Source organism: Rattus norvegicus, chromosome 7 (genome assembly GCF_036323735.1).
Source record: "Rattus norvegicus strain BN/NHsdMcwi chromosome 7, GRCr8, whole genome shotgun sequence".
In the NCBI taxonomy this organism is placed as follows: Eukaryota; Metazoa; Chordata; class Mammalia; order Rodentia; family Muridae; genus Rattus; species Rattus norvegicus.
Genome location: NC_086025.1, coordinates 77,225,525 through 77,369,703, shown reverse-complemented (window position 1 = coordinate 77,369,703; position 144,179 = coordinate 77,225,525). Strand labels below are relative to the sequence as shown.

General features: G+C 38.2%; 1 protein-coding gene across 2 annotated transcripts; it reads right to left on the bottom strand.

Annotated features, from left to right (window-relative positions):
• Positions 1 to 91,715: 91,715 nt before the first annotated feature.
• Positions 91,716 to 136,529, bottom strand: Trhr (thyrotropin releasing hormone receptor). Of its 2 annotated transcripts, none has more exon segments than NM_013047.3 (4): positions 91,716 to 93,574; positions 98,116 to 98,502; positions 134,626 to 135,515; positions 136,113 to 136,350. In NM_013047.3, coding segments are annotated over 3 exon segments (1,239 nt in total). In that variant the 5' UTR covers positions 135,415 to 135,515; positions 136,113 to 136,350; the 3' UTR covers positions 91,716 to 93,511.
• Positions 136,530 to 144,179: the final 7,650 nt, after the last annotated feature.

Genomic DNA, 144,179 nt, shown 5'->3' with positions numbered 1-144,179 from the left:
CTGACCCCATAGGTAGCAATGAATATCCTAGTAAGAGCACCAGTGGAAGGGGAAGCCCTGGGTCCTGCTAAGACTGAACCCCCAGTGAACTAGTCTATGGGGGGAGGGCGGCAATGGTGGGAGGGTTGGGAGGGGAACACCCATAAGGAAGGGGAGGGGGGAGGGGGATGTTTGCCCGGAAACCGGGAAAGGGAATAACACTCGAAATGTATATAAGAAATACTCAAGTTAATAAAAAAAAAAAAAAAAAAAAAAAAAAAAAAGAAAGAACCTTCAAATGGAAAGGGTTATAGCAGATAGTATAGGAATGAATTTGGGTTCAAAATAATTAAATATGGAACCCAATATCAACAAGACCCGTCAGAGAGAAGTATTTTTAAATCTAGGAGGACTAGTGTGAATAGCTATTATGATGTGAAAATTTTTACCGCTTCCTATATGATTTTGCCATTTCTCAGAACAAGTCTATTCCCAGAGTCCTCTTTTAGTCTCAAACTCTGTTGTAGTTGAAAGTATACTACAGTAAGAAAACTGTGAGCGTGGACTCCAGAGTCAGATGGTATAGATTCAGATCGTCATCCACCAATGTGTTCTTCAAAATTTCATAACCTCTGTACCTCAGTTCACTTAGCTACAAAGTGAAGTTCTTACAGGGTTGTCAAGAAGAGTGAATCACTATGACAGAGGAAAACTGGGCCTGTATTTCTACTAGTAGACACATTTTGATTAATTAGCGTGTGTGTGTGTGTGTGTGTGTGTGTGTGTGTGTGTGTGTGTGTGTGTGTATGGGGAGTTGGTATACATGCTATGGAATGTATGTGAATGTTAGAGCAGTTATTGGCTTATAGAATATAGATATTGATATTAAGTGTCAGATTTATGTACAAGTGCCTTTATCCACAAGGCAATCCTGCTGGCCCAGAGGCCATATTTTTAAAAGGTAAACTTAATTTTCACATTATATTTTACTTATCCCAATTTTCCAAAATATCATCATACATCTGAAATTCAATGTGTGTTTTGCATTTAGAGTATATTCAATTCCTTATATTAATATTTTCTTTGCCAAGTGAACATCTGAAGTTAGTTGCTGCTATGTTGGAAAACACAGTAAGGCATTACCTGAAGATGGACAACTCATATTGGGTTACTCAATACTGGGGTTTCTTAAAAGGACCTGGAGTGCTGGGGGATTTTGGGATATACTGGTCTTTCATTATCCAGCTATTTCACAACCCCCTTTTTTCCATCACTGCACTCTCAGAAGCAAAAAGAAAAAAAAAAGAAAAAGAAAAAGAAAGAATTAAAGAACAACAAATTCATACGACCATGCAGAAAAAAAAATCATTCCATCAGTCCTAAGCACATTTTCCAACTTCTCTTCCAAAATAACTCAATTCTTGATTTGCTGGGGACTGTGTACAAGTGGTTTCCACTTTAAAGTATGACTACAATATGCTGTCTTGACTTCTCATTTGTTATTTTTTCTTCTATTTTGAAGTTTTTCTTTCTGTTTTTTTTTGTGGTTTTTTTTTAACTTCACAGTGATATGAAACCATCATATACTCATTACAAACTGTAATTTGAACTGTAATATTTCTCAGGTTAGTGATGTGCTATTGAGTACATTTTAGTAATGCTAGGAGAGACCAAAGGTCATAGCTCACAGTTAGGCAGGGGAAACCAGGACACCCTGGTATATTGCATTACTAAGCTTAGATGTGTAATAGTTTAGGTGAATTTTCTAGTTACATTATTTTCAATTTATGACTTTCTTTATTGGTATATAACCCCTTTTATAGGTATTTGTATTTAGTTGGTATAATTTTTTGATAACTAAGGACACTAGAAGAAAACCAACCACTGCATTTTTCTAAATTAATGTAATTTCTAGGTGTGTTTAAAATACTTATTGTTATGCTTACCAATAATTCTTCTCTGACCCTTCATCAAGGTGGGTTTTGCTTTGTTTTGTTTTGTGGTAGATGAATGTTACAACAGAGATCCACAGGTGGTCAAAATGCAGAGTAAGTGATGCCTGGTCACCCAACCCCAACTGGTATTTGTATGATGTAACTTACACCTGAGACTCAGGTAACATTGCAGAAGAGAAGTGGGGGTCTAGAATGTCTACTGCTAGACAGTATTTTCTTGACATGGCATAAATGTTGCACCCATGGGATCTCAGTGACAAAGTTATCTGCAAAAGACTTGTATAGTGAGAGGAGCCATCGACATGCTAACATGGACAGGAGAAATTTCACAAGGTCCCACATCTACATGAAGAGCTAGAGGCAATCAATATCTGCTAAGAACAAAAAACAGCCTTCTCCAGGGGAAGCCCTGATAGGCCATCCCACACACAAAACAACAATTGTACAAAACAACAATTACAGAAGATGAAATCATGAATATGAGAGTGGGGGAGGGCACAGGAAGAGTTGGTAGGTGGCAGAGGGAGGGATGCAAATGGTGTAAATATATTTACATTTCACATTCTCAAACATATAAAAATTCAAAGAAAGCAGGACAGCATGAACTTGGAAGGAAGATGTGATATGTAGTTCTGTGGGTATAGTAAGGAGTGGATATTAGCAAGATACATCTTGTGTGTGTGTGTGTGTGTGTGTGTGTGTGTGTGTGTGTGTAAAATTTCCAAAGAATAACTTTAAAAATGAAAATGATTTTCTTTTTCATAAAGTCTGACTCAAGAAGCAATTATTTTTTAAATGTATCTTCAAGTTGCCAAGTTCCTGATTATTTATTTTAAGTAAAATTCTTTAAAATAACCAAATATATAAAGAAACACAAGCACTTCTGCTCACGTTCCTGGCCCAAGAGGAACTGGCCTAGAGCCCTTTGGACTCTGGTTTCTGCATATGCTCAGAGCTGATCCAGTCCCACAGTTCTCTGTACCCAGATCTCTGGGAGAAAGCCAGTCTCCAGGAATTCTGACACACAGGCTTACAAGAAGGTCAAGCCACTGTTAGAGACGGCAAGACCCACTAACACTAGAGACAATCTGATAAAGAAAAACAAGCACAGGAATCTTAACAACAGAAACCAAGACAAGTTGGCATTATCAGAGCCCAGTTGTCCCACCAAAGCAAATACAGGATATCCCAACACAATGGAAAAGCAGCCTTTAGATTTAAAATCACATGTCATGATGCTGATAGAGGACTTTAAGAAGGACATAAATGATTCCCCGAAAGAAATAAAGGACAACGCAGGTAAACAAGTAGAAGCCCTTAAAGAGAAAACACAAAAACCCCTTATAGAATTACAAGAAAACATAAACAGGTGAAGGAATTGAACAAAACCATCAAGGATCTAAGAATGGAAATAGAAACAAGAAACAAGAAAGGGAAAACCCTGGAGTTAGAAAACACAGGAGAGATCAGGAGTCATAGACATAAGCATCACCAACAAAATGCAAGAAATAGAAGAGAGAATCTCAGGGGGAGAAGATACCATAGAAAACATTGACACAACTGTCAAAGAAAATGTAAAACACAAAAACTCCTAGCCCGAAACATCCAGGATATCCAGGACACGATGAGAAGATCAAACTTAAGGATAATAGGTATACACTAGAGTGAAGACTCCCAACTTAAAGGGTCAGTAAATATTTTCAACAAAAATTATACAAGAAAACTTACCTAACCTAAAGAAAGAGATGCCCATAAACATAAAAGAAGCATACACATAGATTGGACCATAAAAGAAATTCCACCCTTCACATAATAGTCAAAACACCAAATGCACAAAACAAAGAAAGAATATTAAAAGCAGTAAGGGAAAATGTCAAGTGACATATAAAGGCAGAACTATTAGAATTACATCAGACTTCTCACTAGAGACTATGAAAGCCAGAAGATCCTGGGCAGATGTCATACAGATCATAAGAGAACACAAATGCCAGTCCAGACTACTATACACAGCAAAACTCTCAATTAACATAGAAGGAGAAACCAAGATATTCCATAACACAACCAAATTTATACAATATCTTCCACATATCCAGCCCTACAAAGGTAAACTCTAACACAAGGAGGGAAACTACATCCTAGAAAAAGCAAGAATGTAATCTTCTTGCAAGAAACACAAAATAATAGAGTCACTCAAACATATACTATACCTTCTTTTCATAGTACCTTCTCCGATATTGAACATATAATCAGTCACAAAACAGGCCTCAACGGATACAAGAAGACTGAAATAATCCCATGCATCCTATCAGAGCACCATGGACTAATGCTGTTCTTCAATTATAACAACAATGACAGAAAGCCCACATACACATGGAAGTTGAACAACGCTCTAATCAATGAGAACTTGGTCAAGGAAGAAATAAATAAATTAAAAACTTTTTAGAACTTGATGAAAATGAAGACACAACATACCCAAACTTATGGGACACAAAGAAAGCAATGCTAAGAGGAAAACTCACAGCTCTGAGTGCTTTCAAAAAGAGACTCGAGAGAGTATACACTAGCAGCTTGACAAATAGTCAACCTCAGGGCTGAAATCAACCAAGTAGAAACAAAAAGAACTATGCAAACAATTTACAAAGCCAGGAGCTGGTTCTTGGAGAAAATAAGCAAGATAGATTAACCCTTAGCCAGACTAACCAAAAGGCACACACAGAGAGTATCCCAAATTAACAAAATCAGAAATGAAATGGGAGACAAGTTTTGGGTTACTGCCTATGCCTGGAGCTGGAACAAGGTCTCACAGCTCTCTTCACCCAAATCTTGTAGGGGAGAGAGCTTGACTCTCAGAAGTGCGGTCCTGAGAGCTCAGGAGAGACCTCCACTCCTGCAATTAAATGATCTGTATGACAAGAACTTCAAGTCTTTGAAGAAAGAAGTCTAAGATCTGAGCAGATGGAAAGATCTCCCATGGTCATGGATTTGCAGGATTAGTATAGTAAAAATGGCCATTTTGCTAAAAGCAATCTACAGATTCAATAAAATCCCCATCAAAATTCCAACTCAATTCTTCATTGAGTAAGAAAGAACAATTTACAAATTCATGTAGAATAACAAAAAAACCCAAAATGGTGAAACTATCCTCAAAAATAAAAGAACTTCTGGGGGAAATCACCATCCCTGAGATGAAGAAGCATTACAGAGCAATAGTGATAAGAGCTGCATGGTATTGGTACCGAGACAGACAGGTTGATCAATGGAATAGAATTGAAGACCCAGAAATTAACCTACACACCTATGGTCACTTGTCTTTGAAAAAGGAGCTAAAACCATCCAGTGGAAAAAAGCATTTTCAACAAATGGTGCTGGTTCAACTGGCTGTCAGCATGTAGAAGAATGCAAATTGATCCATTTTTTATTGCCCTGTACAAAGCTCAATTCTAAGTGAATCATCACAGACCTCCACATAAACCAGATACTCTCAAACTAATAGAAGAAAAAGTGGGGAAGAGCTTCAAACACATGGGCACAGGGGAAAATTTTCTGAACAAAACACCAATGGTTTATGCTCAAAGATCAAGAATGGACAAACGGGACCTCATTAAAGTACAAAGCTTCTGTAAGGCAAAGGACACTGTCATTAGGACAATATGGCAACTGACAGATTAGCAAAGATCTTTACCAACCCTACATCTGATGGAGGGCATATATTCGACATATACAAAGAACTCAAGAAGTTAGACTTTAGAAAATCAAATAACATTAGTAAGAAATGGGGTACAGAGCTAAACAAAGAATTCTCAGCTGAGGAATATCAAATGGCTGAGAAGTACCTAAAGGCCAACATCCTTAGTCATCAGGGAAATGCAAATCAAAGCAACCCTGATATCCCACATCATACCAGTCAGAATGGCTAAGATCAAAAACTCAATTGGCAACAGATACTGGTGAGAATGTAGGGAAAGAGAAACACTCCTCCATTGTTGGTGGGATTGCAGACTGGTACAACTACTCTGGAAAACAGTCTGGAGGTTTCTCAGAAAATTGGAAATAGTTCTACCTGAGGACCCAGCTATACCACTCCTGGGCATATAACCAAAATATGCTCCAATATATAACAAGGACACATGCTCCACTATGTTCATAGCAGCCTTATTTATAATAGCCAGAAGCTGGAAAAAAATTAGATGTCCCTTAACAGAGGGATGGATACAGAAAATGTGGTATATCTACACAATGAAGTACTTCTCAGCTATTAAAAAGAATGATTTCATGAAATTCATAGGCAAATGGATGAAACTAGAAAATATTATCCTGAGTGAGGTAACACAATCTCTCTCTCTCTCTCTCTCTCTCTCTCTCTCTCTCTCTCTCTCTCTCTCTCCCCACACACACACACACACACACGGTATGCACTCACTGATATGTGGATATTAGCCCAAAAGCTCAAATTACTCAAGATACCACATGAAGCTCAAGAAGAAAGACCAAAGTGTGGATGTTTCAGTCATTCTTAAAAAGGGGGAACAAAAATATTCATAGGAGGAAATATGGAGACAAATGGCGGCAAATGTTAGCAGCCAACTATGGAACAGGGAACAGGTCACCATTGGAGCAGTTAGAGAAAGGATTGAAAAATCTGAAGAGGTTTGCAACCCCATAAGATCAAAAATACCAACCAACCAGACATCCCAAGAACTAAACCACCATCCAAAGTGTACACATGACAAACCCATGGCTCCAGTTGTATATGTAGCAGAGTATGGCCTTGTTTGGCACCAGTGGGAGGACTAGTCCTTTGGTCCTGCCAAGGCTGGACCCCCCAGTGTAGGGGAATGTCAGGGCAGGGAGGTAGGAAGGGGTGGGTGGTTGGGTGGGGAAACATCCTCATACAAGGGGGGGGAGGGGGAATGGGGTAGGAGGTTGATGGATAGGGAACCCAGGAACGGGATAACATTTGAAATGTAAATAAAAAACTATTCAATTAAAAAAAGAAATAGAAAGTTGGTTCATATATGCTGTATTAGTCAGGGTTTCCTTTCCTGCACAAACATCATGACCAAGAAGCAAGTTGGGGAGGAAAGGGTTTATTCAGCTTGCACTTCCACATTGCTGTTTCATCACCAAAGGAAGTCAGGACTGGAACTCAAGCAGGTCAGGAAGCAGGAGCTGATGCAGAGGCCATGGAGGGATGCTTCTTACTGGCTTGCTTCCCCAGGTGTGCTCAGCTTGCTTTCTAATAGAACCCATGACCACCAGCCCAGGGATGGTGCCACCTACAATGGGCTGGGTCCTCCCCCCTTGATCACTAGTTGAGAAAATGCCTTACAGCATGTTCTCATGAGGGCATTTCCTCAACTGAGGCTCCTTTTCTGTGATAACTCCAGCTTGTGTCAAGTTGGCACACAAAACTAGCCAGTATATATGCATATATATTTATGTATATAAATCATTAAATAAAACTACCCTGCATGCATACAATACATGTTTTTATATAAAACATGTGTCTGTTTATGTACATATTTATTTATATATATATTTTTTTTGGTTGTGAGCCTAGCCTTTTAACAGCTGAGCCATCTCTCCAGCCCTACATATTTATTTAAAACAAGTATTTTTTTATTATTTTTGACATCTTATTAAAAAGTGGGACTATGCCACAAATTAAATCTCAAGCCTTTGATAACCAGCTGACTAACAATATTGGTTAGAAAAATCTGGAGAAAATTATTAAGGCTATTGATATATGTTTTTGGTTCAAATATTGAAGTTATTTTATTTACCTAGAAAGCATGAACAAACTATGAATACAATGTATTACTAAAATGTGTCTGGACTTAGTAATCAACAACCAATTCTCACTTATGAACAAATGCTATTTACATATTAAACTTGTTTTCTATCTTTCTTCCTTTGCTTCCCCCTCCCCTCCCATCCTCTCCTCTCTTCCCCTTCCCTCTTTCTCTCCACTGTCCTCTCCTCCTCTCTTCTGTCCTTCCCCAGATCATCATGCATTTTGAGCAGTCTGCCAACAACTATCTCCTGTTTCTTTATTAGGAAGATTTCACCTTGAATTCTTGGTTTTGTAAACATGTAATAACTCTCAGCTGTGATATTTATAAATGTTTACTGGGGACACCTGGATTTGATTCATCTTTTTATAACAATGGCAATTGCAATCACTTTTATATGCCTAATAGTATGCCATATAATTTACATACATCATTTTAATACTCTCAGTAGTCACAGTAACAACTGAGTTTTTAGAGAGGCTAGATCGTTCGTTTTATTAATATGTTTAGAAAGGTTTTCAGAGAATAAAATTTTTTTCTTCAAAAAGTTGATAATTTAATACCTCACAGGTGGATGCACAATCATAATAAATTACACATCTCAAACAACTAAACTAAAAAAAAAACATTCAGAGTACCAGTCATAGAGTTCACTCATAGGTGAGGTATCTCTCATAGGTGATAGTTCTAATGTTATCTTCTAGAAGAATGGGCAAGCATTTAATACATAAGCATTTAATATATGCCACTTAAACAATCAGATTATTACTTTCTAATGTATTTAGCTGAGATCTAAATGCAGAAAGTAAGTGACAAAACACATTTTAGAATCTCCTAGGTATTTTAATGGTTTCTGAATTATCCATGGACCTCTTTGATTTGTTTGTATAAAGTCTGACAGGCATTCATCATTAAATCCATGTTATGTTTTAGATCAAAGTTTAAGTCGTCATCTTGACATGAGCTAGAGACTACCTAATTGAGGAAAGACCTTCATCTGAAAACTGTTGGGTAAGTCTTTGAAGACATTGCCTTAATGAGTGATTAATATGCAAGGACCCACACTACTGGAAATTGTACTACCTCTGGATAGGTGAGCCTAGGTGGTATAAGAAAGAAGCTAGAGCAAGTCAGGAGATCAAGCCAGTAAATAGCATTTTCCTATAGGCTCTGTTTCAGTTCTTGCCTCTAGATTCCTGCCTCTAGTTCCTGATTTGACTTCCCTCTATAGTTAATTATAATTTGTAAGCCAAATAATTCCTTTCCTCCTTGGGTTGCTTTTGGTTATCACATCAGTAGAAAGCTACCTAAAAAGAATGCTTCAATTCATTTTCAAGTTGTTCGTTATTGATCTTCATTACAGGAAGAATATATAGTACCTTCAGCAAGGTATATAATACACACTGGACAAAACACTCAGTTTTAGATATATGAAAGACTTCATAAAATGTAGATTAAAGCTTCATATCTGCATTTCCACTTGGTTTTTCAACAGATGAACTCTACTGAAAAGGTGTCAGGATAGGGTAGATCACTTCTATATATGTTAGCATACTGTTTCTCTGAAACTTTGAATTTGAGCTGTCTCACGACTCAGGCTATCAGATCTGTAATAGGTGAACTGTCACTTGTGCCTCTGGCCCCTATAGTGAGGGTACTGGAGATAAGCATTTCAGATCTCTGAAGGCCTGATCTGAAAACTCTCTTTAAGTTACTGAGTGTTGGGGATTTAGCTCAGTGGTAGAGCGCTTGCTCTACCTCCTCAGATCCAAAAAAAAAATTGTGCAAAAAAAAGTTACTGAGTAATGTGTTCCACTATCTAAATATTACAAGATTCTTTACAGAAAGTTCCAGAAGTTAGCTTGAGCCCCATGGAACTTCCTCAGGAGTTTCAATTCAATAGCAAATTTGGTTTTCAAATGCTTGGCTTCCTCACACCAAGCCTTATGATAAACTTCAATATTTTCTATAACCTCACAGAATGGTAAAAGTACTGTAGTCAATGTATTGGCTGCAAAGTTTGTTTTTCAGAAAATTTTCAAAGGCCTTTGGAGAGACAGGAATGATGCAGTGAGAACTGTTGCCACTCCACAGAGTATAAATGTGCATCTATTATACAGTAATGCCATCTACCTACTTTCATTTATGTTGCTGTGAAAAAGAACACAACATGGGGGAGGGAAGGGTTTATTTTACAATGCCATGTCACAGTACATTATTGCAAAAATTTCAAGGCAAGTACTTAAAATACCACAGTCACAGTCAAGCAGTCAAGAGCAGAGAGAGAATCAATACATGGGTCCTGGTTTACTTGGAAGTTTTTTTTTTAACTCTTGCATAGTTCCAGGTCCACCCTAGGGTATGACATAACCAATTGTTGGATGAGTCATTCTACACTGATTAACAAAGAGTAGTCCTCCACAGATATGCCAATAGGTCAGCCTGATTTATAGAATTCCTCATTAAGACTCTCTTATGAATAACTCTAGGTTTTGTAGTGGTGACAAGTAAAACCGGCATACATCTAATACTTGTGTGGCCATTTATACCATCTAAACATGAAGCAAGTGTTTACAGATGGACAAGTTGATGCTGCGTATTATATGATCCCGTGTTCGCTGCATTTTGATTTGTTGTGGTTTTCTATAGTTTCCATCTGTCACAAAGAGAAGTTTCTTTGTTGAGTGGAAATAGCAGTACTTACCTGTGGGTATAAAGTTCATGGAAAGGGGGCTGGAAAGATTGTAAGAGGCTTACAGAGGTAGGCAAACAAACAAGGGGATTTGTAGCCTGGTACACATCTGACTGGGGGGCTACTATGGAATTTTGTTGGCCTTTAAAATAATTGGCTTGTGCTAGGAGCCAAATCATAAACTTAACATCTGTTTTCCTCCTGATTGACGGTTGTTAGGAAGTGAAGTGCCAGGGGCAGTCTTATAATCTGGAGGCACAGGTTTATGGGAAAGTAACCTGAAGACTGGTGCTAGATGCAGGTCTGAAGGGGAATTACCTGGAAACTACTGATAGATGCAGTTTTGTTGGGGAGTAAGTTAAGGTCAACCTTAAGCCAGGTTCTCTAAGATGGAGTCTGATCCCTGTATCTTGTTTCTCAGTTAATGCATCTGATGACTATTCATAGTTGTTAACTTGACTATATCAGGAATTAACTAAAATCCAAAAATGGAGGGCACTCCTGTGAGGTAGTCACTTAATTTGAAGTAGGTAGATCAAGTTTTAATGAGAATTGTTTATGTAGGAAGACAGATGTTTTTAATACAGACCTTGAGGAGGGAAGATACACCTTTAATCTGGGACACAGGTTCTAATGGAAGCCTATTATATACGGACATGGGAAAAGGAAACTTTTGCTCTTTGATTGCTTGCCTTTATCTCACTAGTAAGTCCATTCACTAACATTAGAGTCTATCTATTCAGGATTCTGGTTGAGACATCCAGCTTTGTGGAATGAACAATTACAGGATTCTTGGATTTTCCATTCACAGCCAGCTATTGATGGATTAGAAGGACTGTTGCCTATAAATCATTCTAATAAATACCATATGTATAATGAGATTCATTCTGTAAAGTCTGTTATTCTAAATAACATGGATTAATATGACAAAACTCTGGTTGAATATACATATTTATCACTTGAGTAAGATGCAGAAGACTCAGCATCAACCCATATGGAGAGGAATCCTAGAATAAAACGAATTTTATTCTGGTGATGAGTAGATGAGAATGGAATAGATTTAATTCTTTGAATATTTTCTGAGTGATATGCCAAGCATCTCAAAGTGGTCTGGCATCAAAAGTCAGCTTTAATAATCTATTAGCTAACCTACTCAATTTGACTGAGAGTCAAACTTGAAAATCAATTCACTTGCAAAGATTTCCTAGCTATTATTAGAGTCATTTATTTTCTCAGATGCTGGGAGTTGTACCAAAAATACTTTTCCAGTCCCCTTCAAGTTGCTATTAATTATTTCTGCTATTTTTGCACTTAGAATCATATAGTTTAATGTAGTGCACTAAGAAAGAGCTAAGACTGAATAAATAATAATTTTAAAATAACTTTGCTACTCAGTTATTAAGAACAAGGACATCCTGAGTTTTGCAGGTAAATGGATGGAATTAGAAAATATTATCCTGAGTTAGGTAACTCAGACCCAAGAGGACATGCACAGTATATTCTCACTAATAAGTGGTTATTAGCCAAAAAAGTACATAAAACCAAAGGTACAGTCCACAGAACTCAAAAAGTTCAACAAGCTGAAGGGCCCAAGTGAGGACATCTCAGTCCTCCTTGGGATGGAGAAGAAAGCAACCACAAGGTGGGAGGAAGGGACAGGGGAGGGAAAGGGGATGGGGTAGGGAGAGAGTGGAACATGATTGGGTGGGGGAAACGGACAGAAGCTCTGAGGGCCAGCAGAAAGAATGGAAACAGGCAACCTCAGGAGGAAGGAGGTTGGGAGGACCCACCAGAATGTACCAGAGACCTGAGAAGTGAGAGACTCTCAGACTCAAAGTGGAGGGGGACCTTAAATGAAATGCCCTACAGTGGGGAAAGGGAACTTGTTGAGCCCACCTCCAGCTGAAAGACAGGGCATCAAGTGAGGTATGGGTTTGCTATCCCACAGTCAAAACTCTGACCCATAATTCTTCCTGTCTGGGAGAAATGCAGGAATGGAAATGAAGAAGAACCTGGGGAAGAGCCTGCAGAAAAGAAGGTCCAGCGACTGTCCTAAAGTGGGTCCAGCTCAAGGGGAGGCCCCAAGACCTAACACCATTACTGAGACTATGGGGCGATCACAAAAAGGGACCTATCATGACTGCCCTCTAAAAGACCCAACAAGCAGCTGAAAGAGTCAAGTGAAGACATGTGTACCCAACTAATGAACAGAAGTTGCTGACCCCTCTGTTGAATTAGGGAAAAGCTGGAGAAAGCTAAGGAAGAGAGCAACCCTGTAGGAGGACCAGCAGTCTCAATTAACCTGGACCTCCAAGATCTCTCAGACACTGGATCACCAATCAGGCAGTGTACACCAGCTGAAATGAGGCCCCCAACACATATACAGCAGAGGACTCTTGGGTTTGGGTTGAGTAAGAGAAGTTGCACCTCATCCTCATGAGACTGGAGGCCCCAGGAAGTTTAGAGGTCTGGTGGGGTGAGGAGTGGGAACATCCTTGTGAGGGATGTGGGGGCAAGGAGGAGGTATGGGATGTGGAAGTTGGAGGGTGGACCAGGAAGGGAATAAAATCTGGAGTGTAAAAATAAATAAAAAAATTAAAAAAGAATAAATAAAATAACTTTGCCAGGATACTTTTGTGAAGTGCTATATCTCCTCTATTCTATGTGTTTAAATATATTTTGTCAAAACTAGGGACTTTAGCCTCTTTATTAAAGGAATAGGAAATCTACATTCTGTTTCTCATCAGAACAGCCTGTACCAATCACTTTCTCATTTTGTTGGGAAGAAATGTGGCTTTAATTAGAATAATGCCTTAACACTTGCTTCAACAACTACTGGAAAACCAATGGTGAACACATCTTCTGTGATAAATTCCCCAAATGGTCAGTTTTCATTTAAGGTGATGTAGAATCAGAAGTAATGAAAACTTGATTTTTTTTATAAAATATAAACCAATAAATCATGTTATCGTGATGGCCATTTTGGAATAATGTAATTACATATCACAGTCGATGTAATGGACAGCTTGTATAACTAGCTGTGGATAGTAAGCATAGCTGCTTTTCCTAAATAGGTTTGTAGATAACCTACTGAACTGTCTTTAGTGCTAGAGCTCTTAAAAATCATATATAAATATTCAAAACTATCAAAGGTTTGATAAGGTTAACTTCTTTTAGAATTTTATGAAAGTAAAATGTTTCAAATTCCTAAACTGTACTGGGAATTATTATATACATACATGCTTATTATATTATATAGGATATGGAATATATTAACCACACTATAAAGTAACAATTAAAATAAATATTTGAAGGTCTTACTTGATAAAATAACCTTACTGAATAATGAAATACTAAATGAAAATCTAAAATGTGTCACATACATTTTTTTCTATGTGGAATGCACTTTCTACTAAACTGCAAAAGTATTGTATTGAAAATGTTTCAGCTACTGAAACATATACATATATACCTATATATAAATATATAAGCTTACACATACATATGCATATATACATATATATACATAAGCACATATGTACTTTAAAATTGTATATAAAACAACTATATGTCACTAAGGTATATCACCTCAGCGAAAATAAAACGATTCTTTAATTTATGAATATTATGAATGCCTGAAAAGTTGTTAATTTTAGAAGTTTAAATTTTAGCTTTCTTTAAATTTTCTAAAAATGTCTTTAAATTCTTTCATTCATTACAATGGAGATCTTACTTATTCATGCTTTGAAATTTTGTACATGTATACAATGAATTTTGATTTTACCCATTTCGTTTCCTACTGCCTCTCTTCCATTTTGCTCAGACCCACACACCTGGCTCTCTGCAGCCTGAAGTCCCCTTTTTATTACTATTATAAGTTCCTTGAGTTTGATTAATGTTGAACTCGAATAGCTGTAGGTTTTCAACCAGGTTTGTTCAATGAGGTATGGAAAGTCTACCAGAAAATACATCCTCAAAGAAAACTATTCCTTCCATAGCAGCAGTCAGCTGACAGCTCCTTAGAGGTGAAGTATCTTCCTATCATGCTGGAATTTTGATTGACTTGAATGTGTGCAGGTCTTGTGCAGAGATCCACAGTTGCTATACACTGATGTGTGCACCATCCTTATGATGTCCAGGAGTGTCAACTTCACAGCTCTCAACCAACCTCTTACATTTTCCCTGCCTACTCTTCCACAATATTCCTAAACCCTTTGATTTGGTGTGATTGATATCACTCACCCACCTAAAACTGAAATCATAGTTATTCTCAGCACACTGAGCAATAATGAATATCTGTACCACCATGCACAGTTTGTTTTATATTTTAATATAAATTTATTATGGAATCAAAATACATGTTCCTCCCCAGCTCTTTAATTAGTTTTTGCAAAAACAAACAAACAAGAAACATAGCAATGATGATATAAAACATTGGGTTATCATGAAAGGATCCTTTCCTTTAAAGGGTGTTTAACAATTACTAAGAGAGGGGTTATACTTATGACTGAAAGGTTACTAGTAACCAAGAAACCAGGACTCAAGAAAAGCCTACAAACAGAAAAGGGGGGTGAAGCTGAAGAAATGTGAGATGGAAAGGGTCTTGAATTGTTACTTGGACTTTACTCATTTTCCCTCTCATTTTAACAGATATTTACAAAGTACTTTTGATTGGGCAGATCCTGTGCTCAATGTTTGAATCCAGTGGTGTGAGCAAAACTGACAGAATCAAGTCTCTGCAGGGTTAGATGCATCTTCTTCCACTGAGACCAGACAAAGCAACCTAATTGGGCAATGGATTCCACAAAGAGGCAATGGCTTTAAGGACAGTCCCTGCTCCAGTTTTTTGGGGACCCACATGGAGACCAAACTGCACATCTGCTACATATGAGCTGGGACCTTTGGTCTCTGAGAGCCCCTAAGGGATCAGATTAGTTGACTGTGATGGTCTTCCTGTGGAGTTCCTATCATAATAGGAATTCTTCCATAGTAGTCCCTGAGTTCTGTCCAATGTTTAACTATGGGTCTCTTTATCTGTTTCAGTCAGCTGCTAAACAGAACCTTTCAGAGAACAGTTATGCTAGGCTCCTGTCTGAAAGAATATCAGAGTGTCATTAATAATGTCAGAGATTGGGGATTGCCCATGGGTTGTATCTCAAGTAGGATCAGTTATTGATTGTTCATTCCCTCAGTCTCTATTCTGTTTGTTCTTGTGTTTCTTGTAGACAGAACAAATTTGTGGGTGGGTCGATTCCCTTATCCCTCCACTGGGTCCTGCCTGACTCCCTCCAGGAGGAAGGCAGCCTCTTCAGGTTCTGTATCCCCACTGCTATACATCTCAATTAAGGTCATCCACATTGACTCTTGGAAGCCTCCCCCATCTCAGGTCTTTGGCATATCCTAGAGATACTGCCAATCCCTTGATTGATTTCGTTTCATTGTCCTGGCCTTCTGGCCTGTTCTCCTGTCTGTCCCCATACTTATCCTGATCTCCCTCATTCCCTTCCCCATCCCCTCTCCCACCTAATTCCTTCCCTTTATCTGCCTCCTATGACTTTTATTTTCCCCTTCTAAGTAAGTTTCAAGCATTCTCATTTGGACCTTCCTTCTTGTTTACCTTTTTTGGGTCTGTGGAGAGTGTCATGGATACTCTATATAAGTATGATACTTTATGATTACTATTCACTTATAAATGAGTACATACCATGGATGTCCTTTTGGGTCTGGGTTACCTCACTCAGGATGATATTTTCTGATTCCATCCATTTGCCTGCAAAACTCAGGATGTCCTTGTTTTTAATAGCTGAATAGTATTTTTAACACTATCCTGTAAAGAAAGAACTTAGATGTCACATTTCTGTTTTCCCAACAAACAATGGAACACATTAAACATCTATGAATTACCTTATTGCTACAGAATACAGTGCTATGTCAAATCTAAAAAGCAAGATGGATATGGACAGCTATATTGAGATCTGTTTACTTGGTGAAGACTGGAAAGATGTGACCATAAACCACAATGCATTGCAAATATTCAAAGAGTCCCTTAAGGGGAGAAAGAAATCTAGAATGGTATGAGGACTCTAACTCCACTACATAAAAGAGCCTCACCGAAAAGAAAATGGAGAAAAAAATGATGAACTACTTAAGACTGTGAATAAATAGAACATTGGTTAAGTCAAAGAAAATTACATATAAGCACTGTACTTTAGTTGATTAAGTGTGAACCAATGATTTGATGGCATTATCCAAGCTTATTCTGATTGAACAGACTCTATCTCTATATATGCTAATATTTATGCTAATTTATTGTATAACATTAATGTATTGCATATTCTACAATATATAATATAATAAATATACCAGTGTTATATGTAAGTTATATTATATATTAGTATTAAGTATATTAATATATTATATCAGTTTTGCTCACATCATTGCATTCAAGCACTGAGCACAAGATTTTTTGCATCAGAAGCAATTTATAAACATCTGTTAAAAATGAGTGGACAGTTTCTAGCTGGCACCCAAACCTCGCTGATCCTGGCCCACAGCTCCCTGCTCCCATACCCTGTGGGAGAGAGAGCTGATTGCTCAGACATGTGGGCACTCCTGAGACTGCAGGGCAGGAGAGACCACCACTACCCACCTATGCCCACATCCCTGGCTCAAGAGGAAACTGTATAAGGCCTTTGGGCACAGGAAGATAGGGGAAGTCAAGCTGCAGGAAGCTCTGTGGTCAAGACTGCACCCAGATCTGAATGGATCCGGTCAAACAGCTCCCTGCACCCAAATCCTGTGGGAAGGAGAGTTAGACCTTCAGAGGGGCAGACACACCTGGGAAACCAGAGGAGACTACTCTCTGCCCACATTTCTGACTCTAAAGGAAAACACCCAGCACCATCTGGGCCCCCTGTGCACAGGGACCCAGGAGAAGTAGGGGCAGGCCCTTCAGGCTCCTGCCCACAGGGACAGCTGAAAGCCAGTGGACAGGAACGACTACACGCCTGAAAGCAGAACACTCTGATCCCATAGCTGGCTGAAAGAAAACAGGAAAACAGGTCTACAGCACTTCTGACACACAGGCCTATAGGACGATCTAGCCACTGTCAGAAATAGCAAAACAAGGTAACACCAGAGACAACCTGATGGCAAGAGGCAAGAACAGGGGCCAAGGAACAGAAACCAAGATGACATGGAATAATCAGAGCCCAATTCTCCCACCAAAGCAAACAATGAGTATCCAAACACACCAAAAAAGCAAGATCTAGATTTAAGATCACATTTGATTATGATGATGGAGGACTTTAAGAAAGACATAAAGAACTCCCTTAGAGAAATGCAGGACAACACAAGTAAACAAGTAGAAGCCCTTAGAGAAGAAACACAAAAATCCCTGAAAGAATTACAGGAAAATACAATCAAACAGGTGAATAAATTAAAATGGAAATAGAAACAATAAAGAAAGCACAAAGGTAGACAACCCTGGATATAGAAAAGCAAAGGAAGAGACAAGGAGCCATAGATACAAGCATTACCAATGAAATACAAGAGATAAAAGAGAGAATCTCAGGAGCAGAATATTCCATAGAAATCATGGACACAACTGTCAAAAGATAATGTAAAATGGAAAAAGCTACTGTCTGAAAACATACAGGAAATCCAGGACACAATGAAAAGTTCAAAATTAAGAATAATAGGTATAAGGGCCCAGGAGCGGCAGGACCCCTGCCAGAGACACCGCCGGACCCTGAAGGAAACAGACCGGATAAACAGTTCTCTGCACCCAAATCCCGTGGGAGGGAGAGCTAAACCTTCAGAGAGGCAGACAAGCCTGGGAAACCAGAAGAGACTGCTCCCTGCACACACATCTCTGACGCCAGAGGAAAAAGCAAAAGACCATCTGGAACCCTGGTGCACTGAAGCTCCCGGAAGGGGCGGCACAGGTCTTCCTGGTTGCTGCCACTGCAGAGAGCCTCTGGGCAGCACCCCACGAGCAAACCTGAGCCTCGGGACCACAGGTAAGACCAAATTTTCTGCTGCAAGAAAGCTGCCTGGTGAACTCAAGACACAGGCCCACAGGAATAGCTGAAGACCTGTAGAGAGGAAAAACTACACGCCCGAAAGCAGAACACTCTGTCCCCAGAACTGACTGAAAGAGAGGAAAACAGGTCTACAGCACTCCTGACACACAGGCTTATAGGACAGTCTAGCCACTGTCAGAAATAGCAGAACAAAGTAACACTAGAGGTAATCTGATGGCGAGAGGCAAGCGCAGGAACCCAAGCAACAGAAACCAAGACTACATGCCATCATCGGAGCCCAATTCTCCCACCAAAACAAACATGGAATATCCAAACACACCAGAAAAGCAAGATCTAGTTTCAAAATCATATTTGATCATGATGCTGGAGGACTTCAAGAAAGACATGAACACACTTAGGGAAACACAGGAAAACATTAATAAACAAGTAGAAGCCTACAGAGAGGAATCGCAAAAATCCCTGAAAGAATTCCAGGAAAACACAATCAAACAGTTGAAAGAATTAAAAATGGAAATAGAAGCAATCAAGAAAGAACACATGGAAACAACCCTGGATATAGAAAACCAAAAGAAGAGACAAGGAGCTGTAGATACAAGCTTCACCAACAGAATACAAGAGATGGAAGAGAGAATCTCAGGAGCAGAAGATTCCATAGAAATCATTGACTCAACTGTCAAAGATAATGTAAAGCAGAAAAAGCTACTGGTCCAAAACATACAGGAAATCCAGGACTCAATGAGAAGATCAAACCTAAGGATAATAGGTATAGAAGAGAGTGAAGACTCCCAGCTCAAAGGACCAGTAAATATCTTCAACAAAATCATAGAAGAAAACTTCCCTAACCTAAAAAAAGAGATACCCATAGACATACAAGAAGCCTACAGAACTCCAAATAGATTGGACCAGAAAAGAAACACCTCCCGTCACATAATTGTCAAAACACCAAACGCACAAAATAAAGAAAGAATATTAAAAGCAGTAAGGGAAAAAGGTCAAGTAACATATAAAGGGAGACCTATCAGAATCACACCAGACTTCTCGCCAGAAACTATGAAGGCCAGAAGATCCTGGACTGATGTCATACAGACCCTAAGAGAACACAAATGCCAGCCCAGGTTACTGTATCCTGCAAAACTCTCAATTAACATTGATGGAGAGACCAAGATATTCCATGACAAAACCAAATTTACACAATATCTTTCTACAAATCCAGCACTACAAAGGATAATAAATGGTAAAGCCCAACATAAGGAGGCAAGCTATACCCTAGAAGAAGCAAGAAACTAATCGTCTTGGCAACAAAACAAAGAGAATGAAAGCACACAAACATAACCTCACATCCAAATATGAATATAACGGGAAGCAATAATCACTATTCCTTAATATCTCTCAATATCAATGGCCTCAACTCCCCAATAAAAAGACATAGATTAACAAACTGGATACGCAACGAGGACCCTGCATTCTGCTGCCTACAGGAAACACACCTCAGAGACAAAGACAGACACTACCTCAGACTGAAAGGCTGGAAAACAACTTTCCAAGCAAATGGTCAGAAGAAGCAAGCTGGAGTAGCCATTCTAATATCAAATAAAATCAATTTTCAATTAAAAGTCATCAAAAAAGATAAGGAAGGACACTTCATATTCATCAAAGGAAAAATCCACCAAGATGAACTCTCAATCCTAAATATCTATGCCCCAAATACAAGGGCACCTACATACGTAAAAGAAACCTTACTAAAGCTCAAAACACACATTGCACCTCACACAATAATAGTGGGAGATTTCAACACCCCACTCTCATCAATGGACAGATCATGGAAACAGAAATTAAACAGTGATGTCGACAGACTAAGAGAAGTCATGAGCCAAATGGACTTAACGGATATTTATAGAACATTCTATCCTAAAGCAAAAGGATATACCTTCTTCTCAGCTCCTCATGGTACTTTCTCCAAAATTGACCATATAATTGGTCAAAAAACGGGCCTCAACAGGTACAGAAAGATAGAAATATTCCCATGCGTGCTATCGGACCACCACGGCCTAAAACTGGTCTTCAATAACAATAAGGGAAGAATGCCCACATATACGTGGAAATTGAACAATGCTCTACTCAATGATAACCTGGTCAAGGAAGAAATAAAGAAAGAAATTAAAAACTTTTTAGAATTTAATGAAAATGAAGATACAACATACTCAAACTTATGGGACACAATGAAAGTTGTGCTAAGAGGAAAACTCATAGCGCTGAGTGCCTGCAGAAAGAAACAGGAAAGAGCATATGTCAGCAGCTTGACAGCACACCTAAAAGCTCTAGAACAAAAAGAAGCAAATACACCCAGGAGGAGTAGAAGGCAGGAAATAATCAAACTCAGAGCTGAAATCAACCAAGTAGAAACAAAAAGGACCATAGAAAGAATCAACAGAACCAAAAGTTGGTTCTTTGCGAAAATCAACAAGATAGATAAACCCTTAGCCAGACTAACGAGAGGACACAGATGGTGCGTCCAAATTAACAAAATCAGAAATGAAAAGGGAGACATAACTACAGATTCAGAGGAAATTCAAAAAATCATCAGATCTTACTATAAAAACCTATATTCAACAAAATTTGAAAATCTTCAGGAAATGGACAATTTCCTAGACAGATACCAGGTATCGAAGTTAAATCAGGAACAGATAAACCAGTTAAACAACCCCATAACTCCTAAGGAAATAGAAGCAGTCATTAAAGGTCTCCCAACCAAAAAGAGCCCAGGTCCAGACGGGTTTAGTGCAGAATTCTATCAAACCTTCATAGAAGACCTCATACCAATATTATCCAAACTATTCCACAAAATTGAAACAGATGGAGCCCTACCGAATTCCTTCTACGAAGCCACAATTACTCTTATACCTAAACCACACAAAGACACAACAAAGAAAGAGAACTTCAGACCAATTTCCCTTATGAATGTCGACGCAAAAATACTCAATAAAATTCTGGCAAACCGAATTCAAGAGCACATCAAAACAATCATCCACCATGATCAAGTAGGCTTCATCCCAGGCATGCAGGGATGGTTTAATATACGGAAAACCATCAACGTGATCCATTATATAAACAAACTGAAAGAACAGAACCACATGATCATTTCATTAGATGCTGAGAAAGCATTTGACAAAATTCAACACCCCTTCATGATAAAAGTCCTGGAAAGAATAGGAATTCAAGGCCCATACCTAAACATAGTAAAAGCCATATACAGCAAACCAGTTGCTAACATTAAACTAAATGGAGAGAAACTTGAAGCAATCCCACTAAAATCAGGGACTAGACAAGGCTGCCCACTCTCTCCCTACTTATTCAATATAGTTCTTGAAGTTCTAGCCAGAGCAATCAGACAACAAAAGGAGATCAAAGGGATACAGATCGGAAAAGAAGAGGTCAAAATATCACTATTTGCAGATGACATGATAGTATATTTAAGTGATCCCAAAAGTTCCACCAGGGAACTACTAAAGCTGATAAACAACTTCAGCAAAGTGGCTGGGTATAAAATTAACTCAAATAAATCAGTTGCCTTCCTCTATACAAAAGAGAAACAAGCCGAGAAAGAAATTAGGGAAACGACACCCTTCATAATAGACCCAAATAATATAAAGTACCTCGGTGTGACTTTAACCAAGCAAGTAAAAGATCTGTACAATAAGAACTTCAAGACACTGAGGAAAGAAATTGAAGAAGACCTCAGAAGATGGAAAGATCTCCCATGCTCATGGATTGGCAGGATGAATATAGTAAAAATGGCCATTTTACCGAAAGCAATCTACAGATTCAATGCAATCCCCATCAAAATACCAATCCAATTCTTCAAAGAGTTAGACAGAACAATTTGCAAATTCATCTGGAGTAACAAAAAACCCAGGATAGCTAAAGCTATCCTCAACAATAAAAGGACTTCAGGGGGAATCACTATACCTGAACTCAAGCAGTATTATAGAGCAATAGTGATAAAAACTGCATGGTATTGGTACAGAGACAGACAGATAGACCAATGGAATAGAATTGAAGACCCAGAAATGAACCCACACACCTATGGTCACTTGATTTTTGACAAAGGAGCCAAAACCATCCAATGGAAAAAAGATAGCATTTTCAGCAAATGGTGCTGGTTCAACTGGAGGGCAACATGTAGAAGAATGCAGATCGATCCATGCTTATCACCCTGTACAAAGCTTAAGTCCAAGTGGATCAAGGACCTCCACATCAAACCAGACACACTCAAACTAATAGAAGAAAAACTAGGGAAGCATCTGGAACACATGGGCACTGGAAAAAATTTCCTGAACAAAACACCAATGGCTTATGCTCTAAGATCAAGAATCGACAAATGGGATCTCATAAAACTGCAAAGCTTCTGTAAGGCAAAGGACACTGTGGTTAGGACAAAACGGCAACCAACAGATTGGGAAAAGATCTTTACCAGTCCTACAACAGATAGAGGCCTTATATCCAAAATATACAAAGAACTCAAGAAGTTAGACCGCAGGGAAACAAATAACCCTATTAAAAAATGGGGTTCAGAGCTAAACAAAGAATTCACAGCTGAGGAATGCCGAATGGCTGAGAAACACCTAAAGAAATGTTCAACATCTTTAGTCATAAGGGAAATGCAAATCAAAACAACCCTGAGATTTCACCTCACACCAGTGGGATTGGCTAAGATCAAAAACTCAGGTGACAGCAGATGCTGGCGAGGATGTGTAGAAAGAGGAACACTCCTCCATTGTTGGTGGGGTTGTAGACTGGTAAAACCATTCTGGAAATCAGTCTGGAGGTTCCTCAGAAAATTGGACATTGAACTGCCTGAGGATCCAGCTATACCTCTCTTGGGCATATACCCAAAAGATGCCTCAACATATAAAAGAGACACGTGCTCCACTATGTTCATCGCGGCCTTATTTATAATAGCCAGAAAATGGAAAGAACCCAGATGCCCTTCAACAGAGGAATGGATACAGAAAATGTGGTACATCTACACAATGGAATATTACTCAGCTATCAAAAACAACGAGTTTATGAAATTCGTAGGCAAATGGTTGGAACTGGAAAATATCATCCTGAGTGAGCTAACCCAATCACAGAAAGACATACATGGTATGCACTCATTGATAAGTGGCTATTAGCCCAAATGCTTGAATTACCTTAGATCCCTAGAACAAACGAAACTCAAGACGGATGATCAAAATGTGAATGCTTCACTCCTTCTTTAAATGAGGAAAAAGAATACCCTTGGCAGGGAAGGGAGAGGCAAAGATTAAAACAGAGACTGAAGGAACACCCATTCAGAGCCTACCCCACATGTGGCCCATACATATACAGCCACCCAATTAGACAAGATGGATGAAGCAAAGAAGTGCAGACCGACAGGAGCCGGATGTAGATCGCTCCTGAGAGACACAGCCAGAATACAGCAAATACAGAGGCGAATGCCAGCAGCAAACCACTGAACTGAGAATAGGTCCCCTATTGAAGGAATCAGAGAAAGAACTGGAAGAGCTTGAAGGGGCTCGAGACCCCAAAAGTACAACAATGCCAAGCAACCAGAGCTTCCAGAGACTAAGCCACTACCTAAAGACTATACATGGACTGACCCTGGACTCTGACCCCATAGGTAGCAATGAATATCCTAGTAATAGCACCAGTGGAAGGGGAAGCCCTGGGTCCTGCTAAGACTGAACCCCCAGTGAACTAGTCTATGGGGGGAGGGCGGTAATGGGGGGAGGGTTGGGAGGGGAACACCCATAAGGAAGGGGAGGGGGGAGGGGGATGTTTGCCCGGAAACCGGGAAAGGGAATAACACTCGAAATGTATATAAGAAATACTCAAGTTAATAAAAAAAAAAAGAATAATAGGTATAGGGGGTTGGGGATTTAGCTCAGTGGTAGAGTGCTTGCCTAGCAAGTGCAAGGCCCTGGGTTCGGTCCCCAGCTCCGAAAAAAAGAAAAAAGAAAAGAAAAAAAATGAATAATAGGTATAGAAGAGAGTGAAGACTCCCAACTCAAAGTACCATTAAATATCTTCAACAAAATCATAGAAGAAAACTTTCCTAACCTGAAGAAAGTGATGCCCATAAACATATGAGAAGCCTAAGAACTCCAAATAGATTGGACCAGAAAAGAAACTCCTCCTGTCACATAATAGTCAAAACACTAAATGCACAAAACAAAGAAAGAATATAAAAAGCAGTAATGGAAAGGGTCAAGTAACATATAAAGGCAGACTTTTCAGAATTATACCAGACTTCTTACCAGAGACTATGAAAGTCAGAAGATCCTGGACAGATGTCATACAAAAGCTATGAGAACACAAATACCATCCCAGGTTACTGTATCCTGCAAAACTCTCAATTAACATAGATGGAGAAACCAAGATATTCCATGACAAAGCCAAATTTACACAATATCTTTCTACAAATCCAGCCCTACAAAGGATAATAAATGGTAAAGCCCAACATAAGGAGGCAAGCCACACCATAGAAAAAGCAAGATACTAATCATTTTGAAACAAAAAAAAGAGAAGACAAGCAAACAAACATAATCGCATCTCCAAATATGAGGATAACAAAAAGCAAAAATCACTATTCCTTAATATCTTTCAATATCAATGGACTCAGTTCCCCAATAAAAAGACACAGATTAACAAACTGGATATGTAATGAGGACACAGCGTTTTGCTCCCTACAGAAAATACCCCTCAGAGACAAAGAGACACACTACCTCAGAGTAAAATTCGGGAAAACAACTTTCCAAGCAAATGGTCTGAAGAAGCATGCTGGAGTAGCCATTCCAATATCGAATAAAATTGATTTTCAACCAAAAGTCATCAAAAGAGATAAAGAAGGACACTTCATATTCATCAAAGATGAACTCTCAATCCTAAATATCTATGCTCCAAATACAAGGGCACCTACATACGTAAAAGAAACCTTACTAAAGCTCAAAGCACACATTGCACCTCACACAATAATAGTAGGAGATTTCAACAACCCACTCTCATCAATCGACAGATCATGGAAACAGAAATTAAACAAGGACATAGACAGACTAACAGATGTTATGAACCAAATGAACGTAACAGAACAAAAGGATATACATTCTTCTCACCTCCTCATGGTACTTTCTCCAAAATTGACCATATAATCGGGCACAAAACAGGCCTCAACAAATACAGAAAGATAGAAATAATCCCATGCATCATATCAGACCACCATTGTCTAAAGCTGGTCTTCAATAACAATAAGGGAAGAATGCACACATATACATGGAACTTGAACAATGCACTACTCAACGATAACCCGGTCAAGGAAGAAATAAAGTAAGAAATTAAAGACTTCTTAGAATTTAATGAAAATGAAGGTACAACATACCCAAACTTATGGGACACAATGAAAGCTGTGCTAAGAGGAAAACTCATAGCTCAGAGTGCCTGCAGAAAGAAACAGGAGAGAGCGTATATCAGCAGCTTGACAGTAAACTTACAGGCTCTAGAACAAAAAGAAGCAAATACACCCAGGAGGAGTAGAAAGCAGGAAATAATCAAACTCAGAGCTGAAATCAACCAAGTAGAAACAAAAAGGTCTATACAAAGAATCAACAGAACCAAAAGCTGGTTCTTTGAGAAAATCAACAAGATAGATAAACCCTTAGCCACACTAACCAGAGGACACAGGGAGTATGTACAAATTAACAAAATCAGAAATGAAAAGGGAGACATAACAACAGAATCAGAGGAAATTAAAAAAAATCATCAGATCCTACTACAAAAGCATATATTCAACAATACTTGAAAACCTGGAGGAAATGGACAATTTCCTAGAGAGATACCAGGTAGCAAAGTTAAATCAGGAACACATAAACCATTTAAACAACCCCATAACTCCTAAAGAAATAGAAGCAGTCATTAAAAGTCTCCCAACCAAAAAGAGCCCAGGTCCAGATGGTTTCAGTGCAGAATTCTATCAGACCTTCATAGAAGACCTCATACCAATACTATCCAAACTATTCCACAAAATTGAAACAGACGGAGTGCTACTGAATTCTTTCTATGAAGCCACAATTACTCTTTTACCTAAACCATATAACTACCCAACAAAGAAAGAGAACTTCAGACCAATTTCCCTTATGAATATCGACGCAAAAATACTCAATAAAATTCTGGCAAATCGAGTCAAAGAACACCTCAAAATGATCATCCACCATGATCAAGTAGGCTTCATCCCAGGTATGCAGGGATCGTTTAATATACAGAAAACCATCAATGTTATCCACTATATAAACAAACTGAAAGATAAAATCCACATGATAATTTGATTAGGTGCTGAGAAAGCATTTGACAAAATTCAACACCCCTTCATGATAAAAATCCTGGAAAGATCAGGAATTCAAGGTCCATACCTAAACATAGTAAAAGCCATATACAGCAAACCAGTAGCTATTATTATACTAAATGGAGAGAAACTTAAAGCAATCCCACTAAAGTCAGGGACTAGACAAGGCTGCCCACTCTCTCCCTACTTATGCAATATAGTCCTCAAGGTCCTAGATATGACAATCAGACAACAAAAGGAGATCAAAGGGACACACTTTGTAAAGGAAGAAGTCAAAATATCACTATTAGCAGATGATATGATCCCAAAAGTTCCACCAGAGAACTACTAAACCTGATAAACACCTTCAGCAAAGTGGCTGGGTATAAAATTAACTCAAATGAATCAGTAGCCTTCCTCTACACAAAAGAGAAACAAGCCGAGAAAGAAATTAGGGGAACGACACCATTCATAATAGTCCCAAATAACATAAAACACCTCGGTGTGACTTTAACCAAGCAAGTGAAAGATCTGTGTGATAAGAACTTCAAGCTTCTGAAGAAAGAATTTGAAGAAGACCTCAGAAGATGGAAAGATCTCCCATGCTCATGGATTGGCAGGATTAATATAGTAAAAATGGCCATTTTACCAATAGTGATCTACAGATTCAGTGCAATCCCTATCAAAATTCCAATCCAACTCTTCAGAGAGTTAGAGAGAAAAATTTGCAAATTCATCTGGAATAACAAAAAACCCAGGATAGCTAAAACTATCCTCAACAATAAAAGGACTTCAGGGGGAATCACTATCCCTGAACTCAAGCAGTAATACAAAGCAATAGTGATAAAAACTGCATGGTATTGGTACACAGACAGACAGACAGACAAGTGGAATAGAATTGAAGACCCAGAAATGAACCCACACACCTTTCGTCACTTGATTTTTGACAAAGGAGCCAAAACCATCCAATGGAAAAAAGATAGCATTTTCAGCAAATTGTGCTGTTCAACTGGAGGTCAACATGTAGAAGAATGCAGATCGATCCATGCTTATCACCCTGTACAAAGCTTAAGTCCAAGTGGATCAAGGACCTCCACATCAAACCAGATACACTCAAACTAATAGAAGAAAAACTAGGGAAGCATCTGGAACACATGGGCACTGGAAAACATTCCCTGAATAAAACACCAATGGCTTATGCTCTAAGATCAAGAATCAACAAATGGGATCTCATAAAGCTGCAAAGCTTCTGTAAGGCAAAGGACACTGTGGTTAGGACAAAACGGCAACCAACAGATTGGGAAAAGATCTTTACCAATCCTACAACAGATAGAGGCCTTATATCCAAAATATACAAAACTCCCAAAGTTAGATGGCAGGGAGACAAATAACCCTATTAAAAATTTGGTTTAGAGCTAAACAAAGAATTCACAGCTGAGGAATTCCGAATGACTGAGAAGCACCTAAAGAAATGTTCAACATCTTTAGTCATAAGGGAAATGCAAATCAAAACAACTCTGAGATTCCACCTCATACCTGTTAGAATGGCTAAGATCAAAAACTCTGGCAACAGCAGATGCTGGCGAGGATGCGGAGAAATAGGAACACTCCTCCATTGTTGGTGGGATTGCAGACTGGTACAACCATTCTGGAAATCAGTCTGGAGGTTCCTCAGAAAATTGGACATTGAACTGCCTGAGGATCCAGCTATACCTCTCTTGGGCATATACCCAAAAGATGCCCCAACATATAAAAAAGACACGTGCTCCACTATGTTCATAGCAGCCTTATTTATAATAGCCAGAAGCTGGAAAGAACCCAGATGCCCTTCAACAGAGGAATGGATACAGAAAATGTGGTACATCTACACAGTGGAATATTACTCAGCTATCAAAAACAACGACTTTATGAAATTCATAGGCAAGTGGATGGAACTGGAAAATATCATTCTGAGTGAGGTAACCCAATCACAGAAAAACACACATGGTATGCACTCATTGATAAGTGGATATTAGCTCAAATGCTCCAATTACCCTAGATGCACAGAAGTCATGAAACTGAAGAAGGATGACAAAAATGTGGATGCTCCACTCCTTCTTTAAAAGGGGAACAAGAATACCCTTATGAGAGGATAGGGAGGCAAAGTTTAGAACAGAGGCAGAAGGAACACCCATTCAGAGTCTGCCCCACATGTGGCCTACAGATATACAGCCAGCAAACTAGATAAGATGGATGAAGCAAAGAAGTGCAGGCTGACAGGAACTGGATGTAGATCTCTCCTGAGAGACACAGCCAGAATACAGCAAATACATAGGCGAATGCCATCATTAAACCACTGACCTGCAACCCCCATTGAAGGAATCAGAGAAAGGACTGAAAGAGCTAAAGTGGCTTTAGACCCCATATGAACAACAATGCCAACCAACCAGAGCTTCCAGGGACTAAGCCACTACCCAAAGACTATACATGGAGTGACCTTGGGCTCCAACTGCATAGGTAGTAATGAATAGCCTAGTAAGAGCACCAGTGGAAGGGGAAGACCTTGGTCTTGCCAAGGTTTGACCCATAGTGAACAGGTTCTTGGGAGGAGGGCGGTAATGGGGGAAGAATGGGGAGGGGAAGACCCACATAGAAAGGGAGCGGGAGGGGTTAGGGTGATGTTGGCCTGGAAACTGGGAAAGGGAATAACATGTGAAAACTGAATAAGAAATACCCAATTTAATAAAGATTGAAAGAAAATGAGTGGACAAAAATAATTCTATCTATCTATCTATCTATCTATCTATCTATCTATCTATCTATCTATCTATCTATCTATCTATGTTTTGTTCCTTTTTTATTTTTTACACAGAGGACCTAGAAACAATGGCATGAATATATCTAACACCTAGCTGTTTTGTATTCCAATGACAAGGGCCACTTTTCTTAGGAGAGTGACTGTTTCTAGGACTAGAATACAATGCGTACCTGAAGGATTCTGTGTGGACAGAAACAAAGAAATGTTAAAATCAAAACAAGCCACTTCTCCACTAGCAATGTTGAGGGTAATCTTTAAGGTGTTAGCGTGACATATAACAGAACTACTGAGAGAAAGACTAAAACAACCTCAGCAACAACATAAAGAAGATTTTGTTATGACTCCTGATGAAACTGACAGGAAAAGGAGATAAAGGATCATATTGTTGCAACTAGTTATGTCCTGGCAGCAGATAACTCAGAAAGCATCACCAGTGAGCCAACATCCCCTGCCTGCAACTATTTTTATAACTTCCAAAAATGGCACCGTTATGGTAAAAACACAAGGTTGGTGGATCATTTCAGATTCAAATCATACCAGCTTGGAAGAAGGATATAATCATCTTAACACGCAAAGTTTAGAGATTTCCTGAGTTTAGTACTTGATTTGGGGACTTAGAAAAAAAAAGCATCTAACAATTGACAAAAAAGAAAATGAAAGGAACGAGCATTTCAAGCAGAGAAAACTGTATACAGAATGTAGTAAGTGTAACTAGCCTAGTACAATGGGGTTGGGGGTGGGTAGAAAGTGCATCTTGAAGTGAAGAGGTGTGGTTGTGTGATAGAGCAGGCTGTACAGGTACACTTAAAGAAGAGCAACTTGGATTTGGCAAATATTCTTGGTCCCAGAGTTTTCAAAGTAATTTTGAAGTTTTAACTAGGGAACTAATGTCATCTTTAGGGAAGAACTTATGGTAACATCTAGAATGTAGATTGCAGAAGGCATGATGCAAATACATGGACCGTGGCAGTGAACAGTCCATGGGAGTGGTCCTGTAAGAGATGATGGGTGTTTTTACTGGAACTAGAGAGTAGGTGAGAGCCTGGATGGAAGCGGTATGCTGGTTTTACTGATGTAGTAGTCAGAACACGAGTGAGCCACTGACCTTTCCCATTCCATTAAATCCTTTGAGGATGACATTCAGGGAAGAATGTACTTAATGTTTACCTCTTAATAACATTAGCTGTCTTACAGAAAAGCAATGTTTGGTTGTGGATTCAAAAAAGTTATCACTTTTTAATATTCCTTCCTTTTATTTCTTTTTTTTTATTCTCCAGACTTTTATTCTCCTCCTGGTCTACTCTCCTACTCTTCCACATCCCATACCCTCCCCTCCCCATCTCCATGACGATGCCCCCACCCCCAGCCTCCACTTCCCACCCCACTAGACCTCTAAACTCCCAGTCTCTTGAGGGTCAGGTGCATCTTCTCTGATTGAACACAGACCTCGCAGTCCTCTGCTGTATATGTGTTGGAAATCTCGTATCAGCTGGTGGATGCTGCTTGGTTGGTGGTCCAGTGTCTGAGAGATCTCAGGGGTTCAGGTTAATTTAGACTGCTCATCCTCCTGTAGGGTTGCCCTCCTCCTCAGCTTTTTTCAGCTTTTCCCAATTCAACCGCAGAGGTCAGCCCCTTCTATCCCTTGGTTGAATCAATAATAATGTCAGGCCTTGGGGCCTCCCCTTGAGCTGGATACCACTTTTCCTCAAGGTCACTGGACCTTCTTTTCCTCAGGTTCCTCTTTATTTCCATTCCTGCAGTTTTTTTAGACATGAACAATTATGGGTCAGAGTTTTGACTGTGAGATGGCAATCCCATCCCTCACTTGACGCCCTGTCTTTCTGTTGGAAGTGGGCTCTACAAGTTCCCTTTCCTAATGTAGGGCATTTGATCTAAGGTTCTTCCCTTTGAGGCCTGAGAGTATCTCACCTCCCAGGTTTCTGGTACATTCTGGAGTGTCCCCCCCCCAACCTCCTAATCCTAAGATCACCTGCTTCCCTTCTTCCTACTGGCTCTCAGGGCTTCAATCCTTTTCCCCCAACCAATACCAGATCATGTTCCCTTCTTCCACCCCCCACTGTCCCCTTTCCCTCCCAGATCCCTCTCTCCATCCCTCCTTGTGGTTGCTTTGTTCTTCCTCCCAAGTGGGACTGAGGCTCACTTGGGCCCTTCAGTTTGTTGAACTTTTTGTGTTCTGAGTTCTGTGGACTGTATCTTGGGTAATCTACTTTTTTTTTTTTTGGTTAGTATCCACTTATTAGTGAGTACCTACCATGCATGTGTTTTTGGGTCTCAGTTACCTCACTCAGGATAATACTTTCTAGTTTGATCCATTTGCTTGAGAATTTCATAAAGTCATTTTTAATGGCTGAATAGTACTCCATTGTGTAAATGAACCACATTATTTGTATTCATTCTTCTGTTGTGGGACATCTGGGTTGTTTCCAGCTTCTGGTTATCACAAACAAGGCTACTATGAACATAGTGGAACACATGCCCCTGCGGCATGATGGGGCATTTTTCGGTATATTCCAAGAGTGGTATTGCTGGGTCTTCAGGTAGAACTATTTCCAATTTTCTGAGGAACCTCCAGATTGATTTCCAGAGTGGTTGCACCAGTTTGCAATCCCATCAGCAACGAAGGAGTTTTTCTCTTTCTCCACATCCTCACCAATATGTGTTGTCACCTGAACTTTTGATCTTAGTCATTTTGATTGGTGTGAGGTGGAATCTCAGGATCCTTTTGATTTGCCTTTCTCTGATCACTAAGGACTTTGAACATTTCTTTAGGTGTTTCTCATTTGAGAGTCCTCTGCTGTGATTCTCTGTTTACTTCTATACGCCACTTATTTATTGGGTTGTTTGGTTTTTTGGTGGTTAGCTTCTTGAGTTCGTTATATATTTTGGATATTAGCCCTCTACCAGATGTGGGGTTAGTGAAGATTTTTTTCCCAATTTGTAGGATGCTGATTTGTTTTATGGACTATATCTTTTGCCTTACAGAAGCTTTCCAGTTTCATAAGGTCCCATTTATCAATTCTTGATCTTAGAGTGTGAGCCATTGGAGTTCTGTTTAGAAAATTTCCTCTGTGCCAATGAGTTCAAAGCTCTTTCCCACTTTCTCTTCTATTAGATTCAGTGTATCTGGTTTTATGTTGAGGTCCTTGATCCACTTGAACTTGAGCTTTGTGCATGGTAACAAATATGGGTTTATTTTCATTTTTCTACATACAGACATCCAGTTAGACCAGCACCATTTATTGAAGATGCTTTCTTTTTTCCATTGTATACTTTTGGTTTCTTTGTCAAAGATCAAGTGTGCTTACATGTGTAGTTTTATTTCTTGGTCTTCAATTCTATTGCATTGATCAACATATTGTCTCTATACCAATACCATGCATTTTTTCATTACTATTGCTCTGTAGTAGAGCTTGAGGTCAGGGATGGTGATTTCTCCTGTTGTTCTTTTACTGTTAAGAATTGTTTTCACTATTCTGAGGTTTTTGCCTTTCCAGATGAACTTGAGATTGCTCTTTCTAAATCTTAGAAAAATTGTGTTGGGATTTTGATGGGGATTGCACTAAATCTGTAGATTGCCTTTGGAAGGATGACCATTTTTACTATGTTAATTCTGCCAATACATGAGCATGAGCATGAGCATGGGAGATCTCTCCATTTTCTGAGATCTTCAATTTCTTTCTTGAGAAACCTGAAGTTAATGCCATATAGATCTTTCACTTTTTTGATTAGAATTATCCCCAGATACTTTATATTATTTGTGACTATTGTGAAGGTAGTTGTTGTAGTTGATGTCTGTATGCATGTGAGGGCAGGCACAAGATAAGGTAAGGCCTGTGACTGGGCAGTGAAAAAGAAAGTCAAGGACAGAGTTTTTGTAAGACGGGAGAGAGGAGTAAAAAGAAGAACCAAGATTGAGGAGGGGAAGACGACCTAAAACTGTGTGGCCTTAATGAGCCACAGGCAATTTTGTATTCTGTTGGTGATATTTACATTTGTAATTCCTGACCTCTCTCCTAGGGTTTCCACTTCCACGTTTGCCTTCGTTGTGTTTTCTTTTTTGTTTTTATTTCCACTTTTAGGTCTTGGACAGCTTTATTCAGTTCCTTCTCCTGTTTAATGTGTTTTTCTCTATTTCTTTAAGGGATTTCTGTGTTTTCTCTTTAAGGGCTTCTACTTCTTTTTTTTTTTTTTTTTTGGTTCTTTTTTTTCCGGAGCTGGGGACCGAACCCAGGGCCTTGTGCTTCCTAGGTAAGCGCTCTACCACTGAGCTAAATCCCCAGCCCCTAAGGGCTTCTACTTCTTTACCTGTGTTTCCCCTGTATTTCTCTCAGTGAGTTATTTATATCCTCCTTAAAGGACTCTTCTATCTTCATGAGATAGGATTTTAAGTCAGCTTCCTGATTTTTAGGTGTGTTCGTATATCCAGGGCTTGCTGTGGTGGGAGAACTGGGCTCTGATGATGCCCATGTATATTGGCTTCTGTTGCTCACGGTCTTGCACTTGCCTTTTTCCATCTGGCTATTTCAGGAGTTTGTTGGTCTGGGTGACTCTGTCTGGGGCCTGCCTATTTTGTCCCTGGGTTGCTTCAGGTCTCCTAGTATGGCTGCAGCCCTGGCTGTAGGAGATCTTCTGTGGGTACTTCCAAATGGGGGGGGGTCTTCAGAGGGGAAAAGAAGCTGCTGATCTGTTGCCCTGGCTGCTAGCAGTTTGTCACAGCAGAAAGGACCAGGTGGAAGGGGAGTAGTATTAGGTGGGCAGGGTTTTTGGGTGGTGATGGGTTTCTAGTCCAGCAGGCTCCCAGTGGCAGCTGTGGAACTTCAGGTGTTTTCTTACTAAACGCTCTGAGTGCGGCAGATCTCCTGGAATACCTTAGGATATCATAAAACTGATAGGAAATTTTCCTACTTAATAAAGTATTGCATTCTCTTTTGCTCATCACATTTTTAAAAAAGGGGGTTTTAATACTGGGAATCAAAAACCAGATCTTAAAGCAGAATAATGGAGGAAGGTTAAAATGAGTTGACATCACTTATCTTAGGTACACAAATAGCAAATGCTGATTTGATGACTGCTTTGGGGGGAAGTTACAGAAAATCATGCAGTTCATTATTTCTGCCTTTTCATGGTGGTGATGTTGCTAAGAAGTATCTTAAATTGCTAGGAAGAAGTTGCAGAATATGAATAAACAGCATCAAATATAAAATATCCATTCCTACATCTCTAAGATTACATCAAACAGTAGTTTACCTTGTGTCCTGCCTTTTAGTTTTTGTTTTTTTCTTCATAAGGGCAGGTGGTGGCCCATAAGACTCCAGGAGGTTTCATTTATCCCTTTTATATCCTAAGAGAGTCTCAAGATGTATGAGAAGGTTTCATGCCTATAGATTTTCACTTGGTGACAGCTGGTTTCATTTTTGTTTCGCAATCCTTTCCTTAATGGTGTAAGTTTCTCCTTTATAAACACTTCTTTGTCCATACCTTAGAAGGCTCATCTTTCTGGATGTGAAGGGAGTAACAACTGAGTCCTCAAAACTGCTTGTAAATCTTTTTAGGTCCTGCTGCTAAAGTCTAGATTCAAGGTAGGAAAGAAAAATCTTTCTTCTTCCTTTCCACTCAGTAGTACAATTCAGTTTGCCAGCTCAGAGCTCAGAGTTCTCAGCCATCTCCCTCCTCTTGTGCTCTTGGAGAACATCTGAAATTGCAGGGGAATTATGGTTTACATGGCCCAAAGAAATGGCCTATGAGGGGATTTTATGGTTGCTTTCTGACCTTACTTGACTGACTGTGTGGTTGTTTTGTCCTGTTGGCTCTGGGAACATACATCCACCGATGTATTTCTCTTTGTGCTTAGTTCTAGCCAACACAGGAAATATTAGTGTCATGTCTGCCATCACTTTCTTCTTGTCCATTGCTGGTTTCTACGACATTCTTGGAAACCAACATCTGACTGTCTAAGTCTGTAGCTATTTTGCCATGTGACTGGAGATCTTGAGATTTGAGACAAATTTACTTTTCTCCCTAACACTCTCTCCTTTTTTACTTTATGGAGGTGTGTGGTTGAGGGACTTCTCTAACAGAGCATGCAGTCCTTTTGAACCAACCCCTGAGCAGAAGGGCTGTTGGTCTACTCAGTATAGAAGGGCTCTTTGTCTACCCAGTACCTCGTAACTGATGTGGTGACTGTGAACAGAATTATGTGTAAGAGGACTGATGAAGTGGATCAGTGAGTAAAGATACTTTTTACCAAGCCTGATGATGACCTGAGTTTGAAAGCTGGGACATCCACAGACTGCAAGGAGAGAATTGATTTCTGAGAGTTGTCCTCTGCCCTTAATGCCTGTGCTGTGTGGCAATACGTATGTCCATAAACAAGCAAACAAATTCTATTTATTTATTTATTTATTTATTTATTTATTTATTTATTTAAAAGTTGAACCTGGGGAAGTGGTTGAGGCTGGAGTTCTTCAAATCCAACCAATATTCTTTGATCTTCCAGAGCTATTGCCATATTGCTTTTCCCCTGCACACACAGGCGGAGAACTTCCTTGCTGTTATTGAATATGTTTGTACACTCACCCAGTCTTCTCTATTCCATGTTTTAAATTTTTCAAACTTTGTCTTTTATTAGTGAATCCAAACTTTATAATCACCCAAATCTCACCAGAATATTCTTAGACAAAATACAAGCCCACACAAACTATTATGTGTTTTAATGCCTGGCTGCTGCTGGTAAGATTACTGTGGAAATAAAGCCTCAATTTTGACACTTATTTTTATTAATTTGCTTTCTCTTTACTCTCCCAGGTATGGAAATTTCAGCTATACTTTTGATTTTGATAATAATATTTTATCATTAGGTAAATGCTTTAGGTAGTGATATTAAAAAGTAGTGTGGTTTCACTTTACTTTGAGAGAAGCCATTGCTCCAACTTCAGTGCTAGAAAGCGTCTTGTACTGAGACTTACAAAAACGAACGCATAGAGAATGCATTGTTGGCGTCTGGCTTGCTTAGTGCAATTGTACAACTGTGAGAATTAGACCTGGTGTTGTTGTACCAGCAATTTGTTCATTTCCACCACTGTATATTGCTTTTCATGGTTATTTCACTGACTTCTTACTTATTTTGTTGTTGGTAGATTTTAGGTCATTTCCAACACGAGTTAATTGGAAAATAATACTAAACTCAATCTTATAAATTTGATTCAACATGTAGTATATACATACCAACTGACTAGGCAAACTTTTAGGGTAAAAAAAAGTCCCACCTTATCTTTGTTTGTCAGTATGAATTATATATATTATATTTATGACTTTAAAAGATTTCTGCTGAGGTATCTTGTCTTTCTTTAATGCCTTCTTCATGGTGTGTATGGAATATTGTTTCCAAAATTTCTACTTAATCCTGTCATTTTTTCTTCTTAATCCACTTCAGTCGGGTCCTGTTGCTTTGGGAATGAATTGCAAACTAGTTCCATGGTCCACAGAGCTTCTATAACTAGGCATCTGCCTGCTTCACCTTTCACTTTTTGTTTAAGCCAAGCATCATTCCCTTTGCCCACAGCTTCCTTTACTGAGAACTGTTTTCTGTCATTTTGTGCACTGCTTCTTTTCCATATCATACCATCGTCTTATCTGACTAACTCAAACTGACTCTTCCAGTCACAGTTTGTCATTGCCTAGATAACACAGAAATATGAATTGTCGGCTTGAAAGCATATTGCAAATAGCAGCATTCAAGTGAAACATGGGGAAAGTCTAAGCATATTAGGATACATGGTGGAGTCTATGAGGGTCTAAGTGATGCCTCGGGATATTATTCACCATTTCTGTCATGGCGCATTACCTTATATTCTGCAATAATTAGTCAGTGTGTGTATGTCATGTTTGGTGAAGTATGTTCTGTAGATTAGGATTTTATTTTTATAAATAATAAAAAACCCAGAAAGATCATACAACACATTATAGAAGAGACTTCTCTTAGAAAATGTCAATGGGCAATTCATTACTATATTTGCACAGAGATGGGCAGTGACATCTCTTCCTAGAGATTTACTCATGGGACTTTCTTCCACTTCTAGGGGTAGATCATCTGAAGATCTATTCCTAACTCCTTTCTGCCCTCTTTCTCATATAAGCACTGCAGACCTTCTTAACCTTGGCAGATATCCATTCTGTATTTCTGCAGATTTCTTTTGCTTATATTCTTCTCAACACCATGAGATTCATTAATCCATGCTGTCTGCATGCATTTTAACTATGATTTTGCACCAAGACTAGCACCTAGCCTGTGATATTTTAAAGATCAACAGTATTTGTGAATTGCTGAACTGCTCAACTCTATCAGTGCCCTTAAACCACTGTCATTTGTTGTCTGTAAGCAGACACATTGCTTTTAGAGTGTGCTGAATAAAGTTGAGATACAGTTAACACTGAATGATGACTTTGAGCATAGACAAAAGAAAATGATCTATGGGTTTCTCGTACAAATTTTTTTTTCCATCTTTATTAACGAGTATTTCTTATTTACATTTCAATTGTTATTCCCCTTCCCGGTTTCCGGGCCAACATCCCTCTAACCCTTCCCCCTCCCCTTCTGTATGGGTGTTCCCCTACCCATCCTCCCCCCATTACCACCCTCCCCCCTAACAATCACGTTCACTGGGGGTTCAGTCTTGGCAGGACCAAGGGCTTCCCCTTCCACTGGTGCCCTTACTAGGCTATTCATTGCTGCCTATGCAGTTGGAGCCCAGGGTCAGTCCATGTGTAGTCTTTGGGTAGTGGCTTAGTCCCTGGAAGCTCTGGTTGGTTGGCATTGTTGTTCATATGGGGTCTCAAACCCCTTCAAGCTCTTTCAGTCCTTTCTAAGATTCCTTCAATGAGGGTCCCATTCTCAGTTCAGTGGTTTGCTGCTGGCATTCGCCTCTGTATTTGCTGTATTCTGGCTGTGTCTCTCAGGAGAGATCTATATCCGGTTCCTGTCAGCCTGCACTTCTTTGCTTCATCCATCTTATCTAGTTTGCTGACTGTATATGTATGGGCCACATGTGGGGCAGGCTCTGAATGGGTGTTCCTTCTGCCTCTGTTCTAAACTTTGCCTCCCTATTTCCTGCCAAGGGTATTCTTGTTCCCCTTTTAAAGAAGGAGTGAAGCGTTCTCATTTTGGTCATCCTTCTTGAGTTTCATGTGTTCTGTGCATCTAGGGTAATTCAAGCATTTGGGCTAATAGCCACTTATCAATGAGTGCATACCATGTGTGTTTTTCTGTGATTGGGTTACCTCACTCAGGATGATATTTTCCAGTTCCCTCCATCTGCCTATGAATTTCATAAAGTCATTGTTTTTACAAATCTTATCATAATAATTCGATTTCATGTTTTCATCAAGTGTAAGGCATACATAATATATGCCTTGTCCTTTCCAGAGAGGTCTCAGTTATTTCCAGGCTCATTTCTGCTGATTTATTTTTCCTGTTTCCTCTCTCCATTTCCTGTCAGGGACTCAGTGTTAATATTGTATTTATTGGTTTCCATCCATGTCTGCTTATTCTTTAATAGTTTCTCCATATTAAAAATATACCTTGTTCATTAGTTTTTGTCACCTCACAGAGAGAATTTAAAAGAGATTGAAACACCAAGTTTGTTGTTACAGTAATAATTAGAAGTTTAATGCCATCATTGTCCTACATTGCTGAACTCCAGTTACTCAGAAAGTTGCCTGGTAAAATATAACTAAAGACTCCTAGCACTTGTAAGATTATAAGCATTGGGAGTTTCAAATGTTTGCCAAAACAGTACACATAAGAAGAGATGTATTTATACACCATTGTTTCAAACAATACCCCACTCAAATTTAATTAATAGAATCTATGCCAGTTTCATTAATGGGAGAACTCATGTTTTCCCCAACCTAAATCACTATTCATCAGGACAATATGGTACTTTGTGTTACCATTTGGCCATTTTGATTGAGATTTGATTTTGCGTTTGGGAACTCGGATGGATGGTTCCAATCTTTCTTTTCTGCATGCTTTGTATTCTAATTATTGATAAATCTTTAATTACTGCTAAATTCAGTCATATTTATAATCTCATTCGGTTTTCACCAAATATGAATACATAATTCATGTAATCAGTCTACCTCTCATCTTAACATATTGTTTAGTTTACTAAAGGAGTGCTATTTCATATCAATGTAATTTTAATTATAAATGCAATGTAGACACTGAAATTATATGGAAATAATGTGCATTTACATGCTTTAGAATAAACTATTAAATATCTATAATTATCATGATAGCTACATTCAATTAAAATGAACCATTTTTATAGAGACCACTCAGGTCTTGGACACCATTTTTAGATTCTTAGGTAGTGACATCTACTACTTCAAGAAATAGTAGTTTGTCCTTCTAATGGTTAAGCCACGTATTCTCATGGTCTTACCCTTGACTAATAATGCTTGTATCACTAAAGGATATAGAAATACATCTTGAGCTATGGGTATGGCTCACTGGTAGAGCATTTACATTGCATGTTCAGCTGTACTCCAAACTGATTGAAATAAGAACTTCAAAAGTAGAGCTCAGCTTCAGTTTCAGTTTTCCACATAATTCAGATATATCTGGGAACACTATCTTGAACCATGGTGAATGCAACTTTTTAAGTTGATTTCTAGGACATGCATAGGACTTTGTGTTTATATCATTAATCATTAAAAGATTTTTAAAATTATCAACCACATAATAGGGCAAAGTTCTTATAAACCACACTTTAAGGAAGGCATGAGGAAGTTCATAATCAGGCTACTTCAAGACAGGAATATGAGCTCCTTGACTGGCTCCTACTATTTACCTATGAAGATCAGTTGAGCCAGACCAAGATGAGTGCAGATACTGTGTTCTCAAGAAACCATGTGGGAACCGAGGAGTAGGTGTTAGTGGTCACTATTTTTGAACAAAGCAAGCCTGAATTTTGAACCAGTTGGAGACAATAAGTTGCTGCTTTCCTGTTGCCATGGAAACTTATTTGGACTGGATCAGACCTGTGAATGTAAGAGGGAAAATTGCTACTATTCTTTAAATTTCAGTGTTCTGATAATTATGGTTTAGAATATTATACTGAGGGCTATTTTCTGACATTGTATTAGAGAATATATCAGAATATGAAGATTGTAGACCTCTGGCTCTCACCTTATCTTTTAAAAGTCAGAATAAGTTTAACATCTCTAGGAAAGTTTGACTGGCTCTATAAGGATGGAGAAAAGATTTCTTTTGTTGCTAGAGAGCATCCAGAACTTCTCCTATAATACATTCTTAACTACCTACTATAACATATGGGCCCTGTTAGTTCATGTCTTCTCCAGTATATTATAAATTTATGAGGTACTATTTTGGGAAAGCTCAGAGCTCCATATAAGATTTTCTCAAAAGGTCTACGAGGACCTTTCATGTAGACAGCTAATACTTAGTGTGAATTTATATGGTAAAGTACAAACTCAGATAAGAAGGGAGGAAGATAGAAGATTCTATTAGACTCTATGTTCTTCTTTATGTTCTCTCCATTATGCCATGAGGCACAAAATATATTCTCCTCCATAAATACAAATGGTGCATGGCTCATGTAATGTTTCTGCTTAGAGAAGTCCATTAGAGAGGATGTCCACAGCTATTGATAGTGGCTGGTTAAATTGCATCCTCTGCATAGAGTCAGACAAAAGTCCACACACTCACATGTAAGGCAGATACATAGAATGAATTATAGTCATCGACTAACCACAATCTACTTAATCAGTTAAATGTTTTCTAAGAGCATGAAAAGAGCCAAATTCAGATTTGCTAGGTAAGGCTCTTTGCAAGCAAATTCTTCTAAGGATTGCAGTGCTGGGAAAAAGACATCTATCATAATCTTCACTGTTTCTCTAGAAACTTGAAATACAGAAAAATAGTCAAGAAGTAATTGGTAAGTGGATTTCTTAAGGCAAACCTGGCAGACCAGTCCCAATAAACAGCATTGTCCTAGATGCTTTACCTTGACTATGTTTGTACACACACACACACACACACACACACACACACACACACACCTCTTCCAACGTGCTCTTTGTTTAAAAACTCAGGTTCCTGACTCACCAAAGATCACCAAGGATCTCAAACATGGATGTCAGGAACCTAGCAGCTGCTTCAAGCCTCAGTGTCCTTTAATTTGGCCCCAGCCAGGGTAGATACACACAAACTAGAGTGCAAGTCATCTTCACTTCCAATTCATTTTTATTAAAAAAACCAAATTGTTTTCTCTTTCTTTTTCTACCATAACAAGCCTCTAGTTCTTCCTTGAAGAACACTCTTCAAAGTCATATCTTACTCAGTCTGAGGCATGATCCAGACTCTCAGTCCAGTGGTCACCTTCTTTAGAGAGCACAGATGTCCTTGTGGTAACAGGTAAGTACTAGGGAAGCCAGAGATGTTGAACATGCCAGATTGCCTCTCAAAGAAACCTATTTTCTGACAAGAAGACTGAGAATAAAGGTGCTTAATGGCTTGGCTGTCCTCTGTACTATCTGCACGACCTGTGTCATATTCATAGAAGAAATAACCTGTATTTTGATAAGAATTTCTAGGTAACTATGTCTCATTGTGCACATAAGATTGTAAAACACCAGGAACATTTTTTAAAAATTGTACTGTACTTAAATATGCCTTAGAAGACAGCAGAGGTTTGATACCCACAGTGGGGGCTGTTCCACAGCCCTTGGACATAAAACCTGTCTGCAGAGAACTGGTCTGCCAGCAGCACTCTCCCTCCTAAGCCCATAGCCCATAGATGGGACACCACTTTATCTCGATTGACTGTCCAAAAAGAGACCCACTGGTAGTGCACAGGTCTTGGGAGCCTCAGGGCAGCCTGGAACAGGACCCTTCCAGTCTCCATCTGCATTCTCACTCCAAAGATCAGAGGCTCACAGGTTCACAGGTCCACCAGAACAACAAGCTCCAGTCAGAGACGGGAAGACCAACTAATAGCAGAGATAACCAGATGGCTAAAGGCAAGTGCAAGAACCTAAGTAAAAGAAACCAAGACTATCTGGCATCATCAGAACCCAGTTCCCAAACCACAGCAAGTACTAAATATCCCAACACACTGGAAAAGAAGGTTCGGATATAAAAATCACATCTCATGATGGTGATAGAGCACTTTAAGAAGGACATATATAACTCCCTTAAAAAATACAGGACAACACAACAAGTTGAAGCCCTTAAAGAGGAAAAACAAAAATCCATTAAGTAATTATAGGAAAAAACAAGCAAACAGGTGAAGGAATTGAACAAAACCATCCAGAATTTAAAAATGGAAATAGAAATAATAAAGAAAGTTCAAAGGGAAACAACCCTGGAGATAGAAAACCTAGAAAGAAACCAGGAGTCATAGATGCAAACATCACCAACAGAATAAAAAAAAGAGGATCTCAGTTGTAGAAGATAGCATAGAAAACATTGACACCATAGTCAAAGAAAATGCAAACAGCAAAAAGCTCCTAACATCCCAACATCCAGGAAATTCAGGACACAATGAGAAGACCAAACAAAGAATAATAGGTATAAAAGAGAACAAAGATTCCCAACTTAAAGGCCACTTAATCTTCAACAAAATTATAGAAGAAAACTTCCCTAACCTAAGAAAAATATGTGCACGAACACACAAGAAGCCTACAAAACTCCAAACAGATTGGACCAAAAAAGGAATTCCTCCCATCACACAATAGTCAAAACACCAAATACACAAAGCAAAGAAATAATATTAAAAGCAGTAAGGGGAAAATGTCAAGTAACAAATAAAGGCAGACATATCAGAATTACACCAGACTTCCCACCAGGGACTATGAAAGCAAGAAGATCCTGGACAGATGTCACACAGATTCTAAGAGAACACAAATTCCAGCCCAGGCTACTTTATCCAGCAAAACTCTCAATTAACATAGATGGAGAAACTAAGATATTCCATGACAAAATCAAATTTACACAATATCTTTCCATCATGCCAGCCCTACAATGGATAATAGATGGAAAACCTAACACAAGGAGGGAAACTACACCTTACAAAAAGCAAGAAAGTAATCTTCTTGCAATAAACTCAAAAGAACCTAGCCACACAAACATAATTCCTCTAACACCAAAAATAACAGGAAACAATCAATATTCCTCAATATCTCTTAGCATCAATGGACTCAATTCCCCAATAAAAAGACATAGACTAACAGACTGGATACATAAAGAGGAGCCAGCATTTTGCTGCATACAGAAAACACACCTCAGTGACAAAGGCAGACCCTACATAAGAATAAAAGACTGGGAATTTTTTTTCAAGCAAATGGTCCCAAGAAATAAGTTGGAATAGCCATTCTAATATCAAATAAAATTGACTTTCAACCAAAAATAATCAAAAATGGTAAGGAAAGACACTTCATATTCATCAAAGGAAAAATATACCAAGATGAACCCTCAATTCTGAACATCTATGCTCCAAATGCAAGGAAACTTTCATAAAAGAAACTTTACTAAAGCTCAAAGAACACATTGAACCTCACACAATAATAGAGGAAGACTTCAACACCCCAGTCAGAAATGGACAGATCATGGAAACAGAAACTAAACAGAGACACAATGAAACTAACAGAAGTTATGAACCAAATATATTTAACAGAAATCTATAGAACATTTCACCATAAGACAAAAGACTATTTCTTCTGCTCAGCTATTCATGGTACTTTCTCCAAAATTGACTAATAATTGGTCACAAAACAGGCCTCAACAGATACAAGAAGATTGAAATAATACCATGCATTCTTTCAGATCACCACTGACTAAGCCTGGTCTTCAATAACATCAAAAATAAGAGAAAGCCCACATATACATGGAAGTTGAACAATATTCTACTCAATGATAACTTGGTTAAGGAAGAAATAAAGAAATTAAAGACTTTTTAGAATTTAATGAAAACAAAAGCACAACATAAGCAAACTTATGGTGCACAGTGAAAGCAGTGTTAAAAGGAAAACTCATAGCTCTGAGTGCCTCCAAAAAGAAACTGGAGAAAGCATACATTAGCAGCTTGACAGAACACCTAAAAGATCTAGAACAAAAAAGAAGCAAATACATGTGAGAGTAGTAGACACCAGAGAATAATCAAACTCAGGGCTGAAATCAACCAAGTAGAAACAAAAAGAACTATCCAAAGAATCAAAACCAGGAGCTGGTTCTTTGAGAAATCAACAAGATAAACTCTTAGCCAGAATGACCAGAGGGCCCAGGAAGTGTATTCAAACTAACAAAATCAGAAATGAAAAGGGAGACATAAAAACAGAAACCTAGGAAATTAAAAAAAAATCATCAGACACTATTATACAAAAGCGTATGTTCAACAAAACTAGAAAATATGGATGAAATGGACAATTTCCTACCAAGTACCAAAGTTAAATCATGATCAGATAAACCATCTAAACAGTCCCATAATCACTACAGAAATAGAAGCAGTCATTAAAATTCTTTCAGCCAAAATATGCCCTGAACCAGATGGGTTTAGTGAAGAATACTGTAAGACCTTCAAGGAAGACCTAATACCAACACTCTTCAAACTATTCCACAAAATAGAAACAGAAAGAACACTACCCAATTGGTTTCTTTGAAGCCACAACTATGCTTATACCTAAACAATGCATAGACCCTAAAAGAAAGAGAATTTCAGAGGAAAGACTGAAGGGGCTGAAGGAGTTTGTAACCCCATGGAAGAATAACAATATCAAACAACCAGACCTCAGCAGAGCTCTCAGGGCCTAACCCACCAACTAATGAGTACACATGGTTGGACCCATGGCTCCAGCAGCATATTTAGCAGAGGATGACATTGTCCTGAATCAATAGTAGGAAAGACCCTTGGTCCTGTGAAGGCTCATTTCCCCAATGTAGAGTCACAACAGGTCATTGTGGTTGGAGTGGGTGGGTGGGTGGGAGTAGGAGCATCCTCATAGAAGCAGGGTTAGGGGTATGGGAGAGTAGGGAAAGGGCATAACATTTGATATGAAAATACATAAAACATCCAAGAAAAAAAAGACTCCAGAAGTTTGGTACAATATCAGCTACTGAGTTGTGTTGAATTAGACTTCCTTCTTGCCTCAGTTGAATCAACCCTTTGCTGCAGAGACCTCACATCTTTCCTCTTCCTTGAGGAAGAAAATCCCCTTTATATCCAGTAAACTCATTAGGTTTTACTTCTTTCTCTACAAGTACTGTAGGCTAAAACTATCTTAATTCACCAAAGAAATTACAACAGCAATAAGTTTCTTTCTGCTTCCCTTTTTGCATCATTTTCTTATGGGAAAATGCTGTATTAGTGCCAGTAGCAAATCATGTATAGCATCTAGGATAGTATAGACACTTGCAAAAATTCATTTATAAATGCTCTGTATTTGTGTGTATGTGTCTAATCACAAGTACTTGATTCTACTAATCTTTTTATATTAACTATGTAGAATCAGTTAGACATATAAAGAGCTGATCTGTCTTTATTTTGACAACAGACAACAGTGAAGAATGTTGCCCTGTCTATAGTATAGAAGTTTTAGATAGCTACGGGAAGAGAAACCCATTTGTTACAAGGTACATTAAGAATGATTTAGGGACATATGTGTTGTTTCTAGCTGCTACCTATTACAAATAAGGCTGCTATTAACATAGTGGGGCATGTGTCCTTTGTGATATGGTGGAGTATATTTTGGGTATATGACCAGGAGTGGTATAGCTGGGTTTTCAGGTAGAACTATTTCCAATTTTCTGAGGAACTGCCAGATTGATTTCCAGAGTGGTTGTACCAGTTTGTAATCCCATCAAACAATGGAGGAGTGTTCCTCTTTCTCCACACACTCACCAAAATCTGTTGTACCCTGAGTTTTTAATCATAGTCATTCTAATTAGTGTAATGTAGAATCTCAGGGTCATTTTATTCGCATTTCCCTGATGACTAAGGATACTGAACATTTCTTTAAGTGCTTCTCATCTATTCTAGATTTCTCAGTTGAGATTTTTCTGTTTAACTCTGTAGCCCATTTTTAAATTGCTTTATTTGGCTTTCTGGTGGCTAACTTCTTGAGTTCTTTGTTTATTTTGGATATTAGCCCTCTAACGAATGTAAGATTAGTGAAGATATTTTTCCAATCTGTAGGCTGCCATTTTGTTTATTGACAGTGTCCTTTGCCTTGCAAAAGCCTTTCAATTTTATGAGGTCCCATTTTTCAATTTTGGATCTTAGAGTCTGAGCCAGTAGTGATCTGTTCAGTACAATTTGCCCTGTTCCAATGAGTTTGGGCTATTTCCCACTTTCTCTTCTATTAGATTCAGTGTGTCTGGGTTTTTTGTGGAGGTCCTTGATCCACCTGGACTTGAGCTTTGTACAAAGAAATAAGAATGGATCAATTTGCATTCTTCTACATGCAGACCATCTGTTAGACCAGCACCATTTGTTGAAGATGCTTTCTTTTTTTTTCATTGTATAGTTTTGGCTTCTTTGTCAAAGATCAAATGTCCATAGGTGTGTGGGTTTATTTCTGGGTCTTCAATTTTATTCCATTGATTGATCTGTCTGTCTCTCTACTTATACCATGTTGTTCTTTTTTTTTTATCACTATTGCTGTATAGTTCAGCCTGAGGTCAGAGATGGTGAATCCCTCAGAAGATCTTTATTGTTGAGAATTGTTTTGTCTATCCTGTTTTTTTTTTTTTTTGTTGTTGTTGCACATAAAGTTGAGAAATGCTCTTTACATCTCTATGAAGAATTGAGTTGGAATTTTGATGGGGAGTGCATCATTGAATCTGTAGATTACTTTTGGTAAAATGGCCATTTTTACTATGTTAATCCTATCAGTCTATGAACATGGGCGATATTTCCATCTTCTGAGGTCTTCTTCAATTTCTTTATTCAGGGACTTGAAGTTCCTGACATGAAGATCTTTCACTTGCTTGGTTAGAGTTACAGCAAGGTATTTTGTATTATTTGTGAGTACTGTTAAGGGTGTTATTTCCTTAATTTATTTCTCAGCTTCTTTCCCTTGTATAAAGGAAGGCTACTCATTTGTTTGGGTTGATTTGATATCCAGTCACTTTGCTGAAGTTGTTGGAAACAATCTAGATATACCCCACTCAAAGAATGGATAGAGAAAATATTCATTTGTACAATGGAGTACTACTCAGCTATTCAAAATGAGAACATTATGAATTTTGCAGGCAAATGGATGGAATAATAAAATATCATCATGAGTGAGGTATCCCAGACCAAAAGGACATGAATGTTATGTGCTCACTGATAAGTGCTTACTAGCCAAAAAGTACAGAATACCCATAATACAACTCATAGACCATATGAAACTTAACAAGAAGGAAGACCCAAGTGTGAATGCTTCAATTCCACTTAGAAAGGATATCAAAATAATCACAGGGAGCAGAGGGAGGGAGGGACATAGGTAGAAGACTGGAGGGAGAGGAAAAAGTGTGTGTGTGTGTGGGGGGGTCAGGTATGGGGAGAGATAGGAGGGAAGGTCAAAGGACCAGGAGAATGAATAGAAAAATGCAGCTCTTTGGGGTGAGGGATGGGGAACCACTAGGAACTCCTATACACCAGAGATGTGGAAGGCTCCCAGAACCCTATGGGGATGACCTTAGTTGAAATGGCCAATAGTGGGGAAATGGAACCTAAAGAAGACACCTCTAATAGATAAACATGGTATCCAGTTGAGGGACGGGGCCATCCATCCACCTCAAAATTTCTGACCCAGAATTGTTCTTGCCTAAAATAAATGTAGGGACAAAAAGGAGTGGAAGCTGAAGGAAAGGCCATCCATAGACCATCCCAAGTTGGAATTTATCCAAAATGTGGCACTATTGCTGATACATGTTGTGCTTGCAGACTGGAACCTAGCATAGCTGTCCTCTGAGAGGCTCTACCAACATCTGACTGAAACAGATAGAGATACTAGCCCACCATTCAACTGAGCTCAGGGAACCCTTATGGATGAGTTGGGGAAGGACTGAAGAAGCTGAAGGGGATTGCAAACCCACAGGAGGAACAATAGTATCCATTTACTGGATCTGTCAGAGCTCCCAGGGACTAAGCCACCAACCAAAGAGCATATATATAGCAGAGGATTGTCTTGTTTGGCTTCAGTGGTGAGGGATTCATTTGGTCATGTGGAAGCTTAATTCCCCAGAGAAGGGGGATGTTAGAGTCTTGAGTTGGGAGTGAATTGGTGTATGGTGAAGCACCCTTTCAGAGGTGAAGGGGAGGAGGGGTGGGATGGGGTAGGGGACTTGTGGATGGTGGACCAGGAAGGGAGGACATTTGATATGTTAATAAAATAATAAAAAAGAATGGCATGCAATTTAAAATGTTTCTGTGGTAATTTTTATGCTTTTGTCGCAAAAATATTTAGAATGACAGTATAAGTTTCTTAGATAATTTCAAACATCTTGACAGTCCAAAAATTAAGAAAACAATATTGAAATCCCATGGCAAACATAGACACCGAATCTGCCACTGCTGTTCTTTATGACTTAGGGTGCTTATGTACTAAAAAGTCTGAGCACTTGACTCACTCAACAGAAAAATACCAAGGGAGACAGAGAGCCGATACCAGAGTTTTTCTCTTTGCAAAAAGAGTAGAGCTGCCTAAGTAGATGGATATATAACTTGTATGGTGGGAATGCCATGTCTATTAGGTTTACATTGATGGGTTAGTCAATCAGGTTTTAATTACTGCAACACAATATCCCACACAATTAGATGAAGAAGGTGTGCTAGGCTCATAGTTCCAGAGGTTGAAGCCCACAGTCACACAGTTTGTTGTTTCTGATCAACCATGACAGGAAAATGTGATGGAGGAGATGTGTTCATCTCTTGGTGATCAGCAGGCAAAGAAGGAAAGAAAAAACATAGGACAGGGACTCGACATTCTTGTCAAGGATATGTCCCTCAGTGACATAACTTCCTCTGATTAGGCTGTTCTTATTTCCATCAGCAAAGCCACTGTGGGTTGCAGACAAACCTATAACACAAAGAATCATAGGAGACATTTAGATCTAAAAAACAGTACAGGTGTTTGATTATGAAAGTATATGCAGATTTCTTTGGAATTATAGGTCATATGTGTAAGACAGAAATGATGAGAGAACATAACTTCAAGAGATTGGAAATTGGAAAGGTACACTATAGCTAAACTAACAATTTGAAATCCTCTGTTATCATGAAGAGCTTAGGTGAAAATGAATTTATAGTTCCCAATCCCATGGCCTTTTTCTGGAAATAAATAACTTCCTAAGAGCAGATAAATTATAGTAATTATATAAATAATATTTATAGTCTTTTAAGTCTGCTCATATTTCAGGAAAATGCTTGAGTTTCATAATTAACTCTATTAGAAAGGTATTATTTCATTTGATTTTACATTTATTATGGTTGCAAACACTGAAAAATGAGTATGTACCAGAAACTATGTCAACAACAGCAGGTACAGACATGAATGAGATTCAATCTCCATACTTCTGAAATGTGTGGTCAAGCATGAGTGACTTTCATGTAACCAGGGACTACAAGATGGTGAGAAAAAGCTAGAATGAGATACAGTATTATCACAACACAGCCAGAGGCAGAAAGTGGGGAAAAAAGGAATACTATATTCTCTCCTGCATGAATATTGTAGTCTGTCTCTTCTGACCCTTTGTCTTTGTCTCTGTCTCTGACTATCTCCCTTTCTCTGCATGTGTGTGTGTCTGTCTGCCTGTCTTTCTGTATGTATGTATAAGCTCTAAGAGCTGAACATTAAGCAAGTTTGGTTAAGTAAGGCCTACATTGAGGTCTTCTGGAACTAGGATAAATGTACTACATACTGACTCTGGGGTCAACCATTAATTCATTCCCAGAATCTTCCCTTCCTTTTTAGAGTAGATGTGTCAAGATACTGAATGAAGCTATTCTAAGTTGAGGCAACTCTGAACAGTCTACATCCACCATCTATGCCCAAATAACATTCTGAAGTGGAAAAGCTGAAAAAGATTTAAAGTTGGGGGGTGATGAATCCCTTTCAGATCTTCACAAGTGAGATTTCATCCGAGGTATACTCCTAGCTAAATAACAGCGCATGAGCATGCAACGTACACATGCACACACATACATACATACACACATATACATACATGCACACACATACATACACACACATACACACCCACCCACCAACCCACATATACACACACACACATACACACACACTTTCTATTATATATGTGATAAAATAGCAAAATCAAATTAGAAACCATACAAAGAAACATCCAGATATATTAAGAAAATAGATGAAGTCTTATACATTTAGATTGAAATGTTTCTTTCATGTTTTCCTGTTTGCAGCAGGGCAGAGCTCAGTTTGCAGAGCTCTAACAAAATGACTGCTATCTGATGTACTGCACTAAAGTGATTAGAAGTGGAGGACTTAGTGTCATACATCCTAGCATCAACCCAGTCAGGGGTACTGATGGCTTAGTGACTCCAACACAGTACTTTGAACTTAGAAACGCCTTTTTTCTCTTCTTATGGTCTGAAAAAGAGAAGTTAAACGTTTTTCTTCACAAAGGTATTGCCTATGTGCTTATAAGTAACCTAAAAGATGAGGAAACCCAAACTTTAGGAGTGAGCTTATACAACATTCATAGGGGAAACATTTTCATTATGAGTTCATAAGTATGGGAAAAAAATACACATTTTCCCATTTTGCAATTCATCTATCACTAGACTGCACGCATTGCGATGCCCATGAACATGACCTTATCATGCCTATTTGGGCTCAGATCTTAGGAAATAATTTCTTTTTATTCAATAAGATGAGGCTTAAAAGTAATATTTACATCAGATGATTCTGGAGTGAATTAAATGATATGTACATTAAATGAGTAGCTTAATACATATTGTTCAACAAATGAGACAGAGAAAATTTTTATTTGATTGACTAGTAAAATGATGTTAAAATATTGCTATCCCAGAAACAACAAGGCATTTATTAAAAGCTTGCGCTTAGTGGTTCTTCAAAGGGTAGGTCTATAGAGAGGATTTAGTCAAAAGAGGTAGAAATCTAGGGCCTTGACAGAAGACACACCATGACATAAAGTACAGTTGTGAATAATTTACACTTCTTGCCAAGCTGTCTAATTATTGGAGATTTTTCCAAAACAGCATCTGACCTGGTTTCTCAGACCCTTCTCCTTTAAAGAAGTCACAACTAATTGAGAGAACAAGTGTCCTCACTCCTCAGGTTCTGAGTACATCAACACATGCCATCTGTCTCTGTTTTCTGTTGCCATCAAAACAACGAGTATCTGCACCATCAATTAGGGTACTTACACTTGCTTTTTAACAGTTACTTTCCTGTTCAGTCTGTTGTCTTTCATTTCTACTGATAAAAATAACAACAGTGACATTGTTCAGAACTTCAAACACTGCCACATTGGAACTGACAATTTTTAGTTCTAGGAATTGGATGAGAATACAGGAAAATATAGATCTTGGTTTAAGGCTGTACATTATTACTTGCTTATGCTTAAACTTTGTAGTCTCAAGTTTTTCTATTTCTCTCCACAGAGAAATTACTACTAGCATTTTCCTAATACCATAGGGAAAGAACTTAGGAATGACTTTTAGTTGAGAATTACAGAGAACTGTGTAAACACCAATTTAATTAGAATTTAACAAAACAACCCAGAGCAGAAATTATCCACCTGACACTGGTTGACACATCTACTTGGCAGGGCACTTCTCAGGCTGGCAGTATTTCAGGATGACTTGAAGAGTTCAAATAAAATCACCCAGAGGTTCTAGCTTCACTCCTAAGCCATCAAACGCCAATCTATGAAGATGGGATCTGAGACTTTGATATTCAAAAATCTATCTTTCCATATTTAGAAATCTATCTTTCCAGTTGACTCTAACACATGTGAGAGTTAAAATAATGTTGATTCCAAAACAAATGAGAGAGATCCATGTAAGACCCTCAGGGGTATATGAGGTAAAGGTTTAAGAAAACACAACTACAGTGAAAACAAGGCATAATACAGCTAACCAAACCAGAAAATAAACAAAATTAGATAATTTGATATTCTGGTTAAAGTTGTATCTAAAACAAACATACAAAAAAGACTGTATGTAGTTTATCAAAGAAGCTATACGAACACGTATCTCCCACCTGTCAGCCAGAGTAAGCCATCCATCCTTTAAACCTCCCACTTTCTGATTTTCAGGGGTTTCATGATTGGATCAAATTTCCACTTTCACAATGTGTCTTCAATGGTCTTGCTCTTTTGCAATAGGACTCCAGAGAAGTAGTTGTCTCAATGTATTTCCCAGGGGAGCATAGGATCTTTTCTTCCATGCAATATACTCCACCACCTGTGCCCCTACTCTCTTATGGGTTTGAATTCCTGAAAGCCCCCTTTCATGAAAATGTGTATGTAGCATCTCTGAATATAGCAGATTAGTCTACAGAATCTCTACCTGTAAAGAGCGGCCCACATAATTTAGAAAGAATTCCAAATGATTCCTATTCTACTCCTGGAATCTCAAATACCACTCCTTCTGCATCACCTACCCTGGTTCCCACATGACTCTTAAATGCAACAGGCTCCTGACCTAAGGTAGGTCTTCTACTTAGGAAATAGGACTACAGGTGAAGAGAGAGGAAGGGAAGGGCATCTGCAAGAAAGTCCTGAATCATCTCACTGACCACAGAGTGTTGAACCCAGCAGAAACATGCTGGATTAGCGTTGTTTGTTTGCACTCTTCTCCATCCAGGAGGCAGTGACAGTTCTGTAAGCCACATCATGCCATTTTTCTTCTCAGAAATCTCCACAGGTGTGCTGGTTAGGTTTCTGTTCTGATGACAAAAGCTAGACTCTTGTAGAAGGAGGGAACCTCAACTGTGAGTTGTATTCATCAAGTTGGCTTGTTAGGAAGTTTGTGGGGAAATATTTTTGATTAATGATTGATGGGCACGGGCCCAGCCCACAGTGCATGGTGCTACCTCTATGCAGATAAACCTGAATTATATAAGAAAACAAACTGAGGAAGCCATAGAGAAAAATAAACAAGTGAAAGCAATGGTATTTGTTGTTGTCGTTTGTTTGTTCTTTGTTGGTTTTTTCCAACAATAGAAATCATACTATGACAAACAGTCTCCCAACACATAGATGAAAGTTCAACCTCCATAATAAGGTCCCCATAAGACTTCAAGAGGCCTGTAACACTGCCTACCACTCCACTTCTCTAGGCTTCTTATTGCAGTCTCCTGCCATTCATGAACTCCAACTGAACTGGCTTCTTTGCCATCCCTGGGACATGTCAGGTACCTTATGGACTTGATGCCTGTCATCTCATAATTCTTCACAATTTATCTCTTATAAATCAGGTGGTCTTCCCTCCTCCATCTTGGAGAAATAAATTGGCCTTCCTATATATTTTAATTTTTAAATTTTCATTTTGAGTCGCAAAACTTGTAAAAATGATGCCAAATGGCCACGTATACTAACCAGTTTTCCCAGTTGACAGTCCCTCTAATACATGACCAACATTCCTTTCTTCCTTTGTTCTTTGTGGCTTCTCCTCACCAATCACCTTGTAGTTCTTGGTTTATCAGCTCTCTAACAAGAATGGAAGTTCAATCAAAAGAGAGGTCTCATTTAGCACATGACTTAATTGCCAGCGTTTAGATTGGGAATTATTAAACCTAAACATATGTCAAGTAAAAATTTAGGCCATATGTTGGAATATCAGTGAAATGACACTCCTTGGCAGAGATATTGCTTCAGAACAGTACGAAGATCTGTCCAGAATTTCTGCTTGAATATCTGTGTTAGCAGGTGAGACACAGCTGGTTGGGGACTCATTTTCTCCATAAATCTTTCCTCGGTGCCCAAAGTAACACAAGGCTGTTACCTCTGCTCAATAAGTGTTTGTACTGAGCCTTGTATGGAGCTGGTGGGGGCAGAGTGACATAGTTCCTGCCCCTGGGACAGAGCCATGATATAAGCCTCCATGGGTGTTGAGAGCTGCTGTGGGCATAAGGTGTATATGTGTACTAGTGCACATATTTTCACATTCCTCCAAGGAATGTTAATGACTCCATGAGAATTAGAAGAAGCACAGGAGTTAAGGGTGTGGCTGAGTTCCTGCGCCTGGGACACAGCAGGGTTAGGCCTAGGTGTGGTAGAGATGGTAATTTCAGGCAGGGCCCCACCAAACTAGTTTATCGTTTGTGCTTAACAAAGGGAGACAGATCTCTGAGTATTTTTGCAATGTTAAGAAAAAATGTATGCTTGCTATGTCTTAAGAATTAGAGTAAATGACTGGATTCATAGGTGATACAGATGCGGATGTTTGCAGCTAACCATTGGACTGAGCACAGGGACCCCAATGGAGGAGTTAGAGAAAGATCTGAAGGAGATGAAGCTGTTTGCAACCCCATAGAAAGAACAATACCAGCCAAACAGACCCTAGAGCTCCTGGGGACTAAACCACCAATCAAAGACTACACATGGCTCCAGCAGTTTATGTAGCAGAGCATGGCTTTGTCACGCATCAGCAGGAGGAGAAGCCCTTGGTCCTCTGTGAAGACTTGTTTCTCAGTGTAGGGGAGTGCCAGGGTGGTGAGGTGGGAGTGGGTGGTTGGGAGGGGGAGCATACTCATAGAAGCAGGGGGAGGGAGTATGTGAGAGGGGGTAATCAGGAAAGAGGATAACATTTGAAATATATATATATATATGTATATATATATATATATATATATATATATATATATGTAATATCCCCCCCCAAAAAAAAGAAGGAAGGGAGGGAGGAAGGAAGGAAGAAAGAGAGAAAGAAAGAAAGAAAGAAAGAAAGAAAGAAAGAAAGAAAGAAAGAAAGAGAGAAAGGCTGGATCTATGTTCTGCAGGATATTAGCTTTCCAGAGAATTTACTCATATAAAAAGAGAGAACTTCTTAGAGAGACATTCAGACAGAGTCAAACATACAGACATACACAGAGACAGACAGACAGACAGATACACACATAGAGACAGACACACACACACACATATGCAGGGCATGAACAGAGAGATTTCTTAGACTATCAAGCAAGCAGAATACAGACAGAGAAATCTCCAGAGAAAGCAGAACATAGAGAGAAGCAGACCTGAAAAGCTGGATCAAGTACAGGCCATAAGCTTGAATCCAGAATTTGAATTCAAATCATTCTTCTCACAACTCCCAGACATCCCTTCTCTTAGACCTCCTCTCCATGCTGAGGCTGGACCTTGGCATGTTTGTTGAGCGAATATGCAAAATTGAACCTTTCTAGGAGTCTCAATTCACACTTTAACCCAAGATTCAGCCTAGAAATCCCTCTTTTCTTCATATGTTACATCAAATCATATAAATTCATGTGACTTATGTTCCATTTATACTAATGCAATCTGTCTAGTTCTGTGGTACTCTAGGTATTGAAGGTTGCTCTTTTGATTATTTTAATTGTCATCCATATGACCTCCTTACAGGGGATTTAATTTGGTTCTAATTCATTCTTTCAGTATATGGCATGAATGCAGTTCTTTTTTTTTAGGGTGTATCTGATTAATGTCTTAAAAGGAAACTTCTTAAAGACTTCCAGTTGTGTTCAGGGTAAGATATAAAACTGTTAGAGTGGCTGACATGTATTGCCTAACTGGGCCCTGATTTATTCTTTACGTTAAAGTCTATGGCCCAAGTATACTGATTAGACCTCCCCTTGGCTCTGAAGCACAAGGGTGAGGGGACTCCTGTTACTAGAAGAAATGCCTTGTTCTTTTTCCCATCCTCCCTCCTCCCTCATCAAGATTGTGCTTTGTTGAAATATTTGCCACAAACACACTAATCAGTTTATATAGTTCGGTAGTAAAGACAGTATCTAATTAGTTCTCTACAGCATCACTAGCTCCAAATACAAACCCTGACACCCAGTATTGATTGAGCACCTGTTTCTTGTATTGGATCTTGTCTAAAATTAAGGAAGAAGGTATATACTACCATATAGACCATGTTTTGTGCCTCAGCTTTGAACATGTCACATAGATTAAATACTATATCTCAAAATTATTAGATTTTTTTTGTTTTTATGGAAACATAATTTTCTTAGATGTAATACGTGGGGTGACATTTTGGAAATACTTCTAAAATATGAAATACATACTGCATGTATCATCAAAGCAGTATTTTCAAACACAAGGTTGCTCACTTTTCACAAAAAAGCCAAGATGGTGGCATTAAAGAACTTTTAAACACAGAGAAAGAATAAGAATCATTCTATTCTATTTGTGTCAATATAGACAGCTCTTGACTACCTTGCAGAAATTAAGAAATTACCATCCCCTTTGCTGAGCATCTGTTTTTGTATTTCAGTTGTTCTTAATAGTATTGATACTAGGAATATAAACATGATGGTTACAGGACAACACGTGTGTGTATATCCCAATAGTACCAATTCCAATACCAACAATGCTGTTGCCGAGTGAAAGACGGCTGCTAGCAATAAGAGCCCAATCCTAAGCATTTAGGCAAATTTATTTACAGGTTGACAGATAAAGCTGGCTAAATGCATAAATTTGGCCATGTCATAATCTCTAAAGCCTTCATTTATTTACTTTTAATTCAAGAATAACAATACCTAATTTTTTTTAGAATGGTTTGTATCAAGTGAGCCAAATTCTGCATGTAAAACTTGATGTGAACAAAACACAGAATTGTAAAAAATAGTGCTAAATTTGTTATTACAATGGCTATTAAAATATATTCCAATCATCTTTCCTGTAATTGATTGTTATTGAACAGTAGTTGATTCTAAGTTCTAATACATCTCTTGAACTATCTAGTCACCCATTCATTGACTTTAACTTACCTCAATATCAAATTGCAGCATGTTTAAGATTTTAAGAAGATAAATACAAAGAAATGGCTTCTAAAGTCTCTAACCCAGCAGAACTTCTGGTATTAAAATAATAAAGATTATACACTTTGGGAAATGAATATTATTTCAGTACTGAAGCATAATGGTATGAACTTCGCTGTTTTCATGTAAGTGATACCACCATAAAATTCGTTTTGAGGTAATCCAACAGAAATCTTATGACCTCTATACCATAAGATAAGCACTTAAAATTTATCAATAAATATATTGTGCATAATAATGGAACCATTTCAGAAAAAAATACCACCAAAAGTTTTTAAATAAAGTATAGTGTTGGGAGTAGTTTATGGTAAAACTCTTTTCCTATAATTGTAATGACCTGAGTTTGATTTCTCAGAATACACATAAGCCAGGAGCACATGTCTACAGTCCCAGTGCTATTGTGAAGATATACAATATAAAGACACAACAGGACAGCCCTTGCAGTACATTGAGTTCCACAGAGACAGCACCAGGGCAAGTAAGAGGCAGACAGGCACTGGGCGAGGAAAATCAACTAAACATGGGGAAAGGAGAGCCTAAGAAGCCAAGAGTCAAAATGTACCCAAATGCATTATTTGTGCAAACCTGTTGGAAGGAGCACAAGAAGAAGCACCTGGATGCTTCTGTCAACTTCTTAGAGTTCTCCAAGAAGTTCTCAGAGAGGTAGGAGACCATGTCTGCTCTTGATCTTGGAGTATAAGCCACTGGTGTTCTGTTCAGGAAAATTTTTCCAGTGCCCATGTGTTCAAGACTCTTCCCCAATTTTTCTTCTATTAGGTTGCTTGTGCCTGGTTTGATGTGGAGGTCCTTGATCCACTTAGACTTAAGCTTTGTACAGGGTGATAAGAATAGATTAATTTGCATTCTTCTACATGCTGACCTCCAGTTGAACCAGCACCATTTGTTGAAAATGCTATCTTTTTTCCATTGGATGGTTTTGGCTCCTTTGTCAAAAATCAAGTGACCATAGGTCTGTGGGTTCATTTCTGGGTCTTCAATTCTATTCCACTGGTCTATCTGTCTGTCTCTGTACCAATACCATGCAGTTCTTATCACTATTGCTCTGTAATACTGCTTGAGGTCAGGGATGGTGATTCCCCCAGAAGTCATTTATTGTTGAGGATAGTTTTTAGCTATCCTGGGTTTTTTGTTATTCCAGATGAATTTGCAAATTGTTCTTTCTATCTCTATGAAGAATTGGATTGGAATTTTGAAGGGGATTGCATGAATCTGTAGATTGCTTTTGATAAAATGGCCATTTTTACTATATTAATCCTACCAATCCATGAGCATGGGAGATCACTTCACCTTCTGAGATCTTCTTCAGTTTCTTTCTTCAGAGGCTTGAAGTTCTTATCATACAGATCTTTCACTTGCTTGGTTAAAGTCACACCGAGGTATTTTATATTATTTGGGACTTTTAGGAAGGGTGTCATTTCCCTAATTTCTTTCTCAGCCTGTTTATCTTTTATGTAGAGGAAGGCTACTGATTTGTTTGAGTTAATTTTATACCCAGCCACTTTGCTGAAGTTGTTTATCAGGCTTAGTAGTTCTCTGGTGGAACTTTTGGGGTCACTTAAGTATGCTATCATATCATTTGCAAATAGTGGTATTTTGACTTCTTCTTTTCCAATCTGTATCCCTTTGAACTCCTTTTGTTGTCTGATTACTCTGGCTAGGACTTTGAGTAGTATACTGAATAAGTAGGGAGAGAGAGGGCAGCCTTGTCTAGTCCCTGATTTTAGTGGGATTGCTTCAACTTTCTCTCCATTTAGCTTAATGTTAGCTACAGGTTTGCTGTATATGGCTTTTACTATGTTTAGGTATGGACCTTGAATTCCTATTCTTTCCAGGACTTTTATCATGAAGGGGTGTTGAATTTTGTCAAATGCTTTCTCAGCATTTAATGAAATGATCATGTGGTTTTTATCTTTGAGTTGGTTTATATAGTGGATAACGTTGATGGTTTTCTGTATATTGAACCATCCCTGCATACCTGGGATGAAGCCTACTTGATCATGATGGATGATTGTTTTGATGTGTACTTGGATTTGGTTTGCAAGAATTTTATTGAGTATTTTTGCATCAATATTCATAAGGGAAATTGGTCTGAAGTTCTCTTTCTTTGTGTGGTTTAGGTATAAGAGTAATTGTGGCTTCATAGAAGGAATTTGGTAGTGCTCCGTCTGTTTCTATTTTGTGGAATAATTTGGACAGTATTGATATGAGGTCTTCTATGAAGGTCTGATAGAATTCTGCACTAAACCAATCTGGTTCTGGGCTGTTTTTGGTTGGGAGACATATGATGACTGCTTCTATTTCTTTAGGAGTTATGGGGTTGTTTAACTGGTTTATCTGTTCCTGTTTTAATTTTGATACCTGATATTTGTCTAGAGAATTGCCCATTTCCTCTAGATTTTCGAGTTTTGTTGAATATAGGCTTTTGTAGTATGATCTGATGATTTTTTAATTTCCTCTGATTCCGTTGTTATATCTCCATTTTCATTTCTGATTTTGTTAATTTGGACACATTCTCTGTGCCCTCTGGTTAGTCTGGCTAAGGGTTTATCTATCTTGTTGATTTTTTCAAAAACCGGCTTTTTGTTCTGTTGATTCTTTCTATCGTCTTTTTTTTTTCCTTCTTGGTTGATTTCAGCCCTGAGTTTGATTATTTCCTGCCTTCTACCCCTCTTGGGTATATTGCTTGTTTCTGTTCTAGAGCTTTAAGGTGTACTGTCAAGCCACTGATGTATTCTCTTTCCTGATTCTTTCTGCAGATACTCAGAACTATGAGTTTTCCTCTTAGCACAGCTTTCATTGTGTCCCATTAGTTTGGATATGTTGTACCTTAATTTTCATTAAATTCTAAGAAGTCTTTAATTTCTTTCTTGATTTGTTCCTTCACCAAGTTATCATTGAGTAGAGCATTGTTCAGTAAATGGGATCTCATAAAGCTGCAAAGCTTCTGTAAGGGAAAAGATACTGTCATTAGGACAAAATGGAAACCAACAGATTGGGAATAGACTTTTTCCAATCCTACATCCGATAGAGGGCTAATATCCAAAATATACAAAGAACTCATGAAGTTAGACTCCAGAGAGCCAAATAACCCTTTTAAAAATGGGGTACAAAGCCAAACAAAGAATTCACATCTGAGGAATATCGAGGGGCTGAGAAGCACCTAAAGAAATGTTCAACATCTTCAGTCATAAGGGAAATGCAAATCAAAACAAACCTGAGATTCCACCTCACACCAGTCAGAATGGCTAAGATCAAAAACTCAGATGACAGCAGATGCTGGTATGGATGTGGAGAAAGAGGAACACTCCTCCATTGTTGGTGGGATTATAGACTGGTACAACCACTACAGAAATCAGTCTAGAGGTTTCTTAGAAAATTGGACATTGCACTACCTGAGGAACCAGCTATACCTCTCCTGGGCATATACCTAAAAGACGCTCCAACATACAACAATGATACACTCTCCACTATGTTCATAACATCCTTATTTATAATAGCCAGAGTTGGAAAGAACCCAGATGCCCTTCAACAGAGGAATGGATACAGAAAATGTGGTACATCAATGGAGCATGAGTAGTACTCATTGGTACAATGGAGTACTACTCAGCTATCAAAAACAATGACTTCATGAAATTCATAGGCAAATGGATGGACCTAGAAAATATCATCCTGAATGAGGTAACCTAATCACAGAAAAATACACATGGTATGCATTTGTTGATAAGTTGATATTAGCCCAAATGCTCAAATTACCCAAGATGCACAGACCACATGAAACTCAAGAAGGATGACTAAAATGTGGATGCTTCACTCCTTCTTTAAAAGGGGAACAAAAATATCCATGAGAGGGGATAGGGAGGCAAAGTTTGGAGCGGAGATTGATGAAAAAGCCATTCAGAGCCTGCTCCACATTTGGCATATATATATATTTATGTATATATATATGTATATATATTTATATATATTTATATTTATTTATATTTGGAATATATATATATATATATATATTCACCAAAACTAGATAAGATAGATGAAGCTAAGAAGTGCATGTTGACAGGAACCGGATACAGATCTCTCCTGAGAGACGCAGCCAGAACATGTCAAAGTCAGAGGTAAATGCCAGCAGCAAACCACTGGACAGAGAACGAGACCCTCGTTAGAGGAATTAAATAAAGGTCTGAAGGAGCTGAAGGGGCTTGCTTCCCCATAAGAACAACAATGCCAACCACCCAGAGCTTCCAGGGACTAAACCACTACCCAAAGACTATACATGGACTGATCCTGGACTCCAACTGCATAGGTAGCAGTGAATAGCTTTGTTGGGGCACCAATAGAAGGGGAAGCCCTTGGTCCTGCCAAGGTTGGACACTCAGTGTAGGGGATTGTTGGAGGGGGGAGGATGGAGAGGGGAACATCCATATAGAAGGGAAGAAGGAGGGGTTAGGGGGCTGATGGACAGGAATCTGGGAAAGGAATAACACTTGAAACGTAAATAAGAAATACCCAATTTAATAATAATAAAAGAAAAAAAAGACCATGTCTACTATAAAGAAGGTCAAATTTGAAGACATAGCAAAGGTTGACAAGGCTTGTTATGAAAGAGAAATGAAAACCTACTCCTCCCACCCCCAGCCCCCGCCTGCCAAAGGTGAGACCAAAATTCAGTTCAAGGACTCCAATGCACCCAATAGTCCCCTATTCTGAGTACCTCCCAAAAATCAAAGGCGAGCATCCTGGCCGATCCATTGGTGATTTTGCAAAGAAACTATGACAGTTGTACATTAACACTGTGGTGGATGATAAGCAACCTATGAGAAGAAGGCCACCAAACTGAAGGAGTATGAGAAGGATATTGCTGCCTACAGAGCTAAAGGAAAACTTGATGCAGTGAAAAAGGGGGGTGGCCAAGGCTGAAAAGAGCAAGAAAAAGAAGAAAGAGGAAGACGATGGGGATGAAAATAAAGAGGAAGAAGAGTAAAACAAAGATGAAGATGATGATGAATAAGTTGGTTCTAGCACAGTTTTTTTTCTTGTCTATAAAACATTTAGCCCTCTGTACATAACTCACTCCTTTTAAAGAAAAAAAATTGAAATGTAAGGCTGTGTAAGATTTGTTTTTAAACTGTACAGTGTCTTTTTTTTTATATAGTTAACACACTACTGAATGTGTCTTTAGATAGCCCTGTCCTAGTGGTATTTTCAATCGCTACTAACTTTGCCTGGTACATAGTCTGGGGGTTTTAAATTGGCATGGGAATTTAAAGTAGGTTCTTGTTGGTGCACAGCACTGGGACAGTAGTTTGTTTTTGTTGTTTTGTTTTGTTTTGTTTTCATCTTCAGTTGTCTCTGATGCAGCTTATATGAAGATGATTGTTGTTCTGTGAACTGAATACCACTCTGCAATTGCAATATATATATATGCATATATATATATATGTGTGTGTGTATATATACATATATATATATATATACATACATATATAAAGACACAACAGGCTGCAGAATCTTGAGGGTCACCCATCAGCAACTACAGATATCCTGCCACAAACAAGATGGAAGGGAACAGATGCCAAAGGTTGTTCTTTAACCTCTATACACACATAATGGCATGTATACTTAGACTCACACACATATGAATGCATACACATTTACACACTTACCATACACATATAACATATGCATACATATACACAGATACAAATTATGACATATTCAAACACATTCAATTGCATATATTAAGTGTTTACCATTCTATATTTTGTAATAAGTCTTATCTCAACAGGACTGTTTAAAAAATATTCTTACCAAATGAAAAATTTTATTTTAGATTTTCTTAAGTTCAGCAAGAAATCAAAGGAACTGACATCCCAAGGCTTTCTCTAAGTTTCAAGTAATGAATCATTTAGAGTAACATCTGTTGCATCTAGAAGTAAACTACAGGGAGCTGAAAATGTTCTTTGGAAAACAGAAAATCTGAACTTGTGTCACAGATAACTTCACAAGCAGTTTCTAAGATTAAAATAAAAACAGAGTTAGAGTCAACTCTCATGGCTACCAACCACGTTTCCTGGCACAGTGCCAATGGTACTGTTTTTGTTCAATAATGAAATCTGATCTTTTAAATTCTTTTCAGAGACTCAGTCAGAATGGAATTTTGAATCCAATTTTTCTTTGTATGACACCCCAACTCTGTTCTCTAAATTCATTGTACACACACAGTTCTTTATCTGAATGTTAGTTACATTGAAAACTAGAAGCACCCCTTCCCCTTGTCTGGGATCAATTCTTGAGGGCATAATCTTGTGACAGAAAGGTAGTAAGCTTGTCACCCAGCTTAATTTGTATCCTCTGTCTGTTGTAGACCAGCTGTAGGAATTCATATCATTTGGATGACTGATTTCTATTCAGCACCATGGACTTGCATCCTACATCACTTGGGACCATCATACCCACCTGTACAACTGGTGACCTGAACAAGCATTTGATGTTCTCATTATAAAATAGTACAAATGCCTTCATGTTTATCTTTATAAATTCTATGCCAACTATACGAAACCTCTTTATAAGCCTGGAAGACAGGAACAGATAGAAAGCAGCATCAGTGGGAAGCACTTTTGCAGTGGTCCTTTAATCCGCCATTTGAGTAGTATCAAATTAGTTGATCTATTATACCTGATGATCTTAAAATCTTTTAGCATTTTATTTAGCATCCAATTGTCCTTAACAATCCAATATTTAAACAGTAGTACAGAAGGTAGCTGTGGACTGACTCCTTCTGTGTGTGCATGTGTGTATTCACACATGTATGTATGTGGTTGTATGTAGAGCCAAAGACTGATGTCAAACAATTGTTAATTGTTCCATGTTTTACTTTTTGAGACAGAAACTATCATTGACCCCAGTGCTTACGGATGGCTGGCCAGGAAGTCCCAGGAAGCCACCTTTCTCTACCTCCCCAGTGCTGAGGTTATGGGTGTGTATAGCTGAACTTGACATTTTAGTGGGTTTGGCGGATCCTGAACTTAGTTCCTCATAATTGTGCAGCAAACATATGACTGACTGAGCTATCTCCATAGCCTTTGTAGACACTTTGCATCTTTTACTTACATTTCAGTAGTAGAATTGGCATTATTTTTAAATTAATTAAAATATTTTTGTTAATTATTTAAGAGTTTCATACAATGTATTTTTAGTATCTTCACCCCCAAGTCTTCTCATGGCTTGTCCTAGATCCACACAATACAATCTCCTTAACCTCCCAATTCTGTGTTCTCTTAAAATTTAAAATAACAACCCATAAATTCCGATTTTTGCTGTGTATATACTCTTGGGTATGGGACAATCCACTGGAATGGAATTGACTCACTATGAGCCACACCCTTATAGAAAACTGACTCTCTAGAGCTATCAACTAACCCTAAATCCTCAGCTACGATTGGGGATCCCTCAGGTAAGTTGGAAGGGGTTGTGAACTTCTTTCAACTCTATACTAGACATTGATTGGTTTTATCATGTGCAGGCCACCACTGCTTTTGTTAGTTGAAAACTGCAGTGGTCCTGTTATGTCCAGAACACTCCATTCTCTCCACCTATCCCTGTTTTCTAGTTTTTATAATCTTTCTTTCTCGTCTTCCACAGTGGTCTTTGGGCTTTGGGTAGGAGTATAATGTAGAACTCACAGTTGTTCTTTGTGCTTTTACTAGTTGTGTTTCTAAGTTAATACATGATACAATGAAATTTCTCTGGTAAGGTCTAAAAGCTGTACTAATTTATGGGTAGCATGATTTGAATTCAGAGGGAAATATTGTACTATATACAATTAGCAACATAATAGTATTAGATTCACCTCCAGTATCTATGAGCTCTCCAACTATGGATCCTTGACCAGATTTATGGTCGCAGCCATATGTTTGCTTCTGTGGAGTAGGTGTTAAATCCAATTATAAAGTTGCGGGTTGCCCCTATGTCTTAGTTAGGGTTTTACTGCTGTGAACAGACATCATGAACAAGGCAACACTTATAAGGACAACATTTAGTTGGGTTTGGCTTAAAGGTTCAGAGGCTCAGTCCATTTTCATCAAGGTGGGAGCATGGCAGCACCAGGTAGGCATAGTGCAGGAGGAGCTGAGAGTTCTAGATCTTTATCTGAAGGTTGCTAGGAGAATATTGTCTTTCAGGCAGCTAGGATGAGGGTTTTAAAGCTAACACCCACAGTGGCACACCTACTCCAACAGAGCCACACTTTCTAATAGTGCCACTTCCTATGCCAGGCATATACAAACCATCACACCCTACCATGGTCATACAACTATTACAATCATGGGCATATCTTATATTTTATATATGTGTGTACGTATATGTATATAATATATACATATACTATTCATATAAAAGTGTTTAACTGAATTACATTATACAGGGTTTATTCTTGTAATGGCTATTCCTGGTTGTCAATTTGACTATATCTGGAATGAACTACAATCTAGAATTGGAAGGCATACGTGTGATCCAGATCTTGAGGCTGGAAGACACAAGTTTCTGACCTAGATCTTAGCATGGAGATCTTGAGGCACAGTGGCCATGAAAAGATTAGGCCCAGGCTAAGGTAGTATATGCCTTTAATCTCAGGAGACTGAGGCAAGGGGATCTCTGAGTTCAGTGTCAGCCTGGGACAAAGCAAGTCCCACACCCAGGCATGGTAGTACACACTTTTAATCTGGGACGTATCTTCTGCTGGAGGCCTACAAAAGAACATTGGAAAAAGGAAGATTCACTCCTCTTTGACTGTTTGCGCTTAATTTGCTAGCATATTTGTTGGAAGCTACCTCTACAGAAGAGCAGCTCAAACAACCAGCCTCATGGGACTGAGCAACTATTAGATTCTTGGACTTCCCATCCACAGCTGCCCATTGTTGGGTTAGTTGGACTACAGATTGCAAGTCATCACAATAAATTCCCTCAATATAGAGAGACATTCCATAAGTTCTGTGACTCTAGAGAACCCTAATACAATGCTCATCCCAGAAATCATGGGTTTCCAAATAAAAGGTTCAGTGCCAGGTAGAGAGAGGTACCTCCCCTAGAACTGGTGATCAGTAGTGTCCCAGAGATGGCAGCCCAATCCCCCAATACAGGCTATTGACACTGCTCTTGGGTTCCTACCAGAACTTGGTGGTAAGAGAATAATTGCTGAAAGTACCATACATGTTGGTCACAGGATATGGACAAATCAACTTGGAACTTACAGAAAGCTTCCTTCTGTCCAGCTAGTACTGATGAATATTGTAAAAGCTACTGAATGTTGAGAGTTAATCAACAGTATTATCTAGCATTGAATCTTGTAAAATGTTAGGTTTTTGATAGAGCCTTAAGAGTATAGCCCAAATTTGTGTGGATGTATCGGGATTAAATATGAATGTAGTTGATAAGGGAATCCATATATATATATATATATATATATCGTGTAATTTATTGGGAAATATGAATTGATTGTTCTTGAAAATACAAATGTGGAATTTAGATGATGTAGAATAGAAAGAATTTTAATTCCATTTCCTTCTCTAACACATGAATGTATGAAAAACCCGCATCTCTTAAGTGAATAGTTGCTGACTCTATCATATTGAGAGTACCCAGGAGAGTGCTGAGCTTCCTAAAGGACCCAATAAGCATCAGTGCCTTTGCAACTGGGAACAGGGTATTAACTCTAGGTTAAGTGAACCTCCTTCCTTTAGAAATAAGCAGAACAGAGTCTCTATTTCCATAGTTTAAAGCAATATTTGCTATTCATGACTTCGTGTATGCAACTTTCTTCCTCCAGCTCCCTAGAAAATTATTCACTTATGTGCACTGAGTATGATTTATATCTAATTGCTTTGTAGTGTGATAACAATTATGTAAATCACTGAATTGGGGCAGCTTTAACTTTTCTTTTGAGTACAACCCAAACTTTTGCATCTTCAATATTGTAATTAGCTGTTGCTGTAATGTATTAGTTGGTGTGGCTTCCATTACAGTAGCAGAAGCTGTTAATCATCCTGATATAAACAAGAGGGAAGGTTACTGTGCTACATTACAATTATGCAGTTATCGCCTGCAAGAAGATTTGATTCAATGGCTATCATCTTAACTCAGGGTCTTTCTGCTCTGGCTAGCCAAGTGTCCTAAGGTCCTTCTCAATATTGTCATTACATCACTGCTTGCAGAAACTGGAGCAATGTAGTTCCTTGTGCACATCAAGACTGTAAGAAAGAAATACCCAAAGACTGAGGCTTGGCCTTTCATTTTAGTCTTATTGAGGGAAGTAAACACAGAAGCCCACTCCTTTATTAGTAATAGTTTTAGGAGACAGCCATGTGCTGAGAATGTCTTCGAGTCAATTATCCACCACTAATGCTTGCCATCACATCGATAGTCTAATAATCATGGAGACTTTTCATAGGGATGGTCACCCAGAAACAAAACAAAACAAAAACCACCAAGATTTGGGCCAAAGGAGGAATAAAGAAGGATAAATATTAAGTGATCAGCCAAAAGTTCTTTGCTTAATAATCTCATGGGGAGATTATTTTTCTGAGGAGTGTATTATGGCTTGAATTGTAAATTTGTACCACAGGCTTATGTTTTAAATACCATGTCCCCAGGATGAAATTCAATTTTCAAGGATGCCATCTTGGTGATATGGGGCCTGACTGGCAGAAGACACTGCGTCCTTGGCAATGTTAGCTGTGTTTCATTATGTGGATAAGTTTCTCACACATGTTCCCAGCATTGCTGCTACGCATTTCCTGTCATATGCACAGAAATATCTCTGAAACCATGAGACAAAATAAGCTTGTTGATGCTTAAGTGGCTTTTAACAGGGATTTTGATCATGGCAACATAAAACTACTAGCAAAGAGGATAATGGTCCAGTAATCAGCTCACAGTGTAAAATTATTTCTGCCATTAGCATACATAGTATTGTATCAAAAAGTATACAAGAAAAAATGGTCATAGAGATTATGAAATTGATTATGATAACAATGGGCCAAATGGTACATTCTTGCTAAATTCGAAATACTCCCTATACTCCCCTTAAAATTTTATTCATTAACATTTCATTCATTAAAATTTCTTTCACTCCATGTGAGCTACTCACAATGAGGTTTTTAGTTTTCTCATGATTGTCAGTGGCTTGTAACTCTTGTGTCACTGTCACTGCCTCTCAGACACATAGAATATGTCTGAACCTGAGGCCCCTCTAGGTTCATTCAGTATACAGTGTAAGCTTCCTTTAGGTTTCTCACTATGTTGGCAGCCTCTAGTACTAAAAGCAGAACTGAATTTGAAAGATTAAATAGCTTTCATATCAGTAACGAAGCTATGTTCTCTGGAGAATTGAATAAGTGATTACTTAAGCTAAAATCCATTTCATCAAAAGGAAGAATTGATGTCATCTAATTAAATCCTGTTAAACTCTAAAAGCCACATTTTTATCAGACCTTGTGATATAAGACAATGGTTTGAGTTTATAAATCCTTTAGATGGTAGTTGCCCCTGTGCTTTGACTTTGAATTAATGCAGTTATATTATGAATTCTCCAATTCATAAATCCGTAGCAGTTGGAGTCAGTAAGTAAATGAATATGAAAGCTCATTGGTTAAGTAATAATTTTCAATCACATGCAATGTTCCAGGCAAGGTGCTAGGTCAAGGCCACCCTGTTCTCAATTTTGAATTCACACACACACACACACACACACACACACACACACACAAGTATATATAATTACAATGAAATCCTTTTTTTCTTCTTTGACACAGAAATCTGAACATTTCAGTATACAGAATAGGTGGTGAATTCTAAGGATGTCAGGATGGCCTTTACCGAGAAATCAATATTTAAGCAGGGGATTTGAAATTGGTAAAAAATATGAAGAGCAGAAAAATGCATTTTCAAAGAAAAGAATCTTATGATCAAGGTCAGGAAGAAAGGAAGAAAGGAAGAAAGGAAGAAAGAAAGAAAGAAAGAAAGAAAGCAAGCAAGCAAGCAAGCAAGTCCTGAAAAAGGATAACAAATTGTTAATGTATATCTTAGTCAGGGTTTCTTTTTTTTATTTGCACTATAAATATTTATTTTACTATCCCCTGGCCAATTATAGTCAGGATTTCTATTTCTGCACAAACATCATGACCAAGAAGCAAGTTGGGAAGGAAAGGGTTTATTCAGCTTACTTCCACATTGCTGTTCATCACCAAAGGAAGTCAGGACTGGAACTCAAGCAGGTCAGGAAGCAGGAGCTGATGCAGAGACTGTGGAGGGATGTTTCTTACTGGCTTGCTTCCCGTGGCTTGCCTAGTTCGCTTTCTTATAGAATCCAAGACCACCAGCCCAGGGCCGGCACCACCCACAATGGGTTGACCACTAGTTGAGAAAATGCCTTACAGCAGGGTCTCATGAAGGCATTTCCACAACTGAGGCTCCTTTTCTGTGATAACTCCAGCTTGTGTCAAGTTGACACACAAAACTAGCCAGTACAATGTTTGAGGAAAAGAATTGAAGAAAGTAACATACATGAATACACACACACACACACACACACACACACATGTGTATGTGTATATATATATATATATATACATATATATATGTATGTATGTATAAAAGGATTGGAATATTGGAATGTTGAAATGTGAGAGACACAAGTTTGAATTATTATTCAGTCACTAACTATATAGAGGTCTTATCCTATAAAATATACATGCTAATTTGCTACAGCTGTGTTCTGACATGACCCCTAATTATACTGTGCCTTGATCACTAACATGACCCTTTAAAATTCAAGTCTGGTTTCTAACTTTGGTGAGAACAGACCCAATCTTCCTTCCAGTTTTTATGCAGGTGTTGGTACGTGAATTTGTAACAACACATAACTGTACTGTGTATAGTACTCTTCAGAGGTAAGGGCTTAAATGTTTTTGGAAGGTTTGATGGTTAAAAATATTATAATAGAAAAGGTAATATTTGATTGACTTCCAGATAGACTTGGCAGAAAATAGATATGATTTGAGGTCAATTGAGAAACTTTAAATAGGTTCTGGAGTTGATAGTTGCTATGTATACGTAATATTACATTTCTGCTTTTGAAAAAGGAGTGTCATTATATGAGACAATATTTATATTTGGGAAATCCACGGTGACAGACAATTGCTCCCCACTTCATCATCCTCCCTTTGTTCCATGTTTCCCAGTTGTAGTTACCTACAGTCACTATTGAGTAGAAACATTTTTAAATGATTAGCCTTTTCTTACAATTTATTTTTATAATTGTCCTCCTATATTATTAACTATTGTTGTTAATCCCTTTCTGTGGCCAATTTATAATTTAAACTTTATCAAAGGTACATACATACAGGAAAATACAACACATACAAATTTCTTGTTGTTCATGTGCCACCTTCCATGGGCAGTTGTCGTAGATAGTGTTGACTGCCAACTTGCCATAGCCTAGAATCATCTGAGTCCCAATCAAGGGATTGTCTTGGTCATGTAAGTCTATGGGCATGTTATGAGGGATTGTTGTAAAATAATTTTAATTCAGCAACACAGACCTTAGACATACCTTTAATCCCTCTGGCTAGAATCCTTTAATGCACATTATTAATTCCAAACAATGATGTCTAATTGAGAAGCAGACAAAGTGACAAATCAGAAAAAGATCTGACAGAATCTATCAGAGATAGGATATTTGCAACTCTCAGGAGAAAGCTATTTAAGAGCAGCACAGGGAGAGAGTCAGGTTGCCAGTTCAGAGTGGAGTTCATTCAGTTGAGTTCAGTGCAGTGGAAATGAGTCAGTAAGTTGGGAGTCAAGGCTGTGAATGCAGTGCAGTAGACTTGAGTTTATTCCTGGGTTCATGCAGTTCAGTGTAGGTCAGCAGAGGGAGTTGAAGCCAGAGAATAAGAAGGAGCCAGAAAATTAGAACAAATTGTCAGAGTTAGTTTGAGGCCAAGTAGAGCAATTCAGTGAGAAGCCAGATTGATTCAGTCTGCTTGGAAGATTGGTTTAGACCTGAAGGAACCCACTGGCTGGGAGGGGGTTCCTTTGTCCCTGGATCCTGGGAGTTCCAGTTACTCTGGGTGTTGGGGCAGATGTTGTGGCCTCTCCTGTGATCCTGGGCATTTCAGAGCATCTGAAAGTCAGGCTCCCTCTGGGTGTTGTAGGTTTGAGTGCAGAGACAGCACCAAATGTCTGCTCAGGGCACTGGTTCAGACCAGGAGGATTTGTACAGAGTCTAGAAGCTTCCAGGTCTAGGCCTAGTAGGGATAGTTACAACCAAAAAAGAAATACTGTGGGTTCAGACCAAGCTCTGTGTTTTCATAGCTTGGGTATGGCTCTCATCTCATCCCTTCATCTGAGGAAATAAAAGCAATATGTGTACACTGTTTTGGTAATTGATGGAGAAGGACCCAGGCCACTGGAACCATTCTTTAGGTAAATAGTTTTGGGTTGTATAGAAGCATGTGCCTGAAAATGATCCAGCAAGCAACTTTCCCCCATGGTTGATGCTTCAAGTTGCTTCCCTGTCTCCTCAGTCTAAAGCCTTTTCTTTGGGAAGTTGCTTTTGGTGACAGTAACTTAATCAGACAGCAGAAGGAAAACTACAGCAATGGTCTTAGCATATATCCCACAAAGATACGAAGGGAGTAGAGGTATCTGGGGATAAGAAGACATGTTACCTACAACTTATTCTTAAATAGATTACTACATTTCTGCGTAAGCATTCATGTTTATGAGTGTGTGAACAAACATATGTAAGTTGAATTTTTGTCTCTTGAAATTTTTGTATTAAGTTTTAGATGTCATTTTTATTACTTTTATTTTTTTTACAGTCCAGTCATTACCCACATCCTGGTCTGTCCTCCCACAGTTCCTCATCCCATTCCTCATTCCCTTCAGTCTCTTCTCCGTTTTTTTTCTGCAGTACTTTTAGACACAACAATTGTGCATCAGAGTTTTTGATTGTGGGATGACAACCCCATCCCTCCACTTGATGCCCTGTCTTTTTACTGGAGGTGGACTCTACAAGTTCCCTCTTCCAACCGTTGGGCATTTCATCCAAGGTCCTTCCCTTTGACTCCTGAGATTCTCTCACCTCCCAGATTTCTGCTATATTCTAAAGGGTTCTCCCCACTTCTTACCTCCTGAGCTTCCTTGTTTCCCTTGCTAGAACATCTTTATTGCTGGAATAAAGTTCCTCTAGAGGCCTCGGTTGGGCAGGGAGCTCCAGCAAGGTAGCTGACAAGAGCAGCGACCAGTGCTGGGTCTGGCTGTGTAGGAAGTAGCTGTTTTTGAGGCACCAAGCTTCTGTAGGAAACACCTACAATCCCATGAAGCTAAACAGAGTAGGATTGTTTCCTTTGTTGGCAGTCATGTCTCTCTTAGGTGATTAAATGCTCGTTCATATCTTCCCTAGGTGGTAAAATCCAACACTGTCAAGAATTATTATCACTAATAACAACTCATAAGCTAGTAGGCTAGATTTTTTTCTTTGGTGAGGCCCTCTGAATTTCAATTTCAGCTACATCTTAAATAATTGTATAGCCAGCAGGAACCAGGCACACATAGTTTTATTTACTTATCATTTATTTATTCATTTTTTAAACTTTTTATTGAAAATTTTATTTACATTTCAAATGTTATCTCATTTCCTGATTTCCCCTCTGGAAATCCCCTATTCATGTTCCATCACCCTGCTTCTATGAGGGTGCTCCCCAACCCACCCACCCACCCACTCCTACCTCTCCTCCCTGGCATTTCCCTACACAGGGGCATCCAGCCTTCCCCGGACCAAGGGCCTCTCCTCCCATTGATGTCCTACAAGGCTATCCTCTGCTACATGTGGGGCTGGAGCCATGGGTCCCTCCATGTCTACTCGTTCGTTGGTGGTTTACTCATTGGGAGCCCTGAAGGGTCTGGCTGGTTGATATTGTTGTTTTTCCTATGGGTTGCAAACTCTTTCAACTCCTTCAGTCCTTTCTCTAACTCCTCCATTAGGGACCTGAGCTCAGTCCAGTGGTTGGCTGCAAGCATACACCTCTGTATTTGTCAGACTCTGGCAGAGCCTCTCAGGATATAGCTATGTCATGCTCCTATCAGCAAGTACTTCTTGGCCTGGGCATATATTCAAAAGATGCTCCAACATTTAGCAAGAACACATGCTCCACTATGTTTATAGCAGCCTTATTTATAATAAGCAGAAGCTGGAAAGAGCCCAGATGTCCTTAAATGGAGGGAATGGATACAGAAAATGTGGTACATTTACAACAAATGGATAGAATCAGGAAATATCATCCTGAGTCAGGTAATTCAGCTACAAAAGAACACACATGGTATGCACTCCCTGATAAGTGGATATTAGCACAAAAGCTCAGAATACTTAAGACACAATTCACAGACCACATGAAGCTCAAGAAGAAGGAAGACCAAAGTGTGGATGCTTCAGTCCTTCTTAGAAGAGGGAACAAAATACTAATGGGAGGAAATACAGAGACAAAGTGTGGAACAGAGACTGAAGGAAAGGCCATCTGGAGACTCCCCAACCCATATACAAACTCCAAACACAGACACTATTTTGGATGCCAAGAAGTTATTAATATTTTTACAACTCTAAAACTAAATACAAATCAGACTTTTATGTGACTGAATTTTATTGAAAGAGACTTACGTGGAGTTTCACCCTTCTCTATTTTTTTCTTCCTAGACTTCAGACTACAGTATGTGTTAAGGCTCTTCTGCTCTTGGTGTTAAAACTCTCTTAGATGGTAATTTTCAGATGAGGAGGCAGAAAGATTGTAAGAGCTAGAGGATCTGGGAGGGTTTTTGTTTGTTTGGTTGGTTGGTTTGGTTTGGTTTTTTTTGTTGGTTTTTTGTTTTTTGGAATAGTGCCTCCCAGTAATGTCAGAAGCTACACTCACAAAGTCTCACTAGAAAATGACTACCTAAACTTGAACTGAACAGCGAAATGCCAAAGTCTAGAGGGGAAAGCCCAAGAGGCCTCAACTCTACACAAAGATCTAAGAAATGCTGATAGTAGAAGAAATAGTCTTCTGAGGAAGAGCACACCTATGAGTTATCCAATACAATCAGACAACCGGGCAAATATGCACACAAGAACATTTTAAAGACTAAGCAGATTGTCGTTAGAAATATATATTATATATATACATGCATAATTTGAAAGAGAGCAAGAAGAGGTATATGAGAAAGGAGGAAGGAAAGGGAGAAATGATGTAATTATATTACAATTTCAAAAGTATAGGAAAAACAAGAATGAAATTAAATACAAACAAATCAAACAAATAAAAACTACTGTGTCTTATCTGCCACATAAGCCCATAGCATGATGCCAGTAAATTAATGAATGAATATTTTAGAGCAAGCTAGAGTGACAAGTCACACTTCAGAAAGTTCACAAATATTGCTTGGATGTGTTATGGGTATGTATAATAACTTTGAGGACTTAGAAATCTGTAATGAACAATTCATTAGGCATTGCACTGATATATTGGGCCTGTTGCTAAACTCCTCTGAATTTCACCTCCAAACAGAATTTAAGATTAAAACAAAGCTTAGAATAATAGATCTAGATTTTTGTTAAAATTACTATTTTCCATGGATAATTTATCATTTAGATTTTTTCTTTTATTTTTTTGCAATTATAATATAATTGCATCATTCTTCTTTCTGTTTCCTCTCTCCAAACCATCCAGTATACCTCTCAATTATTTTAAATATTTAAAGATTAGCAGCTTAGGAGTTCATTCTATTATTAAATATAAATAAAACTATCTAGAATATAGTAAATCACAGGAAAGTATCACTAATGTAATAATTTTACACATACCCTAAAGATAACCTTTAGCAACAAAATAATTGTATTTTTACAGAATTTATGTATTTAGCAAAAGTAAACTAAAGCACATAGTCTGAATTTAAGACCCTAAAGAATTTGTACTAATTGAACCATTCTGTAACTTGAATTTTTTCATTTTAGATAATTTTGTCTTTAAAGCGTACCCTTAAAGATGTTCTTCATGTTAGCTGGGGATCAATAATTAACAGTTCCTTTAAACAAGGTATATATATCACTCAAGTCGGAGAATGTCAATCAGTTGCACATTGTTTTACCCTGTAGACATACCATGATTCATTATGTCAGCCGTCATTGATAAAGAGGGTTTGTGTACATTTTCCAACACTTATGTGAAATATATGCTTTCAAGAGAAGTTTATGAGTCAGAGTTCTGTGAACTTTAAATTTTGTTATGTGCTAACCTGACCTCCCCAAACTTCATGCACATTCAGATACCCACTAGCAATGCATGAAGATGGGCATTCTTCTGTTTTAGCCATTCTAAACATTGTTATTAGTTTTAAACTTTCAAAAGCGTGCAGTTAAAAACCACATTTCAGAATTGAGTTTCCTTACTACTGACAACCTCTTCCCATTCTCCCCTCCCTTGGCACAGATTTCTGTTTTGTAACTTGCACTTTCATGTTCTCTGTTTATTTTGCAAATTGCATGAGTTTTAGCAATTTAATTCTCTGTGGAAACTCTTCAGATACTTAGTTTCAGTATATTTAGAAAAATCTTTTCTTCCATTTAGCTATTTGTTTTTAACATGCTTTATAAAATCTTTTTATGTGAAAATTAATTCTTCATGCTTAAACTTTATGATTATTTTCTTTCCAACTTCTGTGTTCTACAACTCACTTGAGGAATTCTAGTCATCCATGTCAAAAGTGGTAAAAATATTATCCTATCTTTTTCTCTAATGCTGTCTTTTAAAAAAATTGAATTTAACATATCTAGAATGTTGTGTAAGACATGTGGTTAAATTCTGTGTTTCCAATAGAAACTCAATTATTTTAACACATCAATTAAATAATTTATCATCTCAATGATTAATAGTGTGGATTTACTTAATTATTTATATTCTCAGTCATCCTCCCCATAGGTCACGTGCTCAGACATATATCTCCAGTAAAACAGGTGAGTTCTTCCCTGGGGTTCACATCTAATACTGAAAACATATAAACACATTTGTGTAATGTATATGTGTGTGTATGTGTGTGTGTATTGCTATTTTCTTCATATTTTGCTTTTGCCAAATATTCTATGCATCTTCTTCTCTGTGTAGAATTCAGAATACCAACATCAATTTTCATGAAAACTCCTGCTGTGTTATTAATTGAGAATAAATCAAATTATGGATTGATTTGGGAGGTTTTTACAACACTGAATTTCTCCATGCAGAAATACGAAATGCTTTTCCTTTGTTTTGGGCTCTTATGGTTTTTGGCAAATAGTACAGTTTACTTCAGGCAGAAAAAAGCCACGAGAGTGCAGCTCAGTGGCATAGTTTGTGTTCAACATATACAAGGTATAGAATTCAAACTGTGACTTCAAAGAGAGGGGATGAAATTATTATTTTTTTTTATACTCTATGGCTCTGACTGGCCAGAAAACTTCAGTTTAAAGCATTCTGGAGTGGAATTCAAACAGGAAGCTACCTGTTTCTGTCTCCTGAGAGCTGGCATAAAGTCAATAAAAAAGCATGCACTACCATTTTGGCCAAGCATTTTTATTTTCTAGGAAATGTGTATATCTTTGTTGTTGCTGAAAATTAAGACTTTTTTATTTTCATATTAGATTCTTCAATTGTTGAGTACTGCTGCAAAGAAAACTTTGTATACTGATATCACTGAGTTAATTCACTATTGTCTCTAAGTATGGACAAGAATATCCTGTGCTCTCTGTTGTTTTTTCTCCTCGTGGAGGGTACAATACTTTAAAGTTATGTTTATTTGTTCTCTCCTTCTACTTTGGCATGGCTTCCAGGGATCAGATCATCGGTCTTGTTCAGTATGTTTTTTATCCACTGGGTCATCATGGCGGCTTTCTGATCTCATCTTCAAATACATCAAAGTTGCTTCCTCTGTATTTGACTTCTAACAGACCTTTGATGTGTGTGTGCCTGTTATGGTTGGTATAAGACATTACCAGCAGCATAAAGAAGATCATCTGGGATACTTACTCTATTTGACCTTATTTAATCGGCTCTCCAGGTAATAATTACATGAAAGATAGGTGTCTAATCAAACACAAAGAAACAAATGCCTAGAACACATAGGAAAAAAACACATAAAAAACACATAAGTAATTTCCAAACACAAAAAGCAAATTTCTTTTAAATAGTATCCTGAATTCCTAACTTTCATATCAGTTCCCTTAATTATGCTTTATGTTAACTTAACACAAGCTGCAGTTATGAGAGTGGAGGGATCCCCAGTTAAGGAAATGCCTCCATAAGATCCTGCTATAAGGCATTTTGTTCATCAGTGATTAATGGGTGAGGGCCCAGCCTATTGTGGGTGGTGCCATCCCTGGGATGATGGTTCTCGGTTCTATAAGAAAGCAGACTGAGCAAACCATGAGGAAGAAGTCAGTGAACACTCCATGGCCTCTGCATCAGCTCCTGCCCCAAGTGCCTGTCCTGCAAGAGTTCCTGTCCTCACTGCTTTTCACGATGAACAGCGACATGGTAGTGTAACCTGAGGAAATTCTTTCTGCCACAAGTTGCTTTTGGTTACTGTATTTTATCACAGCAATAGGAACCCTAACTAAGACATTTATTCTTAAAGAAAAAAATAATTTCCTTTTTGTAATAGTCTTAGCACAGAAGGAGAACACAGGTTCACAGTCATCTATTTTTATTGGAGTTAATTTCACGTCACTGCAAAGAGATGAAAGATGTACACCATTCTTCCTTTCCATTCTGTCACTCTTTCTATGTCTTTTCTCTGGAAATCCATGGCTCTATCTACAAATCCAAGTTCACTTACCAACTGTTTATGAAATATGTCACAAACAGTAAAATGGGTTTTCAAGTATTTCCAAATAGAAAATTATAGAAAATCTGTTTTTAGAGAAAAGAAAAGGAGCAAGGAGCTGAAATCAACTTGGCAAAGGATCCTTCTTTCATTTACAAGGAACACATATAAATCTGTACAGCTTTTAATGCCTTATGTGACATATACATGTTCCAACCACAGAAGAGACATGGATGAGACATTGCTGTATTTCCAGCAAGCCGAGTAGCTCAAAGATACATGTTCCAGCTTTGTGGGTTGAAAGGTTGAGAGTACAGTTAGTGACTAACAGGTAAGACTATAATGGAGCCACTTGCTCTTAGCATCACTTCGCTGTCTTCTCCTAATTGTTCCTCCTCAATGTTCCATTTCTTTATTCAGGCATCCAAATGATCTCCTACCACAGACTTCCACACAGTTTAGGTCTTCAGCTTCACCATTCACTGCTTTTCCCTCTGAATGAGTAAAAAAATACTAATTTTCTTAGGTTGATAAGTTGAAATGCAAAGATTAGGTCTGCTCTTGAATACTTAGTCTGTACTTCCCAGCAGAAATTTAATAATTGTTCATGAACCTAGTATTCCAGATTCTATCTCCTTTTTAATAAGTGGGAGTTACTTCCTATACCACAGAGCTAAGCTTTCTGGTGATTGTTGATTCCCCAAAAGAATTCAACAGCACCTCAGCACAAAGAAGTAAAAGTTTAATGAAGGTTATTAAAATGTGAAAATAATTAAATGATCTCACTGAGGTCCTACAAATAACACAGTAAAAGGAACTACCTGCTTTTTCTTCTAATAGGCAAAGTGCTGAATGCAGTCATTACTATTTGTTCATACCATATAAAACTGCCATTGTTTTGAAATTGTTCCTTTTTGGAATAGTGTACTTCAACATCTGTAAGATTGTACATCTGGAGCTTTATATACATATACATATAGACCATACACATACACATATATAAGTACGTATCTGTATATCTAATGTTCAGTAGACTAGCATGAAAAAAGAAAAGAGGAGAGCTTAGATGGAGGAAAATGATTAGAAAGAAAAAAGAGACCATGGTAGTATATACCTTTGGTCCTTATTCTTGGGAGACAGGTAGGAAGACAAAGAGGTAAAGACTAGTCCTTGTTATGCAGCAAGTTGACTGATGCCTTTCTGAAATAAAATCGATCGTGTCTCTAAAACATAAAAGAGACAATATGAGTCTGGATAATGTAGACATACATTTTAAACATTTTTGTTTTATTTTTTCTTAGTATAAAGTATCAACTAATTTATTTAAAAAGACAAGTTTAAATTTTATAATCTGAGGCTTTTGGATTGGATAAGAGATAAATTCCAAATTCAAAGGTATATCACTTATCAAATAACAGAAAAACAAGTCAATAGTACATGGGAATTAAGTAAATGAAAAACAAATTTAAAAAATTTTATATCCATATAAGTACTGAGCCATCACTATCCATAAAACAAAATGTTTTTCTATTTAAACATGTCTTCTTGTGGAAATATGAAGCATGGCATAGTACATAGTATATATACAAGGTTTATATGTAGTATGTATATTGTTTTCTATATAGGACATGTGCATTTATATTTACTTCATTATTTCAGAATGACTCCTCCCAGATCATAATTGTATATGTAGCACTTTATAAAAATAACAGTTTTAATTCATTTTTCATGAGCTAGAAAAGCTGCTTCATTGAGATGTGGATGAAGGACAAAAATCTTTAGGTATTAACAAAACCAATTTCAAGTAACAAATGGCAATACATAGGCATTAAAAAGAAACAGAAAGGAATAAAATGCCGGGAATGATTACACCAGGAACTCCATCACTTTCCAGGCTAAGGTAGAAAGATCTCATGTTCCAGGTTACCTTATATGGTAAAATACACTCTTAAAGGAAACTGTGCATCAGTTCATAAGACAGAGCATAATTGGAGTCATCTTTTACAGTGGGTTATATTCATCCTAGAAGAAATAAATTGCCAAATGTACTTCCCAATGCTAAGTGTAGGCTATGTTCCCTCAAAGTTGTTGATCACAGGTGTCTAAGGGAATGCTCAAATAATACAGGTTATTGCATTCCTCATGGCTGTCCCAGAACTTGATAGTAAAATCTTTTTTTCCCCCATCTTTATTAACTTGAGTATTTCTTATTTACATTTTGATTTCTTATTCTCTTTCCCGGTTTCCAGGCCAACATCCCCCTCCCCCTCCCCTGCCCCTTCTATATGGGTGTTTCCCTCCCCATCCTCCCCCCATTACCACCCTCCCCCCAACAATCACGTTCACTGGGGGTTCAGTCTTAGCAGTACCAAGGGCTTCCTTTCCACTGGTGCTCTTTCTAGGCTACTCATTGCTACCTATGAGGTTGGAGCCCAGGGTCAGTTCATGTATAGTCTTTGGGTAGTGGCTTAGTCCCTGGAAGCTCTGGTTGGGTGGCATTGTTGCTCATATGGGGTCTCAAGCCCCTTTAAGCTCTTTCAGTCCTTTCTAAGATTCCTTCAACGTGGGTCCCATTCTCAGTTCAGTGGTTTGCTGCTGGTATTAGCTTATGTGTTTGCTGTATTCTGGCTGTGTCTCTCAGGAGAGATCTCATGCGCTTCCTGTCAGCCTGCACTTCTTTGCTTCATCCATCTTGTCTAATTGGGTGGTTGTATATGTATGGGCCACATGTGGGGCAGGCTCTGAATGGGTTTTCCTTCTGCCTCTGTTCTAAACTTTGCCTCCCTATTCCCTAGCAAGGGTATTCTTGTTCCCCTTTTAAAGAAGGAGTGAAGCATTCATGTTTTGGTCATCCTTCTTGAGTTTCATGTGTTCTGTGCATCTAGGGTAATTCAAGCATTTGGGCTAATAGCCATGTATCAATGAGTGCATACTACGTGTGTTTTTCTCTGATTGGGTTACCTCACTCAGAATGGTATTTCTAGTTCCATCCATTTGCCTATGAGTTTCATAAAGTCATTGTTTCTGATAGCTGAATAGTACTTCATTGTGTAGATGTACCACATTTTCTGTATCCATTCCTCTGTTGAAGGGCATCTGGGTTCTTTCCAGCTTCTGGCTATTATAAATAAGGCTGCTATGAACATAGTGGAGCATGTGTCTTTGTTATATGTTGGGGCATCTTTTGGGTATATGCCCAAGAGAGGTATAGCTGGGTCCTCAGGTAATTCAATGTCTTGATGGTAAAATCTTCTTTCTGAAGACAGCACAAAGATTATTCACATAAATTGTTGCTGACCAACAAGCTTCTTACCAGATGTACTGGAAGATGTTATGTAGGCTACCAGAGGGAAAAGAAGGTCATCAATAGACTTAGCCAGGTTCACACTCTGTGTGATAATTTGTATATGGTTGGGCCAGGGAGTGGCACTGTTAGAAGGTGTGGCCTTGTGTCCCTGTGAGTGTGGGCTTTAATACCTTAGACCTAGTTGCCTGAAAGTGAATATTATGCTAGCAGCCTTCATATGAAGATGTGGAACTCGCAGTTACCCCTGCATCATGCCTTCCTCAATGCTTTGATGATACTGGACTGAATCTCTGAATCTGTCAGCCATCCCCAATTAAATGTTGTTCTTATAAGAGTTGCCTTGGTTGTGGTGTCTGTTCACAGCAGTAAAACCCTAATTAGGAGACTCTATGACCATTAATGAATGATTCTTGAGGTAAGATACACTAATGAGCACAATAGTGGCATAAATAGTATGGAGGCAACCAACTCCTTTTGGTTTGTATTTAAAGCCTACCATACAAAAGAAAATTCATGCTTTTACTGTAAATATGCTCATGGTTTGGAGCTCACTGGGCCTGGCAGTTATAGCTATTACGATTATTTTGTCAATAGGACACAGTATCAAACTGCCCTCTAAATGTATGGCTCTTTATGAATAGATTAGTGCAGCCCTCAGACCTCATCAGAAGAGTTCTATTTTGCAATGTCCAGTGACTTACCTACTTCAAGGGACTCACATCTTGTCAAAGAACAGAGATAAATACAGAGAATACGTGGCTGTGGAATGCTCAGCCTCAAATGGGACACGTATATGGCATTGCTACCTAAGGCACAGGGACTATTACAGAAGAGGAGGCATAGAAATGGAAAGAATCAAGGGTCAAGGAAGGCTACAGTGAACAGTGTCTTCTGGACTTGATGGGACTGACATATTCTTGCACCTTCTGCTGCTGTGGTTGCCTGCACAAAACCTGTACCAAGTTAAGTAAATCAACATTCAAGCATAGAACGGGATGCAGTTCATGAGTCCAAAACCCTAACTGAGGAGCTGTGGCAGTTTATGGCTCCATATCCAGGAGTATGCCGAGAGCACAAACGTGTTACTCAAAGAAGAGAGAGGACAGAAAGTAGGGAGTCATAAATATGTAGGAATAAATCTGGGAGGAGTGAAGGGGAGGCATTAGGGTGAATATGATCAAAATACATTGTAAGAAATTCTCAAAAATAAGTAAAAATATATTTCAAAAACCTAGACTGTTAACAGTAAATTTTGTTCTGGGGCTACATTGTATTTCTTGCTGATAAAACCTGATTTACAGTAATCCCAGAAGTCTTTCTGTGGTATCCTTAAATTCTCATTTCAGGAAATAGTGTAGAGTTTGGATTGCCTTGTATGCCAGAAATACTCTGGATTCCAGATAAATTCTGAGATCATGACTTATTTACACCACAAATATTTTGTGTGTTGTTGTAACCTAGAAATACTTACCTTCCTACACCAGAACAGCTTAAATGGCCCCTCAAGCAATTCATCATTTAGTGAAGACAAAGGGTTTACATTTGTATGTAAAGTACTAAACACATAAACACGTGTACAATTAGACATTGTGCAAATTTTATTTTTGTATCGCATAAGACTATCATTATATGGGTTATGTAATCAAACCTGGGTATTAGATCTATAGATATGTTGTAGTCACTTTTCCAATTTGAACTTTTAAGTTCTTTAAATGTTCTTAGTGGTATCTTAAAAGACCTTCCCAAGCTGACAGATTATACTCAAGAGACTTTGAGAGCACTGTGAAAGTGATTTGGACATTGATTTAGAATAGATCACTAAGTATTCAAGAGAAGTTATGAACTAGAACTGGCAGCTTGTCCTTTTCATTGCACTTGATGTCCAAGCAACAGGCTATTTTCTTCTTTTGCTGTTCATTTTGCTCCTGGCATGTTAGCTGGCATTTGCCACCTAAGTCTATCCTTAGTGCTTGACATTTTCTCATTGCTTTATCAATGATGCCCATTGAAGAAGGGGCCTTTCTCTGTTTTAGAGAAGTAGAATCTTCTGAGAGCCGTGCTTAGTGTGTCTCTGCCTTGTTTATCATTGTTCCAGAACCTGCATTCTGGAGCATCATCCAGCTCTTTGATCAAGCACAGAGAGATGAGAACAAAAGCATTTCATAGTTCTCACAGAACAGATATTGGGAAAGATGAAGAGCTGCGTTTCCCTAAGGACGTTGACAGTTTAGGAAAAGGCATGTTGACAGCACAGTTCCCACACGTCTCCAGCTACCTCTGACATATTCTGCCATATTTTTTCTATTGATCCTGGATAATGTGTGAGCAACTGCATCTGAGCTGCATGCACTGGTATCCTCTATTTTGCAAGCAACCAGGTCCCTCTCTTTCACTGAAAGAAATTGGCACCTGACCCCATTTCTCCTGCTAAATCATCTTGTATCTTCTGGAGAACATACATGAAAAATGCTTTTTTTCCATCTGCCTGCTAAGTAACCAAGAGGCCACACCACTGGGTCATTTATTTACTCATTAGGATTCACAGGGAACCGTGCAAATAATTTTCTTAATTACAGTCTGTGATGCTGCTGTGTGCCTCCCAGATTCTTGTGTGTAGATTTTCTGTGTGTAGCAGGCACTTTGTATGAATTCAACACCTTTTGTTGCTGAGGAACTTTCTCTAGGAGAAATAATAAGCAAAAAGTGGAAATCAGCTTCTAGGATTCCATTGAGAGAATGCTGTTTGCTTCTGCTCTTATTGGGTTTGGGGAAGCAGACTGATCAGTGCTCTGTGATTTGCATTTACAAACCAAGGTGAAGCTTCTTTGGGGCACTGCTTATTCGCTAATAAAAATGCAGGAGGAGGTCTGCTTCTCAATCTTTCCTTATACCCCCGTGTAAGGACAGAATGGATCATCCGACAGTTTCTAGAACATGGAAAGAGCAACGCTGCAGCCTTTGACCATGAGATTGAATTTTATGAACCTATCAGCTAAGAACTGCAGAAGTAGAGTGCAGACACTGGCCTCCCTCCGAGCGCACTGACAAGGTGCCACAGTTTTAGGGTCTTTGGGCAGAACGCTGCTTAATGTCCAGTCTCTAGGAGCTATATACATATACAACAGCTGAAAGGCAGAACAAATTCAGCTGAATATATTATCTATAAAGATCTTAGAAGTTAAAATCTCCCCGAATTCCTTCTCTGCACTCTCTGATGTCAGTTAATTACAATGCATGGATTTGTTTGTGTTTGCTTGTTGGTTTGTTTTGTTTTTTGTTTTTCATTTTTAGGTTGATGCTAGGCTGACAAAAGTCAAATATGAATCATTCTGAATGCTTCCTTCTCAACCCCTAACCCATACACACTAGTTGATGCCATTGGTGAGCCTGGTTTCATAGACTTCATTGTTCCGCACGGTACATACAATAGTGTTATCAATAACTAAAGATACCTGCTGAGCTTTCCAGGGTTTTGTGTCCCAGAACAAATAATTGAACAGGGACACTCACAGCAGAAACAGAGATAGTTTCCAAGAAGCAGAATACCTCGGGGAAGCAGAAAGGAGCAATGAGAAAGGTTAGGAACTTAAGCACAATGTTATACAAAGAATGGAGGCATTGGACTATATAGGATGGACATTTTGAAGTCACTAATAAAGTGATGGCTTTCTTACACATGGTGTCTGTTACATATATTTTTTTAATGTCACAAGCTACTTTCTGACTTCTTAAAGTACCACCGAGACTGCCCTGAAGCTCAGATTTACTCCTTGCCAGTGAGCTTTTCTCATATACTAATTTCTTGCATCAGTATATACAAACAAGATCATGGGCACAAAAAGTAGTGGGAGGCTTATGATATATAGGGCAGAGAAATACACACACTTCTTTTTGCAATGGGAAACTTTGTATTTTTTTCAGGTCAGTAAAGATGATTCTCTGCTCAACGGGGCAGTTAGCTGTTTTGGGATGGATCCTAAAGCCAGGCAACTGGGAAGTCCTATTACTGGTGGTCAGTTCTGCATGGGTGTTTTTTTCCCCAGGTCATGGAAGGGATGGATGAAGGAGAAGTCAAAGCACCTTGGCTAAAAAGGTTATTGGCTTACTGGCATAACTGTTTATTAATATTAATGTGACTTAATTAGTATCTCTAGGCTGGTGAAGGGCAAAGAAAACCAAACTGTATTTGCTTCTATCTCAGATAGTTCAAATGCATATTTTAGACCTTAGGTTTCATTCACTTGAAAACAGAAACATTGCCACCCCCCTTTTTTTTTCCTGAGAGACCAGTGAATTAATATCAATTTATTGACTAATAAGAACTTATTTATTTCTATTTCATATTTGCATCTGACAACTATCCTAAAATCTAATGAGAGAAACATTGTTTTAGGTTGTTTCAGAAATGAAAGTTTCCAAAAAATGTTTCCCCCTCCTTACGGATAAAAAGCAACAGATACAAGGTTGAGGGAGACTGCTAGAAAGTGAACCAATGGTCGTAGCAGCAGGAAGTAGTATGCCAAAAGCGACCCTACACACACTAAAACGAAACATTGACATAAACCATGCCGACGCTCAACTGTTTGCTATTTGTCTATCTGGACATTATAACTCAATCTGAGGAAGAAACATTATTAAAGGATCCACAGTTTTCCATTACTAAGTGAGTCTTGAAGATAAACATCCTCACCTTGACTTGGAATTTCACAAGTCAAGGACTGGGCATGAGAATGGGATTAGGATGCTTGGATGTGAAATTAAGGATGACAAGAACAAGAGGCCAGGCACCAACCACCACTGTAGACAAAGCACTGGAACCAGGAGAGAAGGTAATTTGCTAATCTCAGCTCAATCAGTTGCTCTAAGCAAAGATAATGTTCACTTTTATAAAGATAATGTTCAATCTCAAAATAAGAAAATGCTGTTTTGTAAGGCAGAGAATGGCCTGGTAGCTGTACTTGAATGAGTGGCTTTATTAAGTATCTGACAAGTAAAATAAAAAAATAAGCAGAGATTAACAGATAGAGAGAAGCAGACAAATAATAAAATGTCATCAAATTAAGTATTTGTAATATCTATTAGAGATTACTAAAGGTCAGCTTTAGCAAGTCAAACTTCATCAGAAACCAGCTGGGGAAATCGTGATGAAACAGTCATGCTGGGGCTCCTAATCAAGAGCTCCGAGCAGATTAGACCATCCTTTCCACAGATGGGTTCAGGTTTTCTTCCCCACTGTAGGCATTCTTATATTATGAGATTAGGAATCATAACTCTGGTTGGAGAGCATATCTTTTACCTATTACGAACATAATTATTACTCGAGCTGTTTTTAATGTTTATTTTTATTTTGTGTGTATACATGTCTGTTGCATGTTTATATGTATAATATCTTTGGAGGGGTCTGATCCCCTGGAACAGGAATTACAAACAGTTGCGAGCGGCTGTGTGGTGCTGGGCCTCGAACCTTGGTCCTTTTAAAGAGCAGCAAGTGCTCTTACCTACTGAGATCCATTTCTCAGGCCCTATCCTGTGCTATTTTGTTGCCCTTTCTCCCTGTTACACAGGGGACACTTGAAACAAATGTTCTAGAGTCTGGACTAGGAGAACCTCACTCCTAACAGCTGCTTTCAACAAACTTAATAAACACATGCCAATGTGCCAATACAATCTACACTACAAAGCCATCACCTCTACTGGGTTTCCCCTCAGCTTCCAAAGCTAAACTAGTTTTCATCTCATCTCCCTCCTCAGGACTTGCTTCCTGCCGTGGCAAGCAGGAAGTGCTTTTAATACAGCACCTCAATCTCTCAGTGTCTTCATTATATTACCCTATTTGACTATGCAATGCCAATCTTAAGACACGGAAGTATTAATTTCTATAAAACTTCCGAACTTATGCAAGTGACATAACAAGATAAGGCATAGCAAGTCACAGTAAGCATCTTCATTGCCATCTCCTGTCGGCCAACAGGAACAACTCTGAGCTATGGCCAGATGATCAATTGGTAAGAAAGCTTCACAGCTCCCACGTTATAGCTTACCGTCTGGCTGTAAAACACTTCTTCCTGTCATTTTTAAAAAACATCTTTACATTAAAAAGAATGTGTTTGGCATTCTAAATGAAGGTACTGATTTTTTTTCAATCATCTTAAGTATTTCTGATGGCTACTGGGTTCATCCCGGAGAAAATGATTGCTGTTGAGTACCATGTTACTCAAATGAAATACTTTCATATTAAATACTAAAATGCCTTCTTTTTATTTAATAAATCCAAGACAAAGTATGTGATTTGGAAGAATTTTTATTGATCTTTGCTTTTAAAATAATTCTTCTTTGTCTTGCCTTCATCTACGTGGTTAGGAATAACATTTTTTAGATATTTCTATGCAACTCTGTTCAATGATAAGAAAAAAACTTAGATATTGTGTTTGTTGCTATTTCCAATTGCTTTCAGTTTTTTCCCAGTAGGTAGAGTTAGTGTTCCATAAAACTTGAAAAGTACTACAATTAATAGACCTACCATCACCAGGGTGTAATTTAAGGTCCACAGTAAGAGGTAAAAATTGAAACATTCTTTTTAATCATCAGCGAGAAGTTTTCTAAGGATAACATGGCAAAATCAGAGCCTTTATACACTAATTTTAGATCATTTCCAACTTCTGATAACATGGAATTCCAAAGGACATATAGAGAGGACATATTATATATGTTGATTGATAAGTACTGTATGTATGAAGTCAAGGGAAAATTATTTTCTTTTTGCTTCGTTTTGTTTTATACTTCTCAAAATTCTATGAGAGATGGGAGATATTTTTATTGTGGGCAGCTGTTTTATGCTGCTGTGTAATAAAACACAGAGCCAACTGACCAAAGTGCAATTCATTCAGAAAGATCCTGCCTTGCTGCATTTAAATTGTGTTTGGCAGTTGAGGACACTGTTAGTCATTTTGAAAGAAGGTTTACATAATTTTTCCATTTGGTTAATGTTTTTCCTAAATCTGTCTTGATGCTAAAATAACTTTGGAGCTTATAGGGGAAAGATTTCAGACAGAACCAAATGGACACCCATTACTAACGTTTCTATTTTCTTGATTGTCTTTTAGCAAGTACATTTTTGGATAATTTTAAATATACAGAATAATTCCCACTATTACCATTTTTCCAAACCAGAACATTTAAGTAAAATAATGTTCTTGTTATTATTATTATTACTACTACTACTACTATTATTATTATTATTATTTATATTTTCAAGAAAATTTCTTAGGAAGTGAGACACAGTCCACTGTAACTCATTTTAATGAAAGAAGCCTGGTTTATTTTGTGTAATTATCTCCATCTCTGAGAGCCAAAGATTTATAGACTACATTATAGACAATGAAGATAGTAAAGTTACATTTAAAACTTATATGTATTATAGCATTGATGGCATAAAGCAGATAATGATATTTGCAGCTAACCATTGGACTGAACAAGGGGACCCCAATGGAGGAGTTAGAGAAAAGACTGAAGGAGCTGAAAGGGCCAACCAACCAGACCCCATCAGAGCTCCCAGGGACTAAGCCACCAACCAATGAATACACATGGAGGGACCCATCATTCCAGCCACACATGTAACAGAGGATGGCATTGTCCAGCATCAATGGGAGGAAAAGCCCTTGGTCCTGTGAAGGCTCATTTCCCCAATGTAGGGGAATGCCAGGGCGTTGAGTTGTGAGTGGGTGGGTGGGAGTGGGCACATCCTCATAGAAGCAGGGGATGGGAGAAGGAGTCTGGGAGGGGGGGAAGGGATAAATAAAATATTCAAATTAAAATATTCAAGAAAAGTAAAATAAAATCAAAAGCAGGTCATGAAAGAAGTGTTTGGAAACAGATGATTCATGTTGGAAGTTCTATAGAAATAAGAGATATAGAGAGATATCTGGTGTATTGTGTGGATGTATGTCCGTGGCCTTTGGCTTAGGCAGGAAAGAGAGGTGGGATATTCAGAAGTTATACTGGGAGATAGAAGGCAGGTGTGTCACTGAAAAGTTAAGACAACACACACACACACACACACACACACACACACACACACACACACACACACACACGCTACCTGAGCACAGGTAACCAGCTACATGGCACAATGTAGGCTAGAATAAAAGGGATATTCTACATTTTATCTCATCAAAAAAGAGCCTAGCTACATGGTGAAGGAATTTGTAAATATATTTGAGTCTGGGTGTTATTTCTGGGAGCATGGGGCTGGGAGGAAGAACCAGAGCATAACTTCTCCAAAGAGGTTAATGACTTTGTGCAGTAAGATGAAAAGTAGGAGCAAGTGTACGGGGCTGTTTTTATATGGACAGTGGAAGCTCAGCGGTGTACAGACACCTCAGAAATGTTCCACCAGAAAATGGAGACACTGTACCACTGCGTTTTATTTATCCCTGTTTGACTGATTTTTCCAGGTGTCTTAGCTCTCTTGGTTAAGAAATTTTCTGTTCATTTGAAAGGCTTTCCATAGCTTTGCACAATGTGCTGGACAAAGATGCTGTTCCTTCACTTTTCTGGACAGGGAAGAAGTATACTGTGTGTGGTCTTGTCCACCACAGCTGTGCCAACATCATAGAATCACGATGCAGTTGGGAACAAGGTACTGCCACCGCTGATATTTGCAGATTTACAATGACACAACAGATGTGTCAGCAGAAAGTGTATTTGATAGATAAATGGAAAAGGCAAATGACTTTCACATCAGAGGACATATAATTAACGTGTGAAGCTTAAGTTATTTTAAGGTAACTATGAAAAAGTGAATGTTGTTTGAATTCTTGGCTTCTGTGGGGAGCCCGCGTGCAGTTAGCATGTGTCATATGCTGATTCATCTTTATTAAAACTACTTTTAAAAATGGACCCATTCATTCTCATTGACCTACAAAGATTCTTGAAAGGTCCACTGTTTCCCAGGTACTGAAAAAAATTACTGTGCTTGGCTGACCTAGATAAGATAACAAGGATTTTTATCACTTCATTGCCATCATCAGGAGATCTAGAAAAGAATGATACATAACTTGGTAAAAATCTATTTTACAGAATTAAGGAGTTATAAAAAAACTTAAGGAAGTATTCTTTGAATGGTGAATAGCATTAATGATTGATAACCTTGGGGCATCTAAATGAATCTTCTCTTGCCCTCAGAAAGTCATAGGACTTCAAGTACACACACACACACAAACACACACACACACACACACACACACACACACACAGTAAACCTCTATGTTCAGCTATGAAACAGTGGGGTCATTTAACAAATCTGAGATTTACTGAAGCATGAAATTCCTTTCCTATGCCAAATGCATTTTTATGTTTCCTGGTAATATGACCCAGGCACTGGCAAACTTGTTTCACCAGTTACATGTTTCAGATTATTTGGAATTGAAAGAGTATCAGGGTCATCTGCTTTACACACAAAGATTTTAGTTTACTTTATTATTAATGAAAAGGTGACAATAAGAAATATTTGAAGCAATTACTCAAAACAGATTCCCAAATTTTAACTACTTATTAATAACTGTGATTTTTGTTTCATCTAATATTAACATTAAATAAACTTATTAGTGTCAGTGTAACCATGCATGACATAACAAGTTAGTCATTTTTGTACCAATACACATTAAATGTCTTACTAAAGATGAAAGGTATTTAGTTGTGTATTATTTGTGATTATCTAATCAAAAAATCAGTGGTACATGCCAGGTAACAAGGTATCAAAATAAAATGTTTGCAGCATATGCTTTAGAGTCAAGGTATACCAAAATAGGATGATTTCAAAGAAAAGAAACCAAGGACCTGGATCTTTCAGTTTGATACTTTATTGTGCATGCATACACATACAGTAATAGTTTCCCATTGCAGAGAGAACACATAATACTGCACTTTCTTAAAGGAGATTATTTTTCCACACGGACACAATGATTGATCTCCAAGCAATGAGATGAGTGAGTATACAGCTCTCTACAAATGGTAAAAGGAAACCAAAACATTCAGAGGCATGTTGTAAGAAACCAAGCATTCAGGAGCACGATATAAGCAGCATGCAAGTCAACAGGGTGAGGGCATTAGAAGCTTGTCACTGCTTATCAGTTTCTCATTTAATATGGATGCTTAGGCATATGAAGGGCCTATGAGCTAGCTTGGATCTCTACGGTGAGCATAACTGGATAACTTCATGGCTGTTAAGGACCTCTGAATCATATATACATAAATAAATATATCCCATATATGATAACAGTGCAATATAGAAAAGATATACACATATACAATTAGTTTTTACCTGGAAATTATGACTTTAGGATACTTACAGAATTATAACACTTAGGAGACAAATAGCATACTACATTTTTATAGATAATAAGTGAAATTTACAATGTTTAGAAAATACATGACAGCTTACTAATATACACATCTACCACCTGTCTGGCTGACTATTTCCTCAACAAATACAATAATCAGGAAATACTTTATTTCCCTTCTTTCCTTTCTTCTAGTTGCTTGCCTTGATCAATCCCCAATGAGTCACACTTAACTGGACACATTATCCATTACACCTAGAGTTTGTTTCTTTTCCTCCTACCCTTACTCACCTCTCTTTCCTTACATCACTTGTCTTTTCCTATCTAAGCCAAGTCTATTCTTATAAGAAATTCAAGCTTTCCTATGAGGTTGTTCTAATTACTCTAGCACCCCCCTGATATTCTTTTCCCAATGAGGAATTCTAAGGTTTGTAATCTGAAATCATATAACTTCTCTTCCTACCATGTACTCTGCACATTTAATTTTATTCACATGTCAGTGATAGTATGTTGTTATTCTCTGAACATACATGTAATAATCTTGATCATTATTAAATTAGGTGAGAGATTTGAGAGTACTATTGAACTTTGTATTCATAATATATACACAGAGATGGTGGTGACCATGATCTGACAAAATATAGTACATTTTAATAAGCCAAGAGAATGGTTTAAGATGATAAAAACAAAAGGCAAACAAGTTTTATATTTGTAAACAAATCTATGAGGAAATCAGGCATCATGAAGATTTTACGTTATATTTCTTAGTTGGAGATTCATAAATTTACTTATTCATGTTCATTCATTCTTTCGTTCGTTCGTTCATTCATTCAAGAGAAAGTCAATGTTGAGCTCAGCATCTTAGTTCAATTTCTTGGATACAAACATGAAATGAACTTGTCCTCCATGGGATTTTCTGTTTAACTTGCCTATTCAGAATTATTTGGTATTCAAGGGTATTGAAGGACATATGTGGAGGCTCAGAACAAATTGGTTTCCAGGATGTGTTCAGAGTCATCTGGCAAATAACAGTTATTTTGAGAAAGAGAGACACATTAAGGAAAAGCATGCCAGTAATTTGTATATATATATATCAAAACAGGAGTGGCTTGTCCTCATGGCTAGGGATTAGATGTTTGCTTCCTTATTGTGCCACCCTGTACCATTTAAGTATCACGATGTTCTTACTGACTTCTGAATGAAGACCTTCGATCAGTTGGATCTTTTTGAGTCACATTGAATTTTTTGAAAGATTTCCTTTATTAATACCAGCCCAAGGTATTCTTGAGGAAGTTCATATTTTCTCCTGTTTGGCAGTCAAAGAATATCCATATGTACAAGAACTGGGTCCATTCTTCTAGAAAGAAAGAAAGAGTCACTTACAGACTTGAAACAATGCTAGCTAACAGGACTGGTTAACTCATTCTTTTGGCATAGCTTTCAACATGGTTTACATTTCCACTACTCCATTTGATCAAGAACAATCATATGTGACTATGTGGTTTATTGGCCACTAAACTCTTTTCTTGTCATGTTACATTCAGATTTGATAGCTTTAGACAACGCACCATCTTAACTGACATTACATGTTCCAGCCTTTTTCATTTTTCTAGATATAATTCTTAAAATATGAATTGAACATTTTCTATTTGGTTAGGATGAATTTGCTCGGTATAAGATAATGTTATTTACATATTTTTGACATGGCAACATTGAATACAAATATTCATGATCACTCTTATCAAGTTTATAAAAACTCATAAGAGTTTTGAATTAAAAATGCTATTCATTAAGCTTGTCATTTGATGTAGTCCATTAGTTGCTGAAAATCTTAATAGTGAACTGCTTCCCAGTAGGTACCTCTCCTGTTGACATCTGTTGCTGAATTATTTGGGATCATAATTATGAAATAAGCATGCATGGAGAACGTTACAGGGTCTTTTATGGACTTTTTTAGTTGTGTGGTAAGTAAAAATAACAATTAAAAGGTGAATTTCTAATCATTGTACATTAAAAATAGATAATCTTTTTATTAAGTCATCTTAGATATGTTCAAGTAGACTATTAAAAATGCTTTGTGCTCTATTTCTTATGACTCTAATTTATATTCTAAACTTTGCCTAATAGTTCAAGAGTATAACATCTCGAAGCTATATCGTGCATATCTGCTTTCTTTAATTTGGTTGAGTTTTGTAAGAATAGAAAGACAAATTTGTGTCATAAACTTTTAGCAATGGTTTTACATATATTTAATGTTCCTTTTCCAGTTTTTGACTGAAGTTTGTGAAACGTCAAGTCTCTATTCTGCAAGAAAAAAGCCATATTAGGCAACTCATCTCTATATGATTCCTACTATATAAATCATGACAAAACTGAATAGGAATTTTAGAAGCAACAGACCAAAATTTCTTTTGTTTAAGAGGGATTTTTTATAAAAATTAAAATTTGTGTAATATTTTCCTGTACATAGTGCATTTAACAGAACATTTGAACTTACACTTAAGGCTTCAGTATTTACTATGGGGAAGTTAGGAGAATTTTCTTGCTCTGAGCAAAGGGATACTTGTGGAAGGATAAGAATTTGAGAGGAGAGAAAGGTGAGGCAACATTATCAATATAGAGACAACAGTATCCTGGGAGAGATTTGAAGAAATTCAAAAGAATTGCCTCAGAGTCTCATTTTTGTGCCTTTGTATCCAAAGAGTGATTTTGAATATTTGGGATGTGTTTCTTCAGCTTGGAGCTGATTAGAGGCTTTTGAGTATTTTCTCACTCACATATGGTTTTCTGCCTTCATATACAAAGGTCATCTTTCCTAGGAGTTAAATGATGTGAAAATAATATTGAATACTTTATTTGTAAAATTTATAGAACTATGCATTAATTTATTTTTCATAAAAGTTAATTTTCCCATCTTATAATTTTTATAGATTTAAAGTACTTTAGTATAATACCACTATGGGTTTCCTTTTTTTAAAGAAGCGAGCAGAAGAGAGCAGCTCTTGCTTTCCTAAAACATATACTCTGTACAAAGCAACTCGACTATCTACTTAAACCTATTAGATATTACTAGTCTTTTACATGGATTTACTAAACTTTAACACAAATTATCCATTATTATTGGTAGATTATAAAGGTATATGCATGGTTCTGTGCTTTTCACCTCCTTAGAAATGTTTATAGAATTTGAGTTTTTTTTATTTGTCTTCAGGATGTAGAATACTTGAAATCTACGTCAAACTTTAAAAATATATTATGCAGACTGAGGAAGAAACCCTAGGCAGGGATTTATGTTCACTTGCATTATTCATTCACTTCTGCCCACTTTCCTGCTTGAAGTCCCTCAGCCATGAATAGAATTGGAAGTAATATAACAAGTCTAGGAGCGTTACTAAGGGAGTGACTGAGGGAGTTATTAATAATATTATTTCACTACACCAGCAAATTTTAATTTAGTCTTTTAGTTTCCTTTTGATAATATATGGTTTTGATTATCAATGGAAATATTTTATGAGTTAATTAGAGTGATATTAAATACTTTAGAAAGTTTATAGCTCCTTTGTGTAAATTCACCTGTTGGACATTACATAAAAATATTTGATATTATAATGGCATAACCTTTATGAACTATGTTCTTCAGAATTTGGGCTATGGTCAAAAAGTAAAACTAGCAAACAATTTTTCAAAAATCAAAAGGGGAAAACAGAGGCTATATAGTAAATTTCCAAAGGTCAGAAAAGTGCATTTAGTCCTGTGTATATTATGTAAAACATGTTGTTTTCATTATCTGATATTGTCATTCGTGTGTGTGTGTGTGTGTGTGTGTGTGTGTGTGTGTAGCCATTAGATTATAAGAATTTAGTTGTCAGCTTTAAAAAAGGAAAAAAAAACCATCTCTGTAGTCACCACACTGTTTAGGAAAATACCATGGGGGCTGGAGAGATGGCTCAGTGGTTAAGAGCACTGATTGTTCTTCCAGAGGACCTGAGTTCAATTCCCAGCAACCACATCGTGGTTCACAACCGTCTGAAATGGGATCCAATGCCCTTTTCTGGTGTGTCTGAAGACAGCTTCAGGAAAATACCATGGATGCTTGTCAAGACAGGGTAATTGAGATCACGGTACTTAAGTATCCACCAGTATGTCGAAGACATGACAGATGTTCAATGATATTATTTCCTTTTCCTAATATAAGAGTTCTAATATATTCCAATTCCCTTCTTACATAAATGTATGCACCTATGGGTAAGTATTTGTAAGTGCCTAAACACATACTTATGTCATTTACGGTTTGATCATACTAGTGCCCTATCCAATAATAATAATAATTAATCCATAGTATAAATTTAACTAAAATAAATTGCTTAGAGTTATGGGGATAGTCTTCCGATACTTTCTGTAACTATTTTGTTACATTGTTTTACTAATATGGTAGCAGGCAGAAGAAATGTCTTCCTGGAGTAGATGAAGAAAAATTTCATACAATCCTATCTATAATAGGTCCTGTTTGACAAGTTTTCCATGAAGAATACTATTCTTTATTAAGAAAGTGTACTGAGTCAATTATCATTATCAATTACACTTCAAAGAAAATCCATGAACTGGAGATATAAACTACAAATAGGAAAGTGCCATCTTTATGGGGTACTTAAAAATATGACATTTTGACCTAACAATTAAAATTAATGACTATGAAGCTATCACCAGGGTCAACTTATATTATTTAATATCTAATTTGCTCTATCCCAGCAGGTGAGTTTTTTGAAGAGGACTTGTGACTCTTCTGGATAGATGCATATTCATACCTGTCTAATAATAACTGGGACACTAGGTCAAAGTTCAACCTGTGAAGATAAGGTAGTGATAATAGTATGAAATCAGTTTTAAAATAAAGTCAGCAGATTTTAGTGTTTTGGATTAGATCCATAAGCAGAATCTTCTGAGTACATGAAATAAAATGAACCTGAAAAATGACCAGGGGAAGCAATGAAAGATAATTAGAGGCAAGTTAAAGTTCAAATTAGAGTTGAGCCTTGAGGCAAAATGATCAGAATTTGGCTGATTTCAAGGAATAATACCTCAAAATCTATTTCACATTTTGAAGCATAGTTCAGCTGGAAGGATTCACTTGACATGACTCAGGAGTTAAGAACAAAAGTGTTCGAAGGGAATTTCAACCTTAAAGTTTTGGAGAAAGAGGTGAAACCATGTCTTAGTCAGTCTGGTACTTGTTATACATTTGAATAGTCCCTGTATGTTAGCTGGCATTTTCACAGCTATCTGAACTGGATATATCTTTATCCCATCCCATATTTATGAAGCCTGAAGAGTTGGTAAAACTTAGGTTTGCTTTGCAATCAAATCCAGGTGTCTCTAAAATTTGGGGGCTATTTTGAGTTTCTAGTTTGTTTTTATTTTTAATGCACTTCAGTTGTTCATGAAATAGCATTGTACTTTGTTAAATAAAATATTAAATCAAAACATTTAAAATTTGCATGTTGCCAAATTACCAAATGTATAGGTATTTGGAATGTGTGTATGAAATCACACTTGATAAGGTTGTTAAGAATTTAAACTGATAACTAGTCTTTATGAAAAGGTCTTTTCCTCACAAAAGAGAATGACTTCCCAAGTTAAATGAAAGCAAACAGCCTTTAGTTTCCATTATTTATACCATGAAGCGTTAGAATCTCTTTTTGTGATTCTAGTTTGTAAAGAAGAAAAGTGAAAAATCACTGTCGTGGGTTAAGGTATGCAGGGCCAAACCTTGTAAGAGCAAAGACAAGACTCCCTGTGATGTCTCCACTGCAAGTATTGTCTTGGATAATAGCACAGATTCAACATCTGATCGTGATTCATTTTTGTCTCATTCATGAATCAGCTCTGACTACAGGTTACCTCGGAGGCCAAGCAGGTGTCATCAAATGATACTTTTGTGGTTGACACATACGTGTCAGTGACGGTGATGTCATCTAGCTCTGTGCTAAAGCGGTCTGACTCCTTGATGACACTGTAATTTAGGGCCACACTGTAGTTAGCAGCTTTCTCAGTGGGCTTCTGCTTGCAATTGCAGAGCTTCCTGAAGGCTGCACGAAACTTCTGAGACATGAGGTTGTAAATCACCGGGTTGATGGCACTGTTGAGATAAATGCAAATTCTGCAAAAGAGCAAGAACCAATTTTCCTGGAAAGGGCTGGAGAGAAATGAGTTGACAACCACAAGAGTCCTGTAGGGCATCCATAAAAGGGCAAACAGAATTACAACCACTGCAAGCATCTTGGTGACCTATGGAGAAACAGAGAGAAATTCAGTGCAAACACCAATGGAAATAAAACAAGGTAACCCTACTGCCCCCTTTCCCAGGCAAGTCTCTCTTTTTCAAGATGTAGTCTGACACTGCATTTCAGTCAGGTTTTTAATTTGAAAGTTGGACCCAGAAAGCAGGATTGAAGGAACAGAGGAAAATACGACACACGAGGAAAGAACAAAATTGGAATTTGATTGAGATGGCTTTCGCTTAAGCAGCTTGATTTATCCATCATCTGCATACATCTATTTGTTGAAGGGCGCCCTTAAGGATTAAAAAACCCCTATATTTCCAGGACACTACCTTAGGAACTCCTGGGGACTTTATGAGAGACTTCACCAACAAAAGAGCACTGCCATATAGGAACCATTGTGTATCCGGAATGGGATGCGGACAGGTGCCACCCACTTTAATGGTGGCTGAAAACAGGTCAGCCAGGGCTCTTACCACAGGCTCCCAAAGGTGTCTGTGAGGAGCACTAGGAGACATATTTCTAATTCGACCTCCTTAGCTGTAGGAAATTATCATAGTCTTTCTCACAGCCCATCTGTAAAATGGAACGGTAGTACCTTTCCAGCATCAAATGTGGTAGCATAACTGTGTGAAAAAGATACAGCAAAATTGCAGAAGCCATGCAAGATCTACCAGGGACCACACTAATGTTGCATGTTTCTTATTACTCTGGAGGCAGACACAGGTGGATTCTGTGAATTAGAGATCAACATGGCCTAAAGAGTACTCACTCTTGGACAGCCAAGGCTGTTACTAGAGAAACTCTGTCTCAAAAAGTAGTAGATAGATAGATAGATAGATGGATGGATGGATGGATGGACGGACAGACAGATGATAGAAGAGAGAGATCATAGTATTTCAATAACACGATGAATGTGTATTTTAGTAGACATTATCTTTTCATACAGTAATAATAACTAATTGATTTTCTTTAAACGCAAAAATTTACATATTTAACAAATTCAGTCTCTTGTTGCATTTGAGAGAATTAGCTTCCTTAGTCTACACCTTGTAGATATCCTGAAAGTAAGCAACACCAAAATGGAAGATACATATTTTTTCTTTTTAAATATTAAGGTGAAGTGAATTGGAAAATGTGGGTCTGTTGAGATTTGGTGTGTGACAAAGTGAGCAGAGTATAGTGTACAAGTTCCATCTGCAGGCTGTTTAACAGAGTTCACTTGTCCCCACCAAGTGGGGGTGGGGGGCACTTAAAAGCCATTGTTTGAGGGCAAAGAGATGTCACACTCTATGGAGTGTTTGGTCTCTGTTTTTAGGAAGACAAAGGAGAGACACAGCTGCCAAAGGAGTTACAGCTGCAGGTAGAGTCAAACTCTGAAGATGCCCACTCCATGGAGGCGTTGTAATGAACGTGTGTGTGTGTGTGTGTGTGTGTGTGTGTGTGTGTGTGTGTGTGTGCGTATGTGTGTGTGTGTAGATCAGAGAGTCATGACAGGTACTTTAATCTCTTTCCACCTTATTTCTTTGAAAGAAGGTCTCACAATGAACCTGGACCTCATTGATTGGCTAGAGAGACTGGCCAATGAAAGCCAGGAATCCTCCTGTCTCTGCTTCCCAAGTCCAGGACATAGATTACAGCACCTAACTCCTAAGTATGTGCCGGGAATGTCAGGTCTGCATGCTTAGCTAGCAAATACTTCAGTGACCTAGCCATGTCTTTAGCTCTTTAGCCTTAACTGTATTTAAACACAAGAAATGTTAAGTGGTCCTCATCAGAGATTTTTGAATTCATCCTTTAGAACACATTCTTAAAGCTCTTGTGCAAAGATCTGATCCAGTAACTTTCTATCACGTGAATTTCATGTGCTGTTTCTGACCAGTGACATTAAAGCCACAGTTGGAGTTTCTGGAGTGGAAAGAAGTTCCACAGCATGTGTGTGGGCCTAGAGAAAAAAGGCTAACTGAGGTCCTCTAGCTTTTAGAAACTTCTATTATTTTGGACTTCAAACTACGAACTGACAGTTGCATGTTACTTTCTTTTTGTTTGGGGAATCCCGTTAATTTATTTAAAATTGCAAAGACAGTGCAGAGTTGCTGCACACCCTGCAAAAATGTGTCTCTACCACTGACCCTTTACCTCAGTGTGTCACATTCACCAATGCCGACTGATTGAACGTTCATTAATTGTCCTACCCATGCTTTCTTTCCTATTCCACTATCCTGTCTAGGATATCATATTATATTTAATCAGTTGCATTTACTTACATTCTTCTGGGATGCAAGTATTTATTTTTTTTTCCTTTTTTGCCTTTCCTTAGCCTTCGTAATTTTGAAAAATATACCAAATATTCTTTAAAAAAAAAGACACTCAAACTTGATTTTGACTGTTGAGTTTCTTCTTAATAGACTGTTAAAGTTCTAGACTTTAAGAATCAGGCCACACAAAGTTTAGAGCAGAGACTGAAGGAACAGCCATTCAGAGCCTGCCCCACATGTGGCCCATATATATACAGCCACCAAAACTAGATAAGATTGATGAAGCTAAAAAGTGCATGCTGAAAGGGACCAGATATAGATCTCTCCTGAGAGACACATCCAGAGCATGTCCAATACAGAGGTCAATGCTAGCGGCAAACCACTGAACTGAGAACAGGACCCCATTGCAGGGAATTGTAGGAAGGATTGAAAGAATTGAAGGAGCTTGCAACCCCATAAGAACAACAATTCCAACCAACCAGAGCTTCCAGGGACTAAACCACTACTGAAAGACTATACGTGGACTGACCCAGGGCTCCAACTGCATATGTAGCAGAGAATAGCCTTGTTGGGGCACCAGTGGAAGGGGAAGCCCTTTGTTCTGCCAATGTTGGACTCCCAGTGCAAGGGAAAAGTGGGAGAGTGGCAGAAAGGGGGATGGATGGGGGGAATACCCGTATGGGGTAGGGGTAGGGGTAGGGGTAGGGGTAGGGGATGGGGGCTTATGGACAGGAAACCTGGAAAAGGAATAATATTTGAAATGTAAGTAAAGAAATATATCTAAAAAAAAAGAAGAAGAATGTTGGCTACTCTTCCAGAATTTGGTTCCCAGCACCCTCATCAAGTAGCCCTGTGTAATGCCAGCTTCAGAAGATCAGAAGCTTCCCTTTCTGGTTTGTGCAGACACTGCACTGACACACACACACACACACACACACACACACACACACACACACACACACACAGATTTTCAGATGTTTTTCAGACAAGCCTGATTGCAATGTGTACAAGAGACAGAGAATGAGATTTTGTGTGTGTGTGTGTGTGTATGTGTGTGTGTGTGTGTGTGTGTGTGTGTGTTTGTGTTGATCTCTTAAATGTGGCTGAAAGAGCAAAAGATATTCATCATATGCCCACTGGTAGACTGGATATGGTCCCCATCCTGAACACTGTTTCTTCAAGCATCCTATGCTCATTCTCTCCTGGATTACAAATGTTTTTGTGCTGTGTTATGGTCCATCTTTGAAAGCCAGAAAACTGAAGCTGGTAAATTCCTCTCTGGTAAGCCCATGATTTCTCTACTCCCCTTTCCACAAAAACATATACAAATATATCTATGACTACACCCACTTCTCTCTTCCTCTGCCTTTCTCTATCTCTCTCCCTCTCCATCTCCCCCCACCTCTCTCTCTCTCTCTCTCTCTCTCTCTCTCTCTCTCTCTCTCTCTCTCTCTCTCTCTCACACACACACACACACACACACAAAGTGCCAACCTAAACAACTTATTTTTAATACAACTTCAGAATCCAAAAGAGCATTCTAGGAATAGTTAATTGTTGCAATCTCTGAAGTTAACAAATTTTTTTGTATTCCTGGAACATTTGTGCTGCTACACACTGAGATCTGTGGGAGAAGTGTTAGTGTTTGCATTTTGTTGATGAAGAAAGGGTAAATGAGCTCATAGAAGCTGAGGACAGGAGCATACAATTCTTCTGCAGGTGACAGAGTGGCTGTTGAACCAACATTCTTGACTCTAGTTGAGTTGCTATTTTTCTTTCCAGGTAATGATAAAATTAATGTATTTATTGAGCTAAGACATGCTACTTGCTATAGATATTGTTTGTGCACTATTTGGAAAGGATGGTATGTAGCGGTGAATTGTTAATCTGCTATTAGCTCCTGGTGGGTGATCACACTTTTAGCCACCTGTCAGAGTTCTCTGGATTTGACAATGAAAGACATGCATGCACGCACGCAGTCACACACACAGCATTATTTTTAATATGCCTTACTAGATCAATGAACCTCCCCATGGCTAGCAAACACTATCCTCTGGTATTTCTGAGTTAACACTCTGTAAATCTATATTTTATTTTTGCTCCCTTGACCCAATCAGGATAGCGGCCCCTGAAGCCACTTTCCCAGATTCTTACATGTCAGCGAGCCATTAAGCCTCATCTTTCTGCTTATTCACCATGAGATTTTGTCCTTCCTCACCTTCATCCTTTGAGTCTCATTGCCCATCCACTGGCAACTTTATTTTCCAATCAGAGCCAATGGGAACAGGCTTCCTTTAGCCTATGCATGGGATATTGCAAATATGTGATTTTGGGTAACATATTTAGCATGAGAACACAAGCCGGTACAGTGATCTCATTGCCAGAAATTACTGGTAACTTTGGAATCCACCCCACCATGTCTTTTAGAGTCCTGATGAGGGAAAATAAAGTTGTCACAAAGCAGACAGGAGTCCTTCACACCAATCTACTTCCTAGGGAAATAAGCAAACAAGAGAATTGAATTGCAAAAATAATCACGTAAAGTAATGGAAACTCACATTTCTTAGTGCACAGCTCAATTAATTGCAAATCATTTATTAGGTTCTGGTCTCATGGGACCTGGGGTCATTTTAATTAATTGCCAGAGATCAGCTTGTTAGTCTGCAGAGGGAGTCATAAGAGTTTGATTCATACCTCTGTTCCCTCGAGTATTTAGTTTAGATTCTTGTACTGATTCAGAAAAATATCTGAACTTTTATTCTGTGAATGATTCTGAGGGAAAAAAATTCTGTGTGTGGTCATGGGACTTGCTGTTTTCAGGAGACAAAGATGACACTATTGCCTTGTGCGCTGGTGAGTGACTGGAACCAGAGAAAATATTGGAACTGGCTGATCGTGTCAAAGTTCTCCTGTTTGTGTCTGTCTCCTAGGAATATGGAACAGAGCACATGACCCACATCTGGATTTCTACATTCTACTGAACTCTCGCGTAATAAAAGCTTTGTTAATGCTGAAAAGTCTAAGCTTGTCATTAAATTTCTGTGATTCTTTGTTTAATGAGTGGTGTTCTATGTATCATACCAGGGAAACTTAATTTGTGAGCAGGTTCTTTACCAAGTTTGGATTCCCTGTAGTAGTAAATTACTGTTCTGCCTTTGGCCTCTGAAGAAATGTAAATCAAAAAGACACGTAGCACATCTGGAGTGCAAAGAGTGGAAGGAGTCCTCAGTACAGACTCCCACATAACACATAATAAGTGCTCAATGCATGGTTGTATTATTGAGTAAGTGTTTATTCTTACTAAATATATGCGACACAAGGGTCTTTTAAATTAGCAAAGTGATTTAGTTCTTACACTTTTTTAATGGCTAGGAGATTCTGACTTTCAGAACACTTTATTCTGGAAACAGTTATTGGTTAATGAATACAAAACAGCCTTTAATATTCTAATGTCATCCTTTAAAGGGCAACAATACATTCTGTGTCTGGACTCTATCCATGTTCTCTTGCTTTCTGCATATTAACAAAGTGTTCTGAAACTGGATATATTTTGCTTTTAGCCCTCAGCAAAATGATCAATGACCTTTTGCATTTTGTTATATTAATTGAGCCAGCTGAAGGATAAACTGACTTGGTAATTAAATAAATCTGAATGTAGCCAAGCTTCTGTGCTTGGTGGCTCTGGGGTTTTCTTTTTGTAGAGTATTAACATATGTCTGAACATTCAGTTTTGGAAAGATATTTAAAATCAATGTGAGGCTCTGCATACCATAGTGTGAGCTCATTACTAGGGTTTAAAAGTTGAATAATGGAACTGGAAAGGGTTTTAGAATCAGCTCAAGATCAGTTAAAGTACAATAAAAGTGAGTAAACGCTGAGTGTTGAGTCATGGGGAGAGACCGTGTGCTGTCAGACCTTGTACTTATGGATCTCTTGACAGGAAGCCACGAAGAAATGTGAATCCATGGGTCTCTCAAATGCTCCTGTCATCCTTTATTGAATGTTCTATTAAGAGTTATCATATTAGCGAGAAGTAGACAGAGTAAAGTCTGAGTTTTACTTTGATTAAAATGTCCATAAAAATGTAGAAATTCATAATAAGGAAATTTTAAAATTGTGTTTGGTAATATGTTCTTTCTCAAGAGATAAGGCTTGAGGGAAAGAGCAAACTGATAGATGGTTTAAAAGTATAGGATTATGAGAGAATATAAAAATTGTTTGCTCCATGATTCTAGGAGGAATTGAGACAAAACCTTTTTCTAAAGACGCATACAAAGAGATGAAACTGAACTTTAGTCTTGGGGAACCACAGTTATAGAAGGGCTACAAGATTTGCCATTAGGAAGACACAAGAGTTGAAGTTATATCCAGATGTATTTTTGTACAGCATACAATGTGATTTTTCGTCTGCTACACCAGCACTTCCTCAGGAAAATATCCAAGTGTAATCCAGTGCAAATATGAAAACACACCTGTGAGTAGACAGAGCTTCACACACATGTCTGATGCAGGATAACTGAGCGCCAAAGCACATGAAAAAGAAATGCTGACAGGACTTGAGCTGTGCAAAAGTGAGATCACATGGTAACTTACATCAAGGTTCTCAGCAATCAAGAAAGCTGAATGCCTGTTGTAGAGGGAATGTAGAGCATTTTCTTAACATGTTGGGTGCTGAGAATAATAATATGCATATTAGAGTAATAAAATAAGACATATGATATAATTTGTGATGACCCATGGAACATGTGTGTATATGTTTTCAAATACATTTGTATTCAAGAGATACAACTGTTGGCAGAAAATTAGTTAATGATTGAAGGCTACTATGAAAAGACATGCATATTTGACCTCACAGTCTTTATCTTGCTACAAAATGCCTTAAATTTTAAGAAAAAAAAAACCATTTTTCCTGATGCTTTCAAACAACAAACAAGTAAACAAACGTCTGAGATTAAAGCTGGACCTGGTTGGGAGCTATATGTAAGAAGGAAGCCACCATAAAATGAATTCTTATTTCTAAACAGGGCCACATTCTTGAAGTACATGACTTTCAATAGACACAAGTCTATTTTCACTGTGATGCTAAATCCTGTTGGGACATGTTTTAAAATATTTCTTATTTCAGGGTTCTTTTGTTACAAGTATAAGCAACTGTAATCTAGGTAGCACCAGTAGCTAGGCTCAATGAAAAACTTTTTATGATTCCAGCAACTATTGTGGCAGTTTCAGGATCGATTATTTAGTCTTGATGGCACTGCGTGATGAAAGGCTGGCTCTTTTCCTGTTGCTTGGATGTTTTCGTGTTCACAGGAGGTAGATATTTGGAAACATGCTGGGAGAGGAGTATCTCAGCTTGTAGTGCTGAGATGCAAATTACAACAACATCTGAATTTAGAAAATAAAATGCCATTCTGATTGTATTGTTTTATTATCCATGCTACAGAAATGCCACATTTTATCTGCTGTGCTTTTGGTTTGCTATCGAGCCTTTCCATGTGCTTGTCATCTCTTCTAAGTAGGATACTGGCAAACTGCTAGATGTAGGAAAATGCTGCCTCATATATCTTACTTTAGTTTTCTTAATTTTGCTCTTTAGAACATGGTTAGCAAATCTGGGCATTTTTTCTGCTTGGAACGAGACTTAGAGATTCTAAATGGTCAGGCATCTGGGGGTTTTTACCTGCTAGCTGTTAGCATGACTCTTCAGATAATGATTCTTTCTGTAGGTGATATTTTCCCAAACATGTCTCATTCCCATGCTTTTCTGGCTATGTGCTCATGGTTCAGCAAGGAGTACATTGTAGACTAAGATACATATCAGTGATCTGTTTCCATTTATCCATCCAATCTGAGTCAGGAAACCAGTCTTCTTTTTATCCCTTCCAGAAACCTGCTATCCCATCCTCCTTCTCCCTGCTTCTATGAGGTTGCTCACTCACCCACCCACCCATCCACTCCCTCCCACCTCCAAAATACTCAATAAGATTCTTGCAAGCCAATCAGCCATCACATCAAAACATCATCCATCATGATCAAGTAGGCTTCATCCCAGGAATGTGGGGATGGTTCAATATATGGAAATTCATTAATGTAATACACTATATAAACAAACTCAAAGAAAAAAAACACATGATCATCTCATTAAATGATGAAAAAGCATTTGACAAAATTCAACACCCCTTCATGATAAAAGGCTTGGAAAGTTCAGGAATTCAAGGCCCATACCTAAACATAGTAAAAGCCATATACAACAAACCAGTTGCCAACATCAAACTAAATGGAGAGAAACTTGAAACAATCCCACTAAAATCAGGTACTAGACTCTCTGCCTCCCTATTCAGTATAGTACTAGAAGTCCTAGCCAGAGCAATTAGACAGCAGAAAGATGTCAAAGGGATACAAATTGGTAAAGAAGTCAAACTAATACTATTTGCAGATGATATGATAGTATATTTATGTGACCCTAAACATTCCATCAGAGAACTCCTACAGCTGATAAACAACTTCAGCAAGGTGGCTGGGTATAAAATTAACTCAAATCAATAACCTTCCTCTACTCAAAGGACAAACAGGCTAAGAAAGAAATTAGGGAAATGACACAATTCACAATAGTCACAAATAATCAAGCCAGTGAAAGATCTGTGTGACTAGAGCTTCAAGTCTCTGAAGAAAGAAATTGAAGATCTCAGAAGATGGAAAGATCTCCCATACTCATGGATAATATTGGGAAACCAGTCTTAAATTGTAAAATGTGAATGACAGAGGAGAAGAAAGGATAAATGACTAATAAAGAGAAGTAAAGCTCTCATAGTTATCAAGATTTTTGTGGGTCAAGAGTGGTCATTTAGGTTTTCTTTTTGCTCCTAAAACTCTTGGACAACATCCTTTAACAAAGGACTGACAGTGTCCTGGAAGCATCCAGCTCCTTCTGTATCCATGTCTTACTCAAAGTTAACAGTCTCTACTTTGGTGGGACCTGTCATGAGCTACAGAGCTAGTGTTCTTGCTGGCCTAGCATACAAAGATAAAAACTAAAGAGTGACTGATTCATACCGTTAATAAATCACAAAAACAAACTGTTTTTCATGATTTCAGCTTTATTTATTTATTTTATATAGGGTCTCATGTAGCCCAGGTTGGCCTTCACTTCCCAGGTGATAGGATTAGAGACATGCACAACCCACACCAGCTCTGTTTTAGCTCTATAATATGCTGCACACATTATGAGAAATTAAGACTTGATTATTAGTTCAAATTGTAGCCCAATGCTACTCAGAACTCTTGAGTTTTGATGTTTTCACTTAATATGCCAAATTGTATGTGGTTAATAATAAGGAAGATATGAAAACCCAAAGTATTATGTATACACATCTTCAATGTAAGAGATATTTATATTCACTGTTCTGTCATGGAATCTGCATCCTTGGCAAGAGGTGATCATTGCATTGACTAAATATCCTAAATGAGTCCCTTTTGCATCTGTCTTCTTATCTATTTGACTAGAATCTCATTTGAGTCTCTAAAGCCTACTAGCAAAGCAGTTCTTGTGATGTGTGGGTATGTGATCTAGGCTTTTACACGTTTGTACACGACAAAGTCACCTTTGGATGTCATGGTGTAGGTTTCTTTGAGAATTATATAGTGATTAAAGGTCAGGGTATGAAGACAGAGCTGGATTCTATTTCTAATTCTACCCATATGGCATGACTGGGAACAAGCCACTTTACTCCTCTAAGCATCAGTGCTCTGCTGCAAAATTGAAGGAAGTGTAGAATATCAACAAAGCAAACACTTGCATGGCCAGAACCCTGAAGTAGAGGCAGGAACATGATAATTCCAAAGTTGGCCTCTGCTACATAAAAGAACTCTTCTCAAAATCAATAGAATATGAGAATACACGAGCTAATATAGACAAATAACCATTATAAATAAATAGCTCAGTAAATAAACAGCTAAATTTACAAAAGTTAGACTGGTAAGATTTTTTTTTTTGTTCTTTTTTTTTTTCGGAGCTGGGGACCGAACCCAGGGCCTTGCGCTTCCTAGGCAAGCGCTCTACCGCTGAGCTAAATCCCCAAGAGTTTTTTTTACTGTAATAGCAACATGGAAGAATTAACCAAATAATGAAGTATCAGAACTTAATAGATCTTAAACACTGCGCTAGCTACTCTGTTGAATTCTATGTTTTAGAATAATTATAAGATAGGTATTTTCTTCGTTTTATGAATAAAAAGAGACGCAAGCAAGTTAATATTTCTAGAAAGAAAGGTGAATACTAGTGTTTTCTCAGGTTGTACCCTTTCCTGTTTCACTGCTTTCTGTTACTGGAAAAAGTTCAGTGATGCTCTGCTTAGCCTTACTGCTTTCACAGAATCTCAGGTGACGGTTCATGCTTCTGTCTCATTCACACATCACTATTACACTGCATCTCCACTCTTCTCTTGCATGGAAATATTGATGGCAGAAGTAACATTTGGGGCATATTTTTAGCTCTACCCTAAAACAAGATTTGGCATTAAAATAATTGAAATTTAAAGTTAATTAGAAAAAAAGAAGAGATTCCTTCTCAAAAGAAAGGTAATGGATCAGACAATTTATTTGAATCCCCCAAAAACTTTTGGAGGGATAATTTGTTATTGTATAAAAATTAAGAATTATTGGGTATATTTTTATAAAGAATTTAGGAAGATTAAAGAATCCAGGAGATTCTTACATGATGTGATCCACGCTTAGATCATTTTCAGTACTAAAAGTTTATTGATGCTACGTTATTACAAACCAAAGTGAGATGGAATTTGCCACCAAATGTTACAAATATCATTCTGACAGTTGTTCTTGTTCTCTCTTACCTGTCTGCTGTCACTTTCTATCAGTTCTGATTTCTCTGCTACTTAGAAGTTGTAGAAAGCTGTTTTTCATGATAACTTTGTCTTTTAGATTTTATTCATGTAGGAGTCTCTACTACAATGGGTGAGCATCTTCTTTAGGGAGATTCAGAGTTAAGTTTAAGGAAATCATGTACATGATAAATGGCATTGAATAATTATCAAATAGCACTGTACCTTACAGCTAACTTTTGTAAGTCTTTTATCTAATAATTTTTGGATCTATGATATAGATTAATAATTGCAGATGTGAGCTCTGGGACCAAAACTGGGACTTTAATTTTTAGCACTGATTTTCTAGCATTTTCTAAAGGTTGTCATGGTAACATTGTGATTTTTTTTTAACAAACATGGCATCTACTTTTCTAGAAGAGGAAGAACTCCCAGAATGATTTTTATCTACAGTTGTGTAGAAACAAGCACATGAGGCCTTGAAGAAGACACATTCCTAACTGTTGAGGTGTGATGCACATCATCATTGTTAGCAAGCCAGGAACTCAGCTTCTGCACTGAGCACTTGTAATTTACCAGCAGAAAAATCTCAGGTAGCTTACAGTGACCATCGTGGGTTAACATCCTGGCCAGAACACTTAGCGTTTAGTAGACCCGGGACATCAATGTTTCTAGTTTTGAACTTTCTTCTCAGAAAATGGTGACAGAGGGTTTAGGTCCTTCCTAGGGTATTGTGCAAAGAAGAGCAATGATAAAAGTGCCTTTGTCAGTCAGGACAGTGTAAATACTGAAGAAGTCAAAGGAATCATTAAAAAAACATCTTACTTATTGTGCTTCAAGCTCTGCTGGAAATATTTCACATATATTGGTACATATAATTTCTCCAACATCACATAAGAAAGTACCACAATCACTTCCATTTAGAAAGTAAGGGAACTCAGGCTTTACTTATGAATAGCAAAACCAGTGTCTAAACCATTCAGAACAGACCCAGGCATTGAGATCATCATTCTTTCTTCCACAAATGTTAACAAAAAGCTTAGTTAAAGATCATTTATCCAACCTTTCTTGGCCATAATTCTACCTAGTGGTCCCAATTGTAGAATCAGAGACTGTCTCAGCTTTAAATTAGAGCACAGAAGGCACTTTCTTTTAGAATGTATGTTAATCAATTTTATAAAACCAAATGGTATTACTAATGCCACACTCTTTACTTAAAGTCAAATGACCTCTGTAGGTGAACCTGTTCTCCTAATGGTGCAGCAGTAGGAAAGACTTGGTTGCATTTCAAGCATTGATTTTTTTTTCATGTGTGCATATGAATAAAAATTTTAGGATACTTTCAAAAAACTGTCATTTTAAAAAATGACAATTCCATTTCATTCTTTTCTTATTACCCTTACATTCACAAGTTTTCATCAAAATCTTATGTCTTACATCTTGGTATAGCAAGTTTACTTATTTATTTTCCAATTCCCTTTTCTAATAGAATGTGAAATCCATGGAATGAAACTTTGATCTCAGTTTTGAAATTAGTTGATAAAATATTTAAGGAGACATTCAACACATGTTTTTGTAGAATGACTAAATTATGCTGTCATGGATATAAGGAAAAGTTTCATTTTCTTGGACAAATACAGTTTACTCTGTCTCATACTTACACATTACGTTAACATGGAAGAGAATATAAGTTTGTGGATCAAATGTTGTGATTACATAGTAGAATTAGATTTCTTGCCCTTCCAGTTTTTGAGAACCTTGAAACTACTAAGGCTCAGATCTCTATTCTTTAGTAGGGATAGGGGTAAATGAGATGGCATGCAAAAGTTCAGGAGCACCATGCCTGGCTCAAAGTAAGAACCCAGCAATGTTACCTACCATAAAGGCTAACACATGCCAGTGCAATTGGGCAGAGAGTTCTGCAAATGATACTCAAAAGACAAGTAGTGTAGGGCAAACTAGTGAAGGAAGACTGTAAGCTGGAATGTTTCAAAGTAGGTCTTAAACTGGGATGAAGAGTTGTGACGAGAGTTTTAAGAAAAAAAATGGAAGTCTCTCCAGAAGGCTCCATGCTCTAGGGGAGAGCCTACAGTGTTGTCTCACCTTTAGAATTTGAATCAGCTACTAAAGGAACAGTTCTCTGTTTCAATAGTTCTTAGACAGCAATAAATGTTGAAAGCAAACACACTAAGGCAGAATAGATTCACATCTTTATGATGAGTGTAAACAAGTCAAATACATCCATGATTGGCTAGCTAGTACACAAGAAAATCACTACTTGTTCGTGGGCTCTTATGCTACGGTCACTATTATGCGACCATATACCAGGATGTTTTACTTCTCAGTGCTGACATTTAGTTTCTGTTTAAGGAATGTTCATTGTGAACATTATGCTTGCTGGTTATTATTCTTCAAGGCACTTTTATAACAAATTATGGATGTTTCTGAATAAATAAATTCCCCATTGTTCCCAAATATCTTGATTCTGTTCTCTTAACTTAAAAGAGCATATTCTCAGTGATCATTAAGATTTATTTGAGGTAAGTTAATGCTATTGTAGTCCATGTGTTTCTTTATGTGCTGAAACCTATAAAGAAAATGTTTCCTTCTAGTACTTGATAATAATTAATTAATATATTGTTTTAAAATCGTGAGTGATTTTTAAACTTATGTATAAAAACAAATATTTGTCAATTTAAAAATACAATTATGATAGGGACAATAAGCCTAGAGCAATTCAATATTATCCAAAATATTATTCTGAAAAAAAGTGTATGCAGACAAGGAGCAATATATATTGATACTCATCAGTTTAAAAGCCCTGGTGGATACTCCCTCTGTTCCTTCTGGTTAGTCTGACCAAGAGTTTATCTATCTTGTTGATTTTCTCAAAGAACCAGCTCCTGGTTTTGTTGATCTTTGGGTAGTTTTTTTTTGTTTCTACTTGGTTGACTTCAGCCCTGAGTTTGATTATTTCCTGCTGTTTACTCTTCTTTGGTGTATTTGTTTCTTTTATTTTATAGAGGTTTAAGACTGCTAGTATATGCTCTCTCCAGTTTCTTTTTGGAAGCACTCAGAGCTATGTGTTTTCCTCTTACCACTGCTTTCATTGTGTCCCATAAATTGTGTGAAGGTATGTTGTGCCTTCATTTTCATTAAATTCTAAAAAGTCGTTAATTTCTTTCTTTATGTTTTCCTTGACCAAATTGTCCTTGACTAGAGCATTGTTCAACTTCCATGTATTTGTGGTATTTCTGATGTTTTTGTTGTTATTGAAGACTAGCCTTCGTCCATGGTGATCTTATAGGATGAATGGGATTATTTCAATCACCTTGTATCTATTAAGGCCTGTTTCATGACCAATTATACAGTCAGTTTTAGAGAAGGTACAATGAGGTGCTGAGAAGAAGGTATACTAGTTTGTTTTGGAATGAAATGTTCTATAGATACCTATTAAATCCATTTGGTTCAAAAACTTCTGTTAATTTCACTGTGTTTGTTTAGTTTCTGTTTCCATGATCTGTCCATTGATGAGAGTGGGATATTGAAGTCTCTCACAACTATTGCGTGAAGTGCAATATATTCTTTGAGCTTTAGTAAAGTTTCTTTTGTGAATGTGGGTACCCGTAAAAAGAGAGACATAACAACAAAAACTGAAGAAATTTAAAAAAATCACTAGATTCTACTACAAAAGCCTATACTAAATAAAACTGGAAAATCTGGATGAAATGGACAATTTTCTAGACAGATATTAGGCACCACCAAAGTTAAATCAGAATCTGATAAACCATCTAAACAGTCTCACAACCTCTAAAGAAATAGAAGCAGTCATTAAGTCTTCCAACAAAACAAACAAACAAAAAAAAAACCAAAACAAAACAAAAAACCTCAGGACCAGATGGGTTTTGTGCTGATTTCTATCAGACCTTCAATACCTAACACCAATACTCTCCAAACTATTCCACAAAATAGAAACAGAAGGAACTCTACTCAATTCTTTCTATGAAGTCACATTTTCACTTATACATAAACCACAAAAAGACCCAACAAACAAATAGAATTCAGACCAATTCCCATTATGAGTATCGATGCCAATATAGTCAATAAGATTCTCACAAACCAAATCCAAGTCAAAAGGATCATTCACCACGATCAAATAGGCTTCATCCTGGAATATAGGGATGGTTCAATAGGAAGAAATTAATCAACGTAATCCACTGTATAAACAAACTCATAGAAGAAAAACCACATTATCATCTCATTAGATGATGAAAAAGCATTTGACAAAATTCTGCACCCCTTCATTATAAAATCTTAGAAAAATCAGGAACTCAAGACCCATATCTAAACATAGTAAAAGCAACATATAGCAAACCAGTAGCCAACTCAAACTAAATGGAGAGAAACTTGAACAATCCCACTAAAATTGGGTACTAGACAAGGCTGCTCACTCTCTCCCTCTCTATTCAATATAGTACTTGAAGTCCTAGCCAGAGCAATTAGACAACAAAAAGAGGCCAAAGGGATACAAATTGGAAAAGATGTAAAACTAATACTATTTGCAGATGATGTGATAGTACACTTAATTGACCCCCAAAATTCCACTATAGAACTCCTATAGCTGATAAACAATTTCAACAAAGTGACTGGATATAAAATTAACTCAAACAAATCAGTAGCCTTCTTCTACTCAAAGGATAAACAGGCTGAGAAGGAAATTAGGGAAATGGCACGTTTTACAATAGTCACAAACAATAAAATACCTTGGTGTGACTCTAACCAAGCAAGTGAAAGATTTGCATGACAAGTCTCTGAAATAAGAAATTGATGATCTCAGAAGATGGAAAGATCTTCCTTGCTCACGGATTGGCAGGATTTATATAGTAAAAAGGGCTATCTTGCTGAAAGCAATCTACAGATTCAATGCAAACTCCAACTCAATTCTTCATAGAGTTAGAAAGTGCAATTTGCAAAGTCATTGGGAATAACAAAAACCCCAGGATAGCAAAAAATATTCTCAATAATAAACAAACTTCTGGGGGAATCACCATTCCTAACCTCATTCTGTATTACAGATCAATAGTGATAACAACTGCATAGTGATGGTACAGAGGCAGGCCAGTAGATCAGTGAAATAGAGTTCAAGACACAGAAATGTACTCACACACCTTGGCTCACTTGATCTTTGACAAAGGAGCTAAAACCATCCAATGGAAAAGAGATAGCATTTTCAACAAATGGTGCTGGTTCAACTGGAGATCAGCATGTAAAAGAATGCAAACTGACCCATTCTTATCTCCTTGTACAAAGCTTAAGTCCAAGTGGATCAAGGACCTCCACATAAAATCAGATACACTAAAACTAATAGAAAAAAAAGTGGGTAAGAACCTCTTACAGATGGGCACTGGGGAAAATTTCCCTGAACAGAACACCAATCTCTTATGCTTTAAGATCAAAAATCTACAAATGGGACCTTATAAAATTGCAAAGCTTCTGTAAGGCAAAGAACACTGTCATTAGCACAAAATGGCAGCCAACAGATTGGGAAAAGGTCTTTACCAATCCTTTATCCAATAGAGGGTTAATTTGTAACATACACAAAGAACTCAAGAAGTTAGACTCCAGCAAATCAAATAACCCTATTTAAAAATGGGCTACAGAGCTAAACAAAGAATTCTCATCTGAGAAATATCAAATGGCCAAGAAGCACCTAAAGAAATGTTCGACATCCTCAGTCAGGGAAATGCAAATCAAAACAACCCTGAGATTCTACCTCACACCAGTCAGAATGGCTAATATCTAAAACTCAGGTGGCAGCAGATGCTGGCACAGATGTGGAGAAAGAGGAACACTCCTCCATTGTTGGTGGGATTGCAAGCTGGTACAACTATTCTGGAAATCAGTCTGGAGGTTCCTCAGAAAACTGGACATAGTATTACCTGAGAACCCAGCTATACCATTCCTGGGCATATACCCAAAAGATGTTCCAACAAGTCTTAGATAAATGGAATGAGCTAGAGAATATCATCCTGAGTGAGGTAACCCAATCACAAAAGAATGCATATGGCACGTACTCACTGATTAGTGGATATTAGCCCCAAAGCTTGGAATACCCAAGATACAATTCACAAACCACATGATGCTCAAGAAGAAAGAAGACAAAAATGTGGATGCTTCAGACCTTAGAAGGGGGAACAAAAATACTCACAGAAGGAAATCTAGAGACAAAATATGGAGCAGAGACTGGAGGAAAGGCTATCAGGAGATTGCCCCACATCGGAGATCCATTGCCCAAAGAGATACCAAACCGAGACAATATTGTGGATGACAAGAAGTGCATCCTAACAAGAGCCTGATATAGCTGTCTCCTGAGAGGCTCTGCCATAGCCTGACAAATACAGAGGTGGATGCTTGCAGCCAACCATTTAACTGAGAACAGAGTCTTCAATGGAGGAGTTAGAGAAAGGACTGAAGGAGCTGAAGGGCTTTGCAACCGCATAAGAAGAAAAGCAGTATCAACCAATCAGACACCCCACAGCTACCACAGACTAAACCACCATCCCAAGAGTACACAGTGATGGACCTGTGTATGGCTCCGGCTGCATTTGTAATAGAGAATGGCCTTGTTGCGCATTCATGGGAAGAGCGGCCCTTGGTCCTGTCAATGTTCGATGTACCAATGTAGGGAAATGTCAAGGGTGGGTAGGTGGGTGAGGGACCATCCTTATAGAAGCAGTGGGAGGAAGGATGGGATAGCAAGTTTCTTGAGAAGAAACCAGGAAACGGGATAACATTTAAAATGTAAATTAAAAAACCCAATAAAAGAAAAAAATGTAAAAAATATACAAACGAATGAATGAATGAAAGCCCTGGTGGACCAGAGCAGTTTTCATCCCTTCCAAATTTGGGTCTTCCCTGGATTTTGAGTTTTGGAAACAAAATCAGGAGCATTTCCCACAGGAATAAACAGGTTGAGGTGCTGAAGTATGTGAGTTGTACACTGATAGAGAACTATTTCTGGCTCATTTCTCTAGTGTGCTCAGTGCTTGCTGTGAGGTAAACACACAGAATATGCTTGTCTGTGAACAAGGAGTGAAGTGCTCTTGAAGGGAACTCGCTTTATTAAGAGCATTTATGTATCATGGCGCTGCACACCTTTGAGTTGAAGTCAGCAACAAAGTCAAGAACTCTGGGCTTTTATTCCAAGTCTAATTTATTCTAAGTGGCTTTCTGGAATTCTTCAGAGGCAAGGAGAATGATCCAAGACTTCTGTTCAAGACAGAACCAGCTCAACACCAGACATCACCTGGAGAAAGGATGTCTTTTCTAAAGACCTGGGGTGGGGAAGTATATTTTTTTTTGTGAGCTTGCTTGCTTGCTTTCTTTCTTTCTTTCTTTCTTTCTTTCTTTCTTTCTTTCTTTCTTTCTTCCTTTCTTCCTTTCTTTCTTTCTTTCTTTTCTTTCTTTCTTTTTTTTTATTTTGAGAGGGATTTGGCCTTTATTGACTTGGAATTAGTGCTTCAGGGGAACTTTTTAGCAAATAAAGAGAGCTCGGCCCTGTGGTAATGCATCTGATCTGATTCAATATGACCCTCTCCCTTAAGATCGTTGAATCGGTGAAGTGGGTAGCTTGTCACATGTGAAACTGTACTAACTGTGGTGTTTTCCTCCTGCAGGAGAGAGAAATAGCCTGAAGGATAGTACCAGCTTAGCATGTGGGGAACAAACCGGTTTATCCAAATATGGTTGAGTGGGAGTAGTTCAGGATAGACCTATGGAAAAGTAATCATTTGCAAGTCACTTATAAATTCAGATGGTCTTCGTGGTAATTTGTGGTCTTACTAGCTCAGTTTTTAAAAGCATGAATGGGATTTAACTGTGTTGTCATGTTATTCATTATCACCAAAATACTGGGATTGCAGGTGGCAACCACCACATTAGCTTGCCCAGTGCTGCTGATTAAACTCATGGTTTTCCTGCCCTCTGGGCAGGCTCTCTACTAGCTGAGCTGCTCCCAACCCCCCTTAAGGATAATTAAGATTGCACACAGCTCTGACAGTACTGTCTATGAAGACTGCCTGGCAGGGAACTTGGGCATTCAGTTTTCCCTCCCCTGTTTTCTGCAATGGACAGATGTGTCATGTTCTAACATCTACAGATAATTCCTTTTATTCTATTGGCTCGTTCAAGATTGAAAAGGCTTGGATTCGTCTGTCTTCAGAGATAGAGCGAGATAAAAACAACAAAGATGTCTGCTTGCCTCACTTCTCCATGTCACCACTATTCCTTCATCAAACATGCTTGTCCATGGCTTTCCTTTCAAGCTCTTTCTCTGTTCTTCCCCAGCGGCATCCTTCGTTTGCTTTAGTTCTTTATGGAGTCTGCACTCACAACATTTGGGTGTTTCTCAGTACTTATCTTTACAGTTTCTGATGATGACTGCTGAAACTGTCTCCTCCTGCTTTTCTCCTTACACTCAGTACTTCCTTCTCTCTTCATGCTTTCCCCATCCCCAGAATTCTGGCTACTTTAAGGTTTCTTTTCAATACCCCAGCATTCCCACTGTGATCAAACCTGTTCTGGGGCCATCATTCCACTGTACATGCTGCCTGCTCAGAAATCTGTATTTATAGGATAACTGTGTCTTCTGACCCTAAATATGAGGCCCAAATCTGTATTCTTGACTGTGCCTCTGTAGACTCTAAATACATAATATGCAAGGCAGGTTCACCCCATTGATGTCAGTTGTCTTTCATTTACTTTCTATTTACTAAAGCACACTCTCAAACAAGGATAGTGCAAATTAACGGTTATTCTTTCTATGTTCCAAACACTATGACTAGTGATTACATGGGGTTTTGTACTAATTTTAATTACTTTTGAACAAGGTATTACCATTATCATCTCTTGAACAGATGTGCAAACTGAGGCTCAAGATTGTAAGCTATGTAGATCATATAACATTAAATAGGATCTGGCACACTGATATAATATTCAAGAATTCATGCTTTATAGCTGTCATACCACTTTATCTCGCAATAGTCATCATTTTCTTTCATTTTCTACCGATCTATTCACACTCAATTTATTAGTTCTATTCCAAGTGGACTAATGCCTTTCCATTCACACTGTCATTTATTTTATTTGGACACCCTCCTGCATTGTGCCTCACATGGCTGTAGATATCTCTTAAATAATGTCTTTGACCCTGGATCTCAATTGTTTTCCTATGTTGAAGAAAGAATGATACTCATAGATCTTAGCACAGCAGTTTTTGCCTTGAAATGTGTGAGTAATCTTTCCTAGCCTTTGAATCTTATTCAGCACCCTCAATAGACTGGATAAAGACTTTTCCCAGTTCCTTTATCCCTCGTGGCTCTTAAGGAGCCACTGGCGGTTCCCTGGTAGGGTCTTCCAGACTTCTCATTGTTACTTGTATAGTTTCTTATGCTGAAACCATCATCTTTTCATCCTATCCACAAATGTCTATTAACTCACACAGTTAGGCTTAGAAGTACTAGTTTCCATATAGCTCCTAGGTCACACACTTCTTCCCAGCCACTGTAATACAATGCTTACAATCGTAATTCTTACTGTTTTGTGGAGTTAGTTATTATGGCGTTATGAATAAGAATAGTCTCCATGGATTCATATATTTGAATGCTTAGTCATCGGGGAACCACTGCTTAGAGGAATTAGGAGGTGTGGACTTGTTAGTGGAAGTGCGTCACTAGAGGTGGGCTTTGAGGTTTCAAAAGGCCAAGCCAGTCCCAGTGTGCCACTCTTCCTTCTGCTTGGTCATCCAGTTATAGAACACTCAGCTTTTCCTCCAGCACCATATCTTACTATATGCTGCCATACTGCCTACTATGATGAAAATGGACTAAATCTGTGAAACCATAAGCAAGTCCCAATTAAGTGCTGTCTTTTATAAAAGCTGCCTTGGTTTTGGTGTTTCTTCATTGCAACACTGACCAAGATAGCTATTACTTTGCTTCCTTTCTTTTGATTAGTTTGCAAACTTCCTGTGAGGAGAAAATTTCTTTATTCAGATTTACAAAATGATGCCTAGCACAGTTCTTAGTATAGTAGGGATTATTTTATTAAATTATAGGTGGAAAAAGTCTGAATCTGTTCAGGATTTGTATATCCACTTTTATTTCCCATAACAATGTGCTGGGAGACATTGTAAGAGCATAACCCAAACATGTTTAATCCAGAGTAGGACCTTCACATTCTAGAACAGTTGGTTAATATAAAAGAATTCATTTGATTGCTCTTAACAGTGAGAGCTGTCTAACTGATTCTTAAAGAAATTCCTGGAGATTTGTTCTGGTACTTTATGATCTCTAGTAAATATTTCTCTTATCATATGACTGTTACTCTGAGCCCATTTTCATCATTCTTAACAAAATATAAAATGTATCAGGGCATTCTTTTTTTAACCCTGTCTCATTCAAATATTTGCAAAGTAGAAGCACTCTGAACTGAAAGCTATCAGAGGAAGTAGAATGATGTCATCAGCCCTTCACCGTCTGTCATTTTAGGATGTTCAGCATTTCATGGGCACTCAGCATTGCTTCACTTTAGTGTGCATAGTCTCACAATGACACCACATATCTTGCTGGGTCACTTCCTTTCTAAGCTAACCAAGCCAGCATAAATGCATAGTCACAAATCTCCATAAAACTCAAGCAATAATTGCTGCAAATGGAAAGACAGGGGATACTTTGATATTCTGAGCTACTACATGGTTATGCCAAGAGTAGTCCATGTAGGGTGTAGAGCCAAAGGCTGCATGCAACACTTTATTTACTAAAATGCTATACATTTTTGTTCCAACTATATATGGCTATCATTCTTTTACATTATTCATTCAATTTTCATGTCTTCTCCCTTTGAATTTATTTCAGTTCTTCCCATATACTACCACCCAACTCTACAGTATTGTACTTGGTTCAACCACCAGCCCATGGCTTTTGCTTTAGATAAATCTAATAACTCTTTTAACTATGTCCTTTTAATGCTTTCCTAGAATGTTACTTTTACTAGACTTTCCCTTCAAACTGGGAATATCTGCTAAAACTCTCTTTAACCTTCGGAAAGCTGTTGAGAGGGGAAAACAGCCATTTTTATCTTTAGCAAAGACTCTCACACATTTTTGCTCCCTATGTGCAGCATTAAGTGTTCATTTGTCCTTCCCTCTTTAAGGTCACTTCTTATCACACATTCCTCCATTATTCCAGTGTTTTTCAATTCCACACTCTTGATACTGATGACTCACTATCTAATATTTTCAAACCCTACAAATTACGTGGAGTCTGAAAGGAAACTGTTCTGATTGTATTTTTAATGTCTTTTCATTGATATTTCTTTTGATAGTTTTACTATTTTCAATCTCCTGAAAAAAAATCTGTGGAGTCATATTTGATTCTTCTATTTCCTCAATCCTTCATGAGGAGGGTTAACCACCACTTATTATAGTCACAGGCATCAAGAGGCATCATGAACACAAAGATTGACGGAATAATGTCTATTGCTGCGAAGTGTATGGCATGGCAGAAGAGTCAGGTATTGAATAAAATTATCAGTAATATGGAGCATTATACCAATGAAACAAAGAGAGTGGAGAACCCCAAGTTCTACCCAGGAAGATCAGGAAACCCTGAAATGAATAATGACCTACAAGGTGAAGGATTGAGAATAACAGACCCAATAAGAGGCTATAGAATGCTTAGGAGTAAGGAATGACATTACTGGCTTCAAGATGTGGTAGAATACATGATTGGGAATGAATTTGGGAGAGTAATGAGCAAAAAAATCATGTAAGTCTCAAGATACCATGACGGTAACTTGGGATTTCAATTTATCACAAATGAAAACATCAGATGATTTAAATCTGAAGAGTTATGGTATCATTTGCATTTTAAATTATTCAAGCAATACTCTGAGTTGAATTGGAAGAAGATATTAAGAGGCAAGGGAGATTGCGTTGTGAGCCTCTGCAAGTTTAATGAAACTAGACACATCACCTTTGGTGCATAGAGAAAACCATCACAGAGGATTGAGGCAACTTCAATAGAAAGGAGATTTTGGAAGTTGGTGCATTCCAAAGCAAAGTATGATTTCTGGAGAAGAGGCAGTTTTGAAAATGGCAATATATACAAAACAACAACAACAACAACAACAACAACAACAAGAACGAACTAATTACATTCCTATCATTAAAGGCCTATTTAGAATGGAGCTCCACCAGTGTGGTGACTAGAATTTGCAAAATAGGACTTCTCTAGCATTGCTCTGTGCATTATGTTTGGTTTTCTGGGGCCACTGTTCCAGCTCAATCTCAATGTCCCCTTAGTTTATTTCCAATGTTTCCATAAAATGAACATTTGGCCTATATGTCAGCATTCCTCAGACAAAACATCCTTCATACTAGGCTCTCCTCTATCCTTCTACTCATAACATGGTTCCACATAATTTTTATCATCTTTCTGAAATTACATTTCTGTTTTCATTCTCTTAAGTCATTTTTTCTTAAGCATCAATATGACTTTCATACTTTCAGCTCCAATAAATTTATTAAACTTCCACAAAATTAATCATGGCCCTTTTATTTTGGAGCATAAGTATTGTTCTCAAACCCTGGCTTTATTACTAGAGAGGTGATCTGAAGCAGGTGACAAAGCTACTATTTCCTAGTTAGTCCTGACTTGTTAAGATTATTGTGCAGATTTCCTGAGTTAATATATTTGTTCAAAGAACTGGAATAGTATAAAACACACAATAAGAATTCAATGAATGTTTCTGTTCTGTTGTTTTAGCTTCTCAGAGGTGTAGCCAGTGTGCTTCTCTCTGAGCACATAACAGGGGCTCAGGAATGGCTTGCTGATTTAGTATTCTTCATATTCTGTTATATATGTTGATTATCTATAGTACAGAAATATCATTCTATAGTTTTAATATTTTGTGAATGAGTAAATAAGTGATATTTTTAAATTAAATGCACTAGATTCCACAGGCTAGTAAACAAAGAATCCAACACCTAGAATGGGTTTTATGCTTTTGAATTGTTGGGAAATGAGATCTTATAGACCCACAAACAATACAGCCAATGCTCTTGTTTACTCTTCAGAATATGACAGTAAAGTCATGTGGGAAAGACACTACAGATTTGAATAGAATGGAGAAATCAAGTTGGTACTGACTTGCAAGATTTTAAAATTTTGTCTTATTTTATATAATTTTCCTTCATGAATGTCTATGAACACACAACATGAGTGATTGGTGTACATAAAGGCCAGAAGAAAAACTCAGATACCTTGTAACTAGAGTAATAGATAGTTTTGAGCTACCATGTGGATGCTGTGAATAGGATGGGGTGCTCTGGTAGAACAGTTATTTTAATTGCTAATGCAACTCTTCAGCCCCTGACCTGGAAATTTAATTCCTACTGGATAGCTTTCATACTACTAGAAAGTTTTATGCATACTACTAGAGGATACAGGTAATCAGGAATCTTACCTAACTGTGAACCCTGGGACCTTCAATAATTACTGGCCTGGAGAGACATGCCCAATGTTCCAATAGCAATGGGAATAACCAACCACTTTTTGATGGATTTAAAACCCACTCCACAAGACGAAACCAATTCCTTGTATTTTATCAGCACCAAGAACCTGTTGCTTGATAGATAATAGGTTCTATGATGGAGTCTACTACAATTATTCTAAATAAAATATTATGTTAAATTAACTCATAATGACTTATTTTCATACCCATATATTAGTGTAGTTCCAAATTCTGATTAGAGTAACTCCTTTCTGCAGCAGATGATAATTAACACAGAGAACAACTGACCAAGGTGCAAAGAAAAATGGTGACCAACCCTCAATAGTGCATCCATCTCACTCCTACTCCTTCCAAGGCTCAAGGACTAGTGTAGAAGAGGGGACAGAAAGATTGTGAGAGCCAGAAGTGGTAAATGGCTATGAGAAGCTGCTTTCTGGGCACACCAGGAAGTAGTATATATGAACTCACAATGCTTCCGACAGTGTAAGCTTAAGGCAGACAAAATCCCAGCACGGCAGTGGGCATGGACTCTCACTCCTAGTTCAAAACTGAAAACTGCTTGGAGAAGAAGAGTCAATTTTCTTTAGGAATATGGATTGGGGTAGGTTGACTATCCAGTTGAGTACACATCCAAGAGCATATGGGCTGCACAAATTGAACCTGATAGAATTTAAAGAAGAAAGACACAAAGACACAAAATTGGGTAGATAGGGAAAGAAATGGATCTGAAAGGAGTTGGGAATGGGGTGAATATGATTGTAATATATTGTATGAAATTCTTTAAAAAGTAATGAAAACACATAATTTGGATATAGTGTTAATTTTTGAGTATTTATGATATACTACTTTTGGCATTACTACAGAGAAACCTAATGTATGACTCTTGTTAATGTCCTATCCTGTGCATGGATAGACTGAAGTGTCAAGAAGTTCAATAAACTTAGCTGACTATATGCATTGGTATGTTAAGGAGCTTATAAAGTTGGCCACATGAATCTGATACCCAGAAGTACATTGTGAAAAGAGTGAACCATGTCATGTAATGACTACCACCTACCCATCACATGTGTTCGCACACACACACGCACAGACACACACACACAGACACACACACACACAGACACACACACACAGAGGTGGGGGAGGGAGGGGGAGGGAGGGAGGGAGGGAGAGAGAGAGAGAGAGAGAGAGAGAGAGAGAGAGAGAGAGAGAGAATGAGATTTCAGTTTTATTTGGCAGATATAACTGTCTTGAAGGCATAAACTCACCCTTCCTAGCTGTTTCTGAACTTTGACTGGCTATTCAACTCAGCTGTTCTGGTCCCCTATCCTCTCCAAGCTGACTAATTCAAACTGGCTTCTCTCAGCTTCTGACTGAATAATTGCTCTGTTTGGCCTCAAACTAACTCTGGCAATCTATTCTAATCTTCTGTTTCCTTCTCATTGTCTGGCTTGTTCTCTCTTCAGCTGCAACCTGTATCTGTAAAACCATTCTAGTAAAACTGACTCTTCTCTCTCTGTCTCTCTCTCTGTCTCTCTCTCTGTCTCTCTCTCTTTCTCTCTGCACTTCTTTCTTAAGTCACCTATTTCTCTCCTTTTTTCTCTTAAGAGTTGGGTGTATCCTATTATTCATTCTGTTAAATCATTCTCTGATTCATCATTCTTTTCTGCCCCTCAATTAGGCATCACTTTTTAACTTCCTTCTACAAACTAATTTTACCTTCATTGTTTGCAATTAAAGATGTGTACTTAGAGAGTTTCTGTTTTCTATCCAGAGGCATTAAAGATATGTACTAAAGGTGTGTTTGTATTTTAGCTAGAGGAATTAAAGGTGTGTCATTCCAGTGGGATCACAGAGACCGAGACGGTCTTTAGATGTGATCCCTTCTCAGAGCAGCTGTATTATAATTCCTCTACACACACACACACACACACACACACACACACACACACACACACACAGAGAGAGAGAGAGAGAGAGAATTAATATAAAATTAAAGTTCAATAAATTAACACAAAAAGTTATATAGATAGTGACCTGAGACTTTCCCTGTGCTTTTCTGACTATAGAGAGCATGTTTTCCGACTTTCTCTTATGTTTCTAGTGCACGGGATCCTTTGATTTACCTGCAGTTTAAGCTGAGACTCTGAATGCAACATCATGGAAACATACCAAAATGAAAAAATAGAGAAGGCTTACAAGGAAAGCGAGGGAATTACTTAAGTAAAAATCACAAAGTTGATACTGTGTGTGTGTGTGTGTGTGTGTGTGTGTGTGTGTGTTGTGTGTTGTGTGTGTGTGAATTGTAGATAAATCTGTGGAGAAGAAATACATGTAAATAAAAAATGTTCTTTATCTTCATTCTGTGCTATATTTAATAATGTCACTACATTCCAGCTAAGACTTTGTCTTCCTTAGCTGCCAAATTTTGTTTTTAAACTGCTAGTTTTGCTTTCATATATTTCTCACCTGCAGTCCTTTCTTCCCATCTCAATCATTGTTTCTTACCTCAAGTCTTACAATCATCTTGCTGGATTGAAAAATCCTCATTTCTGGCTCCTTGATTCCTGCTGACTAGGTCATATAATTTTAAGAACCAAGTTGCAAAAGTCAAGGCCCATTTTCTACTGTTATTAGGAAAGGCTATAGTACAGTGGTTCTTCAGTGCTTTATGACCAAGTTTAGATGCCTTCGGATGAAACAAAATACTTGCCAGGGTCTTATCCTGGGCCCCTTGGCTACACAGATGACCTTTGCTTCCCTGAAAGCCTTTGCTTTCTCTATTGACTTGAGACATGGGTTTATTCTTTAAGAATAGGAGCAGGTCTTACTGCATCCGAGGATTGCTCTCCAACCTTAAGTGCCATAATCACTCCCTTATTGTTGCTTCTTCTGTGTACTATAAACCTTAATGTCCTCTCTCCCCCTGTTATTAGTGTCAATCTTTTACATCTTATAGTAAGTTCTATACAACAATGACTGTTATTGCTTCTCTGAAATAGTGCCTGGCCTGAAATTGGTTCTCAACAAATGATTATTGAATTAAGGAAACAACAGGTAAGGAAAGCCATAAACCATGATGAGGTTTTCAAGGACAGACAAAAGAGAAATCTATCTATCTATCTATCTATCTATCTATCTATCTATCTATCTATCTATCTATCATCTAGCTATCTAGCTATCTATCTAGATATCTATGCTGTGCACAAAGTACTTTAGGAAAATTACTCACTGGGGGACAGTCCTATTCACCTGGATCTATTGCTGTCTTTGTACTGAGGGTCATATGGTTTATCCTCCCTGGGTTGCCATTGCTTTAATTCTTTGCACCTTCTGTTCAAAGTCACTCCTTCATTTTGGAGAGGATTTTTAAAGCCCGTGGGATAGGCAACTGGATTTTGTATTACAAAGTGAATTGTCTGAGTCTTTGGTGTTTCTGAGTTGGCTTTGTGAGCATTATAGGGAAAAAAAAAGTCTTCCTAAAAAGGTCTTATCTGCTAACTTAATTATTATTCAGTGATTAGTTTCACTTGTGTTATTTTGGAATTTAAAAAGGATTTAATAGAAGAGATGCAAAATTTACTTATAATTAGGAAGGATTGGGCACACATAGGTAGAATTTTCTCATGGGGCAAAATAGAGTGTTGGGCATAACTGAGACCTGAAGCAGTCATGCATCAAGTTTTTACACTCTTACTTATACTGCATGTGAAAAGTGTGGTATTTAAGGTATAGCCATACAAACAGAAATATGTGGGAAAAGAAAGGGGAAGGACTTTACCTTTACATTTATTGACTTTCATAGTGAAGTTGCAATAAGCAAGGTCAACAATGTTATGATGGTTATGATGTGGAGAGGGGAAGAGAGACAGACAATCTGCTCTTGCAAAACCTGTATTCCCAGGCTACCATATACCACTGCGTCCTTACATTGGGAGGCTACCATAGCCCACATTCAGTTCTGAACATAGTAGAGGGTGAAAGTTCTTACTATTAAGGATATCTGAAAGTATAAAAGACAGACAAGATAATGATTCTGAGAGGCCAAAATTACTAAATCAAAAATATCTGCAAAATACCATAGCAGCATAGGAAAAACCACTTTTCCATGTACTGCTAGCCAGGGAATCAGCTGTGTAACTGAGAATTTCAGGAAAGGCTGTAAGGGGTGCATGAGAGATTGATTGGAGATTTGAAAGACAATTGGGAAACTGCCAGAGGAAGGATGTTCTGGCTGAGAAGAGAGCCTACTCAGAGGATTGAAAATAATTCAATTCTGCTGGAGCATAAAGTGTAAGTTGAGAGAGCCATGGGGGGTGAAGCTGAACGTATGGGAAGGTGCCAGGATTTTATTTGTTATGCCAGGTAGTTTAAATGTTAAGCTTAAGGGAACCCTAAAAACTATGTTTGATAATGTAGCTCTGCATGAGGGAGATCATTTAGTGAGTAATGTGCAGACAGTTAGCTGGAGTAGATAGAGCAGGAGTTGGAGGGATAGTGAGGTGTGTATTGAACCAGAACAGTGAGAGGCAGTGCATCTGCACAGTGCTAGTGTTGTGGGGGGAAGGGGTAAACCCTGAGAGCTACCACTAGAACCACTAGGTCTTTATTACTGCTTGGGTTTAGGTTAGGGGATAGCAGGAGTACAATGTGTTTAAACAGACTCCTGGGTTTCTATTTTGGAAGCATAAAACAGGGAAGAGAGAGATAGAGGTTTGTAAAGAGGAGAATGAGATTAATTAGACCTATTGATCTGACGTAAATCTGTGATGTTCAAAATGTAATCATCAATATGAACCAGAAAATGGCTTCTCTGAAGCTTTATACTAAAGACCTGTACTGGCTGGTTTTGTGTGTCAACTTGACACAAGCTGAAGTTATCACAGAAAGGAGCTTCAGTTGAGGAAAGGCCTCCATGAGACCCAGCTGTAAGGCATTTTCTCAACTAGTGATCAAGGGAGGAGGACCCATTGTGAGTGGTGTAGTCCCTGGACTGGTATTCCTGGGTTCTATAAGAGAGCAAGCTGAGTAAGCCAGGGGAAGCAAGCCAGTAACTAACATCCCTCCATGGCCTCTGCATCAGCTCCTGCTTCCTGACCTGCTGAAGTTCCAGTCCTGACTTCCTTTGGTGATGAACAGCAATGTGGAAGTAAGCTGAATAAACCCTTTCCTCCCCAACTTGCTTCTTGGTCATGATGTTTGTACAGAAATAGAAACCCTGACTAAGACAAGATGTATAAGTTGTGGGTTTAAGCATGGAAATAGAAGAAAGCTTTTGGAAAGATTCAGTGATGTCGTAGAGAGAATTGACTAAACAAAATAGTTCTTAAGAATAGCTTGTCTTAAGATCTGCAGTGGTAAAGGCATTCTTCTTTTGTAGAATACACATATGTTTGATGATGAAATCTTGGTTCAAAGCTGCAAGCTTAAAATTACAAACAGGCTGTACTCATCTAGAATGAAGGGTACAAAGCATACAGCTGCAGAGGTTATCATTTTGTACATTTATGGGAAATATCCTTGAAACAGTATATGAATCAGGAAATGGAAGCTATTCTTTCTTCTTTCTTTCTTTCTTTCTTTCTTTCTTTCTTTCTTTCTTCCTTCCTTCCTTCCTTCCTTTCTTTCTTTCTTTCCTTCCTTCCTTCCTTCCTTCCTTCCTTCCTTCCTTCCTTCCTTCCTTCCTTCCTTTCTCTCTCTCTCCCTTTCGCTCTCTCTCTCTCTCTCTCTTTCTTTCTTTGTTTCTTTCTTTCTTTTAGACAGGGTTTCTCTATGTAGCCTTTGCGGTCCTAAAACTCACTCTGTAGACCAGGGTGGCATTGGATTTTTGTGTCACACTTAGCTACATATGTGTTGTGACAAACTATTTTGTTTTTCTAGCTTAGAGATTTTTTTATATTATAAACATAGTTGAATTCACATGATTGGAAGAGATAAAACTATCAAAGGTGAAAGGTATGCCTGTAGAAACAGCCCAAGTACACTTGGGAAAACTTTAATGAGGGATTGGTGCTGAAAAGCTCACTTTACTTTGCCTTGTAAGGCCAATCATTGGCTGAGTTCCTGGCTGGGAGAGAAAATTACAAATTATATCGAGATAAATATATTGAGTTATTTCATTGGATCTTGAAGCAAAGGGAGGTAGGGTTGTTCTCTAAAATGTGCATACAGCTGCCAGCTGCATGAGTCATGAAACCTAAAAACCTTTGAGTTCCCAACTCCTACATCCAGGCCATTCCACTATTATGCATCTGCCTCTGTCCTTTGTTTCAGGTTTTTGGGGGGTTTTTGTTTATGTATTTAAATGGAGTCTTGATATGTAGGCTGCTGATCTATTCCATTGGCCTGCCTTAAACTTGTCTTCCTGCCTCGCCTTTCTAGTGTATATATTACAGTGTTGTACCACCATACTGCAGTTGCTTTGTGCTTTGTTCAAGATTGCTTCTTTCTTTAAAATACACACACACACACACACACACACACACACATACACACACACACACACACTCACACATACAATATTTTGAGATTTTAATTATATAGTTTCCCCTCTTTCATCCCTCTGACTTCTCTCACATGTCCTTACCTCACTCTCTTTCAAATTTATCACCTCCTTTTCTTTAATTGTTGTTACATGTGTAGTCATGTGTATGTGTGTTTATATGTATGTATGTATCTATGTATATAATATTTAAAAATATATATAGCAGGAAGCCTGCCTCAGTAGATACACATATATCTATATCTATATAGATAGAGATATCGGTATAGATATGTATAAAACTTGCCTTAGTCTGTACGATGTTACTTAGACATTTTCAGACCTGTCATTTGGTATTAGATAATCAATTTGTCTATTCCTCCTCACAGAAGACCATTTTCCTGCTTTCAGCATTGCCTGTAGTTCTTTGTCTAAAGCTGAGGCCTTGCGAACCTTCCAGCTTCCAGGTTAGTTTGACAATACCTACTGATGCCTTCCTTGTTGTTTCTTTAAAGAGAATACATTGGGCTACCAAGAGGGCTCAGTTGGTAAAAAAGTTTGCTGCACAAATATGAAAACCTGAGTTCAGATCTGCTGCATCCATGTGTGGTGTTGCTTGTGTCAGTTACCCCAGCACTATAAGTGCAAAGACAGGGCATCCCTAGATGTTCACTGACCAAAATGGGTGAGCTATCTTAGGGAGCGAGCCTGTCTAAAGAACAAGATAAGGAGCAACTGAAGAAGACGCGCTTTGTCTGTCTTTGGCTTCCACGCACACAAGCATGCATATCTTTTTACATCACTGCCCCACACATACACACATATATACACAGAGGTACACACAAAAGTATGTACATATTTATATACCACTGCATACACATATGTATTTATACACCACAGCACTCACACACACACACACACACACAAGCATGTGTATATTTATATGCCACCACACATGTACATATTTATGCACCATTATATACACACACATACAAACACACACACACACACACACACACACACACACACACACACACTTCTATCACAGATAGGAGTGGTTAACATTAGAGCGAGACTGGAGGAAGGCAGAAAGAGAAAAGACCATGCACATTAGAACGTTTACTTCCATGAAAAAAAAAAACCCTAAAGTCTAGGGCTGCTTCAGAGCAGAACAGAAGGGTGCAGGAAGGTTTAATTCCTGAAAAGCAGCTGACAGGTGGGGACAGAGCAAACGCAAATTCTGTCTGGTGCAACTCACTCGATTTCAGCAAGAACTCTACAAGTGAATTGTTTTTTTTTTTTAACCATCTTAATGATGAGAAAACTGGGGCTTAGAAAAACTGATTAAGTTGTGATTATTTGTACTATTTGTGCTCTCTTTAAAAAATTTACTTTAAATATTTTGGGAGTAAAAGTGAGAAGCAAGCATAAATAGTATGGTGGCTATAATAATTTAAACTGATCCAGTTAAAGTAGAAGAAAAGAAATATAAGAAAATGGAAGTGATGGTCTTTGGCAGAGAGTACTGTTTTCTTATTCTTAACCCCCAAGCATCCACAACACAGTTACTTCATAACTTGCTAATCACTGCCACCATCATCAGTGTCGTCCCCAAACAGCATATGTTACTTTAGAGAGGGAGGCTGGCTCTGTGTCTTGGGCTTTCTAGAGTTTTCTAGTAAAGCAGAGATGTCCTAAGCACTTTCTAGAAGGAACAGCTGATACTTTCAAGACTGTATTAATAAAAAACTATAATAAACATAAATAAAATCTCTGGAAGCTTCTATTAGGACTAGGTGGCCCTATCCGCCACTCCCTATACTGTAAAACAGGAGGAACTGCTAAGTGGTGGGACTGAAAACAAAACCAGAAACCTGGTCTGTAAGATACCTTGCATATCCCTGCATTCCATGGAAAGTAAATATTTGAAATAAGTTTGTTTATTGATAGAATAGAATTTTACGAAAAGGGTAAGAATTTTACCAAAAAGGGTTTCTGTGCTTCCAAACATTTTAGATTCAATAAATTATGCAGAAATGCACAGCCAGTTATAGAGATAATTTGTGACAGAGATGGCTATCACAGTGCTGAACACAGGGCCAAATGCACTGAGGGAGCTTGTGGCTCTGTGTAGGCAGAGCTGAAATGTAACAAATGCCACCATTTAAACCCTGTCTTCTCACAGTCGAATCTCCCACTGTAAAACAAAAGACAGATTCATTCAGGCAATCTTTACATACCTTCTAGCTACAGAGTGGAGGAAGGCTGAAGTTACTTGATCTCCACTCAGGGGTTTCCAAAAATACAATCAAATCTTTGAATAATCGAAAAAAAAAAAAAGGTTTGGATCTAGACTTTTTATACTGGAGATACAAGTAAAAAATGAACAAGCAGAGAAAGCATCACCTTTGTCTTTCACAGAAAAAAAATCTTTTATTTTCGTTAAAAAAGAAATGTAACCTTCTAAACTATGTTGATTTGGTTTTTAGTAACTTGGCTAGAAGGACCTGGCCCCAATAAGTATTTATTGAAATACTTGTCTAAAAGAAAAAGATCAGAGAGAAATATTAAAATCAGCATCCTTGGGTTACAGGACATGGAAAGTTTAACCTTATGAAGAATCAAGAAATATTTTTAGGAAAAAACAAAAGGTCCAGAGCATAGGTCACTGACTTTGGAACAAACAGACCTCATTCACAGCTGTGATCCCATTCCCTGGGGCTGCCACTGTCAATCCAAATGTAAGCCTGCTACTCTATTGAATGGTCTAGATGTGAGGTTGCTATCATAGTGATGGTCCAGATGTGAACCTGCTACCATATTGAATGGTCTAGATGTGATCATGACACCATGTTGATGGTCCAGACGGGAGCCTGATACCATATTGAATGGTACATTTTTTCATCTCTATGTCTTACGTGTTATTCACATTGCTTTAAATTTTCCCTGTAGATCAGTGGTCCCCAACCTTTGGTTCACAACCCTTTTGAGAGTCAAAAGAACCTTTCACAGGGGTGGCTTAATACTGTTGGAAGACACAAATATTTAAATTATGATTTAAAACAGTAGCAAAATTACAGTTATGAAGAAGCAATAAAAATAATTTTATGGTTGAGGTTACCAAAACATGAGGAAATGTATTAAAGGATCACAGCATCAGAAAGAGTGAGAACCACTGCTATAGAGAATCTTATTTTTGCTTGGAACATCATCAACAATTCTCAGGGTAACCTTCTGCCCCCCCCCCCCACTCCACCTCTCACCCTTTCAGTTTTCCTCACCCTGAGCTGCCAGTTTTTCATGTCTAAACAGTACATTGCTCTCCTGTTCAGCATTCCCACCCTTTGAAAAGATTGTAAACGTGTAACATAATTAGCAATCTAAAGCACATTATTAATGCTGATCGGTGCTAATGACTGTAATTGAAAGAAAGGACATTAGGTCAGACAAATAAGCTTTTGAAAAAAATTATAACCAGAATGTAAATGTGAGTATAAGGAACACATTTTCCAACTGACCTACCTTGCTGCTAATATTAACTAATGTTTGGTCCCTAATTAAGATGTGCATATTATATATTGTCATATTGTAGTTCTTAACATTTGTCTTGACAAGTGGCCAATGTATCTCTCACCATTTCCATGAATCAAGCTTTGGTTAATGGCCAGCTACACCTTGTATTAGCATAGACACCATAGCTCTGCTGTCTATGTTCAGAAGCAGACTTCATAGTAGTTAGTCAAGAGCTCCATTCTGTCTTCGTAATATATGTCATGTGAACTAAGTGTCACATGTCATTTAAAATGCTGCGTGCATTCTCTTTAACTACAGCTCTCTTCATTGCAAGCATCTTCAGTTTTATAAGTTTGCTCTGCCATGTGCATGTATGCACATGTCACAATTTATCCAGTCACAATTCATAACATACTAGGTAACATAGAGTTTAAGAACTTATAAGCACAAACATGCTTCTAAAAGTACACTCAGTTTTCTATATGCAAAAATAGAATTAACTGCAAAAAACACCAATTGATTTAAAAGAAACTATACAGTTGATTCCATGATTTCTTTTTTCATTATGAGAATACATATTTACTTCATATTCATCACAAATAGAGAAAGAGCTAATGATAAGCTCATAAATATCTCAGGACAGTTGTGCAGACACAAACAGATGAGTATATGCTATAGTGCCTTCTAATTTTGCATTATCTTATAAATGAGATGCTCTCGTCACTAAGAAAAGCATCATTCCACTGCAGCCACACACACATTAGGCTATATGGAAGCATAAAAGAGTTCTAGTTATCCTAGAAATCCTACATTAAAAATTGTTTATAGCTGATTCAATTTGATGTTGGCCAGTCTTTTGAATGCACTCCTCCCCTCCTGAGGAGAATATATTCCCAGATCCTGTGTACTAAGATTGCTTGGAAAGATATAGAAAAGGATTAGTGAATCATTTCTCATCAAGACCAGCCAAAGAAGGCCGATTACCTGTCATTTGTGAGAGCCAGTTGTGAGTAACCATACAATGTAAGAAAAGTCCCCTTACTTTGACTCACTAATCTATTGTCAAAGTCTCTTGGTAAATGGGCAGTACAGTTCCTGAAAGGAAATTCTTTGTCATGCAACAGAAATTCTCCCCACAGAGGCCAGAAGTATTCTAACTGTCCTGATAACATTTCTAAGAGAGGAACAAGTGTTATAAATCAAGGTTTCTGGGGTTCAGTCTACAGTCCCCCATATTTTAATATGAAACTGCTTCCTGCTAAAGTGCTATCAAATCCCTCCATTTATTTTTAGGTCTTCCGTTGATCCAGAGGTGCGTTTAATATGCAAAGCAGAAGCTTATGCCGTGAGACATCTGCATGATTGTATTTTGCTTCTGCCATCAGCTAAGTAGGACAAAGTTGATCCCATCTCACAGAAAACTCTATTTCATATTTCCTGTCTTGACTTGAAAGTTCAGCTTTGCTTACCTGCTTCCTGGAAGAAACGGTGCTGTTGAAACATCTGTTGGTGGTGTTTAAATTCATATTCTTGTTCTGATGGGTTGAGTCATTTTTCCACGTCTTAGAGTTTTCTTTAGGGTCTGAAGGAATGGGGTTTAAGAAGAGGATTCTAGCTATAAACCCGTAAAGCACAGTGGCCAGGATCATTGGCATGACATAAAAGACGCCAAAGTCCATTAGGTAAATAGGTGAGTAGTAGTTGCGGGAGATCTTGTAGCCACAGGATATCACAATAGCATCTTTGTAGGTGCTGATATTGAGATCCAGAAGGAAGAACCACAGCATACAGTAAATGGATGTAAAGGCCCAGACAAAGATTATGATTTTTTTGGCTCTGGAAAATGTGCACAGAAACTGGGCTTTGATGGGGTGGCAGATTGCTATGTACCTCTCAATGGTAAAGGCTGTTATTGAGCATGAAGATGCGTTAATTCCTAAGTACTGGAGATACGTGATGCAGAGGCAGCCAACATAGCCATAGACCCAGGAACCATAGATGCTGTCGGTGATGTTGGGGAGGCCTGCAGCCACCAGGACCATGAGATCCGCCACAGCCAGACTCACCAGGTAGCAGTTTGTAGGGGTTCTCATGTGCTTCGTTCTCATGACCACCAGGACTACCATGATGTTGCCCACAATGCCCAGTCCACAGATAACCACCACAAGTAAGATGGTGACCACCTGGTACTCGAGGGCCACGGCTACTTGCGGCGGGAGCTCGGTTTGGTTCAGTTCACTGACGGTTTCATTCTCCATCTTCAGTGGCTTGAAGCTTCTCTGACACAGAGACTTTCTAAAACATCTTTCCAGCCTCCACCTTTTGTGCTGTTTGCTTGTTTCTGCAGTAGTTCCTTCCCCTGTGAAAAGTCACACACATGTTCACTCGCAATCCTTCCATTTCCAATCAAATCACACTCACAGGCAACTCATTTCCTCTCTGTACACCTCGGAGATTCTACACTACTGGGGTGCCAAAGCACATCTGAAAACTCCTTTTTTATTTTTATTTATTTATTTATGTATTTATTTATCTATTTATTTTTGGCAATTCTAGGCAAAATGAAGTATTGTTTTGACCACATCACATTAAAAGGGACGATTTAACAACTCTTCACAGAGAAAATGTCTTAAGAAAAGAGAAGCAGAAAAATGTCCTGTTTTGAAACTGGGTCTGGTTGGAAAAACAAAAATAAAACAATTCCAAACTACCAAACCCCAAACATGTGCCAGCTGCAAATACAAAGAAATCTCTCAGATGCTCCGGAAAAGTACAGTGAAAAAGAAAATATCAGAGGAAAAAGCCGAAGCGTACCATGGTCAAACCTGGTAGGAATTTAGGTACTGCTTCCAGGTTTAGGAATGAAGTATCATTGGTATAAAATAACAAGGTTTTGCACCTAACTTCTCCATGCCCTAAGTCCCCAACCTTAATAGAAGACAGATTCTTCTCTTACCTCTTCACTCTGTCACGCTGCCTGCTTCTCTGGGTAGATGACGTGCTAATAGGTCCAAGTTTCCAATCATGCAGAAGAAATCTTGTCCAGTCCCTCTGGCAGGAAGATCACTGAGCAGAGGCTCAGGCTTCAGAGCGGCAGTTTCTCTAAACCCTCACATCCCGTCTCAACTCATGACAGACCACACAGCCGCAGTAACAGAAGCAGCAGGAGCAGCACAGAGGCTGTCAAACCATAGATCCTCCCTTAATGAGAGTGCGCTCTCTCTCTCTCTCTCTCTCTCTCTCTCTCTCTCTCTCTCTCTCTCTCACACACACACACACACACAAGTGCTACAAGTGCTAGTCAATCCTGACTGATTCAGAATCTTCTGTGGAAGAATTTACTTTTAAACATGTGGCTGACATAGCTCTCAGTGTGGGAAGCTGATCACAGATAAAAGGATCTAGAGGCAGCTGAGCTGAGCGTGCAGGTAAAGAAGCTCTAAGTTTCACGGGAACTCTTGTGCCTGAGCTGTTCTGAAATATGTTTTTACTTATTGGTTGATGGGATTTTAGGAGGTAGCAAAATCTTCTGGCCAAAAGGAGATGTGATAGCATCTACTTTGAAACTTTTCTCTTTGTTGTGGAAAACCCTTGTACTGTTTCTCCACTAAAGTAGTAAACCTGCTCCCTGCTTTCATTTTACCTGAATGAAAAATGAGGTAAAATAGATTTTAAACCATTTCAACTGTGAACTTCTGAGGCTCTTTAAAAAAAAATGACTTGAAGGCTTGGGGTAGGGGTGTACACTTGCAATCACAGTGGTCAGTAGTCAGGAGGGCTGTGAATTTGAAACCAGTTGGGGCTATATACCAAGACCCTGTGTCATGAACAAACAGACAAACAAACAAAGAAAACAGGTAAACAAGATTAACAAAATCCACCTCTGGCCCTTCTCTGAGGCCCTCTGTTTGCTGCAGGCACCTCTGTCCCTTATATTATCGCCTAAAATTGCAACCACGGGACCAACCCACGAAAGCTTTATCTCAATTGTGTTTCTAAGAGGGACACTTATCTAGTGAAATTCTAGCCAAGAGTCACTGCAGTCCCCAGTACTTGGGATGAAATGTGTTGCGGACTCAATGTCATTTTAGAAAAACACAAGCCAGCCTGATTTTCAGCTCTCTAAAGCCACCTGTAGCAAGTCTGCAACATGGGTCTCCTCTGGAAGGAACACATCAACTGCTAATATTTGTGTGCTTTTGCCTGACCAGCATACCATGAAAAGGAGCCTTTAGCTGGACTCCCAGCATGTGGCACCAATTCTCTGTTTTACAAGATCAGATCCTTCTCAGAAGAGAAGTCTATTTTAAGTAGATGGGACCCCTAGGGCATCAGAGCCAGCATCTGACCCCTGTGCTCAAAGCCAGGTAGCAATGAGGCTAAGGCAACACTGAGAGCCATAGTGAATGTATGACCTCCCCCCTTTGATACATGGAGGGATACCTTAGTACGTTTCCTTTCCCAGATTCACTGCTGCTACAGGTTAATGGCTCAGAGGCCACGTTCAGCATTCAGATGTGTCTTGTTTGGACTGAACAGAGGCAGCTCAAGTGTGATTTAAAACAATTAGATCATTTTTACCTTTCAAAATCTAGAAATTGCATATAAAAATCGGAATATTTTTTCTTGTAAAAATTCAAAGGGCTGTGGTTCTGATGGGCCAACAGTTCTGCATGTACGTTACCTGACAGCTCGCAACCGTGAGTGAAAGGTTGTCAAAGTCCTTGATTTAGGATGTAATCTATCCTCTACATGCCTCACAGCCTTCTACCCATCTGCTACACAAGTCACCCCCCTTTTCAGTAATCATGCATGTATGATCTCTGTCAGTATTTGTATTTTGGCCTCTGAATCGTTCCCTAATTTTTAGAGAGAAAAGGAGGACAACAGTCAAGCATACAATCTTTTATTCCCAGGGACATTTGTGCCTGCATATTTGTTTGTTCCTTCAGTTGGCTTAACAGACTGACCCTTTCTCCCTGGTCTACAGGGCAGAGATTACTCAGAATGGTTTCTTTCTCGCCAGTTAATCGGGATGAAAATGCTTTCTGTGAGGGAGGCATTGTCTTCCTACTTTCCCCTAACTTCACTACAAATCCTACTTCAGAAAGCAAATGTTACCTTCTCATTCTCCCGGGGCCTTTAGTCAGCCTTCAGGTCTCACAGGTGGTGTGCTGTGACCACTGTGCGAGCACTTGTAGGGGAGTCAGCGCTTTCAATTCCACCTCCAAGCCAAATCATTTCTATTGGCATTCTTCAGCATCTATATTCTGAATAAATGCTCGGCACTTCTGCTTCTTCTCCAAACACATAACTGCTAAATTCTTATTACGTTCTGGATGGTTGCGAGATAAACACATTTTATGTTCTAATAGTTCACAGTTATTTGGAGAAACAGATTTAGAAATAGTTGCATGAGTTGTACACTCGAAACACACATTCAGTGGCTTGAGTTATGAAACAAAGGCACTTGTGGGTGGCTGGACAGTGGACAGAGAAACCCTATTGAGCTCTCCCAGAAAAGGTAACATCTGGGAACACTCTAGAGGAAAAACACAGCTTCCTTTAAAAGAGGGGATGAGAGGTGACATTGTGACTGGTGAAAATGAGCTGTGTAAGCCTGTGAGAACACACTGGTGATAATGAGCTCTGGAAAGTTGTAGAAAGCAGCAAGGATTACACAGGGTCGGGGAAGACTTCCCTACTTCCTTGACCTGGAGGAGCTGAGCTGTGATGAGACAGACATTGGGTGACTGACTGCCCGTAGGGTGCTTAATGAGGGTTCCTACAAGGCTGTGAGTCATAGCATCCCTGAGTCCTTTCCCCTTTAACTTGTTCTTTATGGTCTGGAAAACATTCTTAGACACCTGACCCTGACCTCCAAACTTGTCAGATCTCATCATGTTTTTAATCAACTTCATCATCCTTACAACATTATATTATTGAATTAACTATGATTTTGTAAAGTAGGCTTTTTATTCACAAATCTTAACCAGCTGATATGTAATATATTACTTTATTTGTAACAAAAAAAACACAAAAGAGGAATAAGATGATAGCAAGTCTTATATTTGCATTAAGATTTCTTTTTTTTTTTTATTAACTTGAGTATTTCTTTTTTTTTTTTTTTTTCTTCCTTGTGGATTTATTAACTTGAGTATTTCTTATATACATTTCGAGTGTTATTCCCTTTCCCGGTTTCCGGGCAAACATCCCCCTCCCCCCTCCCCTTCCTTATGGGTGTTCCCCTCCCAACCCTCCCACCATTGCCGCCCTCCCCCCATAGACTAGTTCACTGGGGGTTCAGTCTTAGCAGGACCCAGGGCTTCCCCTTCCACTGGTGCTCTTACTAGGATATTCATTGCTACCTATGGGGTCAGAGTCCAGGGTCAGTCCATGTATAGTCTTTAGGTAGTGGTTTATTCCCTGGAAGCTCTGGTTGCTTGGCATTGTTGTACTTTTGGGGTCTCGAGCCCCTTCAAGCTCTTCCAGTTCTTTCTCTGATTCCTTCAATAGGGGACCTATTCTCAGTTCAGTGGTTTGCTGCTGGCATTCGCCTCTGTATTTGCTGTATTCTGGCTGTGTCTCTCAGGAGCGATCTACATCCGGCTCCTGTCGGTCTGCACTTCTTTGCTTCATCCATCTAGTCCAATTGGGTGGCTGTATATGTATGGGCCAAATGTGGGGCAGGCTCTGAATGGGTGTTCCTTCAGTCTCTGTTTTAATCTTTGCCTCTCCCTTCCCTGCCAAGGGTATTCTTTTTCCTCATTTAAAGAAGGAGTGAAGCATTCACATTTTGATCATCCGTCTTGAGTTTCGTTTGTTCTAGGGATCTAGGGTAATTCAAGCATTTGGGCTAATAGCCACTTATCAATGAGTGCATACCATGTATGTCTTTCTGTGATTGGGTTAGTTCACTCAGGATGATATTTTCCAGTTCCAACCATTTGCCTACGAATTTCATAAACTCGTTGTTTTTGATAGCTGAGTAGTATTCCATTGTGTAGATGTACCACATTTTCTGTATCCATTCCTCTGTTGAAGGGCATCTGGGTTCTTTCCATTTTCTGGCTATTATAAATAAGGCTGCGATGAACATAGTGGAGCACGTGTCTCTTTTATATGTTGAGGCATCTTTTGGGTATATGCCCAAGAGAGGTATAGCTGGATCCTCAGGCAGTTCAATGTCCAATTTTCTGAGGAACCTCCAGACTGATTTCCAGAATGGTTTTACCAGTATGCAATCCCACCAACAATGGAGGAGTGTTCCTCTTTCTCCACATCCTCGCCAGCATCTGCTGTCACCTGAGTTTTTGATCTTAGCCATTCTCACTGGTGTGAGGTGAAATCTCAGGGTTGTTTTGATTTGCATTTCCCTTATGACTAAAGATGTTGAACATTTCTTTAGGTGTTTCTCAGCCATTCGGCATTCCTCAGCTGTGAATTCTTTGTTTAGCTCTGAACCCCATTTTTTAATAGGGTTATTTGTTTCCCTGCGGTCTAACTTCTTGAGTTCTTTGTATATTTTGGATATAAGGCCTCTATCTGTTGTAGGATTGGTAAAGATCTTTTCCCAATCTGTTGGTTGCCGTTTTGTCCTAACCACAGTGTCCTTTGCCTTACAGAAGCTTTGCAGTTTTATGAGATCCCATTTGTCGATTCTTGATCTTAGAGCATAAGCCATTGGTGTTTTGTTCAGGAAATTTTTTCCAGTGCCCATGTGTTCCAGATGCTTCCCTAGTTTTTCTTCTATTAGTTTGAGTGTGTCTGGTTTGATGTGGAGGTCCTTGGTCCACTTGGACTTAAGCTTTGTACAGGGTGATAAGCATGGATCGATCTGCATTCTTCTACATGTTGCCCTCCAGTTGAACCAGCACCATTTGCTGAAAATGCTATCTTTTTTCCATTGGATGGTTTTGGCTCCTTTGTCAAAAATCAAGTGACCATAGGTGTGTGGGTTCATTTCTGGGTCTTCAATTCTATTCCATTGGTCTATCTGTCTGTCTCTGTACCAATACCATGCAGTTTTTATCACTATTGCTCTGTAATACTGCTTGAGTTCAGGGATAGTGATTCCCCCAGAAGTCCTTTTATTGTTGAGGATAGCTTTAGCTATCCTGGGTTTTTTGTTATTCCAGATGAATTTGCAAATTGTTCTGTCTAACACTTTGAAGAATTGGATTGGTATTTTGATGGGGATTGCATTGAATCTGTAGATTGCTTTTGGTAAAATGGCCATTTTTACTATATTAATCCTGCCAATCCATGAGCATGGGAGATCTTTCCATCTTCTGAGGTCTTCTTCAATTTCTTTCCTCAGTGTCTTGAAGTTCTTATTGTACAGATCTTTTACTTGCTTGGTTAAAGTCACACCGAGGTACTTTATATTATTTGGGTCTATTATGAAGGGTGTCGTTTCCCTAATTTCTTTCTCGGCTTGTTTCTCTTTTGTATAGAGGAAGGCAACTGATTTATTTGAGTTAATTTTATACCCAGCCACTTTGCTGAAGTTGTTTATCAGCTTTAGTAGTTCTCTGGTGGAACTTTTGGGATCATTTAAATATACTATCATGTCATCTGCAAATAGTGATATTTTGACCTCTTCTTTTCCGATCTGTATCCCCTTGATCTCCTTTTGTTGTCTGATTGCTCTGGCTAGAACTTCAAGAACTATATTGAATAAGTAGGGAGAGAGTGGGCAGCCTTGTCTAGTCCCGAATTTTAGTGGGATTGCTTCAAGTTTCTCTCCATATAGTTTAATGTTAGCAACTGGTTTGCTGTATATGGCTTTTACTATGTTTAGGTATGGGCCTTGAATTCCTATTCTTTCCAGGACTTTTATCATGAAGGGGTGTTGAATTTTGTCAAATGCTTTCTCAGCATCTAATGAAATGATCATGTGGTTCTGTTCTTTCAGTTTGTTTATATAATGGATCACTTTGATGGTTTTCCGTATATTAAACCATCCCTGCATGCTTGGGATGAAGCCTACTTGATCATGGTGGATGATTGTTTTGATTTGCTCTTGAATTCGGTTTGCCAGAATTTTATTGAGTATTTTTGCGTCGATATTCATAAGGGAAATTGGTCTGAAGTTCTCTTTCTTTGTTGTGTCTTTGTGTGGTTTAGGTATAAGAGTAATTGTGGCTTCGTAGAAGGAATTCGGTAGGGCTCCATCTGTTTCAATTTTGTGGAATAGTTTGGATAACATTGGTATGAGGTCTTCTATGAAGGTTTGATAGAATTCTGCACTAAACCCGTCTGGACCTGGGCTCTTTTTTGTTGGGAGACCTTTAATGACTGCTTCTATTTCCTTAGGTGTTATGGGGTTGTTTAACTGCTTTATTTGTTCCTGATTTAACTCAGATACCTGGTATCTGTCTAGGAAATTGTCCATTTCCTGAAGATTTTCAAGTTTTGTTGAATATAGGTTTTTATAGTAAGATCTGATGATTTTTTGAATTTCCTCTGAATCTGTAGTTATGTCTCCCTTTTCATTTCTGATTTTGTTAATTTGGACGCACTCTCTGTGTCCTCTCGTTAGTCTGGCTAAGGGTTTATCTATCTTGTTGATTTTCTCAAAGAACCAACTTTTGGTTCTGTTGATTCTTTCTATGGACCTTTTTGTTTCTACTTGGTTGATTTCAGCTCTGAGTTTGATTATTTCCTGCCTTCTACTCCTCCTGGGTGTATTTGCTTCTTTTTGTTCTAGAGCTTTTAGGTGTGCTGTCAAGCTGCTGACATATGCTCTTTCCTGTTTCTTTCTGCAGGCACTCAGCGCTATGAGTTTTCCTCTTAGCACAGCTTTCATTGTGTTCCATAAGTTTGGGTATGTTTTACCTTCATTTTCATTAAATTCTAAAAAGTTTTTAATTTCTTTCTTTATTTCTTCCTTGACCAGGTTATCATTGAGTAGAGCATTGTTCAATTTCCAAGTATATGTGGGCATTCTTCCTTGATTGTTATTGAAGACCAGTTTTAGGCCGTGGTGGTCCAATAGCACCACCATGGGATTATTTCTATCTTTCTGTATGTGTTGAGGCCCGTTTTTTGACCAATTATATGGTCAATTTTGGAGAAAGTACCATGAGGAGCTGAGAGGAAGGTATATCCTTTTGCTTTAGGATAGAATGTTCTATAAATATCCGTTAAGTCCATTTGGCTCATGACTTCTCTTAGTCTGTCGACATCTCTGTTTAATTTCTGTTCCCATGATCTTTCCATTGATGAGAGTGGGGTGTTGAAATCTCCCACTATTATTGTGTGAGGTGCAATGTGTGTTTTGAGCTTTAGTAAGGTTTCTTTTACATATGTAGGTGCCCTTGTATTTGGGGCATAGATATTTAGGATTGAGAGTTCATCTTGGTGGATTTTTCCTTTGATGAATATGAAGTGTCCTTCCTTATCTTTTTTGATGACTTTTAGTTGGAAATTGATTTTATTTGATATTAGAATGGCTACTCCAGCTTGCTTCTTCTGACCATTTGCTGGGAAAGTTGTTTTCCAGCCTTTCACTCTGAGGTAGTGTCTGTCTTTGTCTCTGAGGTGTGTTTCCTGTAGGCAGCAGAATGCAGGGTCCTCGTTGCGTATCCAGTTTGTTAATCTATGTCTTTTTATTGGGGAGTTGAGGCCATTGATATTGAGAGATATTAAGGAATAGTGATTATTGCTTCCCGTTATATTCATATTTGGATGTGAGGTTATGTTTGTGTGCTTTCATTCTCTTTGTTTTGTTGCCAAGACGATTAGTTTCTTGCTTCTTCTAGGGTATAGCTTGCCTCCTTATTTTGGGCTTTACCATTTATTATCCTTTGTAGGGCTGGATTTGTAGAAAGATATTGTGTAAATTTGGTTTTGTCATGAAATATCTTGGTTTCTCCATCAATGTTAATTGAGAGTTTTGCTGGATACAGTAACCTGGGCTGGCATTTGTGTTCTCTTAGGGTCTGTATGACATCAGTCCAGGATCTTCTGGCCTTCATAGTTTCTGGCGAGAAGTCTGGTGTGATTCTGATAGGTCTCC

What these genes read in the sequence shown, in the direction of transcription:
- Trhr (XM_063263031.1), bottom strand. Translation starts at nt 135,414, where the DNA reads ATGGAGAATGAAACCGTCAGTGAACTGAACCAAACCGAGCTCCCGCCG. An exon ending in CCGTTTCTTCCAGGAAGCAG is followed by an intron (nt 98,503 to 134,625) that starts GTAAGCAAAGCT and finishes GTTTCTCCATAG; the next exon opens with GTCACCAAGATGCTTGCAGT. An exon ending in ACACCTGCTTGGCCTCCGAG is followed by an intron (nt 93,572 to 98,115) that starts GTAACCTGTAGT and finishes TCTTTCTAGAAG; the next exon opens with AATGGACCCAGTTCTTGTAC.